Source organism: Equus asinus, chromosome 3 (assembly GCF_041296235.1).
Source record: "Equus asinus isolate D_3611 breed Donkey chromosome 3, EquAss-T2T_v2, whole genome shotgun sequence".
NCBI classification, from domain to species: Eukaryota; Metazoa; Chordata; class Mammalia; order Perissodactyla; family Equidae; genus Equus; species Equus asinus.
Genome location: NC_091792.1, coordinates 67,471,450 through 67,615,628, shown reverse-complemented (window position 1 = coordinate 67,615,628; position 144,179 = coordinate 67,471,450). Strand labels below are relative to the sequence as shown.

Genomic DNA, 144,179 nt, shown 5'->3' with positions numbered 1-144,179 from the left:
TTGTAATCTGGTACAAACCACATCGCCTTGTGTGCAAACATGGCAAACTCTGTCCCTCTTTCCCAACCAGAAATGGAGGAACAGATGGCTTTGGAGAAATTTGTTTCGTAAGATGAACTTCAGAATTGTCTAGCATGCTTTTTCACACGAGCCTTGCTTCCAAACACAAGGTCCCCAAATTCTTTATTTATCACACTGTTGGGAGATGCTGACTTCTCTTGGACTACACTGACAAATCTCTTGCCCTGGCCCTGGTCCACTTTTGCCTAAATTAACAAATGAGAAACGCAATAACTAGAGCAAAGTTTTGTAGGAAAAAAGGTACTTGATTGAGAGACAGGAGAACTGAGTTTGTTTCCTGCTTTGGCATTAACTTCTAGTGGGATTTCTTAAGAAGTAACTTGGCCTTGCTGACCTCAGCTTTCTTATTAGGAAAATAAGTGAGTTTGGCTAGAAGGCCCACTAAGGATTCTTCCCACCTTACTAGTTATTCTGTAGCTCAGATCTCTGGTACATTCAGCAGCATCTCTTTTGGAGGTTAATAACAATTTATTGTGGAAAGCAAGTTTGATTTTTACAGCTCTATCTTTTGCTCTCTGGTTCTGTCTTCTCCTAATATCAGTTAATTTTGCCTCAAATAGCATCCCCAGACTTCCTGTCCCTTCTATCTTTCATTAGTTCTAAATTCTAAATCCTCATTGGCTCCTCTCTCTCAGCCTTCAATCTTGTACCCAAGTCATTAACAATCATTAGAACTGTTCTCTTTGTGTCTTCAGCCTGCTTCTTCCTCTCTAAGCATAGTTTATTCTTGCAGGAAGTCATTCTTTCCTGAACAGAAGGACTGAACACAACATGCCCAATGAAAACATTACCTCTTCCCTTCTGTCATCTCCCACGTGCAGTGTGATGGGTACTCTTTTGTTTTGTGATGTTCAGCTGGCCTGTTCTTGATGATAAATTCTCAGAGAAGGAGAATGTATGTATATGCTTATGTGAACTATTAACTTAAAAGATTTTCACAACAAATTTTTAAACGAAAAGGAATGCTATAAAGTTTAATACCATGATCTCACTTTGGAAAAAATAATACACATATAGATGTGTAGAAAAAATTTTTAAAAGAATATACCCTGGCAGGGCCGGCCTCATGGCTGAGTGCTTAAGTTTGCATGCTCTGCTTGGCGGCCCAGGGTTTCACCGGTTCAGATCCTGGGCGCAGACCTAGCACCGCTCATCAAGCCATGCTGAGGGGGCCTCCCACATAGCACAACTAGAAGGACTCACAACTAAAAATGTACAACTATCTACCAGGGGGCTTCGGGGAGAAGAAGGAAAAATAAAATCTTTAAAAAAAAAAAAAAAAGAATATACCCTGCAATGATAACTTGTCTCAGGTTTGCAAAAGTTAGAACCTTTAAGAGGATTTTTTTTTTTCTTACTTGCTTTTGGTACTTTCTCTTTTTCCACACTCAATATGAGTTAACATTACAATAAGGAGAAAACACTTTTAAGGAGGGTATTTTGCCATATATATCTTAAAGCTCAAGAATCATCATGCCCTTGACATGAGAAAACTTTTATGCTTTGGAATATAACCCGAGACAATGATTAGCAACGTATACAACATGTGCAAAATATTGAACAAATTTCCCCTTCCTCCAGCAGTGGTACCATTGACAATATTAAGCATTATAATTTTTAAAATCTTTGCCAGTTTGATGAGTGAAAAATGTGTTTATTTATATTCAGATTTTATGTATTAATCTTTAAGTAATCTGGAATTAGTATATTGGACAGGAATTCTATGTTAATATTTTCCTTTTCTATATGGCTAATTACTAGACGTACTATTTAGCAAACCTATTAAATTAATAGGTATTTATTGAGTACTCTAAGCTGATATGAAATTATAAATTTATTATACACTAAAGTTTTAGATATATTTTGGTCCATTTCTGGACTTTCTATTCTGTCTCATTTATCTGTCTATTACTTACCATGCTTGTACAAAATTTTTAAATCTTGTACCTTCATGACTGATTTTAACATAATCTAGCGAAAATTTACCCCCACCTTGTTCTGACTTAAATAAGCATTGTTAGCTAAAATAAGTGGGGAAGTATTCATCAAGGACGTGAAGAACATGAATAAGACTGTTCTGGGGCCCTTTACTAAGTTTTGACAGGTGACTGATGAAGTACTTCTCTAGGTCCCTGGGTCAGTAATTTCATCACAACTTGTTTACATACACAGACACATTTCATCTGCGGATCAGTGTTTCTTCTAATCTGCTTTTCTGCTCTAAATTTCCTTACTCCCTGCCACCTAACTTATTTCCTAGGAGCAAGCAATAACAATGTAGAACCTTCTTATAGCTCCTCAGGTTCCGTGGTTCATGTTTCGTTCTGTTTATCCTACTGTTTTGGCTCTGTTCACAAGGTATTGCTGTTCCTGATAAACACCTTTCCTACAGTAATCACATTCTAAGGTGTGTACCCAATAACTATGGAATGCCAAGCCACTCTGGCAGTGACTCATTAGGAAGTGCATGCTTTAGGCATTTGAGATTGCTTCTGCAAGTTTCTGTGATCTATGAAGCTCAAGACAATATTCGTACATGAAAACTCCCATTTTCCGTTTCTGCATTCTTCTTATTCTTCCACATATTTTCTCTTAGAACTGTACCTTTGTTTCTTCCCAGTCCTGCCATCCTTGGTCATCTTTTGAAATGGAAACTACTTTGGTTAATTTTCTCCATACTCTTCTCTCAAAATTTCTCTGTGCCTCCTATGCCAATTTGTCACCGTACCATTTCTCTCTCTTCCAGGCTTTCCATTGTGCCTTCCAGAATGACTGTTTCATTATTTGCAAAACCTGAGTCACTTTTGACATCACTCCATCTCCTTCAGCTATCCCAAGGATGACACGTATCTGTAGCTTTTTAGTAGACAATCCTCATTCTATCACCTGCTAAGAATGCAGGAAGCAGTGTTTAGTTTCCTAAGTTTCCACTGCCATTTGCAGCCTTTACTCTGGCACATGTACCAGCACCTCTGTTCCCATGAGGCCAGGCAGCCCTCTACATTTGCTCAGCCTCCAAGCTACTTCTCCATATTCACCAAAAATTTAGCACACATTTCACAGGTTTTCCTCTTTCAAACCCTAATTCCTGCCATCATCCCAAGTGATTATAATGTTCATGTAATCTGATAGAGAATCTGAGTTTATCTCTTAGTTGCTTGACATTCAGTTGCATTTATCATCTGTCTACTTATGCCATTCTCAAAAACAGCTTCATTCTTGACCTGTTCATCAGTCTAAAATTCTTCAGCTTCAAAACATATTTTAAAAAGTTTTAGATTTCTTATTTATTTCATAAAATTGGTAATGTTCATTTTAGAAAAATTTTAAGAAACCATAAATATATGAAGGACATACAAATCACCAGAAAGCTCATGATATTGGTAATTTTTACATTGTCTATCTATCTATCTATTGTCTACCACATGTGTTATCTGTCTATCATGCTATTGCTTAGCTATCTAGCTATATTTCTCCCTCTCCATACCCACAGCCACACATTAACACTAATATACTAATATAGAGGTATATATACATATTGTATTTTTTTCTATGTCTGTGCGAAGTGGCAACTGGAACCCATTCTGGCCCAACCTACTAGAAATGAACATGTGGTCTGGAAAAATGGCTATGTAGATGAATTTTCAAAGTTGCAATGCCGTGATCCAAGCGATTTGGACAACAAGCACACAGGTTCAGCCATATTACCTCTCATAGTCTAAATAGAAGACCTCTTAAACTGCCTATAGTTCTTGAATAATCATCAGCAGTGTGCCCAGCAGCAGTGCAGCAACTGTCCTGCAGGACATCCAAGTTACACTGTGTTCTGTCTATCTCCAGGGGACTTGGAGTGTCTGCACCAGAAAGATTAGATCCCTACGCTTGCATTGCCATCTTACACAAGTGTTCTTTTACATGCTTTTCTTATTACAGGCAGGTCTCTTTGCACATTTAAGTGTGTTTCCTCCTTATGGCTTTCTCCTCCTGGTATAAAGAGATTTGAAAAATATCATTCGGGGCAACATATCCCTCTTAAAATGCTTTATGTATCTTTCATAAAATTGTTTTAATAAGCATAATGTTTTTTGAAACTTGAGAGTAATGTTTCATTTCCTCAGTTCTTCATATATTTTCATAGTCTCCAAGTTGGTTATTTTAGTTATATTTAACTTGAACGGAAAGATATCTTTCTGATTCTGGTCTTTTCTAATATACGTGTTTTATGGATGCCGCAGATTTATGGATGCCACAGTCCAACCTCAAACCCCTCACCCAGTCCCTATCTCTCACTCTTCACCGCTTTGCCCTTATTTCATGAAAAAAATACTTTCCATAGCACGTGTACTTCTTCATTAGCCCCCCATTTCTTTTCAGATGTTCCTATATCTGTAACCATTTATAATCCATACTCTAGGGTAATCCTTTTGTAAAGCCTCGCACAGTCAAGTAATATTTAACAAAAGAGCCATGAGTACTCAATGGGGAAACGGCAGCTCTTCATTAAACGGTGTTGGGAAAACTGGATAATCACACACAAAAGAATAAAGGTGGACTCCTATCTTAAAATATACACAAAAATTAACTCAAAATGGATTAAAGGCTTAAATATAAGACTTGAAACCATAAAACCCCTAGAAGAAAATATAGGAAAAAGTGTCCTTGACATAGGCCCTGGCAATGGTTTTTTGGATGTGTCCTACAAAGGATCACTTCCAGGGCCTTCTTAGATATGCAAATGTAGGGCTAGCAGGCACACATATTTCCTGGATTAGTGCATTAGTGTATAAGTTCTTTTTTTTTTTAATGATTAAAAAGTTGCAAAAGCACCCTTACATTTGGTGTGCAAAGAAGAGCCCTGTGGAGAAAGTGACAATTTAAATAAAAAGCCCTGAGTTTCCTGAAAGGAAAGAGTCAAATCTTAACCTATGTGCCCTGTGATGATTAATTTTCTGTGTCAACATGTCTAAGCCTCAGCACCCAGATATTTGGTCAAACAACATTCTATTTCTGTGAAGGTGCTTTTCAGATGAGATTAATGTTTAAATAACTAGACTTTAGTAAATTAGATTACCCACCATAATATGTGGGGCCTCATCCAACTAATTAAAGGCCTTAATAGAAAAAAGACTGATCTCCCCTGAGAAAGAGGAAATTCTGCCAGTAAATTGCCTTAATGTCAGCTCTTCTGGGTTTCCAGCCTGCTGGCATACCCTGCAGATTTCGGACTTGCCAGCCTCCATAATTGTGTGAGGCCATTCAGAGAATACTTCAGGGTATGATGAGCAAAGACACAGCAACATGTGGGAACTAGGTAATATATGGGTAAACGGAATTTAAGCTGGAGAACTGGCTTTAGACAGGGCCTTACGCTTGGTTGAGAAGAGTAGATTTGGAGCAGTATACAAGTGTGACGTCCTTTAGATCTAGCGACCCTGGTATGAACAAGTCAATATAAATAATAGCTAACTAGGTCAATGTGAAGTAAGAACCCAGGGCCCTATTCAGTGCCCCATCACTGCCTAGGGCGGGTCCAGAGCCTGTAAAAATACTTCTGTGTTATGGACCAGTTTCTATCCAGTGACAAAACAATAGCAATAAGAGACCCATCAGAATGCATTTCTCACTCTGCTTAATATCTTGAAAAGGCATGACATCCTTTCAGCTAGGTGAATCTATAAGAGTTATTGAATGATTTTGGGAGTGGAAGGGTATATAAAGAGGAATATGATGAGTTTCCTGCTAATAGTGTCTTAGAAGGGCTCAAGTGGGTTACTAAACACTTTTTTAAAGTTAAAAATATATATCAGAATTCTATGTTAATAAATAAAAGAATTCTTGCTACAAAAATTTTTAAAAATCTTTTATTTACATTCACTTATTTAATGAATATTTATTGGGCACTTACTCTGGAACATGCGTAGTCCTAAATGCTAGAGATAACTTCTTGAACAATTGCTTGGACTCATGGAAATTACTTTCAAGCGGGCAAGAGGCTGACTATAAAAGTGAATAAATAAACTAACAAATACATAATATAGAACGCCAGTATGTGATAAGTGCAACAGAGAAAAATAAAAGAGAAAGGGGATATGTTGTGCTAGAGAAGAGAAAAATGGAAACTTTGCATCAGGGTACATCTCATTCAGAAGGCAATTTTAGACCAACTGCCTGAAATAGCTAATCATTTAGGTAGATATCTGAGAGAAGAGCATTTCAGGCAGAAGGAAGAGTCAAAGCAAATGCTGAGGAAAGCATATGCCTGACATATTCAGAGAATAAGGAGTAATCTAGTGTGGCTAGGTTAGAGTAAGCAAGAAGACGAGCTCAGAGATGAGAAGGGACTGAGGGGTGAGCACAGAGTATTCGAGTGTAGATCCTGTACAACCTTGAAGGTCGTTGTAATGGATGGAATTGAGTTTAATTGAGATGGTGGGGATTTTTCAGTCAGTCTGCATTTCATGTGTAGGCAGACCATGAGAGTAAACATAGGAAACCTCTCTCTACTCCTGATTATGAATAAGAGGAAGGAGATTTCCCTACGGAAGTTTAACTGTGAAATCAAAACATAATGAATCAAAGCAGATATAAACAGAGTGCCTCCCGATGCCAGTGACGTGTAACTGCTACTGGAGGTGTATGTGCTAGGGCATCTTATTTGCCTCCTATTTATCTTGTTGGTGAGGGAGAGATTCCTGACCTAGTATTATGGGGGTGGCTGAACACACAACACTGATACTGGAGAGATGAGATAGACAACAGTTTATGTCACATGTACTCACAGGCCAGGGTTAGAGGATGCACATGCCATGTATGCCATCCCCAAACACACAAGGGCTGCACTTGGGAACAGAGTGGACAATCAGGGGCTTTGGGAAGTAGCCCTAGTAGTACCAGGGGGATAAGGTGCCCCCTGGTTCCCATGGGAATATGTGACTGGCTTGTTTGAGTAACTCTGCAGGTTGGCAGGGAACTTAAGCCCACTACTCAGAGATAAGAAGGAACTGTGCCTGGGCCGTATGATAAGGATTGGTCTTTGACTAGGGCACCTTACCCTTGGAAATAGAGTAGGGAGGGAAGCTTGTGGTTAGGCCAATCCAGATCCTTTTGTTTTTCCTCAGATGTCAAGGCACACATAATATTGGATCTTAATTTTGTTCTTATACCAAATGAAGGGTAGGGGAGAGCGTAGGTCAACAATGGAGCACAGAAAAGTAGAAGAATCACAGATGTAAAGATGGACAATGTCTATCCTCGTTCTACCTGGAAGACAGTGTTCTGCCAGCCCTTGTCACATGTTAAGTACATCAGATTATGCAAATAGTGCATCAGTTTGATTGAACCCAATAAACCTCTGCTGATTACGTACTGCTTCTTAATTTAGATATTGTATGGTGAAAGGAAAGCTCCTTCATGTTACAGAGAACCTAATGGAATGTAGCATGTCTTAAATACATAGCTAGTAATTCATGGCCAGATGGGTTATTGGCTGATTATAATATTAAAATCTGAGCAAGAAAGTAGAATCTTTCGTAAATATAATACCTGAAAGATGGTAACAAAATCTCTTGGCTTTCTTATGTAAAAATGTATTTACTAACCTTAAAAGGAAATAGCTTTCTTTCCTTTGTGTCACACTATCTACTTACCATGGATGGGACCATGACAAATTAGAAGAGGAACTTCTAAGGCTTTAAATTGGTTTTGGTTTTATAAAACTAACAACTCTTTTTCCTCTTTTTCCTCTAAGACTCATGGCTTGTGATTAAGAGGGTCTGCTTGTTTTTTGAGAGTGATCCTGAGGCAAGCCCATGGCCTAGTGGTTAAGTTTAGCATGCTCTGCTCTGATTTGGCAGGCTGGGTTCAGTTCCTGGGCATGGACCATGCTGTGGCAGCAACCCACACACAAAATAGAGGAAGATTGGCACAGATGTTACCTTAGGGCGACTCTTCCTCAGCAAAAAGAAAAAAAGTGATCCTCCTTCAATCATTGATTCAGTGTGTAAACATACTCAGTAGCTACTATTTCCTAAGTACTATGTTGGGGTCTTGGGAATGCAAGAATGACTAACGCATATCTTAAAGGAGAGTTCAGTTTAGGGGAGGGAAGTCCTATCAATAATTTTGGGACAGATCTCATCAAGATGGCAGCGTAAGCAAATTCTGAACTCATCTCCTCCCACAAACACAGCCAGGTTATAACTATTTTTGGAAAAATTACCCTGGATAGAAAACTGAAAATTAGATAAAAAGAACCTCCACAACAAGGGACAGTCCTGACTAAGACAGAAGAGGCAGAAATTCCTTCTGGAGAGAAAAAAAAGCCACCTTCAGGATCAGCAGAGTTTCTCAGCTAGTCAGGCGGGAGCCACCCTAAGGTATGCAGCCCTCCCAGGAGGAGTGAGGTCTGGAGTGGGTCCAATACTGCTGTAAGCATTCTTCAGATTCAGCACAACTGAGACCAGGGTCTTACTATTTGGCTTTGCTGGCTATTAACTTCAGAAAAGCTATTGGACAAAAGCCAAAAAGACCCAGGTCTTAAAGGGCCCATGCACAAACTCACCCATCTCAGCAAGCTAAAATCACCACAGAGAAGGCTGGCAGTCCTTTGGTGAAAAGAGACTCAACTGGTGAGCTCTGAGTGCATCTCAGTGAGAGGAGAGAGGTCTCCAGAGACTGAGGCATTGGTGGTGGTCATTGTTGTGACCTAGTCCAGGTGTGCTGACACAGACCCTGGCAGACACCATTGAAATTCTTCTCCTGGCCTGTTAGCCCAGGGATCTTCCACACTCACTAGAGCACAGATTTAATCCAGTTCAGCCAGGGTAGGCAGCCTGCCCTAGGGACCAGCCCCACCCAACAGCAGGCCCTCAGGCTACATGTCCACCTGCATTGACTGGGTACCTTGATCCTCTACAGGCAGGTGAGTGTGTCCACCTCTGTGGGGCGGGGCCTGTGTAAGGACAAGGTGAACTGTAGGGGGCATTTGTGGAGAGTTGGGGGCCTCTGCAGTTGGGTGTTGGAGTATGCTCAAAGGTGTTAGGAAGTGTGCACACACAAGACTGTGTTGACAGTGTGTGTGGTCCTCTGGGGGGTGAGGCTTATCGACAGCAGAAGACCTGTGCTTCACAAATAGCCATAAAAAGGATCAGCCCCACCTTCCAAAACCTGAAAATATTCAGTGCTCCCATACCTAGGGCCAGCCCCACTCAGCTGCACTCCTAAGAGAACTGACAACAGAATTGAAGGCCTGAGGCCTATAGCAAGTGTAAACCCCTGAACCTAGCAACCAGCTACACTGGGTACCTACACAATTAACAGGAAAACTGCAAGAGGAGTGTGCTGTTAAACCTTGTAGCCCATGGTGCTGAGGCTCCCCAAACCAGATTTACAAACAGCTGGCCAGGGAAGGAAAGACTAGACTCCCTGGGCACCTGCATTAAGAGCAACCCTGCCACAGCAAAAGGACACAAGTAGCCCACAAAGGGGTCACTCCTGGATCATTTGGACTGGTGACAAGAGGGAAGCACACTGCTGGGCCTCAAAAAGCATTTCTTACATAAGGCCACTTCTCCAAAATCAGGAGACATAGCTGACTCACCTAATACATACACATAAGCACAGAGAAAGAGGCATAATGAGGAAACAAAGGAATACCTTACAAGCAAAAGAACAGGACAAAACCACAGAAAAAGGACTAAATGAAATAGAAATGTGACATACCCAACAAAGAGTTCAAACAAAAACTCATACAGATGCTCACAGATATTGGGAGAAGATTGGATGAACACAGCTCATCAAAAAGAACTAAAACATATGAAAAAAGAACCCATCAGAAATGAAGAATACAATACTGGAGATGAAAAATTCACTAGAGGGACTCAGTAGCAGAGTAGATGTTACAGAAGAATAGATCAATGCATTATATGAAAGACTAGAGGAAATCACTGAAGCTGAACAGAACAATGAAAAAAGAATTAGACAGAATGAGAACAGTCTAAGGGAACTCTGGGACAATATCAAGTGCAGTAACATTCATATTATAGGTGTCCCAGAAGGAGAAGAGAGAGACAAAGGGGCAGAAAATTTATCTGAAGAAATAATAGCTGAAAATTTTTGTAACCTGAGGAAGGAAATAGACATCCAAGTACAGGAAGCACAGAGAGCTCCAAACAAGATAAGCCCACACCACAACACACAATTAAAATGTCCAAAATTAAAGATAAAGAGAGAAAACCAAGAGAAGCAAGAGAAAGGCAACAAGTGACATGAAAAGGAAAGCCCATAAGGCTATCAGCGGACTTCTCAGCCAAAACCCTACAGGCAAGAAGAGAATGGCATGATGTATTTAAAGTGCTAAAAGGAAAAAACCTATAGCCAAGAATACTCTATCCATCAAGGTTTTCATTCAGAATGAAAGGAGAGATAAAGAGCTTCCCAGACAAGGAAAAATTAAGGGAGTTTATCACCAAGAAACAAGTTCTACAAGAAATGCTCAAGGGACTTATTTAGGTGGGAAAGTGATGACTACAAATCAGGTAAAAAAATTTTCAAAAAAACCCCAAAAAGCTAGGCAATAAAATCACTGGTAAAGGTAAAAATATAGTAAATGTAGCAGATCAACCACTTGTAAAGATAATACAAAGCTTAAAAGACAAAAGTATTAAAATTATCTATTTCAATGATAAGAGGGTAATGGATAGACACACACAAAACAAGAGATTAGACATTATTTCAAAAACAAAAAATGTGGGAAGAGGAGAGTGAAAAAGTAGAGCTTTTAGAAAGAGGTCAAGCTAAAGAGCCTATCAACTCAATATAGACTGTTATGTACATAGAATATTATATAATATCCTCATGGTAATCACAAATCAGAAACTTACAATAAGTAAGCCAAAAGAAATCAAACATATTACTAAAGAAAGCCATCAAACCACAAGGGAAGAGAGCAAGAGAAAAAGAAAGGAACAGAGAAGAACTACTAAAACACTCAGAAAAAAAGTAACAGAATGGCAATAAATACATATTTATCAATAGCAACTTTAAATGTCAGTGGACTAAATGCTCCAATCAAAAGGCATAGGGTGGTCAATTGGATAAAAATAACAAGACCCATATATATGCTGCATACAAGAGACACACTTCAGACCTATAGACACTGACAAAGTGGAAGTGAAAGGATTGAAAAAGACATTCCATGCACATGGGAAAGAAAAGAAAGTGGGGGTAGCAACACTTCTATCAGACAAAGTAGACTTTAAAACAAAAACTGTAACAGGAGACAGAGAAAGACACTATATAATGATAAAGGGAACAATCCAACAAGAAGATATAATGCTTGTAAATATCGATGCACCCAATATAAGAGCACCTAAATATATAACGCAATGATTAATAGACATAAAAGGAGAAATAGACAGTAACACAATAATAGTAGGGGACTTTAACACTCCACTTACACCAATGGATAGATCATCCAAACAGAAGATCAATAAGGAAACACTGGTCTTAAGCGACACATTTGACCAGAAGGACTTAGTGGATATATATAGAACATTCCATCCCAAAACCACAGAATATACATTCTTTTCAAATGCACATGGAACATTCTCCAAGGTTGATCACATATTAGGCCACAAAAAAAGTCTCAATAAATTTAAGAAGATCAAAATAAGACCATACATCTTTTCTGACCACAAAGGTATGAAACTAGAAATCAACTACAGGAAGAAAACCAGAAAAGCTACAAAACTGTGGAGATTAAACAAAATGCTACTGAACAACGATTGGGTCAATGAAGAAATCAAAGGAGAAATTACAAATTCCTGGAGACAAATGAAAATGAAAATACGACATGCCAAAATCTATGGGATACAGCAAAAGTGGTTATAAGAGGGAAGTTTCTAGCAATTCAGGCCTACCTCAACAAAGAAGAAAAATCTCAAATAAACAAGCTAACATCACATTTAAAGGTACCGGAAAAAGAAGAACAAACAAAGCCCCAAATCAACAGAAGAAAGGAAATAACAAAAATCAGAGCAGAAATAAATGAAGTAAACACTAAAAAAACAGTAGAAAAAACTAATGAAACCAAGAGCTGGTTCTTTGAAAAGATAAACAAATGTGACAAACACTTAGCTAGATTCCCCAAGAAAAAAAAGAGAGAAGGCTCAAATAAATAAAATCAGAAATGAAAGAGGAGAAATTACAATTGACACCTCAAAAATACAAAGATAATAAGAGAATACTTTGAAAAGCTATACACCAACAAATTGGATAATCTAGAAGAAATGGATAAATTTTTAGAAACATACAACCGTCCAAAACTGGACCAAGAAGAAGTAGAGAATTTGAATAGACCAATCACCAGTAAGGAGATCGAAACAGCAATCAAAAACCTCCCAAAAAATAAAAGTTCAGGACCAGATGGCTTCCCTGGTGAATTCTGCCAAACATTCAAAGAAGACTTAATACCTATCCTTCTCAAACTCTTCCAAAAAATTGAAGAGGAGGGGAGGCTTCCTAACTCATTCTACGAAGCCAACATTATCCTGATACTGAAACCAGACAAGGACAACACAAAAAAAGAAAATTACAGACCAATATCACTAATGAACATCGATGCAAAAATCCTCAACAAAATACTAGCAAATTGAATACAATACATTAAATGATCATACATCATGATCAAGTGGGTTTCATTCCAGGGATGCAGGGATGGGTCAACATCCACAGATCTATCAACATGATAAACTACATTAACAAAATGAAGAATAAAAATCACGTGATCATCTCAATAGATGCAGAGAAAGCATTTGACAAGACACAGCATCCATTTATGAGGACAACTCTAAATAAAATGGGTATAGAAGGAAAATACCTCAACATAATAAAGGCCATATATGACAAACCCACAGCTAATATCATTTCAGCAGACAAAAACTGAAAGCTATCCCTCTAAGAAAAGGAACTAGACAAGGATGCCCACTTTTACCACTCTTATTTAACATAGTATTTGAAGTCCTAGCCAGAGCAATCAGGCAAGAAAAAGAAATAAAAGGGATCCATATTGGAAAAGAAGAAGTGAAACTGTCATTTTTTACAGATGACATGATTTTATATACAGAGAACCCTAAAGAATCCACTAAAAAACTTTTAGGTATAATAAATGAATACAGTCAAATCTCAGGATACAAAATCAACATACGAAAATCAGTTGTGTTTCTATACACTAACCATGAAGTAGCAGAAAGAGAAATTAAGAGTATAATCCCATTTACAACTGCAACAAAAAGAATAAAATACGTAGGAATAAACTTAACCAAAGAGGCAAAGAGCCCAGAAATTAACCCACACGTTTATGGACCGCTAAGATTCAACAAGGGAGACAAGAGCATACAATGGAGAAAGGAGAGTCTCTTCAATAAATGGTGTTGGGAAAACTGGACAGCCACATTCAAAAGAATGAAAGCAGATGATTACCTTACACCACGCACAAAAATCAACTCAAAATGGATTAAAGACTTGAATGTAAGACCTGAAACCATGAAACTTCTAGAAGAAAACATAGGTGGTACGCTCTTTGACATTGGTCTAAGCAGCATATTTTCAAGTACCATGTCTGACTGGGCAAGGGAAACAAAAGAAAAAATGAACAAATGGGACTACATCAAACTGAAAATCTTCTGCACGGCAAAGGAAACCATCAACAAAGTGAAAAGACAACCTAACAATTGAGAGAAGATATTTGCAAACCACATATCAGATAAGGGGTTAATATCCAAAATATACAAAGAACTCATACATCTCAATGACAAAAAATCCAACAACCCAATTAAAAAATGGGCAAAAGATTCGAACAGAGATTTCTCCAAAGAAGATATACGGATGGCCAACAGGCATATGAAAAGATGTTCAACATCATTAGCTATCAGGGAAATGCAAATCAAAACTACAATGAGGTATCACCTCACTACGGTCAGAATGGCTATAATTAAGAAGACAGGAAACAACAAATGTTGGAGAGGATGTGGAGAGAAGGGAACCCTGGTACACTGCTGGTGGGAGTGCAAACTGGTACAACCACTATGGAAAGCAGTATGGAGTATCCTCAGAAAATTAAGAATAGATATACCATATGATCCAGCTATTCCACTGCTGAGTGTTTATCCAAAGAACATGAAAACACAAAGGCATAAAGATACATGCACCCTATGTTCATTGCAGCATTATTCACAATAGCCAAGACTTGGAAGCAACCTAGGTTTGAATGGATAGAGAAGGGACGAATGGATAAAGAAGATGTGGTATATATACACAATGGAATACTACTCAGCCATAAGAAATGATGAAATCTGGCCATTTGTGATAACATGGATGGACCTTGAGGGTATTATGCTGAGTGAAATAAGTCAGAGGGAGAAAGTCAAATACCCTATGATCTCACTCATAAGCAGAAGATAAAAACAACGACAAACAAACACATAGCAACAGAGATTGGATTGATGGTTAACACAGGGGAAGAGGGGAGGGGGGAGGGCAAAAGGGGTGATTAGGGTTACATGTGAGGTGACTATAATTAGTGACGGACAATAATTAGTTTTTGGGTGGTGAGCACGATGTAAACTACACAGAATTCAAATTATATTATGATGAGCATCTGAAAGCTATATAATGTTATAATCCAATGTTACTTTGCATCCCCTTGGCCTGAGGGGGTCATGTAGGTGGTGACTGAATTATCCTTTTCTCCCAGTTCCAGTGCTAACACCATTTGCCCTTCTTTCTACATGACATTCTTTGAAATAATCCAAATGGAAAGCAGAAAGAATAGTGAGAATTCTTGGCTGAAAAGGGATTTTGTGCAGTTATTTTGAGGAAAGATGTAATCTTCCACATGTGCAATTCCTCTTCTGCCCTAGTGAATAGAGCCCCGGAGGAGAGCTATCGTGGCCCTGGGGTTGGGGGGAGGGGTTGTGAAACAGAGCTACACTGAGGTCCTCCTGATGCTTTAGCTTGGGAAGAGTTCAAGATATGATCTCTTATTTATATAATTTGATGGTTATATGTAATTATTTTTGAAGATATTTTGAAGCCCTTGAATGAAATAAATGTAAAGAGAACATAGTAGAATGACTATAGTTACTTAATCAGATCCAATCTATGAGCCGTAGGAAATCACCCATAATTGGGTCCTCTTTCCCATCCTCTCACTCCCAAGTTTTAGGTCCATCCACTCCTAAGAAGGAGGGGGCTTCTACCATAAAGATAAACTGTGTTAAACCTTGAGCACCTCCCCTCCTCATTTATCTCTGTCTGTTTTTTCAGCAGTTTTTCTTTTTTGAGGTGTGCACAAGGAAGGAAAGTAGAGAAGGAGGTATCATACCACACTACACATATGCTGCTCCAAGAAAAGCTTCCCAAAGCGCCAAAAAAAAATGGTGCTCAATCCTGAGAAACAAGAACAAGGCTCGTGATATTGCAATCCCTGACTTCAAAATATATGGCAAAGCTGTAGTAATCAAAACAGCATGGTACTGGTACAAGAGCAGACACACAGATCAATGGAACAGAATTGAAAGCCCAGAAGTAAAACCAGACATCTATGGACAGCTAATCTTCGACAAGGGAGCCAAGAACATACAATGGAGAAAGGGAAGTCTCTTCAATCAATGGTGCTGGGAAAACTGGACAGCCACCTGCAAAAGAATGAAAGTAGACCATTATCTTTCCCCATGCACAAAAACAGACTTAAAATAGACCAAAGACTTGAAGGTAAGACCTGAAACCATAAAACTTCTGGAAGAAAATATAGGCAACACACTCTTTGACGTAAGACTTAAAAGGATATTTTCAAATACCATATCTACTCAGACAAGGGAAACAAAAGAAAAAATAAATAAGTGGGACTTCATCAGATAAAGAACTTCTGGAAGGCAAAGCAAACCAAGATCAAAATGAAAAAATAACTCACCAACTGGAAGAAAATACTTGCAAATCATATATACGATAAGAGGTTAATCTCCATAATATATAAAGAATTCACACAAATGAACTACAGAAAAACAAACAACCTAATCAAAAAGTGGGCAGAGGATATAAACAGACGTTTTTCCAAAGAAGGTATGCAGATGGCCAATAGCCACATGAAAGGCACATGAAAAGACATCACTAATCATCAGGGAAATGCAAATCAAAACTACACTTAGATATCATCTTACGCCCGTTAGAATGGTTATAATCACCAAGACAAAAAACAACAAATGTTGGAGATGTTGTGGAGACAAAGGAACCCTCATCCACTGCTGGTGGGAATGCAAACTGGTGCAACCACTGTGGAAAACAGTATGGAGATTTCTCAAAAAATTAAAAACAGAAATTCCATATGACCCAGTTATCCCACTACTGGGTATTTACCCAAGGAACTTGAAATCAACTATTCAAAGAGATTTATGCACCCCTGTGTTCATTTGTTCATTGCAGCATTGTTCACAAAGGCTGAAATGTGGAAGCAACCCAAGTGCCCATCAACTGATGATTCAATAAAGAAGATGTGATGTATAAATAAATAAATGAATAAATAAATAAATACACAGTGGAATACTACTCAGCCATAAAAAAGATGAAAACGTCTCATTTGCAACCACATGGATGGACCTTGAGGGCATTATGTTAAGTGAAATAAGCCAGACAGAGAAATACAAACACCATATGATTTCACTCATACGTGGAATATAAACAAACTTCTGGACAAAGAGAACAAATTAGTGGTTACCAGGGGAAGGGGGATGGAGGGTAGGTACAAGGGTGAAGGGGCACACTTATATGGTATATGACAAATAATAATGTACAACTGAAATTTGACTACGTTATAAGCTATTACAACCACAATAAAAAAGATAAAAAGAGACAGTGCTCAAGACGAGAAATTCCCCAGTATGGTAATCCTCATTATCCATCTCCTGCTTGGTGCTATAGGATCCTTTCATTATCAGTCTCTCCCCAGACAGCATACTAAAGAATTTTCTCTTTCTGACAATCATTCCCCAGTGAACTGTATCCCCAGAGGGTTGGAGCTGGGATTTGGGCAAACCCTGCTGGTGAATAAGCAATCCTTCATAATCTACACACTGCTGGAGTCCCTGAGACAACTCCCTTCATACTTCTGGGCATCAGTTTCCTCATATGTAACTTGGAGTTGACGATACCTACATTGAAAAGGTTTTATAAGAATTAGGGACACTGTATGCAACAATGTACTTCAGATGGTATCAGGCATATATTAAAGGGAAGGGGCTTTCCCCAATATCTCATAAACTACAGTATGTGAGAACCACACAATTTGGAACACTGCCTCAAAGCAGCCATGCTCTTATCTGCGTCTAGGTCACATTTCATCCTCTACTATTTTTAATCAGATGGTTAAAAGTGCATCATCTTGCTAGAATCTCTTTTTAGGTGATATTTAACTAAAAGAAGTTTGTGTAGAATAGAGACTAAAATATACATTTTTATAAATGCTTATCAAATAAATAGTATTGTTTGGTCCTTAAAACTCCAGTAAAGCAAAAGTTATTTATTATATGGCTTTGGAACTTTATCCATGATCAGCTTTTAAGAGAAAATTGTATTCCCACTACGATATGGCAAGTGGCATAGTAAGGACTTGAACCTGTATTTTCCAACTCATGATCCTGTGCTCTTTCTCAGGATCCTACAGTTACATCTACTACTGTAATAGTCAGATTTTTGTAAGGAGTTCGGTTGATCACATATTTAAAGCATTAGCCAGGTTTCTGGCAGTAGTAAGTGTTCAGAGAATTAGCTATTACCATTATTAGTGTTGTTGTTGTTAGTATTATTAAATGAGAAGGAATTAGCTATTACCATTATTAGTGTTGTTGTTGTTAGTATTATTAAATGAAAAGGTTTTCGTAGTGTAGTTCTCTAGTCTGATAACATCTTGAAATGTGAATTTGGAAAACCTAATTATTTTTCTGAACAAAACTACCCTATTATGCTATTAGAACAATGGTATTTCTGTGGATAGAAAATTAGGAATCCCTTGGAAGATGGCTGCAATCTTAATCTGGAGAATTGTTATAAATTCATGTGCACAGAGCAGTAACAATAAAGGAAGCTCTTTCTCTCTGAGTGTGGGGATAACACTATACTACCTGGCTCAATAGGAGTAAATGACCATGTCCCCAAATCACAGGCTGTGAGATATTCATGGTCCATGGAGTAGTTGCAGTGAGAGAATGTTTCATAAAAATAGATTAATAAAAATTCCTTAAGCATTTGGGATACAAGAGATTGTGGAGATCATAGCAAATACTGTAACGCGGTTGCTGATCCCAGAGATTTTAAAATCTAACTGGAGACGCTTTTTTATGAATAAAATAATAATACAAGATAGCACGTATGTTTATTCATCCAAAGAAATTTATTGGAGATGAAGTTGTGCCAGGAATTTCTAAAGGCCCTGTAGAGACGGTGTGTAGGGGTCTAAATCTTGCTTCTTCGGCAGAATAACTGTATGATTTTACCTAACCTCTCTTTACCTCAGTATATTGTTCTTTAAAATGATGATAAAACTATTACTTAGTTCACAGGAATGTTGTGAGGATAAAGCCGTGTTAATTCACATATAAAAACTCAATACACGTTGGAAATAAATCTCTAGCCTGAGTTCCAGATCTATTTTTCTAGTTAATGAGCGGACATCCTGCCTATATGTAGCACATCCCAAACTAAACTTACATTTTATTCCTACCTGCTCTACTGCATGAGTCCACTCTCTCAGGCATCACTGCAATTGGATTGCCATATAAAGATCAGGGAAGGCAAACCATTAGCATCTCTGCTTCCTAAACATGTCACTGAGCTGAGCTCCAACCTTGATTTTCACTGCCGCCACACTGGTCCTTTCTTTCTTAGGTAACGTGCCTCAGTAGCCTCCTAACTGGTCTTCTTCTGCTCCTGATCTCTTTCTGACTCTATTACTCTCTTTCTTGTGAGAATAATCTTTAGAAACATGAAACTATTTATTCTGCTCCCTGCTTAACTTCCACCAAGGACGTCCCATTGCACTGCAATAAGATACTTAAAGGCCCAACATTACTTGGCCCTTTGCCCACATCCCCAACAGCCTCTTTTCTTCCCCTTCAGTTCCACCAGCCACTGCTTTTTGTTCTTGGCTTTGTCAAGTTTACTTCAACCTTAAACCTTTCACATTTTCTGTTCTCTCTGCCTGAAATACTCTTCCTTCACATTTTTCCATGTCTGCGTTCTCAACATTTAGAACCCAGCGTAAATGTTACCTCCTGATAGAGGCAGAAGTAACCCCAGCTCTACTCCCTTTCTTCATCTTTTGCTGGGCTTTAAAATAGATCAATCAAAAACATTCATCTTCCCCATCAGATCTCCGAGCCATCTGAGAAATAAGGCAAATTAAGGCAGTTAATGACTAAGGTAGCCTCTCTATAACTGGTAAAGCTGAGTGCAGGAAATGTAACTTATGACTGCGGGCAAGCGTGGTTGCTAACACTGATCCCAGAATGCAGTGGGCTCACCTGCCCGCCCCAGGAGGACCACAGGGCAGGCGTCCTCCGACCCATGTGAGGATGGGTCTCCACTGCCTCCCAGACACTGAAGGCCTGGAGAAGTAGAGCAGACATGTGCTCTCTCCCTGTGAACGTCTAGCTCTCAAGAGAAGGGGGAGACGTGGGGGCCAGGCAGATGAGTCACTCCACTTCCCCTGGCAGAGCAAGGGAAGGGGCAGAAAGGGGCCACGAGGTTATGCTGCCAATATCCTTCCCAAAGAAGAAGCGTTAAGAGAGAGGAGTGGATGTCCCTTCAGAACTTATCACCTAGTTTTATTTTCTTCATAGCACCTATTTTGTCCACTCTCTCATTCCAACTCAACTCAGCTCCATGCATGTGTGAATTTTGGTCTCTTTTCACAGCTTAATCCCCAAAGCCTTAGTGCAGTAGTTGGCACGTAGTAGATACTAAATAAATATTTAATGAATAAATAAACCTTCTTAATTTGGGCACCCTTAAAAATTAAGTATTACTAGTAACTAATCAGTAACTAATTCTTGCCAATTCTGCTTCATAAATATTGCAAAATCTTCCCCCTTCTTTCTATCCCTATTGCTTCTGTTTAATCTTCTTTTGTTTTCACTTCCATCTGGTTCCTTTTCTCTGCTTTGACCTGGCTTCAACCATTCTCTCTATACCACTGCCAAACTAATTGTTCTAAAATTCAAATCCAGTTTTACACTATTGCACACTTCCCTTGCAACATTTACACCTTGTAATGTTATTTGTCTTTCTGAAGTAATATCCTAAGTGTGTGTATATATACAAATATAATATTATGTATGTACATATATGTACGTACAAACACATACATGTATATATGTACATATATGCTTAAATAATGTAATGAATAAATAATAATGATATGTGTATGTATACCTGTGTGTATGTAAGACACGTATATGTATGGATGTGTGTATATCTATATCTATATCTATATATCCTAAATATATATATCTCTACAGGTCATCATTGATAAATGTGTTTTATCACAGTCTGAGTGCTAGTTTATGCTTTTTCACATACTGCTGCAGTACTCTGTTTTACCATATTATGACATGTATCTTGTTTACTCATGTAGCTTTTCTTTCTGCTGTTTATTTTCTGTTCTGACAGAGTTTGGCCAACGATAATGATAAAAGATATAAGTGATAACGCTGCACCTATCACAAAGAAACAATTTCTTTGGAAACAAAGAAACAAAATTAAGCTGGATGTCAAAATTAAACCTTTATGCTTGCTTGATATATCTTCAAAGAAATAACCAGAAAAGCAGAAAATAAAACTCACTTAGAGATTGGTATAAATTATTCGATATTAAAGGACGTTATAATATAACTCCAGGCTATGCAGACTGGCACAGACTTATGAGAATGAGAGCTAGAAGAAAATGTGGTTAAAGGCATAGCATGGCTACAGGAGATCCGAAGAGAAGTGAAGATCAATTGCCAATTTAAAATGCCACATTCATGGGCTGGCCCCACGGCCGAGTGGTTAAGTTCGCGCGCTCTGCTACAGGCAGCCCGATGTTTCGTTGGTTTGAATCCTGGGTGCGGACACAGCACTGCTCATCAAACCACGCTGAGGCAGCGTCCCACATGCTACAGCTAGAAGGATCCACAACGAAGAATATGCAACTATGTACCCGGGGGCCTTGGGGAGAAAAAGGAAAAAAGTAAAACTTTTTTAGAAAAAGGTCAATACTCTAAAAAAATAAAAAGAAAAAAAATGCCACATTCACTGCTACGCAGACTGCGATTATTCCTCACTTCCAATGCACGTCCCACCCCAACAGGCAAGTGTGCACGTTACTGCCCTTATTGGAACCCATCAGTGGTGCCCATTCCCCACAGGGACAAAGCCAAACATGAACTTTTTTATACTCAGTAGGATCTCTTCCTATTCCCTCAGGCACTTTTTGCTCCAACAGTACCAAAATACTACCAGCCATAAACTAGTGTGTTAAGATGTATCTTACTCATTTCTTCTTACGGTTAATTCTTCATTGACTTCATTGTTCCTGCCTCCAGGAAGCTTTCCTTGCCCTTCTAGGGGTAGCCTTTGACCTCTATGCCTAAATCTATCATAGCACTAAACACAGAATATTACGAGATACAGGTAGGACTCACTTTGCACAACTTCATGGTAACTGTTCTTGCCTATCTCCCTCACCAGACTGTGGGCATCTCAAAGGAAATGACCGTATTTTCAACTGTGATCTCAGTGTCTTACATATAACATGTACTAATGAATGTATTAGAGTTAATGGAGGAACATCATGCAATAGTTTAAAAAGTGAATGTGTCCTTTCTGTTCCCTGAAAAAGACAAAACAGTAGAGCCTGGATTGAAGAAACAAGAAACCTGTGAGGTTCTCAATTCTGATGGATGAAATGCTCAATAATTAGATTCTAAAATTCTCTTCTGGTTGTTAGTCAATGCCTGTGTGTTCATTATAGAAATCTCTTTTCACTGAGATCATTCTATTGTAAGAATGTGCTTCAGAATCCGCAAAATGATGCATAATTTTAGTGGACCAGGAATAGGTTTTGTAGTAACAACCCCAGGGTTATTTCATAGGAATTATATGTATACATGTATATATGTATGTATGTATGTATGTATACACACACATATATTACATGTATATTTCTCAACTGAAAGAAGACTCAGTGTATAAATTAGCTATGTAAGTGGGAAGGATTAAAGGATGTGACTAGGAGCTCAGATAACACTGAGATTAAATTCCACTCCTGCCACTTTCTTGATAAGTGACTTTGGGCAAGCTGCTTAATCTTCTTATACTATAAAATGAGGACAACTGAGTGTTAATTTTTGGATTCTTTTATCTTTTTAAGCCTGGTTTTTTTCATCTACAAAGTGGGAGTAAGATGGTATCTATCACACCATAGTCGTAAGCGTCCTAAGAACTAGTATGATAATAAGTATAGAGGACCTGGAACTTGGTAAGCACTCAATTAATATTAGCTATTTTATTACTCATACAGTCTCATATTGGGACATGCCAAGTTAGCCTAACTACCGACCAGTGACAGCTCCTGAAGTTTCCTGGAAATTACATCCTTTGGGTTTTGAAGGTTTTCACCTCCTGCTGGTTGTTGGTGCTGATACAAATACCCTTGGGGATCTGAAAAACCTTGAGCTTGTATTATCATACATTCTTAGTTCAGGATACACAGTTCAAGCTCCCTGAGAGTACCATTGTGCGAGAGCAGAACACAAAATTATTGCAAAAGAGAAGTTTATGTAATAATGGGAGTGGATTAGAAATTATTCCACTGAACCACACATGTATGCAAGGGAAGAATAACATTCTCAATAAATTTTTGTCAACATAGCAAATATATACATTTATATTTATATACATTTATTATATACATAATAAAACATGTTTATCAAGGTACATTGAAACCGTTATCTCTTGGTAGCTTGTTGGGCTATAAGATATTGGAAATGTACTACTTTTGAGTGGGGAATGTGGAGAAGAAGGAAAGAGAAACAATAATCTATGATGAAGGAACCTTAGAGCCAGGAGGCAGCCAGAACTTCCGCCTGCTGTGCCATTGTCGCAGGACCAGGGCTTCAAGGTTGTGCAACACCTTTAGTAAACACTTCCTGAAGCAGAGACAAGAATGAACCTGGGAGTTCCATTCTGTCTCACTTGAGAGGAGGCAGGGACAGACAAAGCAGCGCACGTCTGTGGTCTGTTTGAGCAAGAAGGGTGGCGCCATGCTCCTGGGATCACCCAGCACGTTACAAGGGCTACTTCTGACGGCCGCTTTCCTCCTTTCTCCAGTTCCAGGTAGGTGTCTAACCTCCTTCAGGTTCTGTTAAATACATCAGTGAGCTGCTTGCTTTTCATCTTCTCCCAGTAGTTTTGTTCTTTTCTTTTTTTTTCAACCAATGTTACTAACCAGTTGGGCTGGTTTTGATCTGTTTTTGGGGGCTGTGGCTGATGTAAACACTCAGTGTAGGGAAAGGCAGGGAAACATCTTGAATCAGTATTTACATGTCTGATCTTAGAATAGATAAAAATCAAATGGAGGATTTAATACTGCATTATTTAAATAATCAATATGACCTTTGAGTCAAAAAGTTGAATTCATCAAACCTCACTTTGTCATTTTTCGAGCAGTAGAGATGCAGCTGATCTGACTGGTTATCGCTGGGTAGAATGCTTTGGGAAACAGCTGCCATTATTATTGGGACCAGCTCAGCTCATTCTCTTCCTTTAGAAGGTTCATTTTTATATTTAGTCCTTTTATTACTGGTGATAATAAATATAATTAATTGGAAGCAAATAATTGACCAATTTCACATTTATAAATCATTGTGGTATTACTTGACCAAAACAATGTTGTTATTGGCTTAAGTTGATAATTTACTTCCATTTTGCTGGTTATATCAAACATTTAGGAATTCAAAAGCAGAGGAACTCTACTTCCTAAACATGAATCCCATCTAGCATGTGACGTTTCTGGTAAATTCTCCAATTAGATTTTGGTTAAATTAGATCGGTTAACACATGTCCTTAGCTTATTTCTGTTTCTAGAGCTTATTTAAGTCAGCACGTTAGCTTCAGTGCCTGGGAATCCTTTCCTGGTAAACCTTTTCGTGGGTTTTAGAATGCTTGCTGGGTCTTAGGAAGGGGAGCAAGCTATCCACAAGAAGTACGGGGTTAGGGAGGGACAGATTCCCTTCCCTTGCACTCACTCAGTCCCTTGTCACTATAAATGATTTGCCTTGCTCCTGGTTTCTGATTTGTTTTCCAGACTTGTGAAAGTTTTACTTAATATCTTTAAGTATAGAACTGTGCTAGGCATTTAAGTTATTGATTTAAAATACCTATTCTTTGAGTCAAACTTAATATAAATCTTTTCTCCCTACATCCTTTAAAAATACCATCACCCAGACTCTTTGAGACCCTTCGCTTAGTTGAAACATAGGTTTGCTTGGGTACTTAGTTGCCATCCAACTAAGCTTGGGTACTGGCTTTATGCAATAGAGTGAAGATCAGGCTGGATCCATTAATAGAATCATGTAGCTAACACTGGAATCCACCCACATTACAGCCCTTTTAGTGAAACGGGGCATGCAAACTGATTCTGCTCCCCTCGTCTTTGCATTCACAACATGGCACCAAGAAATACAACTTCCTTGGAAGTCATGCCTAAAACTGTGACATCTCTAGGTACGTGGTGGTGGGAACAGAGGTTCTGAGGTGGCTCTTGTGAGAACGGAGGTGACAGACAGAAAGCTGCCATCCTTATCTTCCATCTTGAAGAAAGCTGCTCCCTCTTTCTATCTTCCATCATGCATTTTCAAGTGTCTCCTTGGTCATTGAAATGCCCCTGATATTATTCCCACATGACTTTATTTCCCAGCCAGAACGTAAAAAGTAAAGCAATTTTCATTTTCCTATCCTTCCTTTTTTGTTTCTTTGCCCCCATCATCCAAAAAATAAATATGCACCCCTTGGAGCATGACTTTTACCCAGTCCCCATCTACCTGAAATAAAAGAATATGGTAAAATCAGGCCAACAGTTTGTAATAAGCCTCGCAATCCCCTGAGAAAAGTTTCTTAGGGGAGTTCATCATAGGAAAAGAAGAAAAATAAATATTAAAAGGATGCCACAGGTGTTCAGGGTTGAGGAAGTGAGTGCAGTGACAAAGGAGAAAGGTCTTAACAACGTTCCAGCAGAATATCCAGAGGGGGCAGTACTTTTTGAAATTATTTTATTTCAATTAGTAATTCTTACATGCCTTCGTAAGGTGAGCAGAAGACCCTAATAGTATATGTAATTTAATCTTAATAGTGAACATCATAGACTTAATTAGTCTGTGTTTTTTCCTCAGTATTTGTGCTTACTTTTACTACATGAAGTTTAAAATCTCCAGATAGTCTGAGGGGCAACAGAGAATCCCAGAAGTTAAGTCAGTGTTGTTGCATAAATTCTGATTCAGGGCTTACTGTCATGTGCCATGTGTTCAGTTTGGAAAGACCTTGCTTTAAATAGTTTTGAGAAGATTTGAGCAAAAATGAAAATGTCAATACTATCTAAAAACTTGCTAACCTCCAAAATGGCCCCAACACATTAAAAAATAAGCAGCAATCCGGGCCAGCGCCTGTTATATTAATCTTGTCAATGACCTTTTACTTTTCTAAAACTAACAAACAGTAAAAAAAAATGATCTAATCCAAACCAAAATAACAGTTTTCTTTTTCCGCATCCAGTTTTGCTGGTCAAAACTAATGCGACGTGAGTTCTGTGGCAGAGAGGAAACAGGGATTAAAATGAATGAGTGGAAACGTTGTGTCACAGCTCGCGTTTGGTAGCCCCACATGGCAGCTAGTTGAGTCTGTCCCACAGGCTTCAAAATAATTAGCCCGATGTTATTCAGCTGGGAGGAGGCTGCATCCTTTCCATCAAAATTAAGGATAAATGAGCCCAATAATATTTAGGTCTGCTGCATCTCTCTAACTGAGATTTGTTATAGCTCAAATCTCTTTCTTTCAGGGGACTTCTTGGTTTCAGAAAAATAAGGGCCATTAAGGGAAATTCTATCTGTTTTCCTTAGAGAATGTACTGTGTTGCAAGAGTTTGTGGAGCTGGAAATGCATTCATTTCAAACTCAAGAAAGTGAGAGGTTGCCAGAGGCTTTTAAAAAAATATTCCAGTTTATTTTATTTATCGATTTCCTTTTGTTGCCATTTGGAAGTGCTTGGCCATCTAACAGAGAGTTGGAAATAAATTTCGTCAATAATTTACATATTTCAACTCCATATTTAAGAGTCAGTTGGTAACTTCCAATTTCATGAAACAGAATTCAGATCCTGAAGAGAGGAGTGGAGACAAGTGTGTCTATCAGAGAAAATTTATGTTGGGTGCACTGGCCTGTTCCCTTCTCCCCACTTCTAAATGGGGTCTGTGTATGTATTTGTTATCACTTTCTGCTTTTATAAAAGGAGTCAGTTGGGTAGTTATTATTTTGTAACCTGAGGGCAGCCTGAAGGAATACTTCCTGTCAGAATAATGTGTGTTATGGATGCAAACCGTTCTTCAACAGCATTTTTGTAAGTTACTCTCGATGCCACCTTAATGCATGCAGGCCTCCTGTGCTCCATAAAAATGGGACTAATCGCACTGATTTGACATAATCCACCCCATGGCATGTGGGGCCTGGTGATTCGTTTGCTTGGAGTCACAGAGTTACAGGAGGCCTCAGGGAATTGTGTCAGTACCATCCGTTAATTTCCAGCAAGAGTAATTTCTTACATCTTGGCATCTTATTATTTTGAAATAATTACAATCATTATGAAAATGTTAACTTGATAGAAAACAATGATTGATTTAGTATTACTTTAGGCTTTTGAACTTCTGTTATAAATTGTTCTATAACTAATGTTATTATTTTTCTTTACCAAAAATTAATTAAATAGAAATAAAAGATGCCCAACAATTATCTCTGTAACAGCTAGAAGTAACTGAGGGACCTGTAATGTAGTTCTTGAGATGTGACTACGTAATGGGACTTATTTAATCACAACTCATTAGAACTTTATCCAAATGATCACCCCCCTTTCAAAGAGGTTATGGGGAATTCTGCATTCGTTTGCAGAAAATTGTAAACCGCTTAAACTGGCCTTAGAGATCACTTAATCTGCTCCCTTTTTTCAAACAATTAAAAAGCTCAAACTAAACCCAAAGTTAAGGTATTCTAGTGTTGATGCCATGGCTTTAAGTGTTTTTGAAATGTTTTTTAAAAGTAAATGTCAAGCCACTGAAAGAAAAGCTGTTTTTTCATTTTAACACCTCATTTTTGACCCAATGAGTTTTTAGCCAATTCAGCCACTTTCTATTATTCAAAGTTAGATGTAAATGGCTCTTGACCAGCCAAATGAATTAAAGCCATCTACAAAAATAAAAGAAAATTATCATCACCAACAATTTTCGAAAGTTTCTGCAGAAAACTTTTAAAAAAACAGTGTTTCGTTCTATGGAGCATCATTGGGATGAGTGTACAGTCATCCAAAGCGACTAAGAAAAATTACTGCTTTTTCTGTTAAAAGATCAGGGGCTAGACTATGTGGACCAATAAAAAAGAAAATAGAAAATTCAGTATTTAGCTTTGGGAAAACTCTAAATTTGTCTCAGAAATAACTTCTAGAAGCAATGTTGGGATGAGAATTCAAAATGCAGATAAAAGGTTGGATGAGATAATTGTCCAGTTCTCTTTCAATATGACTACAGGTTCAAAAATTTCCCTTCCAGGCCAGTAATAAAATTCAAATTATCTGCTTCTCTAAGTTTTATTTTTTCCAGGCTTTGTATGCAAAGTGAAGGTTTACCTGTACGGCAAAAGCCAGCCCATTCTATACAGCTAGTATTGGAGCCTTGTCTTACTGTGTCTTAGTTTCTTGCATGAGTGTAAAACATTGCTATTGGAAAAATCCAAGAAAAATATATTAGAATCAGAAATGGCATACACTGGTTATTTCATTTTTTATAACACTGTAGTTTTCAGAGTGCTTTAATTCAATTATTCTGACACCGATAAGCTTCTTAGAGGATTAGTTTGGCCTCTGCCTTCCTGTTCCGGCTTTTACCTGTAGTGCTTGCTGTTCTGCAGGGGAGTCAAGATAGCAAAGAGAAGTCGGAAAATTCAAAAGAAATATTCTCACCAATTAAAGAGGCACTCGCAAACTTTCAGGGTGGAAATAAGTGAAGATATAGGTTAAAGTAAAGATTTGAGAGGAAGAGTAGGTTCCAGATTTTGTCACTCTCTCCTGGAATCTATACTTTAATAACTTTCTGGCATAACTCAGTTAAAGCCCCTGTGTGTGGCATCTCTCATCAGAATGCAATAAGGAGGATCATTACTGAACAGCCTGTAATAGTTCAGCTCAGCAAAATCTTCTGTTACTTTTTTTTCCTCAGTAAATGCAATAAAAGAACTCCCTGGAGAAAAGTATGAAGTGGTTTATCCCAGAAGACTTCATCCTCTTCACAAAAGGGACGTCAAGGAGCCGGATCAACGGGTACAGCTTTGGATTTAACAAAGAATTTTGAAAATATATATATGTATGATATACATATAAATACATAACTCTATTTTATGTAGAAATATTTATACATATTTATATTTATACATATATACACACATTTGTGGTTGTTTTTTGACCTATCTTATCTTTATTAATCTTCACAATAACCGAACATTCTACTATTACCCTCATTTTGACGATTAAGCTTCTGACAGTTGAAATAAACTGTCCAAGGTCACACAGACAGTAAACTTTAATATTTTTATGGTAATTCATAATTTATTCTGTGTACTTCCAAGGAAATTTGATATAACTTATTTTATCTATGTGTGTATCTATCTAATCTGTCTACGCATACACACATGCAAACAAAACCATTACCATTGAAACTGAAGGAGGAAATAAAATATTGTAGAGGAATGCATGCGTACCTGCATATTAAATCAGGGTGGATTACTGTAATTGAACATGAAATCTACCTCTCTCTTTTCTAAATAGGCAGCTATTAAAGTTTATATAATTCTTACTACTTAATGAAACAACACATTCTCAATCAAAAGAGGAAAGCTAAAACATGAGGATTCATTCAATGACAATTTATTAATTACCCTCACCCAGAAGTCTTCTGCTGGGAGCCAGAAAAATACAGATAAATGAGATATAAATAACAACTTACAGAAACCTTGTAAGAAGCAACTCACTGGGAGCACATATGTTCCTGCTGAATAAGGTTCCACATGGATTATTTCTTCTAACACAAACACATTTGTAACAGTAGAATCTGTAATGGACTCTGTTTCCCAAAATAATTACCATTCAACAAAACGTTTCTGCTAAATTTAAATGGGATCCAAACGCATTGGATTCCCCAACTATAGGCTTGCCTCAAATGCTTTAGTAGCTGGCAGTCTCTTGAAAATGCCAGTTACCTTTTTTCACTGAATATTTTCAGGAAAATTTGAATACAGTTCCAGTGTTTTTAATCACAATTATGCAGCGATTTCATCACAACTGTAAAAATAAATTTAAGCTTTTGAATAATTTATTTTTATGAAAATCCACACAGTAGTTACTAGTTCATACTAGATGATCAGCTTTAATTACTGGAATGATTGAGTAGCTGGATGCAGTTGATACAATGTGCTTGATATTATAGCAAATACATTATTTATCACTACTCGGTTAACTGGCTGGTATGATCCTTGTGTTTTTCTGATCCACAGTCAAAGTGTAAAGGATCTGAATTCAGGGAGCTTGTTTGTATTGACATCTTAGCTTTGTTAATTCTCCCTGTGTAAATTTAGATGCACATAAACTTCAAATTCTGTCTTAAAATTGAGATAATAGTTGTAATGCTTATCTTAATTGGCTGTTTTGAGATAACTTATGTGAAAAGCAATGCAGGATGCAATTACTAACTCACTGTTCAAATTTACGCTACAACACTATCCTATATAACCCATCATGTTCCTCTTCTCACAACTAACTTTCCAGGCTCTTTGTGCTTAACATGATGGTTTATTAAGCCGTTCTGTTTTCTTTCTGTTTCTCAGCATAACCTCCTTTTTAGTCAGCCTTAGTATTCTCAAATCCTTTCTTAATAATAAGCTTGTTTCTCCCTCGATGTCCTTTCTTCTGGATCTCTTGCTACTTAAAAAGTTCTCTTTATATGCAACACCCAGCCTGTCTTACATTCTTTGTGACACCAAGTCAGAATATTCGTATATGTACTGGTAGATCCTTTTCCTGAAGTCGTGCTTCAGTCACGGTCAGTGTTACACTGTTTGGCTCTTGATATATATGTATTTTTTAAATATTGATTTTACCATAGTGATGTTGTGTATACGTGGGTGTGTATGTGTGTGTGTGTCTATAGGAGTGAATATAATCTTCTCTTCTGGCTTGAAACTCCCAGGATGAATAAAGAAAGTGTTTTCTAAGTCTTAAACATGTCTCTGCCATTCTTTCACCCTCATCTCTCAACCCCTGTCCTGTGGAAGGTGTTCCATGAATTCTCATCGATTCAAAGGAATCCTTGCAAAACTCATCAATTTTATCTTTTAAAGGAAATGAAAACATTAAACCAAATCCCACAGAGGATTAAAGAAAAATTTGCCTAAATAATTTGATTATTTTAATGCTTTTTTATATGATGAATCTTATTCTTATTTTTGTGGTTTTATCTAGTGTATTTGCAAGTTTCCCATTGCTCCCTTTAGCTGTGGAGGGTAGACGATAACACGTTATTGGGCGTGATAAGTAATACGAGATGAGCACTGAATGCTTCCACATTGTCTCACAAGCACATATAGTTCAATCATGTTTACTTTTTTAGCATTCAAGTGACTTTGATGTCCTCTGGTGCTGGCTGTTTCCTTTGAAGTAGCCCATAGCAAATATGAGATTGAACCGTTAGAAGTAACTCCTGGCTAAAGAAACGTTCTGAAAGAATTCATCTGTTTTTCCCAGCTTGTGGTTCCCATGCTGTGCTATCTCAGAATCTCACCTCCTTTCTCGAGTCATTGATGCCTAGTTTCCATCCTTTCTTGTATCTCATGGACTCTACTGTATGTAGAATATCCAGATTTAGCAAATAAAAATACAAGGTACCCACTTAAATTTGAATGTCAGGTGAACGGTGAATGTTTTTTAGTATAGGTATTCTCAAATATTGTATGGGACATGCTTATATTTAAAAAATTGTTCCTTGTTTATAGGACTCCTAATTTAACTGGTGTTCTGTACTTTATCAGGCTATCCCACTATGTGGCTTTTTGTTGTCTCCCTGTGAGCATCTCAAATTCCAGCCCTTGGCCCATCTACACGTATAAGGCCCCATGCTGCTGCATATCTGATATTTCCGTCCTGCCCTGTCAGGGTTACTGAGTTCTGCCATATGACACTTGTCCTACAAGCATAGACTAGAAAAGCTAGTGACATGCTTGTCTGCCACGCAGCAGGCACATTCTTTCTCCTGATATGGAGTCTTCTCTTTGGGCTCAGGCACAGCTTATGACGAACAAGAACGCTGTCTTATAGGTATCAGCCAAGTTCTTAGAAGTTATCCTTGTGGTTTCTCTGTTGAGTCTATTGTTCTTCCTTGTGCTAATAACTGATTAGCAATTACTTGAAACACCAGAATTTATAATGTGGGTGACCAAGGGGATCTCTGTATCTCCATAGGCCTCAGTCTAGATTAATCATTTCTCAAGGTGAGGACCAGAAGGAGGACTCTTGTACTCATCATTATGCAACTGTGCCCTCTACTGGACCAGAGAACTGAGGCAATGGCATTACCTGGCAGCTGTGCCAGGAGCACGGCCACATCTTTTGACTTCATCGTGCCTAGCCACATTACATAAGATTTAAACTGGAGTAAAATAACTCTTTGAAAAATTTTCTGGAGGGGGCACTAAAAGCTAGGGTAGAACCTTGAATGTTTTATTCTTGATTGTATTCCTAATTGTATTTTATATGCATGGCATAAAGGGAACTGAATAAATGTTTGTTGAATAAGTGAGCAAATGAAGAAGTGAACAAATTGACAAATGCATGAATGAATATAATTGGAGTACATTACCCATATATCTGCATAAATATGTCTTCAGCTAATACTTAATCAAGGTCTCCATGTTGGGAGCTTATGTTCTAGAGGCAGTCACTATTCTTCCTAGGATTTGGCCTCAAGATCACTCACTTCCTTAGAGGCCAAAACTGTCCTGCTCTTGGCCCATGCCATAAGATACAACATCTGGCAGCACGATGCCTCCCCTACATTGGGAGCAATTTCAGGCCTTAGCTAGGTCCACCAGGATTTCTAGAGGCTTCAGATTACTCTATATTATGGTAACAGTTCTACTACTATAATCGAGAACCTCCCTGGGACTTCTAGGGTATCCTTTGCTATTTCCTGTGTGCCCATGAGCATCATCTTTACTTTACAGATCTGATCCCTTCATAAGACCATCTGGGACTGTGGCCTTCCCAATTCACCCACTAAACCTTTACCCGTGGTGCTTTTTTCTGGAGGAAAATTTTATTTATATATCCCTGTGACCAGACAATCTTATTCAATGGACTCCAAATCATTTCTTTCTAATGGATAGTCTCCAAAGCAAGGTGTATCTTTCCTCTGCTAACCCAGAGTTCAGAACACAAATAGAGTACAAATAGTGCACACTTCTTCTTAGTAGGCATTGCTCTCTTGAGCAGTACTTGAGCAGTACAGTTATAACATCACCCAGTGCACTATCTTTCATAGAGACTCTGGTTTTCTTCCTCGCTGTTTCCTTTCATCCGTAACCTCTATGCTAGGGTCAGCTAAATCTCCCCCTCCAAAAACAAAGATCTTTTCTAAAATAACCTCCAAACAATGTTTTAGGTGAAGATCCACTGAAAATCCATTGCTGACAGGAAACAGATGACTGGAAGTCTCTTCTGGTTAGAAGGTCCTATCTAGTATCCTCCTCACATTTCCATTCTGTCTGGCCTTTCTTAAATCTGAACAAGAAGTGGTTACAGTGATTCCCTGTGACTTTATTGTCAACCCTCAAGGTTTTTGCAGCTCTGTTATTCGTGACAATGAGCTGAATTGCAGCAGCCTCTCCTCATGTAAGCCATAGTATAGGATATTTAGAGCCTGGGATTTTTGACACCATAGAAAACTCCAATAACTGATAAGTTAAAGAGAAATGGACCAAAATAACTGATCTTGGAGATGGCAAGTCCCTGAACAATGCCTGTGACTCAGTGACTCAAACTTGCTGTCGTCCTTCAATGAGCTCAGGTACTGTTCTGGCCAGGGGAGGGAGGAGAGATGGAAAGTTTGGCCTTAGGTGCAACACAGCAGAGGAAAGAGCACTCAGTCCATGAGATGTGGGTCTCACTCACGTTTGTTTTGCTATCTTCAGATCTCTTTAGTAACAACATCTGGCACTTCCCAGTGAATTTCTGGATGTTGGGTATAATCATGGCTAACAACATTGTTTTCTAGAACAGGTCAGAACTCAGTCCCCAGTAACATCCTCTTTAAAGTACTTCTGTGTAGTCCTCTCTATCTCTTCCTGTATATGTAAATGTAAACTTTAAATGGTTGGTTCTCCTTTTCCACGTGGTTTACTTCAAGTGATACTTTCTCTTTCTGAACACCTGAGACTATGTTTTCTTCCTGATGACTGCTCCCTGCCTTAGGGTACATATTTCTGTTATTTTTCTCATATTCTGATCTCCTCTTAGACTTGAGAAGAACTCCAGACCAAAAACCATCAAGTGAGAGTTTCAGAGGCCTTTGAATTTGTGAGCATACTAATCCTTCTTCTCAAACAACTTCCCCACCCAGCTTCACCTGGCTATTCATACTTTAGCTTACACATTACTTCCTCAAGAAAGCCTTTCATGTCCTTAAGATGTCAGAAATCCTATATTGCTTCCATCTTTATATCCTTTATCATACAATATGACTAACTTTTACTGTCTTTCCGCAAGATTGTAAGCGTTCTGACAACAGGTACCAATTTTTCTTGCTTAGATTCAAATTTCTAGAACCAAGTGCTGTCTTGCATATAACCAGCACTCAGATAATACTAGTAGAATGTATGTGTGTATGGATGGCTAGAAAGGTCTCAGATAATTTGTCTATTCAGTTGGCAGAGTTGTCTAATTTGTTAAAAGTGGTGGAAACAGACATCTGGTATTGTGCAAACTATTGTTAAAGAAAAACAAGCATTACTTGCTAGTGATTAAACAGATCTACATAGCCAACTGAATATTTGTGTGTGTGTTTTTAATTATCAGTAAATGTGCATTTTTGCAGGGAAAATTTGAAACTGAATTGAAGTATGAAATGACAGTTAATGGAAAAATCGCAGTGCTTTATTTGAAAAAGAACAAGTAAGTGTCTTTACTTCTGATTTTATCCTCATCAACAGCTAGTTAGCATGTGGAAAGTGGGCTAACTGAGTATGTTACTACTTGTGGCTCTCACAAACCTTGGTTAATCAGCTTTTGCTCTCAAGTGACCCATGGGGTTGAGCTAAAATCTGTTTTCTACTGACGTAGTAGAAACACATGGGATAAAACAACAGTTTACTAGTGTTTGGATACTTCTAGGAATAAAACACAGTGATTGAGGTGCACGCAGATGTACATTTTATCAAATTCTATGAAATAGCAGGTAGATTTTTAAATCTTCCCCCACATTGTTGTATTTTATTATTCTAACACTGAAAGATTAGATTTTAAAACAATTTGCAACTATGCCCATCAGATAAAAACCAGACATATATAGGTTAAATAAACCCTAGAACCAAAGAACAGGGCAGTGGTAAAAGCAGAATTGGGTTCTCCTGATTCAACACCACTGCTTTTTACCCAGCTATCCACTAACCTGTCCGTTTTTCTCATACGTTACACTGTCCTCTTATTCCTTCATTCTCTTTGTTCAGCTCGTCTAAATTCAACATTTCTTTTCAGATTTCACTGCCTCAGCTCTCTCAGGTCTTGATCATCCCATATCTAGACTACTTCAAAAGCAGTTTGTCCTAAGTCCGTGCTTTCAAGCTCTTTCAATCCCTGAATCATTCTATACCGGACAGTAGGATTTGTTTCACTCAAATAGACTATCACCTTTGTGAAAATTCACAATTAGCTGGAGTGTGGAAACAGTGTGCCTTAGTGGAAATCGTAAAGGCTTTGGATTCAGGCAGACCAAGATATGATTCTTTACCACTTGAACTATTTAATCTCATGTGAAAAAATAAGGAGAGTAATATTTACCTTGTAGGACTGTTGAAAGGATTAAATTAAATGATTCATGTTACATGTCTAACCCAGGCCAAAATAGAGATGGCATTTAATACATATTAGCGATTTCCTTTCTCGTTGCCCTGCCTCTTTTAAAAGCATACTCAGATTCCTATATTTCTAGTAGGTAATTGAAAGAATTTTAAGAGCTCAGTGAAAATGCTGAAGGACCCTAACTACCAAATGCAAGTCAATTGCATTTGACTGCTATGGTTGTTAACAGTCACTGGTAACTGAAAAGTACTAGGTGCAAATGCAGTCACCCTAAACTGGTGAGGAGCATTGCTCTTTCAAGTCATTTTTATCAACTTTGACCTTCTCAGTTCCATTTCTTCCTCAAATCTCTCCTTAGACGAGTATGAAAGCCTGATGACAAAGCAGACATTGTTCCACGCTACTCAAGAATGTCCCTGCCCCTCCCAGTGTTTCCATTTTAAACATCCGTTTCACGCTTGGACTTGTCTTGAGAGGTTAGCAGGAGGCGCTCAGGAGTTAAAACTTTTCTGCATCCCCAGTGCAAGCTCTCCCTTTGATCACTGGACTTTGCCATTAGCATGAATAACCATGATATTTTTTTTCCCCAGGGATCTCCTTGCACCAGGCTACACTGAAACACATTATAATTCCACTGGAAAGGAGGTCACCACAAGCCCACAGATCATGGTAAAACAGAGTATCCTAGACTCGTTAATTAAGGGGTGACTCACGCACCCAAACGCCGTGTCATTGCCAGACAAATAGTGAAAGTAAAAGAGCATTTTTGGCATTGGCACTTTTTTCAGCCGGAGTAATTTCTTAATTGATCCTCCAACATTCTTGCAATTTGACGAGAACAAAGGCTTTTCTTGGCAACTGTGGTCACACTTTCCAGGCTTTAAGGGCTCCCTATAGGAGAGTGGTTAGAAAGAGCTTTTTATTTTCATAAGAAAAGTGAAGAATTAAATAGTCTTAGTCATTGCTTATCAATTCTTATGTAGTCTCTCAAACTCAAGACTATTTCATCAATGGTAGAATTGTAGAATGCGATGTTTTCCTTAAGTAATTTCCATTCAAGTTTTATTCGGAGAAGGTGACAGTGTGAAGTAGCACGAGAGGTATTTTCTCTTTGCCGTCTTTTATGAGCTCTATTTTCTATTGGAAGGCCTTCTTTCACGACACAGAGATTTACATGGGCCCATACCTCATCTGTCCCAAAGTAGAAAACTGCGCTTGACTGAAGTACATCCACATGGAAAAGCATTAGGATTGAGCATTTTGCTCCAAGTGGAGGCAGGGATGTTGTACTAATGCAGTTGGTCTGGTGGAACTCTTTGGATAAATCAAACAATAACAACACACTCTGAATAACCCATTCATTGGAAAGAGCTTGTAGATGGTAGAAAAAAATTAATAAGCAGTCAGTCAAGGGAAAGAATGCATGTCTGATGTTTTGGGGGTTCAAGTTTTAAACTTACACATGTAAGCATGTTTCTTCCACATTGTTTTCACCCCTGTTCTCCTTCTGCAACACCAACATTTGCACCAACATTTAGCTGACACTCTTTAAGCCTTTGGGATCATTAACCAGATATTGAAGATTTTAACCCTAAAAAGCTTCTTTAAAATTCTTTTTTTTACATCTCTAAGTTGACTGTTATTCAACATAAAATCATTTAAAAACATTATAGATCCTGTTTCAAGATTTCAAATTCAAATTTAGCAGTGAGTCCAAGAAACATACATACTTTCCTTTACAAAACCCCTTTACCCTTTTCTTTAGGATGACTGTTATTACCAAGGACGCATCATGAGTGAAAAAGTTTCTGATGCTAGCATCAGCACGTGTAGGGGTCTAAGGTAAGACTCGATGAATGGTTTGGATATACCTATAATGATGGGGTATGTGTGTGCGTTTTAATAAACCTGAAGAATCTCAAATATAATTAATTGTACTATAGTAGAATACGAATCCTAAGGGCTCAAAATTTTTGAAATTTGAAGGAAACATGGCTTCTCTTCATAGTGGTTGATAAATTGCACATGTGAATTCCTTGAAGAATTATTTTCTTTGGTTCGCTTACTTTCAAACTATAGGTTTTTGAGACCCAATTTTAGGGCAAGGATCTTTAGGGACTGGAAGCTCCCCTCCACCTTCTTTCTCCACTCTAAACTCCCTCTCTAGCTTGTCTTATCCTTGCCTATGACATCCCTTCCTTTCTGTTTGTTAATGACTACCCATGCATCTATCTACAGTAAAATATCTCTTCTGATGCCCAGACTTGATTGTCTAATTTTCTCTTGCATGTCTCCATATCTCTTCTGTATCTGGATATCTTAATGAAATCTCAGTCTTTATATGCCCCACATCAAACTAATGATATTCTCTCAAATTTATTGTTTTTCTGGCACTCCCTATCTTAATAAATGATATAATCAACCAACCACTTGCCAAATCCAGAAACCTAGATTCCTTCATGACTTCTTGTCTCTCAATTACTCATTTTCAATCCATGATCAAGTTCTATTGCTCTTATGTTCTACATAACATTTCCTGAGATTATTCACTACGTTCTCTCTCTTCTGCAACATCTTAGTCCAAACCATCCTAATACTTCATGCAGACCATTTCAATAAACCACCTATCTTCTCACATCCATCCTTGCTGTCTTCTAATTCTATGTATACTTAATCCAGCCTCCCTATTATATGCTCTTGTTTTTTTCTTCCTAGCAATTATCTGTTGTGATTGTTTATTATGAATATGTTATACAATTTTATATATTTGTGAATCAAATGTGTTTATTTGATCCAAATCCATCTTCCCCATTTTAATACAAGCTCCATGAGAGGAGAGATCATGATTCTTTTCTTTTTTACTGTCTGCCCTTAGTCCAAAGCCTAATGAATAATGGGTGCTCCCTAAATATTCATTTAATGAATCTCAGTTCAGAGCTGCAGCAGAGAGAATTGAGAAGAAATTGATAATATTCACTGATTATGTGCTTTACATATTATCTTCTTCAATCTTTACAACCATCCTATTAGATAGGTATTATTATTCCTATTTTATAGATGGAGAAACTGAGGCCAGGTTTATTTAATAATTTTAATAGTTTAATTATTTTAAATATTTTAAAATAATTTTCCCATGGTATTAGAGCTAATAGGTGAGAGACTCAGAATTTTAACCCTTATCTCTAAGACTCTGAAGTTTCTTTCATTTTCAGTCTACCTTCAGAGCATACCTGGCATGGAAATTGGAAGAACCCTGAATGGAGAGTCAGGAAACTTCCATTCTAGTGCCAACTCTGACATAGTTTAACTACATGATATTACAGTCCTCACTTCTCCCCAGTAGCTCCCATTTCCTCATAGAGAAAATAAATTCAGGTAATCCCTAAGAGTGTCTTCAGCTATAACGTTACACTATATTGCACCGCAGTGAGTGGCATGTTTCGGCATTGGTACTGTTTTGGAGTCTGTAGGTCTACAGAACTAAAATGCTGGAACATTTTTAAGCCTGAATCCTCATGTTTTTCAGGGGCTACTTCAGTCAGGGAGATCAAGGTTACTTCATTGAACCTTTAGGCCCCACAAATCAGGATGAACAGGAGCATGCACTCTTCAAGCATGATCCCCACGAAAAGAAAGCTAATAGTACCTGTGAGATGGATGACATATTGTGGGCACGTGGATCTCGGCAGAATATGGCCCCACCTGCACGCCGGCTGGTTGTATTCATATCTTTACTTTTTATTTGCAATGCTCTCATGTATCCTACTGTGGTTGCCCTGGATTCGTCTTAGCAGCTGCGGTTGACTGAAGCTTTATACTAACTGTTGAAATTAGTAGGCTATCAAGTCACTAAAACCTTGTTGTACATTGATGATTGTTTAATAAGTACTTATAGATCAACTATTATCAACAGCAATGTGTAAAGTTAAAAAAAGAAGTAGAAGATATAATACTTGCTCTCTAGGAGCTGGCAACTTTCACAGTACTATAACATATGACAAAGGTATTATTATTATTTTGAGATAAAATATTCTGCTGTCATGATGAATAAACTCATTCAAGAAATCTTTCTTAGGGGCCAGCCTGGTGGCGCAGCAGTAAAGTTCACATGTTCCACTTCGGTGGCCTGGTGTTGGTGGATTCAAATCCCAGGTGCGGACCTCTGCACCACTTGTCAAGCCATGCTGTTGCAGATGTCCCACATAAAATAGAGGAAGATGGGCATGGATCTTAGCTCAGGGCCAGTCTTCCTCAGAAAAAAGAGGAGGATTGGCCACAGATGTCAGCTCAGAGCTAATCTTTCTAGAAAAAAAAATCTTAAAATCTTAAAATCTTGCCAAAAGTACTGGAAATGTAGCAGTGAGCAAAAAATGTATAGGATATGCCCATGGAAACTTGGGATATTCTTTCATATATGGAATTTGACTTCCAGTCGCAGAAGAAAAACGAATATGGCTTGTGCTGAAACTGTAAAGTGTATATGAAAATATCTTTGTCATTATTATTCCCATTTCCTTCAGAATCCACTTCATATCAAATCATCTCTTCTAAATGTTCTCAGAATCCACAAGCACTGGGCAGAATTGATCTGAATGAAATCTCTGGTGTGTTCAATTTGTTGTGGGTTTAAATTCTACCAGTGCTATGTTTTCTAAGAACCCAGAAGAACCACTTAGCTATATGTCCCTGTGGGTGTTGACCTCTTGGTTTAGCTTGGTACAGGCCTCTTGTTCCTGTCTCAACTCCTTGGCAGCCATGTGTGAATAGCCTCGCTTTCATGACATCCCGTTGTTTTGGTTTTCCTCCTACCTCGCTAGTGCTCCTTCTCAGTTCCTCTCACTCTTATCCCTGCCCTGGTTGACCACTAAGTCTTAGAGGCCTTCATATAGCTCAATACTGGGTGCCATTATCTACACATTCTTCCTAGGCAACCTCACCCTGTGCCTTACGTAAATAGGAACCGTGCACTAATTACTATCCAATGTAATCTCCAGCCTTGGCCTCCCCACCAAAGGACAGACTGTTATGACAACTACCTACTTCATGAATCCATTCACTGTCTAATATCACAAAGTTAACGTGGCCAAAATAGAACCACTGATTTCCAGACCCCAAACAAAACCTGCTTCTCCCTCAGTCTCTCCCATCTGAGTTAACAGTACCACCATTCCTCATTTGCTCAGACCCAAATCTAGAAATTATCCTTGATTCCACTTTCCTGCATTCCTCCTCATATGGTACTGGTCAGCAAGTGCCTCCACACATGCCAGACCACACAGTACCATCCATCTCACAATAATTATCACAGCAGCCTCTACCTGACTTGACTTTTCCACTCTCATTCCTGTCCCTGCCTCAGTAGAATCTGCTCTCCATACAAAATGTGGAATGATTCTTTTATTGTAAATCACATCATATCATTTTTCTGTTTAATACTGTCTAATGCCTTCTCACTACGTTTAATACAAAATCTAAAATATTGACCATGGGTTACAAATCTCTGTATGATTGGCCCCCATCTACTTCTCTAATATCCTCCTATCTTCCACTCCTCACTAACTGATGACTTACGCTATTATGTTCTGACAAACAGAAACTTTTTTCTGTGCTTTAAACATGCCAATATCAATTCGCCTGAGAATCTTTTTGCTCATTTTTTTCTTTGCTAGAATTATCTTCCAATTTATCTCCCTTGCCTGGCTTCTCATTTTCATTAATATGTCTGCTTCAGGGCCAAACTCTTTAGCACTTTCCCTAACCATCTATTCTGAAATAACTACCTTGTCACTCAATATCACATCTCTCCATTTAACCCTCTGCATAGCACTAATTACCGCCTGATGTATCTATGTTTGGTTGTCTCTCGTGAGTTCCTTAAGCACATGGATCATGTCTATTTTACTGCTGTACCCAGGTACCCAGAGCACTGCTGGTATAGATTAAGTGCTGGTAAAGGTGTTGCTCTTGTGGAGGGTGAGAGGTAATTACACATCTCATTAGATGACATCTGAAAGTCCACCTTCAGTAATTTGCTCCTGTTAGTGGAAGCTTATTCACCTTTCAAAAGACAAGCACTTCCAAAAATACAACATCATAAACTCTGGTGGCTTATTATTTAGTACAAATAATGTGTCTGCTATTTTTCAATGGGACAATCCACGATGAAATGTGAAGTGTTTTTGATTTTGTTTGGAAACAAAGGAGCAGAAAATAGGAAGCTTGGAATGTGGGAAAGAGATCCAGCTCTGCCTGAGGAGAAGAGAGCAGACAAGGTGCCACGGTGGCTCTGGTTGTTGTGCCATTTGTAAAGGGGGATATTCGCTGGGATAGGAACAAAAGGTTACTTAAAAAACACTGGAACAGTGCTGAAGTGAGTTTCTCTGTTTCATGGCAGGCTAGTGAGGAAAGGCCACTGCTCCAGAAATGTGAAGACTTCAGTTTTAGTTGCAGCATTTCTGTTAATTAGTTGTGCAATTATTTAAACTCTTCAGTAATTTGAAGCAGTCACACTGGAATATTACAGATGACTCCTCCAGCTCTAACATTCTGAGTCTTGTCTACAGATAATCCTGGCTGATTAGTCGGAGTTAAAATGGTAATATTGTTTTCTTTTATTTCCAGATATCAACCAATCTCTTATAAAATCACAAGTTTCACATGAAGGATGCCTCTTGCAGAGAAAGATGCTGTCTTAGTAATTTTGCTTTTTATATTTGTTACAGAAATTGAAAGACCAGAAGGCTTGGGAACATAAGAAATATATAGAATATTATTTGGTCGTGGATAATGGTGAGGTAATTATATCAGACAAATGTGTCTTTTAAAATCCCTTCTACCTAAATTCATTAATTACGTAAGATATTAAAAATATGGTTCAGTTTTGAAAAATCATGAATACGAGAAATTTTTTTAAACAAGTTTTTCTGAACCTAGGAAATCTGACATATAATTAGACTGAGATGATTTCTCCTTTCCAGGAATGTGCACCTGATATGATATTCACAAACCAAATTTTTGGCACTATAACACTCCTTTCTTATTGTCTTAAGAGCTCTAAACCTAGTTTACAACTAAATTCCTTTGTCATTTTTCTTCTATTAAGTAGTTAAATCATTGGAAAATTAGAACTTGTGCTCATTGGGAAGTGGTAAATAAAAAAGTCTAATGAATGGAATCTTCTGAAAAAGGCAACTCTTTTTGGTAATATTCATTGTTTATCTTCTTTTATGAGAATGCATTTTTATATATTGGGTGTTCCAAGCCTGAGGTCCGTATATATAATCTCAAAAGGAAAACTTTTGCACTTTGATAATATGAGTAAATTAATTAGTTCAGGCCCTAAAGCTATGGCCTCCCTTATTATAATAAGTTCACTTATTGTTCATATATTTTTTTAATGAATAAGCTACCCCTTGCATTGATTCTGTACGGCTTAGGAAACCATGGTATTTAACTGAAAATACATGTGGAATGACTCCTTAGGGCTTTACATAGAGCAAGTACTTCAGGGGACAAAACCTCGTCTCTACTCCCACGTTGCTTTAATTCAGCTAAAGAAATAAGGAAGCAATTTTTTTCTAACTTTTAAGTGTTAACTTTTATAACCGATTCTTAATTATAACCACTGATACACAATATAAACTGAGGTTACCTTTTTTACCTTCCAGTTATACTCATTTCTGTTAATGCTTATATTTTGTCTCGGTTGTTTTTTAGTTTAAAAAGTACAATCAAGATCCAGAGGAAATAAGGAAGAGGGTGTTTGAGATGACCAACTACATCAACATGGTATGAGACATTTTGTTAAATGTAGTTTTAAGCACTTGCTATGGGGTGTCCTTGGGTGTTTCTATGAATGCTCACGAAGCAGGGAAGGGGGGTCAGTGCTCCTGAGACTAGTGTTGCTGACCGGTTCTTGAAAGGTGACCATGGCTTTTGCCATTTAATTGAATATTAACATTACATGATAAAGACTTTTCTCACTTACTTGCCACACTGTTTTCAGGTCTATGAAGATATAAAAAGTGGTTTTGTTTGAATGGTTTTTGTTTTTCTAAAGTCCAGCAAGGAAATACTGAAAAAAAAAATACCACTGGAAAGCCAATCGTGGAAGAAAACTGAAAAAAAAAAAGAACAAAATCCTCACACAAAATAAGCTAAGTTCCGGCACAATGACATCTTTCATATACATTATCTCATTTCATCTTCAAAACAGCCCTAAGATATTAGTAAGCCTAATTTGTAGTTAAGGAATTAGATTCTGAGAAGTGAGTTAACTTGCTTAAGATCACAAAGTTATCAAATGGTGAAGATAAGATTTAAACTTAGGTCTGTCAGATTTCAAAGTCCATTTTGATGGTACAACTGTTGGATTTATTCTTTGAACATGATTTTATCATCTAATTTCCAAAATCTTTTCTAAAAATGATTTCTTTATTCCTCCTAATTAAATCGTAATTGTTAGTGTCTTGGTACATAGTTAGCATACTTAGCTGAAATGGGTGAGTCACTTTGTGGTGTCCTGCAAATCCTACAGGATAGAAAGAAAATGAGGGTGGATTCCATGACCAAGATCATAGCTTGTCTTCTCATCACAAAAATCACACCACTCCTCTTCAGGAATCCCAAGAACTGGCCATATTTATTGAGCATCTACTTCGTGCCAAGTGCTTTTCTAGATTACAGAAATGAAGAGGGAAATCAAACTGGGAAATATTTCTTACTTTAAGAAGTTATCCTTTCCTTCGAGGAGTTTACATTCTTGTTCAGAGAGCCAAATGTAAACAAATCAAATAAATATGTAAGATGGTGATAAATGCTATAAAGAAAAATAAAGCAGGGTAAAAAAGTTTTAAAACAGAGAGAGAGAGAGGTTCATCTTGGATGCTATGATAAATAGGGAAGACCTCTCCAACAGGATGACATTTGAGCAGAGACTTGAAGGAAGGGAAAGAAGTGTCTGACTCTAGGGGAGGGTATGAAGGCAGAGCAAAGGACCTGAGGGCAGAACCTAGACTGTCATGTTTGAGGAACACTAAGGAGACCATCGTGCCTGGAATGTAGGAAGTCAGGGCAAGGATGGGAGGAGATGACATCTCACAGGGAGCAGTGGCTGGAACCTGAAGGCCCTCGTGGGCCTGTGTTAGGACTTTGTTATTCTTCCTGAGTGAGGAAGACAGTGGAGAACCTGAACTGAGGGGTGACGTGTTCAAATGTGTATTCTTAAGAGATTATCTTGGCCATTATGTTGAAAATAAACTGGAGGAAAGCACGGGCAGAAACAAGATGAGATAGGGAAATTGCACCATAAATCAGGGCAAGAAATGGTGATGGCTTGGAAAAGCAGTGATAGTAGATCTATTGAGAATAGCTGATCTTTGGAGAGAGTCAACAGTTTACGAGGTGAGTGGGAGAAGAAAAGTATAAGAAAACGAGAAGAGTAGGGTAACATCAAGAGTTTCGACCTGAGTAACTCCAAGAACGGGGAATAGGGGCTGGCCTGGTGGCATAGTGGTTAAGTTTGTGCACTCTGCTTCTGCTGCCCAGGGTTCACAGGTTTGGATCCCAGGCACAGACCTGCACACCGCTCATCAAGTCATGCTGAGGTGGCATCCCACATACAAAATAGAGAAAGATGGGCACAGACATTAGCCCAGTGACAATCTTCCTCAGGCAAAAAGAGGAGGACTGGCAATGGATGTTAGCTCAGGGCCAATCTTCCTTACCAAAAAGAAAAAAGAAGAAGAAGAATGGTGAACAATGATGGGGGATGGTGACTCAGAGGAAAGATCAGAATCTCCTGTTTTGATATATTAACTTTGACATATCTTTTTATATAAAGATTCCCAGGTAGAAATGCTAGATATACAAGATTGGAGTTCAGGAGCAAGGTCTATAAATCTAGGTCTTCGGTACATATAGATGGCAGAAGACATGACTCAGCAAACTGTAGCCTGTGGGCCAACTCTGGCTTGCTGCCTTTCTGTACAATAAAGTTTTATTGAAGCACAGGCCCTACCATTTGTTCACACATTGCCTATGACTGCTTTCCTGCCACAATGCCAGAGGTGGTGAGTAGTTGCAACCGAGACCACAGGGCTTCAAACCCTAAAATATTTTCTATCTGGATATTTACAGAAAAGTTTGCCAACCCTGGCCTAAGATCACAATGGGAGTGGGTGTAGATAAGCAGAGAAGAGATCCAAGAACAGATCCTTGAAGTACTTCTTTGAGGAGAGGTCAGACTGGAGGAGAAACTGACAAAGAGACCAAGAAGGAGTAGACAGTGAGGGAGGAAGAAAATCAGGAGAGACTCTTGTTCTAGAAGCTACTTGAAACAAAAATCTATCAAGGGAAAGAATGATCAATGATGTTAAATGCTTCTGAGCACTGGGAATTGGCCGCTGGATTTAACAAAGCAGAAGTTGTTGGACATGTGGATGAAGCCAGTTTCTGCGGAGTGTAGGAGTGAAAGCATGATTAGAGTGAGTCCAAGAGAAAATGAGAGAAGTGGAGTTGGAGACAGCTAATTCAGAAAATTCCTTCCAGACGTGTTTCTATAAATGGGAGCAGGGAAATGGGGTATAAGTTAGAGGGGGGAGGGCCATAAAGAGAAATTCATCCCTCACCGTGGTGGGTCATCCTTTTTATTCTCATGGGAACAATTCCATAGAAGAGTAAGCACTGACAATGCAAAGAATATGGAAGAATTGCTGGAATACTCTCCTCGATCTGGGGAGAGATGGGAGGTCCAGGACGTAAGTGGAGAAGTTGGCCTTCAGCCCACAGACCATTCATTCGTGTAGTAATGAAGGGGAGCTCAGGGTCTGAACAGGTGTAGCCCATTGGGTAGGCTGGTCGTGGGAGCTCATGGAAGTTCTCTTCTTATTGCCTCTATATTCCTGGCGAATTTGGAAGGAGGGGCAACTGCTCAAAGTGAGAATTTAAAAGAAAGTGTCAGAATTTCTAAGAAAGAAAAGTGAGTGTGAAAAAAATGTGCAGAAGGCTATGAGGGTGAATGGATCTTGGAAATGCAGCAGGTTTGCTGGAGAGTTGTTAAGACCACTTGAGGTTAGCAATCACGGCTTCAAAGTGCAAGCAGTCAGTATGGTGTGCTTTCCCCGTCAGTCTTCCAGGGAGTGGTGCAGGAGAGGCAGAGTGGGGCAGTTAGTATTACCAGGATTGGAGTTTTGTCAGGTGAGTAAAATAAAGCAAGAAAGCAGTAAGGAAGCTGAGGGAATTATCAAGGGGAGGATTTTAGTCTGGTTAGATTTTACTTTTCTTTTGATGATAACTGCATTCCTCAATGCTTTTATTATTTTCCAAACTACTTTCAAAAAAAAAATTTCTTCAGGTTTCTCAATAGACAGTTGCCCCATGAGAAAGCCTGTCACTGTGCAGTTTTTTCCCCAGGTTTATTGGGATATAATTAGCATATAACATTGTATAAGTTTACAGTGTTCAGTGTGTCGATTTGATACACTTATATATTGCAAAATGGTTACCACCATAGGTTAACTAACACTTTCGACCTGTCACATAATTACCATTTCTCTTTTGTGGTGAGGACACTTAAGATCTACTCTCTTAGCAATTTTCAAGTATATAATACAGTGTTATTAATTATAATCACCATGCTGTACATTAGGTCCCAGAACTTATTCATCTTATAGCTGGAAATGTGTACTCTTTGACCAATACTGTGCAGTTTTATAAACTATAGTAGCAACTTAACCTTTTATCTTTAAAGGAAGTGTATTGTCTCATAAACTTAACATGTTATTTCTAAAGGTGATCTTGTATGCATTGTAGATTATTTGGTTCAGTCCAGGTTTTAGAATTAGAGGAACACTTAGTTTATTGTGACTCCCAGGTGCAGAACTTGTTCATGTAGCAGGTTCCTTTCCTAGTGTCCAAACCAGCACTGAGTCAACCTGGTTAATTCTGAAATATTATGACTCTGAGAATGCTACAAAGCATTGAGTAAATACACTTGAAGTAAAGTTGTAGAAATGAACTACTAACAGACAATTAGATTTCTTGAGCTTGCAAGCAGAAAAAGTTTGTTTCAATAGGATCTTTCCTCCCAAAAGAGGAGTTCACAGACCTGAAATATCTGAAGCTGTCTGCCTTGCCTAAGAATGAAGATGCTGGCCTATGCAAAAAGGGATGGTAACTTCCATTTCACAAGTATGTTTGGAAAGAAGGTTTTTACAGTGCTATTATAAATAAGTGTGAAAATCTAAAGTATCTGAAAATGATAAAAGATAATATCACCATTATGAATTGTCACTTTGCCATTTATTCTCTTTGGGCAGCTTTATAGAAAGCTCAATACTCACGTGGCCTTAGTTGGGATAGAAATCTGGAATGATGAGGATAAGATAAAGATAACCCCAAATGCAAGCTCTACCTTGGAAAATTTTTCTAACTGGAGGGGGAGTGTCCTCCCAAGGAGAAAGCATCACGATGTTGCTCAGTTAATCACGTATGTACAGATTTTCTCCTTTGTATGTTGAGTGGTTTTTAACATAGAAACTTTTCAGAGTCTTGGCAAAGCAAGTGGTATTTTGGGGTATAGGGTAAGAGGAAGTGGTTTATACATAGGGGGATTAAAAGTTTAAAAAGTACTCATTTGGATCTTATGTTGAATATGCTCTTACTTTTGATTCAAGTTTTTCTTTTTTTTTTTTTTAAAGAGAAGCTGATAATTAGCAGTGAGGCATAAGAAGTTTGTCTGTTTTGATTGGGTATACAGGAAGGAAAGACAGGTTTAGGTAACGGCAAGAGGAATTTAGATTCAATATTTTAAAAGAACTAATTAGCTTTAAGGGCTAGTCGGGACAAAATTCAAGGATAGAAGGAAAATGGATTACTATATTCTAATCTCACACCTCTACCACGCTGCTGACATGACTAATTAAAAAGAAAAAACCATGGGAAATAAATCAAAGCACTGTACATTCCACAAGACTGCTGAGCGTATACCCCAAAGGAATCAGGAAAATTCTGCCAGATAGTTTGCAGCTGGAATCAGATGGAAGGAAGCAGCTACTTGAGTTTCACTCAATAAGTGGACTACGTCCTGCCAGAATTAATTAATACTCGGTGCTGGTTGTCCATTACTGCAGAACACATCAGCCAACAACTTACTGGCTTAAAATAAGTCTTCTTCACTTATATGTCTGGTGCCTTGCCTGGTTTGACTAGAGCAGGGGGTCTGGCTGGTCATCTCTCTGTATATACAGCTTTTCATGCAGCTAACATGAACTTCCTCCAACATGGCAGTCTCAGGGTTTTGGACATCTTACAAGATGACTAGCTTTCCCCAGAAAAGCATTCTAAAAAGCTCAGGAGAAAGCTTCAAGGCTTGTTATGACCCAACCTCCAAAATCACAGTGTCACTTCTGATATATTCTGTTGCTCAAGAGCAAGTCATAGATCTAACCAGATTCAAGGGAAGGCACTACACAGGATGTGAATACCGCAAGGCTCATTGGAGGTTATCTTTGAACAGTAGCAGCCAAGGTTCCTTAATTTGGAAAGGTGAGTTCCAGACTCAAGGGCCCACCACAGAACAGAGCTCATTTTTTGGAGAGATTTAGTGATTTTCCAAGGTCTCACAGCTAGCAAGAAGTAAGGGAATTCAACTCTTACCAAACTGGCTCCAGAGCCATGCGCAAATTGCAGTGTATTCCCATATTGTGAAGTAAGAGGGTAGAGGCATAACAATCATAGACAAGATGACAGATGTATAGATAAAAAATGGCAATCCAATATCAAGAGTAGAGTTCCTGAACAGATCAGAATAAGCGGGTACAAGCACTAAAAAGATCTGATGGAAGGAAATAATTGTGCTTTCACTTGTAAACTGAAAGTCTTACCATTTACCTGACAAACATGGACAAAAGATTCCTATACATAGACACACCAAGGTAGGAAACTTTGAGTCCAAATATTCTCTCTCTGCTAAGAAAAGGAACCAAAAAAGACAGCTCCACGGGGAGGGGGGAGATTGTATTCTTTATAAATGAGCTAGTATTCAGTATTGAACCCACGCAAATGTAGACTTGGGTATAAGTAATTTTACAATGCATGTTTAAAAGAGAATATAAATGCCATACATTTTTAAAATATCACATATGATGCAAAATGTCATTTCAAGGTAACAGGTATCTGAAAACTCCACAGGAAGTGGAAAGTAGAAGGAAGTTCTTTAATTTCCTGATTTTGCACGACAAAATCAACACTCTCCATTCTTGATGATGATAAGTGGGAAAAAGATAGGTTCAACTTTTTATGTCAAAGCATCTACTAAGGAAGTTTTAAAAATGATGCCTACTTTGCAAATTTCTAGAGACAAACCAGGGCCAGGATATTGAACAGATAGCAGAAGAATAATAAAGAAAGTACATGGAATCATTACAAATTGAAAGAATAACAAAATGAAACAGAACTCAAAAAAGGAAATTAAAATTGCTAAAGACCAAACATATCATCTATGTAAATAAATGCAAGTGGGTCGAATCCCTCTTCAAGTAGGACAACTCCTTCAATAATATAAATGCCTTAATAACACACATACTCTCAGAATGGGCCCAAACTCCAGATACTACAATAACTAAAGCCATGCTAAGGGAAAACAAAAGTAAATGGATATAAAAATATATGAGGAAAATATTAATTAAAACAAAGCCTATGTGACAATACTAATATCAAAATAAGTATATATATAACAAAAATATTTATTAGGACAAAAACATTCCCCTTTATTTTCTGACAAGAAATGAATTCCACAATAAAAAGTGTAATAACTACGAATGAGAGATAAAATATTACAAGTGATTACATCCAGGTGCTCAGATTTAGGTGATATGACAATCACTGTATAAAAAAACAATGGCTTTATGCAAATTCAAAAATTGAAGAAAATCTTTAAGAGTGATGATTCACACTGTGAGTTTCTCTGTTAATCATTTAGATTCTGGGTGAATTGTCTATAGAAGATGTAGGTTAGAATCGTAGTTGTTATGTCAATTTATTTCTTTCTTGCAGGGCAACAGAACTTTCTGGAACAACTGTGGGCCTTGCTTTCATGTCTACAATGTGCTCTCCATATCATTCTGTTGGCATTGTTCAGGTTTGTTTGAAGATAAACAATTCGTTCTATAGTTCGTCTGTCAAATGCTGTTTTTTCTCTATCTGTTGAGAAGATCATGTAGTTTTTCTCCTTTAGTCTGTCGGCATGGTAATAACATTGACTGAATTTCAAATGTTGAATCAGTCTTGTATATCCAGTAGAAACCCAGCATGGTCATAATGTATTACGTTTTTCATAGATTGCTGGATTCACCATGCTAGCGTGTCTTGAGGATTTTTGCATCTGTATTCATGAGGATTATTAGCCTGCAGTTGTTTTTCCTATAAGGCGTTTTTCAGATTTGGTTATTAGGGCAAATGTCAGGGTAAACTTGGCCACATAAAATGATGTGTGAGTGTATTGCAATAATTTCTATTATTGATATTTCAGTCGAATTCTGTTATGTGTGTGTGTGTTTGCTAGGGCAGCCATAACAAAATACCACAGGCTGTGTGGTTGAAACAAAAGAAATTTATTTTCTCACAGTTCTGGAGGCTGGAAACCCAAGATCAAAGTGTCTGTAGGTTTAGATTCTCCTGAGGCCTCTCTCCTTGGCTTGAAGATGACTACCTTTTAAAAATAATTTTATTGAGGTCACAATGGTTTATAACATTATATAAATTTCAGGTGTACGTCATTATGTTTCGACTTCTGTAGACTGCATCATGTTCACCAACGAAAGCCTAGTTTTGTCACCATACACATGTGCCCTTTTACTCCCTTTGCCCTCCCCCTGCCCCCTTCCCCTTTGGTAACCACCAGTCTGTTCTCTGAATCTATGTGTTTGTTTATCTTCCACAAATGAGTGAAGTCATATGGTAATTGTCTTTCTCTGTCTGACTTATTTTGCTTAGCATAGTACCCTCAAGGTCCATCCATGTTGTCACCAATTGCACGATTTCATCTTTTTTATGGCTGAGTAGTATTCCATTGTATTCCACATCTTTTTTATCCATTTATCCATTGATGGGCACTTAGGGTGTTTCCAAGTCTTGGCTATTGTGAATAATGCTGCAATGAACATAGGGATGCATATATCTTTTCGAATTAGTGTTTTCATGTCCTTTGGATAAACACGCAGAAGTAGAATAGCTGGATCCTATGATAGCTCTACTTTTAATTTTTTAAGAAATCTCCATACTGTTTTCCAGGGTGGCTGCACCAGTTTGCATTCACACCAGCAGTATATGAGGGTTTCCTTTTCTCCACATTCTCTCTAACACTTGCTATTTCTTGTCTTTTTAATCATAGCCATGCTAACAGATGTGAGGTGATATCTCACTGTAGTTTTGATGTACATTTCCCTAATAATTAGTGATGCTGATCATCTTTTTTGTGTGCCTGTTGGCCCTTTGTGTATCTTCTTTGGAAAAATGTCTGTTCATACCCTCTGCCCATTTTTTGATTGGGTTGTTTGTTTCTTTGTTGTTGAGTTATATGAGTTCTTTATGTATTCTGTACATTAACCTCTTATCAGATATATGATTTGCAAAAGTTTTCTCCCAGGTGGGTCGTCTTTTTGTTTTGTTTCCTTTGCCATGCAGAAGTTTTTTAGTCTGATGTAGCCCCATTTGTTTATTTTTTCTTTTGTTTCTCTTGCCTAAGGAGACATGGTATTCAGAAAGATACTCCTAAGAGCCCACTGTCTTTGTTTACTTCTAGGATTTTTATGATTTCAGGTCTTACATTGAACTCTTTAATACGTTTTAATTTTTGTGTATGATCTAAGATAATGGTCTACTTTCATTTTTTTGCACATAGCTGTCCAGTTTTCCCAGCGCTGTTTACTGAAGAGTTTTCCTGTCTCCATTGTATATTCTTGGCTCCTTTGTTGAAAATTAGCTGTCCACAAATGTGTGGATTTATTTCCTGGATCTCCAATCTGTTCCATTGATCTTTGTGTCTGTTTTTCTGTCAGTACCATGCTGTTTTAGTTACAATAGCTTTTGAGTATATTTTGAAATCAGGGAGTGTGATACTTCCAGCTTTGTTCTTTTTTTTCTCAGGATTCCTTTGGTTATTTGGGGTCTTTTGTGGTTCCATACAAATTTTAGGATACTTTGTTTTATTTCTGTGAAAAATATTGTTGAAATTCTGATTGGAATGGCACTGAATCTGTAGATTGCTTTAAATAATATGGACATTGTAACTATGTTTATTCTTCCAATCCAAGAGCATGAAATATCTTTCCATTTCTTTATATCTTCTTTAATTTCTTTCAAAAAATGTCTTATAATTTGGGGCCAGCCAGGTGGCACAGCAGTTAAGTTCGCACGTTCCACTTTGGCAGCCCAGGGTGCGTCAATTCAGATCCCATGTGTGGACGTAGCACGGCTCATCAAGCTGTGCTGTGGCAGGCGTCCCACATATAAAATACAGGAAGATGGGCACGGATGTTAGCTCAGGGCTAATCTTCCTCAAAAAGAAAAAGAGAAAAAAATGTCTTATAGTTTTCAGGTACAATGTACCTGTACACTGAATTAAATTTATTCCTAGATATTTTATTCTTTTTGTTGCTATTGTAAGTGGGATTGTATTCTTGATTTCTCTTTCTGCTTGCTTGCTGTTAGTGTATAGAAAAGCAACTGATTTTTGAATGTTGATGTTGTACCCTGCAACTTTTATGCATTCATTAATTATTTCTAATAGTTTTTTGGTGGATTCTTTAGGATTTTCTATATATGGAATTATGTCATCCACAAATAGTGACAATTTTACTTCTTCCTTTCCAGTTTGGATCCCTTTTATTTCTTTTTCTTACATGATTGCTCTGCTTGTGACTTCCAATACTATGTTGAATAAGAGTGGTGAGAGTGGGCATCCTAGTCTTGTTCCCATTCTTAGAGGGATAGCTTGCAATCTTTCACCATTGAGTATGATTTTGGCTGTGGATTTGTCATATGTAGCCTTTATTATATATAGGTACTTTTATTCTATATCCGTTTCATTCAGAGTTTTTATCATAAATCAGTGTTGAATCTTGTCAAATGCTTTCTCTGCATCTACTGAGGTGATCCTGTGATTTTTATTCTTCATTTTGTTAATGTAGTGTATCACATTGATGGATTTGCAGATGTTGAATCATCCCTGCATCCCTGGAATAAATCCCACTTGATTGTGATGTATGATCCTTATTGTTGTATTCGATTTGCTAATATTTTCTTGAAGACTTTTGCATCTATATTCACCAGCAATGTAGTAATTTTCCTTCTCTGTGTTGTCCTATTCCGGTTTTGGTATTAGGCTGATGCCGGTCTTGTAAAACGAGCTGGGAAGCATTCTGTCCTCTTCAGCGTTTTGGAAGAGTTTGAGAAGGATATGTATTAAATACTTGAATATTTGGCAGAACTTACCAGAGAAGCCGTCTGCTCCTGGACTTTTGTTTTTGGGAGTCTTTTTGATTACTGTTCTAATCTTGTTACTTGTGAATGGTCTATTCAGAGTCTCTATTTCTTCTTGATTCAGTTTTGGGAGGTTGTATAATTCTAAGAATTTATTGATTTCTTCTAGGTTATCCAGTTTGTTGGCATATAGCTTTCCATAACATTCTCTTACAATCCTTCATATTTCTGCAGTATCTTTTGTAATTTCTCCTCCTTTATTTCTGATTTTATTTGCGCTTTCTTTTTTTTCTTATTTAGTCTAGCTAAAGATTTGTCAATTTTGTTTACCTTTTCAAAGAACCAGCTCTTAGTTTCATCGATCCTTTCTATTCTCTTTTAATCTCTATTTCATTTATTTCCACTCTGATTTTTATTATTTCTTTCCTTTTATTGACTTTGGGCTTCACTTGGTCTTCTTTTTCTAGTTCTTTTAGGTATAGTGTTGTATTGTTCATTTTAGATTTTCTTGCTTTCTGAGGTAAGCATGTATTGCTATATACTTTCCTCTTAATACTGCTTTTGCTGCATCCTGTAAGTTTTCATATGTTGTGTTTTCATTTTCATTTGTCTGTAGGTAGTTTTCTATTTCTCCTTAGATTTTTTTCATTCTTCTAATAGTTTTTCAGTAGCATGTTGTTTAGTCTGCACATATTTGTGACTTTTCTAGCTTTCTGCTTGTGGTTTATTTCTAGTTTCATACCATTGTGGACAGAAAATATGCTTCTGAGGATTTCAGTCTTCTTAAATTTATTGAGACTTGTTTTGTTTCCCAGCATATGGTCTATCTTTGAGAAAGTCCCATGTGCACTTGAAAAGAATCCACATTCCAGTGCTTTTGGGTGGACTGTTCTATATATATATCTATTAAATCCATCAGGTCCAGTGTTTTATTTAAGGTCAATGTTTCCTTGTTGACTCTGTCTAAATGATCTATTCACTGATGTTAGTGGAGTAGTAAAGTTCCCTACTGTTATTTTATTTCTGTCAATTTCTCCCTTTAGGTCTATTAATAGTTGCTTTGGGCTTCTATGTTAGGTGCATATGTGTTATGCATAAGTGTTATGTCTTCTTTGTGGAATGTCCCTTTTATCATTATATAATCTCCATCTTTCTCTGTTATCTTTTTTGGTTTGAAGTCCATTTTGTCTAATATAAGTATAGCCACACCCACTTTCTTTTGATTGCAATTTGCTTGGAATATCATCTTCCATCCCTTCAGTCTGAGCCCACATTTGTCTTTAGAGCTGAGATGGGTCTCACAGTGGCTGCATATTGTTGGGTCTTATTTTTTAATCCCTATAGCCACTCTGTGTCTGTTGATTGGTGAATTCATTCCATTTACCTTCAGAGTGATTATTGATATTTGAAGGCTTAATACTTCCATTTTATCTTTTGTTTTCTGGTTGTTCTATGTTTCCATTGTTTCTTTTTCCTAGTATTTCTGTCTGCCATTTCAGTTTGATAGGTTCTGTGATGTTTTTCACAATTTCCTCTTTTTTGATGTTTCACAACTTTGCTCTGAATTTTTACTTTGTGGTTACCACAAGGTTTGTATAAAAGATTTCATGGATGTGATAGTCCTTTTTCTGCTGATAGTTTCTTATCTCCATTAGCCTATACAAGTTCCATCCTTTTCCTCTTCCCCTTCTCTGTTTTTGTTGTCACAGATTATCCTTTTTTGTATTGTGAGTTTGTTACCAATTTGATGAGTTTATAGTGATTTTTTATGCTTTCTTTCCCTTTAGCCTTTATGTTATAATTAAGCGTTTGCTAACCTATTCTGATCTAAAGCTGCAATTTTCTGATACTGTCTATTTATCACCTTGCTCAAACCTTTGTAAGCCTGTGCCTTTTTGTTTCAGGTACGAGGGCGCCTTTCAACGTTTCTTGTAAGACAGGGCTAGTGATGATGAACTCCCTCAGCTTTTGTTTGTCTGGGAAAGCCTTTATGTCTCCATCATATCTGAAGGATAACTTAACTGGATAGAGTATTCTTGTTTTTGTCTTTCAATACCTTGAATGTATCATTCTGCTCTCTCTTAGCCTGTAGAGTTTTTGCTGAGAAATCTTCGGACTGTCTCACGGGGTTCCTTTGTAAGTTATTTTCCTCTCTGTGGCTTCCCTTAATATTCTTTCTGTTATTGACTTTTGACAGTTTTAATATAATGTGCCTTGGAGGTGGTCATTTTGCATTGAGACAATTAGGAGTTCTGTTAGCTTCAGGTACTTGTATATCCAGTTCCTTACCCAGGTTTGGGAAGTTCCCAGTTATTATTTCCTTCACAAGCTCTCTGCTCCTTTCTCCCTTCTCTTTTCCTTCTGGGATATCCATTATCCTTAAGTTATTTTTCCTGATTGAGTCAGATATTTCTCATATAATTTATTTATTTTTTAAAAAATCTTAGTTCTCTCTCCTCTTCCACCTGAATCATTTCTAGATTTCTATCTTCAAGCTTGCTAATTCTCTCTTCCATATGGTCTTCTCTATTTCCAATGCTTTCTACTTTATTTTTTTTTGTCTCATTAATTTTGTTCTTCATTTCCAGAATTTCTGTTTGTTTTTTTTTCTTAGAGTTTCAGTCTCTTTGTTGAAGTGCTCCTTTACTCATTAATTTTATTCTTGAGCTCATTGAACTGTCTTTCTGAGTTTTCTTGTAACTCACTGAGTTTCTTCATGAGAGCTTTTTTGAATTCTCTGTTAGATCACAACCTTCTGTGACTTCAAGTTTGGTTTCTGGAGAGCTGTCACTTTTCTTTCTATTCTACCATGTTACCGTAGTTCTTCATGGTGCTTGATCAGTTATTCCTCTGGCAGCACATCTGTGGTAGCAAACACCTTTCTCCCTTGGGTAAGGCTTTCGTTACTTTGATTCTGAGCTATTTCTGGTTGTATTGGACAGCCTGCACTTTCCACCCTTCACTGCTTCTGTCAGAGGTGTCATTAGTGCCCTCCTTGTGCTAGTTGTGCCTCCAAGGTTGCTGGTGCCTTGCTACTTATGATGTCACTGCAGTCTCAGGTGTCACTACCAGGGCCACCAAGCTGTGAGCACTTCTGCTGCTTCCAGGGTTGTCTGGGTCTCATGTTCCCCCACTGGCTTTCCATGGCATCTAGTGATGCTACATTGCTGCTTTTGGGTTATCTGGGGGTGCTGGCAGCACTAATCCTGGGGGCATTAGGTTCATGAGTGTTGTGGCCACTGCTAGGGGCCAGGGGCTTGTATGCAGCCCCCACTGCTGTTAGGACAGATGTCAGGGGTGCCACCACTAGGGACTGGGTCATGGTACTGCTGTGGGTCCTAAAATCTCATGTCCCAAGTGCACTTGCCCCTGCTGGGGGAGGTGTAGGGACTGAGCTGTGAACACCATTGTTGCTCTTGTAGCCTCTGGTCTCCAGCTGCAATGCACTTTTTGAAACCTCAGGTGAGGGCACCACTACCACTGCCAGGGTATCTGCCTTTGGATCACCTCTACTGGAGGAGTGTGAGGGTGCTGCTCCACTGGTTCCACTGCCTCCTGGATGTCCTGTCTGCACATGTTCAGCTGTGTAGACGTATGAGTCTCTCAGGTGTTCTGGTGTGCTGCACAGGGAGTCCTTTGTTGGAGGATAACCACCTTTTTTGCCTCAAATGGCCTCTCATGACCTTTTTTCTGTGCATACCTATTCCTAGTGACACTTCCTCTTCTCATAAGGACACCAGTCTTATTGGATTAGGGCCTCACTTCTTGAACTCATTTAACCCCAAATACCCCTTTAGAGGCCCTGTCTCCAAATACAGTCACATTGGGGGTTAGGGCTTCAACATATGAAGGGAGGGTGGCACAATTCAGTTCACAACAGTCTGGGAACATACTTTGTAGAATTTTGATATTTTTAATTTCTTTGAGGTTTATTCTTGATCAGTACTCTATTTGAACTTGAAAAGGAATGTCTCCTGCTGTTGTTGAATGGAGTGTTCCGTAATGTCAATTATGTCAAGTTGACTTACAAAGTTGTTCAGTTCTTTTGAATCATTTATGGAGAGAGTTTAAGTATCAAGTGTAATGGCACATTTGTCTTTCTTCTTTCCATTCTATAAGTTTTCGCTTCACATGTTTTGAAACTCCGTTGCTGGGCAAATACACAAATAAAGTTGTTTTGTCTTCTTGGAGAATTGATCCATTTACCATCTCATGTTCCTTTTTCTCCTTGAAATGTTCCTGCTCTGAAGTCTAGTTAGTCTGATATCGATATAGTTACTCCAACATTTTGAGGCTAAAATTTGATTGATGCAACTTTTTCCTTATTTTCATTTCTAGCATATGTATCTCTTTACATTTAAAGAAGGTTTCTGGTAGACAGTATGTACTTGAGTTTTACTTTTTATCCAATATGACAGTCTCTGTCTTTTTTTGGTATATTTAAATCATGTGTATGTCATATAATTATTGATATTGTGGGACTAAAATATACCATCTTGCTGGAATTGTCTATTCCATCTATTTTATTTCTTTCTGCCTTCTTTAGGATTAATTATTTTAAAAAATAATTTCATTTATCTCCATTTTTAGCTTTTTATTGATATCTTTGTTTGTGGGTTTATTTTATTTTTTTGCTGAGGAAGATTAGCCCTTAGCTAAATCTGCCACGAATCTTCTTCTTTCTGTACATGAGTTGCTGCCACAGCATATCCACTGACAGACAAGTGGTATAGGTCTGCACCCAGGAATAGAACTCAGACTGCTGAAGCAGAGCACACCTAAAGATTGTTGCTAATTTTTCTTTAGACAGTCCTCTTTCAGTGCAATATAAATAAGAAAAAATTAGTTTTATGTTTATCTTATCCTTCCCTTTGCTTACTTTTACTGTGTTCCCAACATTCTCCATTTTTTTTCCTATAGATACAAGTTTCTGTTTGGTCTAATATTTTTTTCTTCCAGAGGAATTTTTTTTAACATTTCTTATAATACAGGTCTTCTGTCAATGAAATTCAGGTTTCTTTTTTTCAGAAAATGACTTGGTCTCTCTTTCACTTTTGTATATATTTTCACTGGGTTTATAATTCTGAGTTGACAGTGTGTTTCTTTCAACATTTTTAATAATTTCACTCCATTATCTGCTGGTTTGCCAAGTTCCCTGATGAGAAGTCAGCTGTAAACTTCATCTTTGTTCTTCTGTAATGAGCCTTTTTTTCCTACTTCAAGATTTTCCCTTTGTCTTTAATTTTTCTCGCTTTTATTATAATGGTATAATGATGTGATTTTTTAAGTGAGGGGTAATTTATCCTGCTTAGTGTTCCTTGAGCTTCTTGGGCTTGGACTTGTTATCTCTGATTAATTTTGGAAAATTCTGAGCCACTATTTTTGTTCCTATTTCTTCTATTCCATTCACAGTCTCTTCTCTTTCTGGGATTCCAGTTACACATATGTATGACCATTCTATACTGCCCTAAAAACTTGTATGCTCTGTTCTGTTTGTTTGAGCTTTTTTATTTTTATCTATTTTTCATTTATGTTTCCATTTGGATACTTTCTGTTGAACTATTAAGTCCACTGATTCTTCTCAGACATTCTGGATTTACTGTTAAGCCTGTTGAAGGCATTATTCATCTGTTACTGTCTTTTTCATTTCTAGCATTTCCATTTGATTGTCTATTATGATGTCCAGCTCTCTGCTGAAATTTCCCATCCAGCCTTGCATGCTAGTCATGTTTTCCACTGAAGCTTTTAATGTCTTAATAGTAGTTATTATACATCACCTGTCTGATAATTCTGACATCTGTGTCATATATGAGCCTGATTCTGTTGATTGGCAGGGCATTATTTTCCCTCTCCTTTTGGACGCCTCATTGTTTTTTGAAAGCCAGACATCTTGTGAAAGATAGAAGTCTGAGATAATTTTTTTTTCTTGCCTGGAAATGCTCACTTCTTTCCCTCTACTGGGCCTTTAGTGTGAAGGTTTGAGTCAATCTAGCAGGAGTTTATGGTTGGATTTAGGATATTTTTGTTGTTGCTATGGCTACCCTCAGTACATCACAGGTTTTAAATTTCTCTCCCATTATTTTGTGTTTAGGGTGAAGCTTGGTTTGCCAGAGAGTTCTCAATGTGTGCTCCACACTCATGTTTAGGTCTTTACTGCACCTCACAGAAAGTCTCTTTATACCCTTCTGCTTCTTCCACCAATAGGTTGTTACTTTTTACTGGATTATTGTTAGACTTTTGGGTGGAGGAGAGCATTCTCTTTTGTTCTCATTAAGCCTCAGTCTTAGGCAAGGCCAGTGTCCTTTAGTGTCTGGGGTCCTTCTGGTGATCCTGCTCCACTACCAGATGGTAGAGACCTCTAATGATGTGGCCCAGCATGGGTTCCTGTCCTTCCTGGAGGAGGTCCCTGGAGAAGGGCCTGTGAGTGTGTGCAAAGCACGCTTGTTTCTGAGGTCCTGTGGATTCCAGACTCTTGCACTGACCTATAAGAAGTTAACTGAATTACTCTTCCCCACCTGCAGGATTCCTGGCACCTCCTCCTCCACACTCTGCCATAGATAAGCCAGTGCTCATGTCCCACCTGGCCTTGGGAGGGCCTGTCTCTTCTGATTTTTCAGGTTCTTTTGATGTCCTGCAACCCCAACTGACTTATGAATTTAAAAAAAATTATAATTTTTCAAGTTAAACTGGCTTTTCCTTATTGTTAGTGCAAGAATAATGCTCTTTCCACCTTTCTACATCCTAGGTAAAAGTAGAATGATTTATATAATACATTTATATCTGATATGTCTTATGAGTCTGGGTTTGTGATAAGTTTCATGGGATGAACAAAAGAAGTAAAATGTATATTTTCTACCTTGAAAGAACTTACCATAAAATTGGAAGAACAACTTGCTTACTTAAAGCAATACTTAATATTAATAGCTAATAATATAAGAAAATCATAGTTAAAATATAAAAGAAGAGCGAATGGAGGTCATTCCAGGGGAAAAAAACATTTAAGTCAGGAAAATAGTTATTTAAAGGAAGATACCCTAAATTTGAAGGAATCTCAGATAAGGCAATCTGGAAAATCTCTATTTAAACACATTTCCATTTTTCTGAAATTTTTTGGTTTGTTTTTGTCCTCGTTTGAAGAACTCCATCTTACTAGGTAGCAAGATTTATGAGGTTCATCTTAAAAGGATGAAACAGTATCATGAATGGTAGGTACTGACTTCCCATCTTACACAGGTGTTTCTTGTTTGCCAGTCTTACACTATTCCTTATGGAACTCTTTATTTGGTTCTTTGAAATGAAGTGGATAAGGGAATCTAGCATCTGTGGATGGGTGTTATCGGCAGATTTCTGTTTCCCCAGTGGGAAATTACAACCAACACATATTCTCTTACATTGTTTCATTGCTCCTGGGACACTCGGAGCCCCCAGTCCAGCACCTCTAGTCAGAAACAGTCTGCTAATGAAGTTGGCTACTGGCTGGACCTCATGCAAGGGGGCAAGTCTAGAATTGACCAATGTTTAGTCTTAGCAGTAATGGAATTGAAAAAGATGCCAATGGTACTAAAGTTCTAGGTTAATAAGCACTTTAGATCTCTATTAGGTAAACACATCAAAGACCTCCAATTAAATTAGAAGGCATTGAAAAGCAAGCCATGGGGGAGGGAGGTAAATCAGTTTAAAAAAAATCTGATTCCTTATCATTGTTGAAGAAAGTTTGCCATTATCTCTAATGACAATAAACCACAAAAATTTTCCTCATTATAGGGATCCATTCACAATAACAAAGAGCAGGCAATATGCCCTGTGATGGTCATTCAATACCAAAAGGGGTGTGTATGTGTGTGTGTGAGAGAGAGAGAGAGAGACAAGACAGACAGACAGAGAAAGGCAGGGGAGAGGAAGGGGGAAAGGGTAGGATAAGAAGGCTGAAACTAAAATCAGTCTCTACTCCACTTGACTGAAGTAAAAATATTTAATTACACCCTGAGTGATAATTCAGTTTGCAAATCAGAGGCTCTGTTTCCCTATTCTCATCCTTAGGACCACAGTAACAACGTGCTTAGAGTTGCAGGCACAATGGCACATGAAATGGGCCATAACCTTGGAATGTTCCATGACTCCTACGTTTGCAAGTGCCCTTCTACAGTATGTGTGATGGACAAAGCACTAAGGTGAGGCTTCCTGAGAAGATGCTATTTATCCCTGTTTTTGGTTCACTCTGGGGTGTGCTACTCTACTTTATATCATTTTGTACTTATCTTTTCTACACAAGGCCTGGTTTCAGAAAATCATTAGCATTTATCAAATTTTCAATGAATTCAGATTGGCTCGTGGTAGGGAAAAAGTTCTAGGAGAAAAATCTAATTAAAGAAGAAAGTTCTCACAGAAGCATGAAGAGAGAGTCTGTGAAAAGAGATTATACATTCCCGCCTTGCCTTAGGCAAAATTGCCAGGGAATTTTATCTTTAAAAACTCCACAATCCTTTTTATAGATTCATTTCCTCTTTTCTATTTCTCTCTCCCAGCTCACTCAAGCTGGGGTTAGTCTCCCATGCCCTTCCACAAATAGCATATGGCTGCGCGCCAGTCACATATCTTACGTCACCTCTCCCTGGTATTACTGCAGTTTTAAACCTCATCGTTGTTTGTAGAATTAAGAAATTCTGTCAATAGGAATTCCTCTGCAGGAAAATTAATTCTTAGGCGTATGAATAAATATGATTTTATTGCCTTTAGGACATTACAATCAAAATGACCTAAGGCTGACAAAGATGATCTGGATAAATCAGGAACATTCTGTTTCATTAACAGCAGCCTGCACACTTCACTTTGAGATGCGACTGTATTTGCACGTTAAGCTGGAGGTGTTTGTGTCCGCTCACACAGGCTGATCCAAGCACACACTCGAGCTCAGAATTCAGCAGTTGCTCAGTGGAGTGGATTTGATCCTTGGGCTCAGGGTTTGGGTGTGTGCCTGATATCGCCCCTACGTGCTCAGCGTAACTGTGTTCCATTTTCTTTTTTCTTATCTTTCCAGTTTCCACATACCGACAGACTTTAGTTCCTGCAGCCGTGTCAGCTACGACAAGTTCTTCCAAGATAAATTATCCAAGTGCCTCTTTAACACTCCATTGCCCACAGATATCATATCCAGCCCGATCTGTGGGAACCAGTTGGTGGAGACGGGAGAGGACTGTGACTGTGGGAGCCCCGAGGTACTACATGTCCTTTCTAAAATGACCTAGTCTGTTTTTCAATTGCTAAGAAGATAAACCATTAAACTACACAGTGCGCTTTACTATAAAATTGCATGTTTGTTGTAACTTTGTATATGTTCATTTGTAGAGATTTGTCAGGCCAGCCTTTCTAACAACAAACACTACATTTTTTAACAGACGAGCCTGATTTCCTTCTTGGGGTTGCTTCCTCACTCCCTGTTTGTTGAGTGCCATTCACCAGCTTGGGCTTTCTTTCCTCATCTTCTCTTTCTGGCAGAAATACTTCAGGTTTCTTATGTGCCTATGACATTAAGCAGTCACTCAGGCACAGCGCTGTGATAGTGCTCAGGGCGTAAGTAGCTTGCCCAAGGTCACCACGCTGATATGGAGGAGACAAGCTGAGGGTTCAGTTGTGTTTGTTTCAGGGATCCCAGACCCATCCTGCACCATCTTTGCGACTCAGGAGTCGTTACCATCGGAAGTGTCTGCCCTGATCCCACCGGTTCACAGGGCAGCCAGGATTCTGAGTGAGACCTTTGCCTCCCTCCTAGTAACACTAAATATAAGTATTACCTCAAGCTCTCAGAGGGTCAGCTTTTCAGTAACTTCAAAATAGGATTATGAAGTTATTCATTCCCTGAGAAAGAGTAATCTTTCCCAAATGATGTTTATACTTGAGATAAGGGCAAGAGTTTTAACCATAAAAAGTTGTAACTTCAAATATATCATTCCTTTAGGAATCTAGCCAGCTGAGGGGGAAGCTTCTGAGGGAGGGAACTGTCCACGGCCTGGGCCAGTGGCTGATTTCTCAGAAAGAAGGCGGAGAGAGCAAGACAAAGTGTACTGCTTTACACGGAGCTGAATTAAATGTCAAAATTAGATAAATTATTATATTTTGAGATTTTCATTACATGTTCTAGAGATTAAAATTATTGCTGAATGGGTTCAAACCTGATGAGTTGAAGTAATTACATTCTTTAACTATTTAGATGAATTTTATTTCTTTAAAAAACTATTCTTTTGCTTTTTTTCTCTTCTATTTTTACCAAAAAGAGATAATTCTCCTTATTGCTATAAGTGACTGGGGAAATTAGAAAAGATATTTAAATTAAAAAAAAATGTAAGTAGAATTCAGATAACCAGTAAACCACCAGGTGCTCCAAAATCTTCATTTTTCTGGTGTTACGCTTTGTTATCATTTATTTTTTTGAAAGTTACTTTCAGACTGTACCAAAGCACAGTCTATGTGATGAATGAATTGTATTACGAATTGTGCTGAAATAGGATCAAAAGTCATCCAACCTCTGCATTTGTTTGTGCTGTTTCTTAGGAATGTGCCAACATTTGCTGCGATGCTAAAACGTGTAAAATCAAAGCAAGTTCTCAATGTGCATTAGGCGAATGCTGTGAAAAATGTCAGGTGAGATTGTTATTTTGTTCTATATTAATAATTATGATTACTCTTTATTTTTCCTATGTTAAAATATCTGGGATTACGTTAAATGAAATATGCAAAGTAATATTTTTCTGTCTATGAAATAATGTTACCTACCATTTAGGAAGGCCTCTTTACAAACATGGGTTATTTGATCCTCCAACAACCCTAAGAAGTAGATATTACTATCTCATTTTGCTTTTGAGGGAGCTCAGAAGAGACAATGTGCAAAATAACAGAGCCGCTGTAGGCAAACTGCAGACACGCCAGGCTCCAGAGCCGGTGCTGGTTGCTTCTGTCTGCTGCTGCTTCAGATGCCACACGGCGTTCTTGGACCAAATCTCATAGCTGTTTGCATACTTCTTTAACCATGGGTTTGGTGGAAAAGCTTTTATTTTAAATAATGTGAGGGCTTCCCTATCATCAACCTTTGAAGTCACTTAGGGTGAAATTCTTAGAAAAAAGACATAAAATGAGACTGCCGTGTCATTTCCTCTGTAGGGCTCTTTTGCGTTCCCCTTCAAGTTAGAATTCAGCATTTTACATTCTCTTGTTGCATAGAGTTCTACATTGTGATTGTTTATTTTTATGTCTGTCTCCTTAGATTGACATCTAAGGGCAGGGCACTGATTCATCCTCACCTAGCACAGAATTTCCTACATTTTAAATAGTCAATAACCATTTGTAGAATGAACTTGTGGATTATTTACCAGGTTAAAGGTAGTGTTTGGAATAGATTTTTTTTCTTAATGTCACAGGGAGAATAAAGAAATAAAGGAGGCCAAAAGGAAGAAAATTTGAGAACTTAGGTAGTATTCAATAAGTGTTGCAAGTGCTATTTGCTAGAGATTATGGGAGATAAAAAGAAAGGAGACTTGACATCAAAGAACTTTCGATTTCCTTAGGGCAGTGATATGCACACCTGAAACAGATGCAAATATAATGCATAATTAAAAGCCCAGGTAGATATTATAATGATATGTGCCCTTTGTGCAATACTTTCCACATATATTTTTACTTAATTTTCATAATGACCTTGTAAAGTAGATATTACATGGATAAATGGATTTTCAGAGAGATTAAATCTATTTTCTATGCTTACACATCCAGCCACAGGTAGAGCCAAGATGCAGACCCATATCTTCCAAATGTGAATTCGGAGATCTTTCCCCACCACAGGTGGAAAACAGGATCAGCGACTTGCACTGAAGAAGCCAGAGGAGGCTTTGCGGAAGTTGAGGCTCTCCCAGTCTAGAGAGTAATGTGTGGATTTTAGATAAGCAGACAGAAAGAGAAAGCTTTTCCCAATGAGGAGGCTGACAGAAAGAACAGACAGAACAGAAGGTATAATAAGCATGTTTCATGTGACAGCTGGAAAGAAAGCTAGTCTGGCTGGAGCAGTAGGGGTTGAATTTGGAGGGCCTCATATGCCCCAATTAAAATTAGGACTGTATTCTGTTGCCAGCATTAAGATAGTGAAAGTTTTTTGATGATATGAGAGCATACTTGCTCACTTCAACTAGGAAAATATATGCTTCCAGTGTCCACACAGGCCTCTTTAGATTCACGTGAATGGCAGAATTCGTTTTAGTAAGGTTTCTCTGAGGTAGTAAGAGCAAGATTTACAGTAAAAGATTGCAATGGAATTAATGCATCTAGTAAATATTTGGCTATTTCTCCCTCATAGATAGATCAATCCATAACAAGAAGTGAGTTGAAAAGAAATATCTGAAAGTACACTAAAAGGAATTAAGGATTAGGAAATGTGATGCCTGGGAAAGCCTCAGAGCATGCTGCTTTTGTGCTTGTGCACTTCTTCTTTATACACAAGACTCACTTCACCAGCAAATCTCCGAAGTAGAAGATTTAAATCTCCTTGAAAATCTTGACAAAGAAGCATTCAACAAAGGGCGAAATAACTTCCTTCTTTGCATTCTAAGACGTTGCTTGTTTTCTTCTGTAGTCTTCTTTTTGATATTTCTACAATGTTTGCACTACAAATTCAGAAATATTATTTACTTAAAGACTTAGGGCATTGGTCAAACTCAATAGCAGTAATATAATAGGAGATGGCTTTAGCTTATAAAATGCAAACGTAGACTAGAATAGAATGATGCCTGTAACTACCTTGCCAGAAGAAAGCCAAAGGGAAAATGAATTTTGCATTAATTTGAGATATTAGGATAAGTCAGGTGGAAAAAAAGCCTTCTCTCCATTTTTATTTTCCTACAGTTTAAAAAGGCTGGCGTAGTGTGCAGACCAGCAAAAGATGAGTGTGACCTGCCGGAAATGTGTGACAGCAAATCTGGTACTTGCCCTGATGATAGATTCCGAGTCAATGGCTTCCCTTGTCAAAATGGGAAGGGCTACTGCTTGATGGGCATGTGCCCCACACTGCAGGAGCAGTGCACCGATCTGTGGGGACCAGGTAGGAGACACACCCCAGTGTTGCTTGCCTTCCTGCCTCTCTATGCACTTGCACAGAAGAATCATATTATTCCATGTGACAGTTTAATAATGACCAAAGTAGCACTCTGTCCTATTCCTTTTTCTTAGAAACTGTGCTGCTGCTCAAAATCCTGGATAAGTACATTTTAGGACTTAAAATCAATTTGGTGGCTGCTAGATACAGCCAATAAAAATGAGGATGGCCTAGTTAAATTTTAATTTCAGATTGATAGCTTTTTTTAGTATCAGTATGTGTCATGCAATATTTGAGGTAGACTTGTACTAAACAACTTTTTGTTTATCTGAAATTCAAATGTGACTGGGTGTCCTGTACCTTATCTGGCAACTAACCAAGATCCTATTCAGATAAGTAAACCCTTGGAAGTCTGTGTGGTGTGTGTGTGTGTGTAGGGGTGGCAGGGGTGGCAGGGATGGCAGGGATGCTGGGAGTTAGGCAGAGAGCAAGGTACACCATAAAAAAAGAAATTAAAAATGAAATCATAACTTAAAAATCTCCAAAAACTTTAAGCCAAAATCTAAATTGTGCTAAATAGCTTAATCAGAAAGGTGATTTTAAAAATATCAAGTCTTTGCCTTCCTGGATATAATGTTTATTGTGTACATGTGATTAATTTTCATATTCTTTTCTGCCGCACTTCCAGATTCCTACTTAAAAGGCTGAAGGAATATTTTTTTTCAATAGGGAAAATACATATTCCTAGGAGTAGTTGAAGAGGGTTATCACATGCCAGAAACTTTTCATTATTCCTGAAAATACGCATAAAACAAGATTAGAGAAAGCCCCCAAAATCACTGATTCACAACACAGCCAGAGAAAAGAAACCTAGCAAACAAATGGACAAGAACCCAGAAAGATTCCTGAATAAAACCATTTGTGTCAGCCAAGGGTGGACCGAGACACAGTGTGAGGAGCTAGCTTGACGCATCAGAGCGTGAGGAAGTGCCCTGTCTCCCTGGGAGCGGTCTCAGCCTTCCTGCTGACTGTGGAAGTCTAGGGATGGACACACTGAGTTACAGTTGGAGACAAAGATGGCTCTGCCGGTAAAGAGCCCCTGCCTCCTTGGTCAACCTCAGAATAGGGCAGAGCCCTAGGAAAAGGAATCTTCAGCATAGGGGCGAAGCTCTGAGCATCCCCTCTATTATTTGGTAATAAATCACTGCAATAAATACTATTCCCTTCTCCTTGTGCCTGACCCTTCAATATCTGACTCCCTGACAAACCTGTAAATCTCCTAGCACCTAGAAACTGTCTGCTTTGTTCACAGTTGTATTCCCAGTGTGTCCTAGCACAGTGTCTGACTTTGGTAAAATTATCTATTGAATTAATGTTGAACATATCCATCTGATATTAAAATAGGGAAGCCCTTTTAAATCATACATTTAAAGGAAGCCCTTATAAAGGCCAAAGAAATAGGTTTGCCTAAAAAACTTCCAATTTTTACAATTCATAAGGGATCACATATTTAAATTAACCTTCAAAGCTTGAAAAGTCTTATATATAAGGGGGAAAAATCACTTTCTTTAACATCAAATCATTTCTTTAATCAATTGGAATTCCAAATATTGAAAAATGTGACCAAGGCATGAACAGGCAATTCATCATAAACAAAAAGAACAATGTCTAATAGACTTTGCAAGCATTGTAACTCAAGAGCAGGATGTGCGAAATACCATTAACGCATCAGGAGTGTGACATAGAGTAAGAAAGATGAATGAAAAGTTAATCTTCTATGCTTGTTAAATTGGCAAAGCTTTGTTACAATTCCTGCTCGGAGTCAGTGCAGATGTGAAGAAACACTTAGTTGCACACACGCTGGTAAGAATATAAATTAGCATGTTCTTTTCAGGGAGAATTTGGAAAAATGTATGTACAATCTAAAAAGAAAATGTACTGCTTTCCCTAGCAATTGTAGCCAGGAATATTTATTTATAAAGAATTTTCAGCCAACATTTTTTTAAATGGTAGTGGATAATTAGGAAACATCTCAAAGTCTAGGAATAAGAATTAGTCAAATAAATTATAGTGTATCTATCCAATGCAAGTATTACAGCTATGATATTGTAGAGTATTTAATGCCTGGGGAAAGGACAGGTATATTGTTAACAGAGAAAAATGTTCATGCTGTCTGAAGCAGCGTGATACCTGGCACATGAATGATACTTCAATATTACACGATATTAGCAGCAATAACTCTGAAGTTTGGGATTATGAATATGCTTTTTCTTAATTATTCAGCTAATTATTCAAGTTTTCGATGAAGATCTTTTATTATAATGATAAAGAAATTATAAATGTTAGTGAGATCAAATAATCAAGAAAATATGGTAATAAAACTCATTTTATCATCTTGGGCATTGAAACATGGAATTCATTTAAAATGGTTTGAGTTTATAAATCACCATTATAGGTTTAGTAATTTTTCTTGAAACCAGTGCAGTATCTTCATAGGTTTGTGATTATTTTTAACCAAGTTGTTGTTTTTTCAAAGACTGTATTCAAATTTTCCTGGTCTTGTTTATTGATCTTTAAGGGGACATCCCAGGACAGAGAAGGAGCATACGTCTTAGAGTCACATAGAACTGGGGGTGAAGTCTGGTTTTTCATCTCTTTCTGTGACTTTAATCGATGTGATCCTTCATTTCCTTGTTGATAAAATGAGAAGGATAACAAGAATAGCTAATATGTATTAACGATGTACTACTAACCAGGCACCATTCCCAGTGACTCACATCTTTTACCTCTTTTAATGCTCACCACAACCCTATGAGGTAGGTACTATTATACAGATCCTCATTTTACAGCAGAGCAAAAGGAGAGGTAAGTCACCTGCCCAAGGTCACACAGGTGCTCAGTCTTACTGAACGCCTGAGCTCTTCAACACTTTGTTCTGTTGCCCATCTGGTGGGGATCTGAGGAAACGTACATGAGAAATTAAATATATGATGCTTATCACTGTCCTGGTACAGAGTAGAAGTTTGACTAAGCATAGCCTGGAATTGCCTCCATAGCACATATCAGCAGAATAGCTTTCCGATATCTGCCCGTGGGCTGGTAACATGATGACTGTGGCTTTCCTGGCTAAGTCTTCATATTTAGATGAATTTTTTTAACCTTCAGCAAATCATCCACATGTTTCCAAATATTTAGATAGCCGTTATTCAAAAGTAGAATATTTAAAGACTATTTGTAATTCCAGCCAGCTCTCTTGATATCAAATTGTTGCAGTTTATATTTCTGAGAATGGTCAATGAGATTATGCTAAAATACTACTTCTCATGCTATGTATTTCATTAATTTTATATTTCATTAATCCTTTGTAGCATTGAACTTCTTCTCTCTTTTCAAATATGTCGCTGCTGATCGTGCCCGGTCCCAGAAACCAAGGTTGCAGATGAGTCGTGTTACAGCAGGAATGAAGGTGGCTCAAAGTACGGGTACTGTCACAAAGTGGACGACAAACACATTCCTTGTAAAGCAGAGTAAGTGGCATTGTGGTTTGAACCTTCCTGCTCCAAACCCTAGGGAAATTGCTCACTTCCAAGCACACCTTCTGACTTATTTCATGTAAAGAGGAAGTGAATTTGGACATCGTTCACTTGATAAACATTCATGGAGTGACTGTTATGTGACGTGTTTTAGGCTAGGCACTGAGTTAAAAGACAAATAAGAAATGAGCACTTTTTTCTAGTCCCTTATGGATGCTTCAGCTGACACCAAGTACAGTCATTGTTCAATAGAATAAATGTTTGAGATGGAACGTGCAACGGTGAATGGGCCTGGTTGGAAATTTGTTCACGGATTTTCTAGGATACTTTAGGTGCTTTTCCATCTAGTGTCTTTCATTACGATTCTAGGGGTAGAAATATTTATCTACTCAGAGGAATAATCAATACAATTTTTGTACAGTTTTCTTTAAACTTGCCATGGCATTACATAAAGAAAAAAATACAGTAGTAAGAGGAAAGATTGACAATTCACCTAAAGAATTTGTTTTATTTTTTGTATTGATATTTGGGAAAAAATTATAGACGATCATCAGTGAACTTGAGATTTTTCTATAAGGTTTTTGATTCTACAATTTTAAGATGACTTTTAAAATTCAAATTATAATGGATTAAACTTTGTACCTGCTTCAAATTTTACACATACAAAGTAATATATAAGAAGAGATTGAACAAGATCAGCATTTTCGAAGCTTTTTCAATGAATAATAATTTTTCAAGATGATAGATATTACCAAACAAACTATATTTTAGGCATAGGGTCATCTCTTGGGGAGTCTGGGCCTAAAAGACAATCATATCCTGTGGTCTCTCCATTACAGGAAATCAGGGCAGATTCAAAAGGGAAAAAACTATGTAAAAAGCAATGTGTGTGTGTTACGGGGAGGGGGTTTTGTAGTAGTTTGAGATAGAGTGAGCGGGGAAAGAGAGAAGAGTAGCTTCGGCCTTCCTCTGTAGCATGTGCACATACCGTTGTCCTGTATAACTGTTTGTATGAGTGCTGGATAATTTCTGTGACTGGAGGCACAAACATTTCATTCTTCTCACAGGCTGACTTCCCAGTCACTTCTCAATAGTCATTGGCTACAATAGAGAGAAAGCCTGTCATTTCCTGTGCCCTAGAGCCTTCCTTATAAAGCTCTACCTAATGATTTTAAGAAACGCCCTCAAGTTTAGAAGAATGCATGCCTTTCTCCACTCCTCCATCATATTTTCTAATAGCCACCAGAGACATCATAAGAATCTGATTCTATCGCTCCCAGAATAGTTTTTCACAGCCCTCCTCTGAATTCTGTATAAAGCTCCAATTTTATTGGCATTGGTTTTATTCACCTTGGCAGTAAATGAATGGCTTTATTGAGTCCTGAGCAGTTTGATCTGTGTTTGCAGGGAGATAGTCTTCTTTCCATAACCCTGCGTGTGTCTTGGAGTGTCAACCAGGGCTCACTCAGCCTTATATTAACAGAACTATGGTTGAATTATTCTCCTGCAATTCATGAAAATAAATAAGTAAGCTTAGCTAAAATAAGAAAGAAACTGATTTCCAAGGGGTTTTACAGGATGTGAGAATTCCATCTTCCTTATATCTTCTAGCTCCATCCTGCATATGACCCCATTCCCAGGTGTTTCTCTTGGTCTATGGTGGCTTCTCCAGCTCCAGCCATCACATTCCAACAAGCAAAAGGGGAAAAAAATTAAGGAGTAGGACATACTCCCTCCCATAAGGCCACCTTCAAGAATTTGCATTTAAGATTCTGCTTTCTTCCCATTGATCAGAACTTAGACAATTGACCAAAATTAGCTGCACAGGAATCTGGGAAATGTGGGTTTTTTTGAGCAAGGATGTGCCTTGTTACAGCTAATATTCAAGGGTTCTATTACTGAAGAATAAAGGGAAAATTGATATAAAGGAGAAGTAGCAGTCTCTTCTATAGGGAGAAATACCATTAGTTAAATATTGATAGGTAGCTGATTTACATTTGTATAAAACAGCAGTTTGGATCCTGGTATTTCAACTGCAGCAAATTCTGGCTTTTTCTCAGTGATGCCATGTGTGGGAAGTTGTTCTGTCAAGGTGGCTCAGATAATTTGCCCTGGAAAGGACGTATAATAACTTTCCTGACATGCAAAACATTTGAACCTGAAGACTTCAGTGAAGAAATAGGCATGGTAGCCAATGGAACTAAGTGTGGAAACAAGAAGGTAAGTTGAAATTGTAGTTTTTACTCAAATGTCCTTTTTTTTTAAATTTTGTTTGTTTGCTTCTCAAGGCCTCCTTGTGTTTCACGGAGCACACTTTTCAAAGCAATGCTTATGCCATTCATTTATGCATGCCTGCATTCACTCCTTCAATATTATTTAATATGTGCTTAGCACTAGTTTGTTAAACTTAGGTAGATTTTATTGACCCCAAATCAGTAGGTTCTCAATAAATGATAGCAACTCTGATAATTATAAAGAGAATAATATCAATACTATTTATTCTTAAATAAATGATTATTTTAATATTGCAGATGATGGGATAGTAGCGTGTTTTCCATAATATTTTTTGGAATGGGTAACTTGTCTCATGTGCAATGCTTAGTTCAGTGGTAAATGTCAGTCTTAAGAGTTGGACTGACGAGGAGGAGTAAGAGAATGACCCGGGAAGAATGAAGTGAAGTTAGAGAATCTTCTTTAAAAGAGGACTTTCTAAATATTTTATTATAAAAATTATCCAGAGCCCATCTTCCTATGTTCAAAAGAGTGCTGTGATTTCTCTAATAAAAAGGTAAGTTTGATAACAATCGTGATGACTAATAATGCAAGACTGAATTCCAAAGAGTCACCAATTTGCAGAGCTGAAGCCGCTGGGCACTGATGTCAGCCTGGTGTTTTTCACATCCCTTTCAGGTCTGCATCAATGCAGAATGTGTGCACATTGAAAGAGCCTACAAAGCCACCAATTGCTCCTCTAAGTGCAAAGGACACGCTGTAAGTTTTGAAAATGTTTTCCCAAGCTTGCTGAATCAATGTAATATTAGGTCAGTTTTGATGGTGTTAAAGTAATGTTTCAGCATTAAATGATTAAAATTAGTAATTTTGTCTAACCTCTCAGTAGTTTGGTTCCATGAGAACTTTCTTCTAAGAACCTGGGACTGAAATTCCAGTTGTGGACTCGTACATTCTGTAGCCAGGTGCCAGGCTGCAGAGCAGGTTGTTTCTTCTTCAGAACTGACTTCAGCACTGATGAATAGGCACTTGGGGTTGGTGGCCAGCCTGTGTGGAAACTAACAGGGTCACTGCTCCCCTAGGTGTGTGACCACGAGCTCCAGTGTCAGTGTAAAGAAGGATGGGCGCCCCCTGACTGCGATGACTCCTCGGTGGTCTTCCGTAGGTTACATTACATGTCTAACCTGATAAAATTGCTTTCCTCCTTCAAGCTTTTATTTCGTATTACACAACATTTCATTGCCTTTTTCCTCTCCTCTTGGAATTCCTGTTCTGTAGATATTGAATCCACAATATTAATCTTCGAAGTCTTTTTAACAACTTTTTAATCATGTTTTCCACATCCTTACGTTTTTACTCTACATAAAAAAGATTTCCTCAAATTTTATATTTGTAATCTTATTTTAATTTCCCAAATTTTCTCGCTTTATGATTGTTCCATTTTCATAGCAGCCTTTATTTAATGTGTAGCTATAAGATCCTCATAAAACTTTTTAAGAATATGACTTAGATTTTTAATTATTTTTTTAATCTTCAACTATTATTTTATTTTCTGTTCTTAATTGTGGTAACAGTTGTTTATAACATTTTACAAATTTCAGGTATGCATCATTATATGTTTCTATTTCTGTGTAGATTACATGTTCACCACCCAAAGACTGATTACAATCCATCACCACACACATGAGCCTAATCACCCCTTTTGCCCTCCTCCCTTCCCCCTTCCCCTCTGGTAACTACCAATCCACTTAGATTATTATTATTATTATTTTTTAAGATTTTATTTTTTCCTTTTTCTCCCCAAAGCCCCCCAGTACATAGTTGTATATTCTTCGTTGTGGGTCCTCCCAGTTGTGGCATGTAGGACGCTGCCTCAGTGTGGTTTGATGAGCAGTGCCATGTCCGCGCCCAGGACTCGAACCCACGAAACACTGGGCCGCCTGCAGCGGAGCGCGCAAACTTAACCACTCGGCCAAGGGGCCAGCCCCAATCCACTTAGATTATTTTTAAGTTCATTTCTGTTCCCTGAATCATCTCTACCTCTTTTGGGTTTGATTGTTTTTCTTTTTTCAGCCTGTCTCGTATTTCCTTGTGTTTTTTCCATCAGGATATGTGATGCTTAGTTCAACGTGGAATTAGATTGACTTGAATTAGCTCACATGGGTTTTCTTTACATGTTTCTGTGCTTGTTGTACCTACCGATACCTCTCCTGATGGAAGATCTAGCTATGAGCTGTATCAGTAGATAACAGATCTTCCTACAGGCCACCAAGGTGAGAAGTAGGAAGTGTGGGGATCCTCACCTCTAATCGCCATGGTGAGGAGTGCTTTGCTCTGAGGAGAGAGTTCATTCCATTTACCTACTGGGAGAGCTGCTTTTCTTCAGTGCTCTCTCCTTTATTCCCCCTTCTCTGTCTCTGATATAGTATGGGTATGTACAGTTAGCCTCTGTTCTGCTTCTCAGGCTCTTGCATCCCCCATTGCTTCTGGAGAGAGGTTCTCAGGGCGTTCTCCTGAAGCATGAACCACTCTTGCTCTATGTACACAAGGGATGTGGGTGGGGATACAGATGAGGATGGGTTTGAATGAACCATCTGTCCCAAATTCAGATTCTCTGTTGACTTTCCCCCTCAAAATAACATCTACTTCTGATGTTTGGGTTATTTTGTTAAATTTTTTTTCATTTTCTTTGTTAGACTTCCCAAGAAAGAATAACATTTAATTCTGATGTTTAGAGCTATAATTTATTATTTCTGCCCACCTAAATTCCTTTACTTCCGATCTTTCTGCAATTTCCAAAAATTCTTTACTATTTTTTCTACTGTTGTATGATTTTATTAAATAAACATATACATACACACATATGCATATACAACTACTATCAAGCATTTGTCATCTAGGATTTGGATAGGGTAGGGGGATAGATGGAGGAACATAATCAACTACTTTAATTAGAAAGCTCTTTGTTTCAATACTTACTAAAAATCCTTTTATAGTTTGACTTCCCTCTTCTTGAACTCTTAATTTTGACTCATCTATTGAAATCATCTCCATGAGTAATTTCTTCTTTCTTTCTACATTGAACTTTCTAAGTTGCATTTATGAGAATTTATTTCTGTGGCTAAATAGAAAACGTGAAGAGCAGGTAGGATTGGATTGGATTTTTTGAATCACAGCTTTAATTTCATGACTCTCTTGAAGCAGATACTGATGTGTAATGTTAAACAACTGAGGCTACACTGATTTTGTCGTTGTTAAATAACCACTTTAAAAATCATTAGCTTTATTTTTTTAATGCTTTTAGAATTGCTACTTAATGAAAACTAATCACCATGCTATGGCTGAGCGTTGCCCTCTTTCCATTATCTTGATTGTTAGCCAGCGAGGCCTCTCAAATTGAGGATGTGGTTCTTTCTTCAGTTCAAGGAATGTTTCTATTATTACAAGTTTTAAAATTGATTCTGTTCCACTTCTCTGGTTTCTAATTCAGAAACATAAATTATTTGTATGACATATCTCTACTGTGTGGCTTCATGTCATCTTTTTTCTCATTGTCCTTTTCTGCTTGTTCTGGAAAGTCTTTCAAGATCGTTCTCTATAACGCAGAGTGAATTTTTGAAAATGTTAACACCTCTATTTGTTATAGTGACATTTAATAATATTCAGTGGCATTTTTGTGTTTCCTTGAAATGTTTTCATTCCAGCCTATTGTTTTCTCTTATTTCATATCTTTTTAAAAAAAATAATGTTTTAATTTTATTGAGAGTACCAAGTAGATGCCATCATAAATTTACTTTGATTCTTTTATAATTTTTTCTAAAATATATATTTTAATATATGTTCTGTTTCTACTTATTATTTTACATCTAATCTTTTCATACTTTTTATGATTTTCTTCTCCATAATTACTTATCCAATAAAGTAGAATCAATTCTGACACACACTGTTAAAGTATTTCCTAAAAATGTTCACTTGGGAGGACTGGAGATGCATTCTATTACATTAAATTTATGTCCTTAGGGCTTCAGGGAGGCAGCTGGAGTGTTTCACAGAATAAGTGGGGGAGGTTTTTCTCTGAATAGTTCATTCTATTTGTTGAAACTATTGTTTCAACAGGATTCAACTTTATCCCTCAGGTTTTCTTTTTGTTTTGGGGCACTGTATTGCTGAATTTGGTTCCATTTCTGGTGCTACTTCTGATCTAAACACCAAGGAAAGCCTCCACCAACTGAGGAAAGTCCCTAGTTCATCAAACTGTCTTGTCACCAAAAGGACGGATCCCTGAGGCTAGTTTTCACAATAGCCTGGTTTCTAAATCTAAACTTGAATGAGAAAAATTACATCTCTATTTACATTCGATTCTAACTAAAATTTAGAATTTTCTGCAATTACAGGAATGTAAGGCAGCGAACCACAGAAGTAACAGCAATATTAGTAGTTCTCATGACTTTGTAATGATCATGACTTTCTCATGATTTGTAATAGGAATTACAAATATTTTTACATCATATTGCAGTTGCTACATATGTCTCCAAATATCATACATGCGTATCTCTGGTTTGAAATTATGGTAGTGATTAATTCATTAGTAGATTTGATAACTTAAGGGGTTAATAAAGAAGCACATATTTAACTATATCCCAAATTGTTTTATAGTATTTGACAACTGTATTCCAACGTAACTAGCTTTATTTTTAATCCTATGCATTTTATTAACAAATTTAAAAACATTCAGAGAAGGAATTTATAGGCTTTATCAGATTTCCAAAGTGATCTGTGCCACAAAAAATGGTCAAAATTCCTGCTCCACAGCATGGCCGTGCACAGCCATGGGCTTTCAAGCTTATTTATTTTAATTAAAACCAGTTTTTGTGAGATATAACATATACAGAAAAACATATAAATACACATAATATAGCATGTGTTATTATTTATACATATTTATAATATGTAGCATACATTCATTTATATGTAAATATAAATGAAATATAAATTTTATAAAATGAGCATTCATACAATACACCGTGGGCGGAGGAACAGAACATTGCCCGGCATCCTCTCCCGCAGCCTCGTCCCAGTGCTGGTGTCCTCTCTCCCTCTAAAGGGTAATCATTAACTTGTCTTTTATTATGAACATTTTCTTACTTTCTTCATAGTCTTCCTTCCTAAATACATATTCCTAAACAATGTATTCTGTTTTTTGCTGTTTCTCAAGTTCATATTTATGTCATTATTGGTACTCATGGTCTTCTTTCCTCTACATTATGTTTTCATAATCCATGTTCTTAACAGGTCGCCCGAGTGAATTCATTTTTGCCGTTGTGCATAATATGACAATATTGTCATGTTTTGGTGTAAATATCATATAGATATATGACAGTTTCTTTCCCTTTTTTACTGCTTTTATGGATATTTCAGGGCTGTGATGAAAAAAAGTTCCTACAAATGCTGTCATTCAAATCTATTTAACTTCACTAGATCACATCAAACTGTGTCCACAGTGGTTGCACAAATTCACACTCCTAGCAGCAGAGAATAAAAGTTCCTATTGTTCTACAGCCTTTAAACCATTTGGCATCAGCAGAATTATTAAATTTTAGCCATTCTGGTGGGTTAGTAGTAACAGCATATCGGGGTTTTAATTTGCTTTCTATAGTTATAATTTTCTTTCTATATAACTAACAATAAGAAAAAAAGGAACTTTTCTTATTTTTCGGGTATTTGTATTTCCTCTTTTGTGAAGTATTTCTTCAAACCTCTTGGTTCATTTTTCTTTTGGGTTGTCTCCTCTGGCTGCTTTATTAGCTTGTGTAAGTTTTAATGTATTCTTGATATAATCTATTTTTCAGTTATACATGTTGTAAATAACTTCCCTCATTCTGTGTTTTCTCACTCTTAGTGGTGTCATGTGATTAACAGAAGTTTTTAATTGTAATGTAGTCAATCTTTTAATTACTTCATTGATGGTTAGGTTTTTTTCTTTGTGTGTCCTTTTTAAGAAAATTTTCCCTATCCTGGAGATATGAATATATATCCATATATTACATTCTAAAAAAGATTATTGTATTGCCTTTTCAAATTTAACTCTATAATCTATCTGGAATTGTTTGTGTATGATGCATGTATTCAATTTCATTTTTATCTTGAATGGATGCCCAGTTGTCACTGCATCAGTCACATAATAGGTCATCTTTCATTAATGCTCTATAGGGCCACCTCTCTAATAAAGCACGTGTACATAGATGTGTGTCTTTCTGGGATATCTATTCTTTTCTGGTGGTCCTATTTGTGTGCCAGTATAACACTCTTTTATTATTGTATCTTTAAGATAATTTTGATATCTTTTAAGTGGTCCTTTATCTTTGTTCTTTAAGAATGTCTTGGGGGGTGAAGTGGTGCTGGCCCCATGGCCTAGTGGTCAAAATTTGGCATGCTCCACTTTGGTGTCTCGGGTTCGCAGGCCCAGACCCCAGGTGCAGACCTACACCACTCATCAAGCCATGCTATGGTGGCGACCCACATACAAAATAGAGGAAGACTGGTACAAATGTTAGCTCAGGGCAAATCTTCCTCAGCAAAAAAAAAAGAAAGAAAGAATGTCTTGGCTATTGGCTATTTGTACTTTCATATATGTTTTACAATCAGGTTCTCAAGTTACACACAATTCCCACTGGGATTTTCATTTAGTGTATACCACATCTATAGAACTACTTGGGGGAATGAATTTTCATCTTTTGATAAAAGCATTTTTCAATTATTAATACAATATAGAAATTCAACTAATTTTTGTGTATTTATTTATTTTATTTATTTTTTTTAAGATTTTATTTTTCCTTTTTCTCCCAAAGCCCCCTGGTACATAGTTGTGTATTTTTAGTTGTGGGTCCTTCTAGTTGTGGCATGTGGGACACCGCCTCAGCGTGGCTTGATGAGTGGTGCCATGTCCGTGCCCAGGATTCAAACTGGCAAAACCCTGAGCCACCGAAGTGCAGCTCGTGAACTTAACCACTCGGCCATGGGGCCAGCCCCAAATTTTTGTGTATTTATTTTTGTATTAAATACCTCTGGCAACCTATCTTAGTAATTCTAGTAATTTATCTGTAGATTCTTTTAGATTTTCTACATATTCAATCATATTGTTTCAGAAAAGTGAAAATTTTTTTTCTTCCTCTCTAATCTTCTTTACAATTTTAATTTCCTGTACTTGTTTTCCTTCACTGAGTGGTACCTCCTGTACTATGCAGAATAGAAATAGTGATAACCACCTCTTTGTTTCTTTCCCAATCTCAAAGGAAAGGCTTTGAGTTTTGCCTTGTTATCTGAAGGTATTGTGTACATATTTAGATCCTCTTCATAGGATTAAGGAAGTTCAATTCTATTCCTAGTTTGCTGAGAATTTTATCAAATGCTTTCTCTTTATTTATTGATTCAAATGTTTTGCCCCTTTACTTTACTCTGTTGGTATTGCAAAATAAATTGATTGATATTTGAACATTTATCTAACTCTGCATTCGTTTGATAAACTCAACATGGAAATAGCATCTTACGTAATTGATTGATGATGTCTGCTATTATTTTATCTTCATGAGTGATATTGGCCTGTAATTTTCTCATACTTTACTTGCTTATTTTGGGTATCAGAGTTATGCTAGTCATATAAAATGAAATGGGGAGTGTTCACTTATTTATATTCTCTGGAAGAATTTGTATAAGAATGGAAGGTCCTTCCCTAAATATCTGGTAGAACTCGTCAGTAAGCCATGTAAACCTAGAGTTCTGAGGACTATTCTAAATTAGCGATTCAATTTCTTTAGAAGTTATAAGACCCTTCAGATTTTTTATTTCTTCTTATGTAAGTTTTAATATGTTCTGTTTTTCTAGACATTTTCCTACTTCATCTAAATTTAAAATTTTGAGTTTAAAATCATTAATAATACTTAACTTTTTAATATCAATGGAATCTATGGGATTGTGTTTTCTCTTTTTTTAATATCATCTGAACAGAATTTTAAAATTTGTATTATTTTTTATGCTTTTATTTTTTCACATTTGTTTGCTATTTTAATTTCTGCTTTATACTATTCCATTCCCTATCCTTAAATTTTTTTCATCTTTTAAAAAATATCTTGAAATGGATGCTTGGCTCATTAATTTTCAGGCTTCTTTTTAAATACATCCTCTTCGGATTACAAATCTATAAATTTTCCTCTAAGAATTCCTTTGATTGTAGCCCACATGGTAAATGACATTTTCATTAGCATTTGGTTAAAATTATTCTCTATTTTCCATTTGCTTTCTTCTTAGACCCTTGAAATGTCTAGACATGTATTTCTCTAAATACATGCACATGCAGATTTTCTAGCTATTGTTAAAGTAGTGCTTAGAATAATTACACAGGGATCAGAGAACCTACTGTGTTGAGGATATGTTGAAATTTGTTGAGACTTGCTTTATGGCTCAGCATATGCCCATATTTGTAAGTATTCTGTTATGCATACAGAAATATGTATTCTGAAGTTATGTGCAGTGTGCAAACAAAAAAATGTACATGTTTTTCATACCACATTTGTTAGTTGTGTGTACATATATTAATCCCTACTGATAACTTGTTTGTTCTACCAATTATTGAGCCAGGAGTGTTAAAATCCCCCACTATAATTGTGAATTAGCTGTGATTTCTGATTCTATCAGTGCTTATATATATTTTGAGGTCATGCTACTATCTATGTAAAAGTTTAGAATTAATATGTCATCACAGTAAATTAACACTTTCATCATTATGAAATACTTCTGTGTATCTCTAGTCTTCTTGCCTTTTAAAGTCTATAGTTCCTGGAGACTAATAGAGCTGTTCCATCTTTCTTTTGGTCTCTTTTGCGATGGCATAACATTTTTATGTCCTTTTACTTCCATTCTTTCTGAATCCTCATGTTTTATATCTGTCTCTTATTTTTAAAAAGCATACTCATTTTTGCAGAGTTCTCGTCAAGAAGGTGCTGTGAGCAGACGTTGAAGTCGCCTCCTCCCACAAACACAACCAGGTTACAACAATTTTAGGAAGAATCACCCTGGATTGAAAACTGCAAACTGGATAAAAAGAACCCCCATGACAAGGGACAGTCCTGATGAAAGCAGAAGAGGCAGTAACTCTGGCCAGAGAGGAAAAAAGCCACCTTTGGGAGCAGCGGAGCTTCTCAGCTGGCCAGGCGGGAGCCAAACTAAGGATATCCAGATAGCATATCAAGACGCCTAAGAGTCTAGTACTACTATACATCGGAAGGTGGACGGACTTCCCCCTGGGAGGAGGTGGAAATAGGTGAAAACTCTCCGACTCCTGACCCCCGACCCCCGGCCAGCCTAGTTCCTGCAGGAGGCTCTCTTCCAGCAGACTCCCCCATAGCATCGCCACATACCAAGGGTAGGAGTGTGCACTCACCAGTGGAGCGACGGTGGAAACAGGTGACAACAGCCCTACCCAAGTCCCCGTGATCACACCTAAGCCCAGGGGGAGTTCCCCAGGGTACTGCACCCACCAGTAGGGAAGGCCTCTGCTTGCCATTAGCAGGGAGGCCCTTCCCAGAAGCCAGAACAAAGAGAAGCTCCTGGCGGGCCCGGCATGGCACCAGACCGCAAGCTGCCACTGGGCTCATGGTCTCCGGCACAGGGGGTGCCCGGACTTCCCATAGACGTGCTTGGGGACAGGGTTGGAGCTCCAGTGCCCTGCTCTGCGGCCTGGGGGGAGGCTCCAGGGTCCCACAACCCCCCGGCAGGGAAAGCCTCTGCTCGCCATTAGCTGGGAGGCCCTGCCCAGAATCCAGAGCAAAAGGAAGCTCCCGGCGGGCAGATTCCCTGGCACTGCACCAGACCACCAGCTGCTGCTGTGCCCACGGTCTCTGGCGCAGGGGGTGCCCGGACTTCCTGTGGACGTGCTTGGGGACTGGGTGGAGCTCCAACACCTGGCTCTGCCACCCGGGGGGATGCTCCAGCGTCCCGCACCCCCTCAGGAGGGAGGGCCTCTGCTCGCCATTGGCAGGGAGGCCCCGTCCAGCATTTGGAGCACCAGGAAGCTCCCTAGAGCAGAATTCCCCACAAGGCAGCAGCTTACAAGCCACCACCAGGCCCACGGACACTGGCCATGTCCCAGACAAGGCAAGGGGCTCCCAGAGATCCTGTGAGAGTGGAGTGGGGCAGAGTGGAGCTCCGGTGAAATGGCTACGTAGCCCAGAGGGGAACTCCAGGTTCCTACAGCAGCCTCAGCGAAAGCCTCTGCACTGCACTAGTGGAGAGGTCCCAACTGGCAACCGCAAGGAGGGAAGGCCCTGGGGCAAAAGTAGCACAGCTAGGTGAGCTAACGACAGACTGCAGAAGATACCCATAGCTCTGCTGGGACCTATAGTGGACAAGTGTGATCTTGTGGGCTCTGTTAGGGACAAAGCGGCGATTATAGGTGATCCTGCTCCTGGCTGCTGGGAAAGCCCACAACACCACTGCAGACCACAAGGAGGGAGCATGTCTAAGTGGGCTGCAACAGTAGGCACCAGCAGCCTGAGGCCCCCTTGAGATTGCCTCCACAACCAATGAGGGACCCCACAGGACCACTGTGACTACAAGGAGGGGTCCAGGTCCAGTAAGTAACAGCTGACAGGGTTCCTGGTTGGTGCAGTCTAAACAGCTGCCCCCCCCACACACACACCAGTCACAACAAGTGGAAGCAGCGACTAAACTCTATCTCTATGCAGAGGCACAAATCCACGCCATCAAGCAGCATGAAAAAATATATTAAATCTCCAGAACAGAAGGAAAATGATAAGCACTCAGAAAACAACCTCAAAGACAATGAAATCTATAACCTAAATGACAATGATTTCAAAACTGCCATTATTAAAAAACTCAACGAGTTAAAAGAGAATTCAGATAGACAACTCAATGAGTTCAGGAGCTATGTCACAAAAGAGCTTGACACTATAAAGAAGAAGCAATTAGAAATACTGGAGATGAAGAACACAATGGAGGAGATTAAGAAAAATCTGGACTCTCTGAACAGTAGGGTCGATAATATGGAGGACAGAATTAGCAATTTGGAGGATAGGAATATAGAAATGCTGCAGACAGAGGAGGAGAGAGAACTAAGACTAAAAAGAAATGAAGAAACTCTCCAAGAATTATCCAACTTAATTAGGAGATGCAACATAAGGATTACAGGTATACCAGAGGGAGAAGAGAAGGAGAAGGGGGCAGAAGGCCTGTTCAAAGAAATAATAGCTGAGAACTTTCCAAACTTGGGAAGAGAGATGGAACTTCATGTGACAGAAGCCATTAGATCTCCAAACTTTATTAACACAAGAAGACCAACCCCAAGGCATGTAGTAGTGAAACTAGCAAAAGTCAACGACAAAGAGAAAATACTAAGGGCAGCCAGGCAGAAGAAAATAACTTACAAAGGAAATCCCATAAGGCTATCAGCAGATTTCTCAGGAGAGACCTTACAGGCTAGAAGAGATTGGAATGAAATATTCAAAACTCTGAAGGACAAAAACCTGCAGCCAAGAATACTCTACCCAGAGAAAATATCCTTCACATACGATGGAGAAATAAAAACTTTCCCAGATAAACAAAAGTTAAGGGAGTTCATCACCACAAAACCTCCTCTTCAAGAAATGCTCGGGAAGAACCTCATTCCTGAAAAATCAAAAAAAGGAAAGGGGCTACTAAATGCAGAACAAAGGAGATAAGCAGAAGGACAATAACACAAAGTAACAGCTCTCCATCAGGACAAAATGCAAAAGAACCAGAAAACAAGTGATAAAATGGCAACAGTAGGCCCCCACGTTTCAATAATCACTCTAAACGTGAATGGATTGAACTCTCCAATCAAAAGGCACAGAGTGGCAGGATGGATCAAAGAATAAGATCCAACAGTATGCTGCCTTCAGGAAACACACCTCAGCCCCAAAGACAAACACAGACTCAAAGTGAAGGGGTGGAAGACAATACTCCAAGCTAATAATGAACAAAAGAAAGCAGGTGTTGCCATACTTATATCAGACAAAGTAGACTTCAAAGCAAAACAGATAAAGAAAGACAAAGAGGCTAAGTATATAATGATAAAAGGGACGCTCCACCAAGATGACAGAACACTTATAAATGTATACGCACCTAACACAGGAGCACCAAAATTCGTAAAGAAACTATTAACAAAACTAAAAGGAGACATCAACAGCAATACAATAATAGTAGGGGACCTCAACACCCCATTAACACCAATGAACAGATCATCCAGACAGAAAATCAACAAGGAAATTACAGAATTAAATGAAAAATTAGATCAGATGGACCTAACAGATATATATAGGACACTTCATCCAAAAACAGCAGGTTACACATTCTTCTCAAGCGCGCATGAAACATTCTCAAGGATAGACCATATCTTGGGAAACAAAGCAAGCATCAATAAGTTCAAGAGGGTTGAAATAATATCAAGCATCTTCTCTGATCACAATGCTATGAAACTAGAAATCAACTACAAAAGTAAAGCTGGGAAAGGGCCAAAAATGTGGAGACTAAACAACATGCTACTGAACAAACAATGGATTATTGAAGAAATTAAAGAAGAAATCAAATATTATCAGGAGACAAATGAAAATGAAAACACACTGTACCAAATGATTTGGGACGCAGCAAAGGCAGTCCTAACAGGGAAATTCATTGCAATTCAGGCTCACCTCAATAAGCAAGAAAAATCTTACATAAACAACCTCAAATGACACCTAACAGAATTAGAAAAAGAAGAACAAACAAAGCCCAAAGTCAGTAGAAGGAGGGAAATAATAAGAATTAGAGCAGAACTAAATGATATTGAAACAAAAAAGACAGTAGAAAGGATCAATGAAACAAAGAGTTGGTTCTTCAAAAGAATTAACAAAATCGACAAACCCTTAGCCAGACTCACTAAGAAAAAAAGAGAGAAGTCACAAATAAATAAAATTAGAAATGAGAGAGGAGAAATTACAACAGATACTGAAGAAATACAAAGGATCATAAGAGAATACTATGAAAAACTATATGCCAACAAATTGAACAACCTAGAAGAAATGGATAAATTCCTAGACTCATACAACCTCCCCAAACTGAATCAGGAAGAAATAGAGAATCTGAATAGACCAATCACAAGTAAAGAAATAGAAACAGTAATCAAAAACCTCCCCAAAAATAAGAGTCCAGGATCAGACGGCTTCTCTGGAGAATTCTACCAAACATTCAAAGAAGATTTAATACCTATCCTTCTCAAACTATTCCAGAAAATAGAGGAAGATGGAGCACTCCCTAATACATTCTATGAAGCCAACATCACCCTGATCCCCAAACCTGACAAGGACAACACAAAGAAGGAAAACTACAGGCCAATATCACTGATGAATATAGATGCAAAAATCCTCAACAAAATTTTGGCAAACCGAATACAGCAATATATCAAAAAGATTATACACCATGATCAAGTGGGATTTATACCAGGGACACAGGGATGGTTCAACATCCACAAGTCAATCAACGTGATTCACTACATTAACAAAATGAGAAACAAAAACCACATGATCATCTCAACAGATGCAGAGAAAGCATTCGACAAGATCCAACATCCATTTATGATAAAACCCTCAATAAAATAGGTATAGAAGGAAAGTACCTCAACATAATAAAGGCCATATATGACAAACCCACAGCCAACATCATACTCAACGGACAAAAACTGAAACCCGTCCCTCTCAGAACAGGAACAAGACAAGGGTGCCCACTTTCACCAGTCTTATTCAACATAGTACCGGAGGTGTTGGCCAGAGCAATTCAGCAGGAAAAAGAAATAAAAGTAATTCAAATAGGCAACGAAGAAGTAAAACTCTCGCTGTTTGCAGATGACATGATCTTATATATAGAAAACCTGAAAGAATCCATAGAAAAACTATTAGAAACAATCAACAACCACAGCAAAGTTGCAGGGTATAAAATCAACATACATAAATCAGTAGCATTTCTATATGCTAACAATGAACTAACAGAAAAACATCTCAAGAACTCAATCCCACTCACGATCACAACAAAAAGAATAAAATACCTTTGGATAAATTTAACCAAGGAAGTGAAAGATCTATACAACGAAAACTACGAGACCTTCTTGAAAGAAATCGACAACAACATAAAGAGATGGAAAGACATTCCATGCATGTGGATTGGAAGAATAAACATAGTTAAAATGTCCATACTACCTAAAGCAATCTACAGATTCAACGCTATCCCAATCAGAATTCCAATGTCATTCTTTATAGAAATCGAACAAAGAATCCTAAACTTCATATGGGGCAACAAAAGACCCCGAATTGCTAAAGCAATCCTGAGAAAGAAGAACAAAGCTGGAGGCATCACAATCCCTGACTTCAAAGCATACTACAAAGCTACAGTAATCAAAACAGCATGGTACTGGTACAAAAACAGGTCCACAGATCAATGGAACAGAATTGAAAGCCCAGAAATAAAACCACACATCTGTGGACAGCTAATCTTTGACAAAGGAGCTGAGGGCCTACAATGGAGGAAAGAAAGTCTCTTCAACAAATGGTGCTGGGAAAACTGGACAGCCACATGTAAAAGAATGAAAATCAACCATTCTTTTTCACCATTTACTAAAATAAACTCAAAATGGATCGAAGACCTAAAGATTAGGCCTGAAACAATAAGTCTTCTAGAAGAGAATATCGGCAGTACACTCTTTAACATCAGCTTCAAAAGAATCTTTTTGGACACCATAACCCCTCACATGAGGGAAACAATAGAAAGAATAAACAAATGGGACTTCATCAGACTAAAGAGCTTCTTCAAGGCAAGGGAAAACAGGATTGAAACTAAAAACAGCCTACTAATTTAGAAAAAATATTCCCAAGTTATTTATCCAACAAAGGGTTAATCTCCATAATTTACAAAGAACTCAAACAACTCAACAATAAAAAATCAAACAACCCAATTACAAAATGGGCAGGGGACATGAACTGACATTTCTCCAAAGAAGATATACGGATGGCCAACAGACACCTGAAAAGATGCTCATCATTACTAATCATCAGGGAAATGCAAATCAAAACTACACTAAGATATCACCTTACACATGTTAGAATGGCAAAAATATCCAAAACCAAGAGTGACAAATGTTGGAGAGGCTGTGGAGAAAAGGGAACACTCATACACTGTTTGGTGGGAATGCAAACTGGTGCAGCCACTATGGAAAACAGTATGGAGATTCCTCAAAAAGTTAAGAATAGAAATACCTTATGACCCAGCCATCCCACTACTGGATATCTATCCCAAGAACCTGAAATCAGCAATTCCAATAGTTCCATGCACCCCTATGTTCATCGCAGCATTATTCACAATAGCCAAGTCATGGAACCCACCTAAGTGCCCAGCAACTGATGATTGGATAAAGAAGATGTGGTGTATATATATACAATGGAATACTACTCAGCCATAAAAAAGGACAAAGTTGTCCCATTCACAACAACATGGATAGACCTTGAGGGTAGTATGTTGAGTGAAATAAGCCAGGCAGAGAAAGACGAACTCTGTATGACTCCACTCATAGGTGGTAGTTAACATACGGACAAAGAGAACTGATCGGTAGTTGCCAGGGGAAATGGGGTGGGGAGACGGCACTAGGGGTGAAGTGGTGTGCCTACAACAAGACTAATACTCATGTACAACTGTAATTTCACAAGGATGTTAACTTTCATAACCTTAATTAAAAAAAAGCATACACATTTTTAAAACATTTTAGTCTCATGATCTTTATGGTTTTTACTTCTCCTGCCTGTTCTATGATCTTTTTTCTCTTCTTTCTTGTTTTCTTAGGGACTTATTGAGGATTTTAATCAATCCATTTTTCTTTTTATTAATTTGGAGACTATGTATTTATTTTATATTCTTTTAGCGGCCATCATAAAAATTATTACTTTAGTTTTTTTTTATAGACTTTACTTTGTAGATCAGTTTTAGGTTCACAGCAAAATTGAGAAAAGAGTATAGAGATTTCCCATGTACCCCTGACCCCCACATACGCAGCCTCCCTCACAATCAACATCCTCCACCAGAATGGTACATTTGTTACAACTGACGAACCTACATGGACACATGATTTTTCCCCCTAAGTTCATAGTTTACATTAGGGTTCACTCTTGGTTTATTTACTTTTTATACCTTTCTGTATTTCTGAACTTTCATCTGGTATCATTTTCCTTTCTTTCTAGGTTCCTGCCCTCTCACTAATCTCTCCAAAGTAATTTTCTCCTATTTTTTTCTTAGTATTTCCATGCTTGTAGAAAGTTGGGGTTTTTTTCAGTAAAAATTTTAGTTGTTTTTAGTGGAAGACTTGGTTTCAATTTCCTCAACCACAATTACCAGAAACAAAAGAGGCTGTACTTTCTCTTCGCTTATTTCCACCTTCAGCTGCAAACCTGCTTCCTGTTATAATGCTCTCCATCTGTCTTATACCCCAGCTTCACCTCTAGGTCACATCCCTTCAGATGAGGGGTGTTTGTGAAGTACTGCCAAGTTCCCCCAGGTACCATGATGCTCTTCTGAAAGTCGTTACAATTCTGACGTTAGTGCAAGTACATTGTTTTCATTCTGAAAACATTCTATACTATATCTAACAGAAATGCCTCAGACTTCATTTCCTTTGACTTTTTGGATAGGAATTTTTATGGAGGGTGAGGAGTATTAGATATTTGAGCTGTTATTATCTTACCTAGAATTCTGCTTCTGCTGTATCTACCTCTGTCTGCATGTATGTGCACTTGTGAACTTTTCTTGCATTTATGAAAAATTAATCTTATTTTTTTTAAGATTTTATTTTTTTCCTTTTTCGCCCCAAAGCCCCCCAGTACATAGTTGTATATTCTTCGTTGTGGGTCCTTCTAGTTGTGGCATGTGGGATGCCGCCTCAACCTGGTTCGATGAGCAGTGCCATGTCCGCTCCCAGGATTCGAACCAACGAAACACTGGGCCGCCTGCAGCAGAGCGCACGAACTTAATCACTCCACCACGGGGCCAGCCCCTAGCCTTATTATTGATTTGCTGATCTCTGTAATAAGAGAGCAGTAGCTGTTTGCATGGCTCTTCAAACTTGTACCTCCTGGTGTCTGGGGTTTCAGATTATTATATGAGAAATGAGTATTTGAGATAGGAAATGATCAAAGTTATATTCATTACTTAGGTTAGTAGGTAAAAGAGAAAACACCATATAGACCCAGGAAATTTGTTCAAACTATTTCCAAATTCACAGGGCCACATAATTACTTTTCTTTCTACAATAATTCCAATATAGAGCAAATATCAGTAGGGCACTCACTAACGTCTCCATCATTTCTCTTATTCACATCTCAGCTCCTTATTTGCTGCTGACAGGAATATGATTTTAAGGCTTCAATTTCTTTTTCTCTGTTTTACTCTGAGGCTGAATTTTAAAAATGTTCCACTCCTTTTCTGCCATCTTCCTTACTTCATATTATCTCTGATCTCCCAGCCCTTCATTTTCCTATTATTACAAACATCAACCCTTCTAAGGATTCTCAGTTGTATGATGCTTTACCTAAATTATATGAAATGTTTTATATAGATTTCTCCTTTTTTTCCTCTAAGTAATATTGCAATGATCACGACCAAAATACATTTTTATTTTATTGGCTATGAAAGGTTTTCCAGGGAATGCATGTTCTTTGGGGAGAGGGTAAATGGAATTAGTAATAAATAAAGAAATAAGGACTAGTGTGATGTATATTTGTGAATTTCTCATCTCCTCTTTGTTGCAGACTTCTCCATTGTGGTTGGGGTGTTGTTCCCTGTGGCTGTCATATTTGTAGTGGTTGGTATAGTAATCTGGCATCAAAGCACCAGAGGAATGCAGAAGAAACTCCAGAGGTAGGTTTTTGTCTGGCTTTGGGGACTTTTTGGCCTTTAATTTACTTTAAATTTAAGGATTTGATCAAATTCTTAAGTTTCATTTTGATTTACTTCAAATATTTAGAAATAAGTCTAGATGCATTTTTCTTGGACCAGAGGCTGGGTATCCTTTTACTGAAAATCCTTCACAGCAAAGTGTATCTTTTTCTGTCATTAATCAGTGCAGTTATAATTAATAACAAGTAATCATAACTTTCATTATTAAAGATTTTTACACTCATTATAAGAATACGATGTCTAACATTATTGATCACTATCTTTACGACAAGCCCCAGGCTAAGTCCTTTTACATACGTTATTTCATTTACTCTTCACAAGAACTTCATGAGGTAGTAACTGTTACTTCCATTGTATAGATGAAAAGGTGCTGTATGCTAACCTTTACAACAATGCCGCCAGGTCGGGCACTTCATACTTTTAAAGACGTGGAAACACAAACTCAGAGAGGTTAACAAACATGTTCAAAGTCCTACAAAGTGAGTGATGGAGTCCTGCTTTGCACCTACATGGGTCAGTCTTTCAGACATGGTCCTGACACTACAGTATCTTTCTAGCATTTTTAAAAGACTGATTTATTCACTCATAGTGGACTTTTAATAAATATTGAATGAATAAAGTGAATCGCTAATTAAATGACGTAATTAGATAAAAGTTGGACTCGACACCATCTTGTTAGGAATCAGGGCCTCCGTGGAGAATCAGGAAGAAAATCAGTGGTGGTAATGAGGGAATACAGGACAAGGGAACCCGAGGAGCGTCCTAAGAGCAGAGGAAAACCAAGTCAATAACCAAGATGACACAGTGGGCAGAGGAAATTGGCTAACTCATGGTGGAGGAACTGCTGAGTCGATCTGTATGATATACTTTCACACACAGGCCACTGTCTACCGCTGGCACCAGGCCAGGCAAACAGAAGAGGAAACCACAGATGAGGAAGGCTGTTCGACCCCCAGAGGTGAACCACAGTCTGTACCATGTTTGCCGTGGGCCCCAGTTTGTGATTCTCTTGCTCTTTTTTCCTGACCACTCAGCTATCATTTCTACTCAGCACTGTGTTACAAATCTGCCTCACCAGTTAGTATGTAGCAAGGATTGTGGGCTGTGTAACTACACATTCAGAAAGTTCTCCTTTGCCTTTTGTTAAATGCAAAAGAGTCCCCTTAAAATGCAGCAGCTGCTTTGCTGCGGTTCACAAAATGCAAAGAGAATAAAAAGAACAAGGAGGGCAGATGCCAGCTGGCTCTTTCTCTCTCTCTTACTCTAGGATGATTCTTTATTCTTTTTGCAAATGTCCCAATAAAGACAATAATCTGTATATTTATTTGACAACATATGTAACACGTATAATCCTTAACAGCCTGATTGTGTCTTGCAAGTTTAGAAAGTTTAGCAGAAGCTGATTAATGATAATGACGCTTGTAATAATGTTCATGGAAAACTTATCCATCTCTAATAGCTCTGGAATGTAGCAGCTGGGCCACTGTGATTTCCCCTCCGATCTCTTGGTGTCATCTTAGTCCTGATCTCTCATGTCTTGAAAGGCCTGCTTATTTGGAAGATGAACTTAGGAAACTGATAATTTCATTTTAAAATATTATCTTTTCTTTTTAGATGAGTCAAATGAAACTTCATGCACCTGACCTGCCAGTAGAGGGCAATGATCCTCCAGCTTCTTTTGTGAGTTAGCAATTTCTCTTAAATATCATTTCCAAACTAACCTCTGGGAAATACTAGTGAAAGACATAACCCATAAAGCCCAGTTATTGCTTCAGAAGAATGTTGAAATCTGTGTGAATATTAAATATAGACTCTTTTGAAAAACTTTTTAAAAATACAAAATGTGAGGATGTGTGCCTCTCCATTATACTCCTAAGTTTAACACCTAAACCTGAGTTACCCAGTCTGAAAAGCTGAGAACTCATCATAGGAAGAGTCCCAATCTGCTTCATAGAGTGCTATCTTCGTCACACGTCTGTTGGCATTGGACTTATTTCTGAAGTGTACATGTACACTAAATGAAAGCAACTGAAGTTACAGGTTTGGACTGTTCTCATAGGTGGGGTCATAAGTTCTCCATTTCTGAAAATGATTTCAGCCTTTCCATTAAGCATGCCTATTTTCAAGGCCCCATTTGGAATTAAAATTTTTTACCTTCTTACCAGCTAATTACAAAACCAGATTTTCCACCACCACCGATTCCTACAGCTGTATCATCTTCCTCTTTCCTTGTAAGTATCAGATGGTCACTGGTGATTTTTTTCAATCTTTTGTGCCCAATGAGAATAGTGTCTCCGAAGGTGCTCCCTAGGCTAAGCTGAGATATCAGAACAGATAGGGATCTCTGAGGAAGAAAGCCCTACTTACTGTCTATAAATTAGTATGGGTATTAACTTTTTATTATTAGAAAATTGTTTTACTGTTATATAATTGTTAAGAAATGATAAATAGTTCTGTAGTAGGGGGTAAACTGTCCCTTTCAAGGAATAGGTTTTATATGCTTATTTTTGAGGTTATAAAATTCTATTATAAATGATATTTTATTTTCTTATTATAGATAGAATAAGGCCTATATTAGTCACAGTTTTCTACATATTTTCATGTAGGGTATGAAAAACAGATCACATCTAGGCAAACCTGGAATAGTAGTCAGGTGCTCATGAAGTAAAAGGAAGAATTCATTCACTCAAGTAGTTACTGAGCGTATCTCCTCAGAGTTGGTACTCTGTTGTGAGTAAATGAGAAAGAACTAAAGTTTAAGGTCTTTGTTTCAAGAATTTTTACACTTTTAGTGGGAAAACTAGTCATATACATATGGAACACTTAATTCCTCACCTATTATTTGTGCCAAAGCAGGTGACACTGATGAGAAGAATGTGGTGAGAGGAAAATGAATGGGGATGGAGTGGTTAAAGTAAGAGTAAGTTTCATTTGCTAAGTAGCTGGAACTTGAACTGAACCCTGAGAGTTAGATAGAATTTAAATGCGTGGCAAGGAGATAAGGAATGATTTAAATAAAGAAATGAGTGTAGCTAAGATGGAAAGTGAGTAGTGTTTCTAATGACCTATCATTATTTTTGTCCCTAATATAGTATAAAGACACAAAAGTACTTCCGTCTACCTTGTTCAAGGATAAGCCAGTGTCTACACCTCAGGTAAGAAATCTATAGCCCAACTGTGAATATCTGGTAGCACCCCTAGGATCAAGGAGAGAAGTTCTGAACATGTCTTCCTAGAAGATATTCCCTAAGAACAGTATCTGTATGATGGCAGGATGGGTGCTAACACATGTCTTTCTTCTGAGTTTGGCTAATAAGCAAGAGGAAGAAGATGGAAAGGTCTTAGTAAAAAGTGATGATGATCCCCGTATTCTTTATTTTCTCAGAAATATTCCCCAGGGTTAGTGAGGTGGAGGAAACTTCCCATAGAATAATCACTCAGTGTCTCATGACTCTTCTCTTGATCCCTTACCCTTTCCACAGCAAGCTAATTAGCCAGACGGATATTTGAATCCCAGCGTGGTATTTTCCTCACCTTCTTTTCGTATCCTCTCATGTTTCCACTCCTTCACTGTGATAGATCAAATAATCTATAAAATAGAAAATGTGACTACAGAGAATTGATTTAAATTTCTTAATAGTTCAAAGTTATAGAATATCTAACTTTTTAGGAAAAATTGATAATTTAAGACTTTTGTCTTTTTTAGGGCTCCAACCCAAAAGTCTGAAGCAACAGCTAAGCTAGGATTGGTGGGTAAATAATCAACTTGGAAGACTGGACAATCTGGCTAGAAGAAAAATGTACTTACTTTCTCACTATTATTTGTTCTTGAAACCCAAGGAGGTTAACATTTCTTGATTCATGTTATGCTTTGAAGAGATTAAGCAAAATTTTTCAAGAGAGATATACTCTTGAGGATGTTAGTATGAATTTAAAATTTCTATTCTTTATGCTAATGGAAAGGAAGATGACTAAAGAAACAGCTGGGAAACTGAGATCTCTAATTAGATTACTTTCTTAGTCATTCCTCCCCTCTTTTCTTTACTGTGATGTTAACTAATATTTTGAACACGATATTATCATTTGGTAGAAATTAATTCATCCTCTAATGAAAACAAAAAACAAGGAATCGCAGGAAACTGGAAGGGATAGAAAATTGTACGTTCATCATTAGATGACTAGTAACATCTTGAATCTTTTAACCATTATCTTGTCAAATTAGAACCTTCTGTTAAGAAGAACATTATATAAACATTCTCTGATTTATATAATATCTCTTTCCTACATGTCCTTCTGTAATCCTTATTAGCTATGTCATTTGAGGTTTAATACAATTGAATAAAGTTTATTAATTAAATTTTTTTCATAGAAATTTGTATAATTCAGTTAATGGCAAGGTTAAAGTAAACTTCATTTTCTAATTAGAGAAGTTTTTAGTTAAATAAATTAATAGCATAAACCAGAGGTTGGAAACTGGTGGCCTGCATGACATATCTAGACTGCAGATTTATTTTACTTGGCCTGAATGATTTTGGCTACAAAGCATTTTAAAATGTTTTGAATTTATTGCCAATATTTAAAAATTGGGAGATCTTGCATAAACACCCAGATTTCCAGCTTTTTGAAAGTAATCAGTATGTCAACAGTGGAATCACATTGCCCTTAGCAACCACCAGCTTAGTTGACTGGTGCGGGAACAAACATTCTTGGTTGTCTACCAAACAATTCCCTTTTTCCCTGCCTTCAGAACCGCAATTTTGTTCACCTTTCCATGTTTTAGAAAAGACAATCCTGACTCCATTTTGTGGATAAATCTCTATCACTCTGTCAGTCATCATACTCTTGTTTCCCCACCACTGGTTGATTTGGAAGTGAGTGTACAGCCCCAGGATCCACCATTTTTTTTTGCCAATGAGACAAGATAAGAAATATGCTGGGGAATTTCTAGGAAAGATAGCCTTGTCTCTTCTTCTGGATGTTGGCATCCGGATATTCTATCTGGTATTATTGCAGCCATGTTGTGATTATGAGGGCAGGGCTGATATTCTGAATGAGATGGAGCAGAAAGGCATGAAAGAATAAACCCTGGCCTTTTAATGATGTCATTGAACTGGTAGATTAATAACTGCTGGAGCCACCCCTCACTTTTTTGGAACTTCCTGTTGAGGATGAATAAAATTTCCTTGTTGTTTAAACTGTTTCGAGTTGGATTTTCTCTTGTTTGCAACAGAAATCATCCTATCTGATAAAGTAGTCGCTTCTATTATATCACATGCTTTCCACTCCATCCTTGCTGCTATGTATACTTTCAATACTTGGCCTGCTTTACCCATTTCCAGCACAGACCTAGCTCTTGTAAGCCTTCCTTTCCATGAGGGACTTTGCCCACAAGAAGCTGATTTGTCCTTGCAGTGTGGTTTTCTAGATAAGCTTGTTCTGGCCTCAGAAGGGGAGCTCAATCCCCAGCTAGCCCAGATTCCACCTATCAGATCAGTCGCATTATAACAGCCTTTCCGTCCATATGGGAGTTTACTCAAGAACACATTAAAAAGTATAGCTTTTCTGTAGTGTGAGGTTTCAGGAGACCCTACCCTAACCCAGAAATAAATCCTTGTTTCCCATAAAGCCATAATCTTACTTGTGATGGATCTATGAATTTGCTGTTTTTGTGTTTTGTTTTAATTCCTGTCCCTATCTCATTTTTTTAAATGCTGGTAAAATGGAAATCATGAACCTGTGAAGCCTCAACTAGCCACCTATATAACCCGAGCCAGAAATAAAACATATGCTCTCAAGAAGTGGAATCTGAACATTCCTGTAGATTCTGAAACAATGGTACTAGTTTCCTGATGCAGAGGTATCATAGGTCCCTTATGGAGATAGACAGTTGGAGGACAGTGACAGGAAAACCATTCTCTTAACCTAAGACTTTGCACCCAAGTTCTACAAAGTGTCCTGTTGAGCTGAATTGTAAAGCAATTTAGTTTAAAGAAAAGACTTTGATTTCACAATCCTGTTTCCAAACCAGACCTGTTACTTCCTAAACTTAAGGGAATTCCACTGATAAGGCATTAACCACCTCAGGTCTGCCACTAAGCCTGCTTTATTGTCTCTACTTTTTTTAAAAGAACAGATTAAATTATGGTCTTTCCCAGGTACTCTACAACTGGTATACCATAGGGTTTCTCTAAATATGTCTTAGCATCTCACCCAGTTACTGCTGTTTACGAGTTTGGGGAATGCTTTTAACTTTGTATGAAATGAGGAAGTATGCATGGAAAAGAAAGCAAGTTTTAGTTGCAATCAGAAATCATGGAAAGGGTGGAGCTATGTTATTATTTAAGTTGGTAATAATGACTTCTGTGTCGTAAGGAGTTGAGGGTGGCCTCTGGGCAACAGCCAGCAAGGAACTGAGCCATTAGTCCAACAACCCTCAAGGAGCTAATTCTGCCAACAACCATTGAATGAGCTTGGAAGCGGCTCCCATCTCAGCTGCATCTCGGCTGCCACCTTGTGAGAGAAACTGAAGACTCAGCTAAGTTTTGCCCAGATTCCACAAACACAGAAACTGTGACATAATAAATATGTATTCTTTTAAGCTGCTATAGTTTGAGGAAATTTGTTATGCAGCAATAGATAATTACTGTAAGGGGAGTAGAGACCAAATATTTTGGACAGCTTTAGAAAGAATTAACCACTGTATTTAACAGGACTTCCATCAGCTTAACACTTTTCTTTTTCTCTATATCCTCTTTCATTTATTCTTCTCTCTTTTATAGGAGTGCTGATTATCTGCTTGAGATCTCTGATAGCCAGTTTTCTCATATATCGTGTTCTCCCTCACTTTTCTTTGCCTATTTCCTCAGTGTTTTTGAAGAATTCCTTAACCGTATCTTCCAAATTTTTGACTTTATGTTCCATACTGTCAATCCTCCTTTTTAATTTTAAGACATTTTACAATTGTTTCTCATATTTGCTTAATAACATTCTCTTCTGTCTCACTTTAGTTTGATAAAAACCTACCAATTAACTGTTTTTGCCTTTTGTTTCCAGAATTTTACTTTTAAAATTAAATTAACAAAGCCAATTTTGTCTAAACATTATTAGTGTTTCTCAAGGTAAGTAGTTTTCAAAAGTACATCCTTCTTCAGCCACTTGAGAACTATGTTCCTGACCTTTCGCAAACACCATAATTTCCTAAGTGTTAGATGACCATTATATTACCCTTGTGTTTTTTAAAAGTCCCATCTGGACCTGTAATATTCTCAGCTTTTATATCTTTGATGATAGAATCCATCGCTTGAGCTGAAGAATTTTGGTACACTAGCATTCTGGGTGTGATATGGAAATAGATGGGGCCATGAGTAAATCTTGCATATTCCTCTCTGCCCAGATTCTTTTTTCTCCTTAGCTAAAGCTGTCTACCAGGGCCAGAGCAGGAGTGGCGCAGCCTCATTGGTGATACTGAGATCCACCTCACCAGAAAAGATCCTGACTCATTAGGGAAAAGCCTCTACCAACAAAATCTGCAGCCATCTTGGTACATCTGCTCTTGAATTTGTCTAGTCCTTGCTGCTGCTTCCAGAAAAAAGCCTTCCCTTGCCAATGGCAACTTTAGACATTACTTAGCAACTAGCCTTGGATGGTCTGCTTTGCTGCCCAACACTAATACAATACTACTATTATCATTATGCTAAGTAAGTAATAGTGTAATGGAAACTAAATCCCTAAGCAAAAGAAAATTGTGGTATGCAGTTTATTGTGAAGGCATCTCCTTGTTAAAATTTAATTCTTTTCTCTCTCATGCCTAATGTTGAAGTCCATACCTTTTTCTTTTTTAAATACATTTTTAAAAAATGTATTGTGATGAGAACATTTGACATGAGACCCACCCCCTCAACAGATTTTTAAGCATATGGTAAAATATTGTTACCTATAGGCACAATATTGTGTGACCGATCTCTAGATCTTATTCATCTAATTCAATTTCATCATAATTGAAATTTTACACCCATTAATTAGCAACTTGCCATTTCCCCCTCCTAGCCCCTAGCAATCACAATTCTATGCTTTGCTTCCGTGAGTTTAACTGTTTTAGATACCTCATATAAATGGAATCACGCAATATTTGTCCTTTTGTGACTGGCTTATTTCACTTACCATAATGTCCTTCAGGTTCACCCAAGTTATGGCATATGACAAGATTTCCTTTCTTTTGTAATACTGAATAATATTCTGCTATATGTATACACCACATTTTTTAAAATCCATTCATCTGTCATTGGACATTTACATTGTTTCCACATTTTGGGTATTGTGAATAGTGCTGCAATGATGATGGGACTGCAGATAACTCTTTCAGATTCTGATTTCAATTTGTTTGGATAAATATCCAGAAGTGGAATTGTTGGATCATATGGTAGTTCTGTTTTTAATTTTTTTGGAGAAATCTCCATACTGTTTTTCATAGTGGCTGTAGCAATTTACATTCCCACCAACAGTGCAGAAGGGTTTCCTTTTCTCCATACCCTTGCCAACTCTTCTTATCTCTGGTCTTTTTGATAATAGCCATCCTAACAGGCGTGAGGTGATATTTCGTTGTGGTTTTGATTTACATTTTCTTGATGCTTAGTGAAATTAAGCATCTTTTCACATACCTGTTAGTCATTTGTATGTCTTCTTTGAAAAAATGTCTATTCAGGTCCTTTGGCCATTTTTTAATTTGGTTATTTATTTTTTTTGAAAATTTACATAACAAAAAATTTACCGTTTTAATCAATTTCAAGTTTACAGTTCAATGGCATTAAGTACATCCACAATGCTGTGCAACCACATCACCATCCATTTTCAAAACTTGTTCCTCATCTCAAACAGAAACTCTGTACACATTAAATAACTTCCTGTTACTACTAACCCCAGCTATTCTACTTTCTGTCCATATAAATTTGCCTATTCTAGGTATTTGATATAAGTGGGATTATACAGTATTTTTTTTCTTTTATGTAACTGGTTTATTTCACTTAGCATAATGTTTTCAAGATTCATCCATGTTATAGAGTGTTTCAGAATTTCATTCCTTTTTAAGGCCAAATAGCCTACTATCATTTTAATACATTTATTTTCTGCTTGGAACAACTGGAGACAATTTCTGGATCTCTACATCCTCATTCACATTAACATTGTTTTGATTATTCCTCATTTTCTAGTGAAATAATGCTTTTTACACTTTGTTTTAATTTGTACTTCTTTGATGGTGTTTTTTAACACTGTTTTTGTAAACACTGTTACAAATAGTTGTAAACACTATTTACAACTATTTTTAAGTTGACAATTACTCACATTATTCCTAGTATTTTAGAACCATGTTTTAAGTCAGGGTTATTGCTATTCTCTTAGGAAGAACCATGTTTAAGGCTGCTCTCTTAGCCTTATCAAGCATCTGCATCAGTTCAGTGTTGAAATCCTTGGTGTGCAACCCTGATGGGAATAATAATTTAAGGAAGTTCAGAAATGTATCGAAATGGAAGTGAAGTGATGACAACATGACTATAGATAATAGTCTCCTCCGGACATCCTGTAACTTCTGATAAAGAGGGTCTCATCCTCAAAACTGCAAAAATTGTTGCATTTCTTGTTGAGAAAGCCCCTGATTCACAGGCCAAGTGTTAAAACTCAGCGCATAGCATTTTTCCCTTGTAAGTCAATGCATGTCACCAATTTGGCTTTCTAAATTCTTTAACTGCTGTGAAATAGCTCACTGAGATTTGTGTGTCTTTTGGCATATGTTGTGACTATAATTGGAACAGAGACGACAGGAGTCAATTCTAAGCAGAGACTCCTTTAGTCCTATTTGCCAATGGTGGGGCCCAGCAGATCCAGTGGAGAGCTGGAGTGTCAAATGGGAAACAAGGGAAAATCACGAGAAATTTTAATGGAAATGTACAAGAGACATTAAGAAAAAGTAAAAACAAAATGTTATGTTGGGTAGGTAGACAACACACAGGCATAAGAGCAGAGACAGTTACCCTGGTTCTGCCAACAACTAGCTTTTTAGACTTAGTAAATAATTTAAACTCTTTGGGCATCTTTAAATTTCCTCATCTATGAAATGGAATTAACAATTCATGACTTGCCAATTTCCAAGGAGGGTTTTCTAAGAAATGTGTAAAGGCAGTATGAAAATATAAAAAGACAAACAGAAAAGAAGAGAGATGTCCATGGTCTAGCAAAGTAGATAGTGTACACCTGTCAGTTATCTAACCATAGGACCACTCCATCCTGGGATTTGTCAGGGGTGAAGCCCCTCTCTGTACAGGCTACTATTTCACACATCTTTGGGCAGGATGTAAGGCAAAGTAACTTATTTTTGTACATATTTTATCGATGAGCCTCTATTTTTCCTGGTGTTTTATCTTGCCCCTGAAGTGCTTTTAGAATTTGTCTCCATATTCCTATTCAGATTCCTCCTCTTACATCAAGTCTAAATTTCAACTAGAACTTCTGGGTTAAATCAAACACTGTACTAGATTTGAGGCTGCCATGTGCAATGACCCTGAATTAAAATTTTGGAGAAATCAACAAGCAATGAATCCACAGAGCTATTAGAAAGAAAAGAAATCACAGCTGATTGTAAACTTGATGATTTTTTAAAAATATCAGAATATCATAGGTAATAGCAAAAGTCTCCATTTGTAGGGGGCCAGCCCAGTGGCACAGCAGTTAAGTTCGCATGCTCTGCTTTGGCAGCCTGGGGTTCACTGGTTTGGATCCCAGGCGTAGACCTATGCACTGCTTATCAAGCCATGCTGTGGCAGCGCCCCACATATAAAGTAGAGGAAGATGGGCGTGGATCTTAGCTCAGGACCAATCTTCCTCAGCAAAAAGAGGAGGATTGGCAGCGGATGTTAGCTCAGAGCTAATCTTCCTCAAAAAATAGTCTGCATTTGTAGGGTGTGATATGATTCATACAAACTTGTGTGTATGTGTGTACATGTATGATTTCACTTAATCTTTATAACAATCCTATGTGAAGACTCACTGTCCTTATTTTACAGATGAGAAATTCAAGATAAAAATGAGAATAGGTGATTTTTCTCAGGTCGCTCAGCTATTAAGTGTTAGAATAGGGACTCAAACCCAAGTGCTCCAAACCCAAGTTTTTATGTAGTTCGTTCTGCACAACTACACTACCTACAGCAAAACTATTTTGCACAAAAAGGCACATTTAATACTATGATACTAAGAAGGGAAATTCCGTTTTATCTTCGGCTACAATTTTTTTATACAGTGTTACTAGTGAAAATTTATCTAATGTTGCAGTCAAATTTTATGCCCCTTGACTGTCCACTCCTTCTGAAAATCACTTTTGATTTTCCTCTTCATTCTTATGACTAGTGATTAGCATAGAGCCTGGAAAATGGTAAGTACTCAAAAACTCTTTATTCAAGATTCTGAATTTATGCATTGTGCAACTTAAAATTACCTGGTTTTCTACTTTTGTTCTTTAATGCAAACATTTACAAAATTCCTATTTCCTATGTTGACACTGGGGAGAGAAACATTAACCTCTTCCCCTGCGTCCAGGTACTCACAGCCTTGTTCTAAAGACTGACACAAATAAATACAAAAATAAAATAATCTCTGAAATAGAGAGAAATCGCTAAAATACTTGCACAAGGGAACACAGAGGAAATGTTTACCTGGGGAGGGCCTGAGAAGTTTCATTAAATCTTAAATTATAGGTGGTTTAGGAGACCTACAAGGGAAAAAAGGAAAAGGGCATTCTAGAGAGATAATGAGGGTCAACAACAGCATATATGAAATCATGATTTGTTAGGTTTATCAAGGTTAGACTGAACCAAAGCATTTTATTTATGTTCAATGAGTCGCTTTATATACACCACCCTTCATTAAACATACACACACATTTGTGCATATACAAATTGAGGAGGTTTAGAAAAGTATAACAAAAGAAAAAGGAACAGTTAAGAGAGTTGGAAAGCAAGAAAGTTATAGAAATCAGGAAGCCGTGCGTCAGATGAGACCAGTGAAATACCAAACACACAGCCCTACATGTCCGAGAAGCATGAGCTCCAAGGTTCACTCCAAACTATGTAAATACAAACAAAAAAATAAACAAGAGAAGTAAACATGACTGATAGATTTATAGTGTCCATAAAGTAAAAGCAAACACTATCAACAAGGATAATGAAACTACATAAACAGCAAAATCAACCAATCAAATAAATAAAAATAATGGCTCAGAAGGAGCACAGCGTGTCCTGCTTCTGAGACCTGAAAGGAGTTCTCGCGATGGCTTTGCTGTCGGGTCAAACTGAGAACCTGACTTGGCCTCTTTTCTGGGCTCTCACCCTGGTATCCCTTAGATATTTCACACATGTGTACAGACTCTGGGCTGCTTGCCCTAATGTGTGCTCTGGTCGCACCCAGTAAGACAGGAACCGCAGCAGGGAGCAGTGCATAGGTTCCTGCTAGGGCATCCACCCAACCTTTTCCCCAGGACTTTTATCGCCTGTAGGGGACATGGAGTAACTATTTCCAAGCTGCATACCATGAACTGGGAAGCCAAGTAATAGCTCCTTCTCAAGCGAGGATCTCATATCATCACAGAACAAATAAAGCAGATATTTCCACCTGTTTTCCGAGTACTTAAAGGAATTTTAAAAAATGTATATTATAGCTTATCTAAATGTGCCACTGATGTAATTTAATATCTGAAAACACAGTAGCTTTACCCTAAGTGACATTGGTTATATTTTGTATCACTACGCAACCATTAGCTAGGAATGTTTCTATCTCCATTGATTATTTGAGATCCCAAATCTATTTTTTTGTATAGAGAGTCATTCCTAGGCTCATTGATCTTTTTTGGTCACTAAATTACGTGTAGAGTATTACAATATTTGCTCTCTTACCCCTATATTGATTTTGTTAGTAATCAATTCTGTTTGGAGTAAAATAAATAACAACAAAGTTCTATATAATTTTCATCATTTGTCAAAAATCAATATTGAAAGTGTTCTTCATGTTAATAATGATTCTTGACCAAAGGTGAGCATTGAAATCAGCCATTTGTTGTTAGTGCCATGGAGTCTATCCTGACTCATAGTGACCATGTGTACAGCAGAGCAGAACTCTGTCTGGTATTTTTGCGCCGGCCTCTCATCTTCCAGCACTCTATCAGACAATGCTCTCCTGTGATTCATAGGGGTTTCATGGCCAATTTTTTTCAAAGTCGGTGACCAGGTCCTTCTTCCTAGTCTGTCTTAGTCTGGAAGCTCCACTGTAACCAGTCCACCATGGGTGACCCTGCTGGTATTTGAAATACCGGTGGCATAGCTTTCAGCATCACAGCAACATGCAAACACCACAGTATAACAACCAACAGGCCAAGCAGGTGGTGTGGTTCCCTAACCGATAATGAATCCGGGCTGCAGTGGTGAGCATGCCGAATCTTAACCACTGGACCACCAGGGCTGCTGAAATCATCTATATTACTTAAAAATAAATAAATAAGTCCCCCTCTTTGTACCAACAGAATCTGAACATAGGAGGAAGGAATCAAGACATCAGCTTTTTAGTAAGTTCTAGAGATGATCCTAATGTGTATTCTCTATTAAGAACCAAAGATTTAATGGGAATATCTCAGCCATCATTTGCTACGTATGTCCTATTCCTATTATTGATCTCAATTATTCATGCAAATTACCATCAGGCAAAGGTAGTTTGATTATAAAAATATTTTAAAACATATATGTTTTTCAGTAATCTCAACTTCTTATAGAAAGCATTGTAATTAAATTTTAAACATAAGATATTTCATTGGTGCTACTGATAAAACTTTGGGGTTTTAACTGGAGTAAAAGAAAATCTAAGTTCAGTATTGGAAATAAAGGCTACAGACAATATTGAAAAATCAGCATGTAAATAGTCAAGAAGAAGCAATGGTTAGACTTGAGACTATCATTTTCTCTCTTGGTGGCTGCTGAACAAAAAATTTGTATAAGGACATCAAGCATAAACAAGAAAACATATGCGACTGCAGCAGAACCCAGAGCATTGGTGGGTAATCTGAGCAGCTGCAGAGCACGCTCCTGGTTCACTTCTTCCTTTGTGCTTCATTCCCATGATCAAACAGAAAAGACATAGCTTTTAAAAATGTTTTAATAGTCTTTATTTTCTAGAGCAGTTTCAGGTTCACAGCAAAATTGAGTGGAAGGTATAGAGATCTCCCATCTACTCCCTGCCCCCACACGTGCACAGCCTCCACCAGTATCAACATCTCCCACCAGAGTGGTACATTTGTTACAATTGATGACCCTGTATTGACATGTGATTATTGCTCCAAGTCCATATAGGTCACTTTAGGGCTCATTCTTGGTATTATACATTCTGTCATGGATCCACCATCACAGTACTGTACAGAGTATTTTCAATGCCCTAAAAATCGTTTTTGCTCTGTGGATTCATTCCTCCCTCCCCTCGCCCCTGGCAACCACTGATCCTTTTGCTGACTCCAAAGTTTTCCCTTTTCCAAAATGTTATGTAGTTGGAATCGTATAGTATGTAACCTTTTCAGATTGGCTTCTTTCACTTAGTAATATGCACTTAAAGTTCCTCCATATCTTTTCATGCTTAATAGCTCATTTCATTTTAGCACTGAATATAATTCCATTCTTTGAATATATCACAGTTTATCCATTCACCTACTAAAGGACACCTTTATTGCTTCCCAGTTTGGGCAATTATGAATAAAGCTGCTATAAACATCCATGTGCAGGTTTTTGTGTGAACATAAGGTTTCATTCATTAGGGTAAATACCAAGAAGTGTAATTATTGGATCATGTGGTAAGAGTATCTTACGCCAAACTTTGTTCCAAAGTGGCTGTGCCATTTTGCTTTCCTGCCAGCAATGAATGAGAGTTCCTGCTGCTCCACATCCTCATCAGCCTTTGGTGTTTTCCATGTTCTGGATTTTGGCTATTCTGATAGGTGCTCAGTGGTATCTCACTGTTGTTTTAATTTACAATTCCTAATGATATATGATATTGAGCTTTTTTTCGTGTGCTTATTTGCCAGATACAGCCTTTTAAACTGATCCAGAAAGCTTTCATTTTTTGCAATTGGAGATAATGCCACAATAGAACTTATATTTGAGTTCTCTATTTTCTCTTCAGATGGTGAATCTCCCTCTGAGCGACTCAGATGACCGCAAATAACCCCTAATCAGCAATTTGCCCGACCTCATGCAACACTGTTTCACAACTAAAGACACAGGCGCTGTTTGTTAGACTTCTGCTTTCTTCTTAAAACACAAAATGGAGAAGCAAAGAGGAAGAAAGGAAGCTAGGCTGATGCAAATAGACTTTATACTTAAAAGGGGTTTTGAAGGACCTATTCAACTGAATGATCTAATTCTAAGTAAATTTAATGAGAAAAGAAAACATGTACATCTTGTTTACATTAAAAAATAAATGCAATGGTTTCAAGCAAATTGCTGCTTTGGCACAGCTGTCCTTTTCTTTAGTTCCAGAAGAACTTAACTGGAAGAATCCTCTGGATTAGGTTCGTTTCCAGACTTCTGAGCACAGCTTCAGCTTGGAACAGGAGGCAGCTTGGTCAGTCTGTGAGAGGGTCAAAGAGGGGTAGACTGTTAGTGTGCTTCTCTGGCTGCTTGCCGCCTTTGCCTTGAACACACAGTGCTGTCTGTATCTGCAGCAACTGGAACTAGTCCTGGTGGGCTCAGGATAAAATCAGGGTAATAGAGAACCCCCAGGGAGTGTGAAGCCAGGAGAAATGAGACTAATTTCTGACAGTTGTCTTCTCAGGCCACCCCCTCTAGACCAACAAGAGGTAACATCTAAGAAGGAGTTTTTCTTCTTCTTCTTCTTCTTCTTTTTGTGAGGAAGATTGGCCCTGAGTTAATATCTGTTGCCAATCTTCCTCTTTTTTTTCTTGAGGAAGATTGTTGCTGAGCTAACATTTGTGCCAATTTTCCTCTATTTTATGTGGGATGCCGCCACAGCATGGCTTGATGAGAGGTGCTAGGTCCACGACGCCCAGGATCTGAACCTGTGAACCTCAGGCCACCAAAGGAGAATGCATGAACTTAACTACCATGCCATGGGCCACCCCCAGGAGTTTATCTTCTTAATGCTGTTTCTCTGGAGAAGGGTGAAGATCTGACTTAAGAGCTGTCTGTGATTGGTTTTCTGGTATCTGAAGTTTTCTGCCCTGTGGGAGATTCATCAACCCCCTGCTCCCTAAGCTTTTCCAGCTGACAGCACCTGAGGCTGCCCTTCTCCATATGCACTCCTTAACAGAGTAAGCAATAGTGTCATGTGTGGCAGACCAAAAGCCAGCACATGAGTTCCAAAGAATAACAATGTATTGGATTACAGATTCCAACCTAAGCAGAAGCATTAGCAGAGAGGAGACAAAAATAATAAACATAAGGGAAGATATTCCAAATATGAAACAAGACCAAGAAAACATAAAAAAGAGATGAAGGAAAAATATAAGGCATAAAAAACTTAATAGTCGAGGTACAGAATAAAATAGATATAATGAATAGTAGACTGGGTGAAAATGAGGAACAAATCATTAAACTGCAGAGATCAAATAGAGAAAACTTTCCAGAAAGATTTTTAAAAGTTCAATTTATATTCCAAGGAACATATATTCAATGTTACCATAAAGATAGAATTGTATGTAAAAAGACATACCATGCAAACACTTTATAAGAAAGCTAGTGTAGCCATATAAATATTGGAAAAAGTAGATTTTAAACAAGAAGTATAGCAGGAAATAAAAAGGGGCATTCATCACAAAAACATAATAATCTCAGATGTTATGCACCTAGTAATAAAGATTCAAAATACAGGAAAGACAAGCTGATGAACATTAAGGGAGAAATAGGTAAATCCACAATCAAAGTAGATGCTTTAACACGTCTGTCTCAGGAATTGATAGAATAGCCAGGAAAAATGTTAACAGTATATTTATAGAAGATTCGAACAACACTATCAACTAGGCAAGTATTATGAACTAGTTAATAAAGAGTATTATGCTCATAACCACAGAAAATACATAATTTTTGAGTTCATAAAAGTTTACATCATTGTGAAATTTCAGTTGTACATTATTTTTTGTCTGTTACCACATAAGTGCTCCCCTTCACCCCCTGTGCCCATCCCCCACCCTCCTTCCCCTGGTAACCACTGAACTGTTTTCTTTGTCTATGTGTTTGTTTATATTCCACATATGAGTGAAATCAAATGGTGTTTGTCTTTCTCAGTCTGGCTTATTTTGCTTAGCATAATTCCCTCCAGGTCTTTCCATGTTGTTGCAAATGGGATGATTTTGTCTTTTTATGGCTGAGTAGTATTCCATTGTATATATATATACCACATCTTCTTTATCCAATCATCGGTGGATGGGCACTTGGATTGTTTCCATGTCTTGGCTATTGTGAATAGTGCTGCAATGAACATAGGGGTGCATATGTTACTCTGGATTGTTGATTTCAAATTGTTTGGGTAGATACCCAGTAGTGGGACAGCTGAGTCATATGGTAGTTCTATTTTTAGTTTTTTGAGGAATCTCCATACTGTTTTCCACAGTGGCTGCACCAGTTTGCATTCCCACCAGCAGTGTATGAGGTTTCCCTTTTCTCCACACCCTCTCCAACATTTGCTATTTTTAGTCTTAGTGATTATAGCCATTTTAATGGGTGTTAGGTGGTATCTTAGTGTAGTTATGATTTGCATTTCCCTGATGATTACTGATGCTGAACATCTTTTCATGTGTTTATTGGCAATCTGTGTATCTTCTTTGAAAAAATCTCTGTTTATATCCTCTGCTCATCTTTTGATCAGGCCGTTTGGTTTTTTGTTGTTCAGTTGTGTGAATTCCTTATATCTTATGAAGATTAACGCCTTGTCAGATATACGATTTGCAAATATTTTCTCCCAATTGGTGGCTTGTCTTTTTGTTTTGATTCTAGTTTCTTTTGCCTTGCAGAAGCTCTTTAGTCTGATGAACTCCCGCTTGTTTATTTTTTCTTTTGTTTCCCTTGTCTGAGAAGACACGGTATTTGAAAAGATCCTTTTAAGTTTGATGTCAAAGAGTGTACTACCTATATTATCTTCCAGGAGTTTTATGGTTTCAGGACTTATCTTCGCGTCTTTGATCCATTTTGAGTTTATTTTTGTGTATGGCTTGAGATAATGGTCTACTTTCGTTCTTTTGCAAGTGGTTGTCCAGATTTCCCAACACTATTTATTGAAGAGACTATCTTTTCTCCATTGTATGTTCTTGGCTCCTTTGTCGAAGATTAGCTGTCTGTAGCTGTGCGGTTTTATTCCTGGGCTTTCAGTTCTATTCCATTGATCTGTGTGCTTGTTTCTGTACCAGTAGCACACTGTTTTGATCACTATGGCTTTGTAGTACATGTTGAAGTCAGGGATTGTGGTGTCTCCAGCTTTGTCCCTTTTTCTCACTATTGCTTTAGCAATTTGGGGTCTTTGGTTGCCCCATATGAATTTTAGGATTCTTTGTTCTATTTCCATGAAGAATGTCATTGGGATTCTGATTGGGATTGCATTGAATCTGTAGATTGCTTTGGGTAGTATGGACATTTTAACTATGTTTCTTCTTCCGATCCATGTGCATGGAATCTCTTTCTATCTCTTTATGTCATCATTTAGTTCTTTCAATAATGTCTTATAATTTTCATTGCATAAGTCCTTCACCTCCTGGGTTAAATTTATTCCTAGATATTTTATTCTTTTTGTTGCGATTGTAAATGGAATTATATTCTTGAGTTCTCTTTTATAAGTTCATTGTTAGGGTATAGAAATACAACTGATTTTTGTAAGTTGATTTTGTACCCTGAAATTTTACTGTAGTTGTTGATTATTTCTAATAGTTTTCCAGTGGATTCTTTAGGGTTTTCTGTATATAAGATCATGTCCTCTGCAAACAGCAAGAGTTTCACTTCTTCACTCTCTATTTGCATTCCTTTTAATCCTTTCTCTTGCCTAATTGCTCTGGCCAAAACCTCAAGTACTATATGGAAAAAAGTGGCGATAGTGGGTATCCTTGTCTTGTTCCTGTTCTCAGAGGGATGGCGTTCAGTTTTTGGCCTTTCAGTGTGATGTTGGCTGTGGGTTTCTCATATGTGACCTTTATTATGTTGTACTTTCCTTCTATCCCCATTTTGTTAAGAGTTTTTATCATAAATGACTGTTGGATCTTGTCAAATGCTTTCTCTGCATTTATTGAGATGATCATGTGGTTCTTTTACTCTTTTTTTAAAACTAGTCAAAGACAGTAGCAAAAAAGTAAACTACAGACCAGTATTTGTCACAAATGTAGACACAAAAATTCTTAACAAAATAGTAGCCAATAGAACTCAGCAATATACAAGAAGAATTATACACCATGACTAAGTGGGGTTTATTCTGAGAATCCAAGACTGACCCAATATTTGAAAATTAATGAACCACCGCATTAATAGACTAAAGAAGAAACATCACATGATCATATCAATCAATGGAGAAAAAATTTAACAGCAATTCATGATGAAAACTTTCAGAAAAAAAAAAAGAATAGAAGGGAACTTCCTTGACTTGATAAAGAGCTTCTACACACAACAAAAATTGTATTTAATTATATAACATATTTAATGATGAAAAACTCAAGGTTTCCTCCTAAAATTGGGAACAAGGCAAGGTTATCTGCTCCACTCATATTCAATAGTGTGCTAGAAGTTCTAGTCAGTACAACAAGGCTAGTACAGGAAAAAGAAAAAAAAAAAAGACCAGAAAAGATATAATAAAACTATTTCCAGATGATATGATGGTCTATATAGAAAATCTCGAGGAATCTACAAAACAATCCTAGAACAAATAAGTAAGGTCAACAGGGTTGCAGAATACAAGATAAACATAAAAAATAAGTTATATTGCTCTGTATTACCAATAAAAACAAGGAAACAAATTAAAAATACAATATCATTTACTTTTTTAAATATTCGTGTAAATCTAATAAATATAGATCCTATAACATGTATAGGACTTATCTACTGAAAATTAAAAGATACCGATAAAATAAATAAAAGAAGATTTAAGTAAATGAGGAGACCTACAACGTTCATGGTTTGCAAGACAACATAGTAATGACGTCAATTCTTTGGAAGCTGATATATAGGTTTAATATGATTCCTATCAAAATCTCATCAAGATTTTTCTATACACAGACAAGATTACTCTAAAATTTATAAAGAAAGGCACAGGAACTAGTATAGCTGAACAACCTTGAAAAGGAAGAATAAAGTGAGAGGAATCAATTTACTTGACTTCAAACGTATTATATAGCTACAGTAATCTAGATTGTGAAGACTGATGGATGGATAGACACAGATAAATGAATCAAATAGACAACTCAGAAATACCCCACACAAACATGCCCAGTTGATTTTGACAAAAGGGAAAAAGCATTTCAACAGAGGAATGGTAGCCTTTTCAATAAATGTTGCTAGAACAGGCGGACATCCATAAGCAAAAAAAATGAACTTCACTGTAAACTTCACAACTTATACAAAAATTAGCTCAAAATGGATCTCGTTCTTAAATATAAAATGCAAAACTATAAACACTGAGAAAAATACATGGAAGAAAACGTTTGGGATCTAGAGCCAGGCAGAGTTCTTAGACTCGACACCAAAAACAATCCACAAAAGGGAAAATTGATAAATTGGATTTTATTAAAGTTAAAAACTTCTTCTCTGCAAAAAACCTTGTTAAGGAGATGAAAAGACAAGCCACAGACTGGGAGAAAATATTTGCAAACCACATATCTGACAAAGGGCTAGTATCTAGAATATATAAAGACTCTCACATTGCAACAGTAAAAACAAACAATCTAATTAGAACATGGAAAGAAGACGTAAAGAGATATTTCAAGAAGAAATATATTTGAAAAATATATTAGAAGAAGATACACAGCAAATAACCACATGTTCAAAATCATAATCAAGTTTAAACTACAATAAAAAATCACTACACACCTGTCAGAATGGCTAAAATTTAAAATAGTGACAACGCCAAAAGCAGCAACGACACAAAGAAACTGGGTCATTCATACATTGCTGATGGGAGTGTAAAAATGGTACAGGCACTCTGGAAATGGTTTGACAGTTCCTTAAAAAACTGGAAATGTACCTAACATATGACTCAGCAGTTGCACTTCTGAGAATTTATCCCAGAGAAATGAAAAATTATGTCACACAAAAACATTACATGAATGCTTATATCAGCTTTATTTGTAGCAGCCAAAATTAGGAAAATGTAGCTGCCTTTCAGTGAGTGAGTTATTAAACAAATCATGATAAGTCCACACCACAGAACACTAATCAAGAATAAAACAGAAGTAACTATTAATACATACAGCATTGGATGAATCTCTGCAAAATGATGCTGAGTGAAAAAAATGTCCCCAAAGGTTTCATACTGTATGATTACACTTACAAAAAATTCTTGGAATGACAAACTTATAGAAATGAGTCCAGGTTTGTGGTTGTCAGGGGTCAAAGGGGAGTAGGAGTTGTGGGAAATGGATGTGGCTGTAAAAAGGCAACAGGAGGGATCCTTATGGTGATGAAAATGTTTCTGTATCTGGACTGTATCAGTGTCAAAATCCTGGTTGTGCTAGAGTTTTGCAAGATATTACCATCAGGGAAAAATGTGTAAATGTATATGAGATCCCTCTGTATTATTTCTTATAACTTCCTGTGAAACTACAATCACCTCAAAATGAAAAGATTAAATTAAAAACACGCACTGGAACTGTCTCACGAAATTCTGAATTTCCCTAGATCTATTTAAAAATTGAATTTTTAATTAAAAATCTTCTCACAAAGAAAATTCTCTCCCACATGGTTTTACTGGTAAATTCTATCCAAAATTAAGGAAGAAACTACACTTCACAGTAACAGTATTCTATAGAAATTCTTTTAGAATATGGAATAGGAACTTCTACACAGCTCATTTTACAAGGTAAGCATAATGTTCTTATATCACAATCTTAAAAAGACATGAAAAGAAAATTGTAGGAAAATATCTCTAATGAACATGGATGTAAAATTCCCTAACAAAATTGCAGCAGATTGAAAGTAGCACTACATAAAGTTAATATTCCATCATAACTTAGTGGGGCTTATCCCAAGAAGCAAGCTTGGTTTAATGTTCAAATATCAAGTAATGTGATTTACTTTATTGACAGAATAAAAAATAAAATCTATAGAAACATCTCAATACATTCCAAAAGAATATGTGACAAAATCAAACATTTTTCATGATAAAAACCCTTAACAAATTACAAATTGAAAGGAAACTTCTCAATCTGTAAATGAGCATCTAAGGAAAACTTATAACTAGTAACATATTTACTGGTGAAATTTTGGTCCTATAACATAAATATTTGTTCTACTGATCCTACCAGTCTAATAAGGCCAGAAAAAAGGGAGGGGTAGTAGAAATTTTGGAAAGGAGTAGTAAAAACGTTGTTTTTTATAGATGACATGATTGTTTATGTAGAAAATCTTAAAGAACCTACAAATCAACTTCTAGAATAAATGTGTGGAGATATATATATAAATATATATATAATGCACATACAAACATTAGTTGTATTTTCATGTGCTAGCAAAAAATAATGAGGAAATTTAAAAAACAAATTTCATTACAATACTATCAAAAAGCCAAAAATATTTAGAAATGTACCTCATGAAATTTATCCAAATCTCCCTTTTGAGAGCTGCAAAACATTAATGAGAGAAATTTTTGAAAAGACCTGAGAAATATGTGTGTTTATGTGTTAAAATACTCAATAGAGTTAGCATATCAGTTATCACCAATCTGATCCATTCATTCCATGCAATTCCAACGAAAATTTCACTAAGCTTGTTTTATAGAATTTGACAGATTGACTCCAAAATTGGTGTAGAAATGTAAAGTCTCTAGAAGAGCTGAAATAAACTTGTAAAAGAAGAAAGTTGGAAATACCGTATTACTTGATTTGAAGTTTTTTTTAAACAAAGCTACAGCTGTCACCACAGTGAAGCATTGTGAAGAAAAAGGCAAATAGACCTACCCATAGGTCACTTGATTTCTAACAAAGTCACTAAGATAATTCAATGAGTTAATTATAGTCTTTATAAAAAATGTTGCTGAAACAGTTGCATAAAATATGGAAAAACAAAGCAAGAAATATCAACAAAAGTATCTAAAGTAATTAAAAGAATATTTTTACAATAGTGCCAAGCAACTAGCAATAAATCTGAAGGATATTAAAAACTTCTACAGAGAAAATTATAATTTTTTAGCTGTAATGAAATAGTTACTAGACAAATGGAGAGACATACCATGATCTTAGATTGGAAAACAATATTTTTAATTTATCAATATCCAATAAGTGATCTATATCTTCAGTAAAATTTCAATAAAATTTCCAGAAGTTTTTTTTTTAATTTCAGAATAATTCTAAAATGTATATGGAAAAGTATGACAGAGGAAGGGTGATACAAAAACTTTTACATGCTTCTGATCAAGAGGTGGGCCTGTTTCCCTTCCTCTTGCATTTTGGTGACCTGGCCAAGGAAGCATGGCTGAAGTGATGCTGAACAATTTGTAGGCCAAAGCTTTAGGAGAACTCACAGCTTTTGCTTTGATCCCCTGGAGTTCTGAGCCACTGTGGTAAGCGTCTGACTACTCTAAGTCTCCCATGCTGTGAAGAAGGCAAAACTAACCTCAGACAGAGAGACAGAGAGACAGAGAGACAGAGCCAGAGAGAGACTGACTGTTTCTGGCCAGCCCCTAACCATTTGAGTCAGTTCAGGTGAAACTCCGGATGTCAGGACATAGAGATAAGTTGTATCCTGTCTAAATTCCTGATCTACAGAATCATGAGATATAATAATAATAATAAACCACTAAGGTTTTAGGGTAGTTTGTTCTACAGCAATAGATAAGTAGAACCATATATAGATTCAGTAAGATTATTGAAGAAAGGAAAGGAAAGAAATGATGAACACAGAATTCAAGACAATGCTAAATTTAGATTGGGAAGGAAGGCAGATTTGTCAATTAAATGGATACTGGTTTGCTGTAGGCTATTGTCAAAGGTTGTAGCTTCTCTTATTCTCAGGTACTTACCAATGATTTAAATGAATCATTAACAAATTAAATCTTAATCTTAATTTATTTAAAATTGGGCTTAACATTTAAAATGTGGACTGATAAGAATGTTATAAACCAAGTATGTACTGTAATTAATCCAATTCTCTTTACATGATATTCAATAAGAAAAATTGATCACTGTGTATGGTAATAGTATAGTAGATTCTATAAAAGTTCAAATCGCAAATACGATTAGGACCTAGTAGTTTTTTATAGTCTTTCTTTTTTCTTGTCTTTCATTGTGTTGCTTCAGGATCTTTTTATTAGTTACAAATACTTTCATAAGGAAAATGAAATACACATTTAGCCATCTTATATTGCAATTGTAGAATGGTTTATAGGACCATTCAACTGGTGAAACATGTTGGCAAGGCTTAATATATCTCTTTCTTGTAATTAATATTTGTTTTATCAGAGATGCTAGTCTTAGGGATGAGTTAAGTCGTTATGTTTCTTCCAGGAATAAATCTTGATAAAATATACAAATTTGAAATGATATATACTTATAATAATTTGCTGTAGTAAAAACCCTTATAATAACAGCTTAAACTGTGTAGTGGTTCCCAGAAATGTTTTTCTAAAGACCAGAAATTTCATAAGAGAGTATTTTTTAAATGTAGCCTTTTTTTGTTGCTCAAATAAGAGTGTAGCAATGACAATTTAAAAATATAAAAACAAGCTTCCAACAAACTAAATATTTTAAATTGTTGATGTTCTATTCAAAGTAAATATATATATGTATATACACATATATAGGAGCTTTTAAAAATTTGTAGCGATATAATATACGTATACATATTCAGAAAGTATACGAAGTTTATAATGATGTACTCAATGAATTTTCTCAAGGCATATGCCCCATGTAGCTACCACCTCCATCAAGAACGTAACATTAACAGTGCCCTGACAGTCTCAGTCAGATCTCTTCCCAAAGGAAACCACTACATGATGCTAAAATCATAGGTGAGTTTCTTTGGTTTGAAAACACATTTCAGTAGAATTAAAGAGCCTCTCTTCTTTCAAAATATGTATGTGATAGTTATCTATGATTTTGCACGTAGCAAATGATACACTTTCATTGCTGTCCAGTATTTCACTGTGTATATCTATCAAAATGCACCTTTTCTTCTGGCAGGCAGTTCAAGATAGATCACCTTAACACAGTCTGGTATATTGTGATCAGAAGCTCATTTTCAATCTTTGTAAAGGCTGGAGTGTTTTTCGTTTGCCTTTACTAATAGAGTGCCGTCTTTCATAGATCCTATCTTGGGTTATTTATGAGACTCATCTCCTTCCTGGAGGACTCCAGTTCCAATTTTTGTCTTTGTAACGTTGTGAGACTACAGAGAACTCTGCTCAGTGTCGTAACCTCAGGAACCTAAGAACTGCAAAATGCCTGAAGGGAAGTGTTGAGGGGAATGCCAAGCTCACCTCTGTGTACTTCCTTTCTCTCTGGAATCCTGGACCTTCCAGTCCTTGTTGCCTTAGCTATTCTCAAATTACTTCTAATAGATTTTGTGTATTTTTTTCCCTAGCTCATTAAGATATCACCAGTGGAGAAGTGGTTGATACAAGGTAGTCCACTATAGTTCAAGGTATTCCTTGCTTGATACCCAAGATGCCCCCATCTTACCCTACTCTACATTCCCTTTCCCTTATGCATTGTTCCACTTACTGTTCAGTGTCATTTTCTTCACAATTCTGCTGTTTAATCTCACATCCCCAAAACCTCATACAAAGCCTGAAACATAAACAACTCTAAATACTGGTGGAATGAAGGGGCAAATCCTACTGAACCCTCTCTTACTCCCTTCACTGCAACATCTATTCACCTACAAGCGAACTATCTATCTATCATTACTGAAATCTCACTGTCCATTTAATGACCTAGTTAGCTTGCATACATTTTAGGGATATTTCTCACCTACTCCACATATTTCCCACGTAAGAGGGAAAACTACTAGTTCACCAAAGATGGTTTTAAAACTATTGCTTTCCCACTTATACTTCCTTTGAGTTTTATATTACTCAGCTATCGCCTTCTATTCTTACTCATCATTGATAACTAAAAACTTTATGGTATCTAACAAACACACATTAAAACTGTGTGACACAGCTGTTCACCAAACCCATTTCCCTTTCCTCTGGGTCATATATCTAGACTATTGTCCTAGCCTCTCTTACGCTTAAACATAACCGTGTGGCTGAGTTCTGGCCAATGGAGGTCCAAGGATGTGATGTCATCATTTCCAGGCCTAGCCCCATAAATGCTCCACTCTTTCTCTTTTTCCGCTTTCCAAGTGGATGTTGACTTTCATGGTAACATTGCAAGCTACATGTAGACAATGGCAGAGCCTCTGTCATTCTGAGTCTCTGAATGACTATGTGGAACAGAGCCCCCTGCTGCTGATTGGATATCAAATAAACTATATTATGTGGATAGCCACTGAGATTTGGAATTTACATGTTACTACACTTAGAATTGCCTTCAATAATGTTCCATGTTACTTCTTTGTAGTGATAAATTTTGCTATACTTCTACAACTTTTCAGTTTTAAAGATCAAAAAGTATACTATCATTATAGTTCTTGGACCTCACAACAGGAAAACTTTAACTCCAGTCCTAACAAACCATACTATCATTTCAGAAAACTTAGATACCTAACCCATTCTCTAATATGAAACTTTTGTACATTTAATTCTTTCTGTGATTTATAATCTTAGTTATTTCATCAATGCTACTAACTAAATAGTCTTTCTACCTCTCATAGTAGCTCCCCTTCCATTGTTCTCAATAATTATTCTAAACCCTCTCTTCTTGTATCAAACTTCTCACCAATCCACTAATTTCTATTCTCTCATATTCTGAGAATAAGCTTCTTCCTTAAGGCAGTTGAAGCCATCATGGCTCTCTTGCAATAGAATACTGGACATACTGCAGTTCTCACACTAAGCACCTCTTTTCCTACCTCAGTGACTTGGGAGACATGGTTTACAGACCCTCTAGATGATTTGAAGTAATTCACTTAACCTCTTTGAGTTATCTATAAAATGGGAATCATAATCTTTGAACTGACTATGTAGATCTATTATGATGACCAAAGAAAGTAACGTATATGAAAATCTTTACATTTTCAGGGATTATTGTAATTTTTGTCCATGTCGCTATTCTATTTTAATTTCTAGTTAGAAAATATTTAAACATCTGCCCTCAATCATCAAATACATTTTGTTACCAAACATTCCAGAACGTTAAGTTGTAAGTTTTATGGGGACAAAATTCTCTGTGGTCAGGATGTTTGTCATAATTTCTTAGTTTTATGACCGTAAATTAAGTTCTATGTTTAGTGAATTCTTGGATATTGTGTTTATAATGGTCCACATACATATCCTTCCTCAATCCCTCCAGATGCATCAAATAAACAATCTCTTCACTGTTATTTCCACAGTTTTAATTTGTAGCCTCATATTCAACTATCTAGTAAACAGCATCAGTATCCCAGGCAGGAAATTTCAGTTTACATACTTCTTTCCTGGTATGTAGGTCCAATGAACATTTTTGAACATCTATTGTCTTCAAGGTGCTATGCTCCTGAAGATACACCAGGAGACATGTCTCCTTCCTTTAAGGGGTGTAAATAAAGTGCCACTCCCATCAACTGACCAAACTGGAAGATATCATTTATAAGATTCATACAGTTGCTCAAACTGCACCTTAGAACTCATTTTAGATTTCTCGATCTCCCTCAGCCGCTACATCCAATCAATTGGAAAGTCTGACAATTTTATGAGCCAAATATTTCTCAGATATATACCTTCTTCTTTAAGGCCTTTAGCATTTATCTCTCCATAACTTGACCCCTGCATATCTCACAAGTCTTATGTCATATACTTATTGCATTTTATGCTATATTCAGGACATGGAGAACATATTGTAGTTTTTCAAACATATTATGATTTTCTGCATAGCTTTGCTCATATAGTTTTCTCTCACAGAATACCCATGCCCCTATTTCTTTTCCAGCTAATATTATCTGACTCTCTCTACCCACCAAATGATGTACTTTTAAAATCTATTTGAATACAACGCACAAACCTCAACCATAATGTTTACCATTTGTATAACTATATCTGTTTCTAGATATATCTCCATTATTGGACTAAGGTATTGCAGGAATATCTCAATAGTAAAGATAGAATGAAGGTCATCTTGGAATGCCCAGAAATGTAGTATTAATTTAGCATAAACTAAAATTTAGCATGAGCTCAATAAATATTTAACTTATCTTGCAATACTAGGTGTGTAATTAATAAAATTAATTTCCACTTAATAGAATAAAAGCAAACTTTTCAACAGCAACAATAGTTGCCAAAAAGTCATAAAATTGATTCTAAATGCTAAGAAACATTAATTGTTATCCTAAAACTGTATTCCCAGTCAAACTACCGTAGAAGAATAGGGTGAAATAAATAAACCCTTAAAGAAGAAAAAATAAAAAACACTTTTTAAATTTTTTTTCTTGGAATAAGAAAACTTTAATGAAGAATTTATCAAAGAATATGTTTAACAAAGGAGATTTTTTTTTTTAAAGGACTGATGCTAAAAGGACCTGTGGGCAAAGAATGTAGTAGACATGTGATTAATTTCAAATAGCATCATCTGTATAAAACACAAGACTAACATCATCTGTAATGACACACTTGGGGGCGAACATCATGGTAGAACTAAAATACTTGACAACAACATGTAAGGTGGCAAGGAGTGAGATGCTGATAAATTAAACCATTCAGGGTCTTATATTATTTGATGGTAGAAATGTTAAGATTGTATTTTGTTAAATTTTAACGGAACCACTATAAGATATATGTAGAATGTTGGTCTTCTGGGCCAGCAAAAGAAACATAAAATTAGAGAAAACTTAAATGACTCAAAAGAATGTTGAAGAACAAAAAGAAGTGCAGACATAGAGAGGTAACCGTAAAACTTACAGTCAGATGCGGGCAAACTCCCAAATGTATCAGTAAAAAGTAAGCTCAGCAGTTAAAGAGCATAGGTTTCTACATTGGGAGAACTTTATCAATGGAAATGTAACTGGGTGCTAGCTCTCCAAGAAGTCCCAGGTCAATGTATACCAAGAATCTCAAATTGATTTACCTTTTTAAACTAAGTAATATCATTTCTAATAATTTATTCAAAAGGAGTAATCAGAAATGCAACCAAAGAAATATACATGTACACAGGCAAACATGACATATACATGCAAGGCAATATTCTAAAATTTTTAAAATAACGCCTTATTATTCAGTAGCAGGAAAACATATTATAGTGGGATGCAAAAAATAATGGGTTTCCCAAACCCTTTATACAATAAGAACTAAAGTTTATGATATTTAATTTTCTCTTATTTCTTTTCTTTTCTTTTATTAGTACATAGAAAAGAGATGAAAATAAATAGTCAAAATGTTAACAGAAGTCATTTCTTGATGTTGGGCCACTGGGTGATCAACTTGTTTTTCTCAATATACTCTTCTGATAATTATGACCGTTAAAAAGTATTTTTTTTTGTAATCAGAAAAAATACCTTTATTTCCTGTAGTGGAACTCACAGTGCACTTCAAACCTACTTCATATGCAGTATAATTTGGTTGAGGCTAACACTCTCAAGAGAATATACATCTTCACATTTCTTTACAGTTTTACGTGTGTGTGTGTTACGTTAGATGAATTTTTATGGGGAGCTTGAGGTAGGTATTGTTATCATCATGCCCTTTTCACAGATAAGGAGACTGAAGGTCACAGAGATTATAATATGTTTGCTTGAAAGACGTTGCCTGGTACTTGTTTTGAAGATTCCGTATTCTCTGTGCCAATTTCTCAAAATATGTACAGACTACTGATATATTTTCCAAATTTTTACACCAATTTCCATAAGGATACTGAGCAGCAATAGTGATAGTTCAGTTGGTGAGTATGTAAATATGTGCACGGGCATCTCAGCCTCAGTTGGCACCTTCCCACCACCACAGGAGCACCAGGCCAAGCAGCTGTCCAGATGTGATTTCTCAACAAACTGTAACCACAGATATAAACACCTCTCATAGATGAGGAACATTCTCATGATCTCGACACTGCAATTTCTTGGAAATTTCCTAACTTCGTTAAGAAACATTCCCTAATCTCACAAAGAAGGTTTGAGGTTTTTAGCTTCTTTCTTGATTTGTAAAAAGAAGTAGTGGAAGATAAAACTGGACAGCTGGGGAGACCATGCTCAGTGGGACTTCTCAGATACCTGCAGTAGCCAACATGTCTTTGGTCCTGCTTTCCCTCCTCTGGCTCATCATTCAAACTCAAGGTAAGCACTAATATACTGACATTTTATACAAAAGTCAAATTATTTAATGCATGTTTAAAGTACCCTTGAGAAAAATGTCATGCTCATATGACCCAAAGATCATTAATGTTTGCATTGTGGCATGTTTACTTAGTTTATATAAATTTCATCCTCATAGTCAAGACGGTGTGATTAACATAATTTAATTAGGATGTCTCTGAAATTTTATCTCTCATTCAATAATCCTACTAGTTCTATCATTTTATTTTCTAAAACACACAGCCCCAAATGACACCAGAGTGTTAACTTCCAGACCAGAAATCAAGAATTTCCTAACCATCTCCAACGTTATATTGAATAACATTCATATTTTCTACCCCATAAGGAGAGAATCACTTATCCAAAGATACAATTTGTTCAAAGCTTGTGCTAAGGTGAATGACAAGGAAGATTCTTGAGTTAAATTAGACATAATTGTGTTATTAAGCAAAATTAAAAATTAATTGACCAACTGAACAGTTAGTTCTAAAGTTGGGACTAGAATTTATTAAACTGCACGCTAACTTCAATCTGACAACTCTTTCCACTAGTAGGATCCATATTCTCTTTTGAAGGAGAACTTTTCATGTGTAGTGACTCCTTCTTAGGACAGCATCACAGCAGCACTTTGCGGGGCTGGCTAGGAGAGAATATTTCTTTATTATTTCCCTCCAGGTTCTCCACATCAGCCGGTGTAGAATCACTTTGTGTTCCTAAGATCAACCTGACTGTGACATTGTGTGGGAAACTGTCTCTAAGCACAGACATGTGTCTGGGAAAATGGGAGCATTTAAAAATAAGACTGACCTTATATGGATGATGGAACAGTTGAAAGAAAAAATAGATAAGGTGTGCCTGCCATCTTCCTAGACTGGTGCTAAATAATTTTACATATTTTATGTTATTCAATTTTTACACCAACCTCGATTTTAAATAAGTAAACTGATAGAAAGGCAAAGTGACTTTTACAAAATCATTTAGCTGGGACTTAAGACCACATCTTTTGGCTCCAATGTCAGTTCTTTTCCTACTATATGTAAGCAAAATAGGAAATTGTCCATGTAATCTAATTCCAAGTGCATCAAGAAGGACACTTAGTCTATAGACAATTTTCCTAGTTGCTCTCTGATGCTTTAAAATTTCTCCAGCAAAAGATAGCAAAAACTTTAGATTTTCTGTGACATCTAAAATCTTGAGGGCAAATGCTGAGAGAAAGAACATAATTGTTTATTGTTGCACTGAGAAATAAAATAACTGTTAGTAGAGTCTTTCCTAAGAATGAAGTATTATCTGTATATGAAAAACTTGATTTTTGGACTGGGTATTCAGGGGTTGTACTACAGAGGGAAAAAGATATAAAAAGAAAAAACAGAGATCTCTGAGAACATTGAAAGAAAAATTCACAATTTTGAAGAGGACTGCAGAGCAAGAAGGAACTGGATTACTACAGGCAAAATCCCTGGCTCTTGTAATCTCTGTTCTAATCTAAGACTTTCCCTTTCTGGGCATGGCAGCCCAGAGTTTGCATATGTTGAGAGATCATCCAAAGAATTGTTTCATCATTGTCATGTCTTTCCAGAATGAGGGGAGAGAGCAAAAAAAAAAAAACTTTTTTCTTATCAAAGCTAAAGTAGAAGGAGGAACTTGTTCTTCTCATCATTTACCTTCTCAAAGGGCATCCGGTCTTCCATGCCATTTCAACCAACCAACCAACAAAAGCAAAAATCAAAACAAAAACCTTTAAATATTTTGTATCAATATTCTCTCTCTTTATCTAGCAATAGCCATGAAGCAAACACCTGAATTAGAACTCTATGAAGTAGTTCGTCCTAAAAGACTACACATTTTACACAAAAGAGAGATACAGAACAACCAGACAGAAAAGCTTGGTGAAGAGGTAAGCAGTGTGAATGACCGTGGGATTTCACAATCATCTGAAGAGACAATAAAGAGCCTTTTTACTAAGAGAAGAGATGTCACATGTCACATCTAATAGTTGAATCTTGAAACCCACCTATACAGCTCCCCTTTGTCCAGGAGAGAGCAGAGGGTTTCTCAGAATGCTTTTCCAATTAAGCAGCAGGAAGAGAGCTAACTGCTTCACTTGATCAGAAAGAATAAAGCTGCTTGGACATTTCTCAAAGTTTGTTAAAAAAAAAAAAAAAGGCAACCCTTTCCAGAAGGAGATGTTCCTTGTCAACTCACCAAACCCATGTCTCCTCCCCCTGACCCCACTGGATTGCCTTTTCCTTGGCCATTTTGTCTATAATGGAGAATTCAACATTATCTCAACAATTAACAAGATTTTAAAAAATTTAATTAATTAAGGATATTAACTCTTTGACTATTACATGGTTGTGAATATTTCCCTCATTTTACAATTTTTTAAATTAAATTAAAATGTTTATTGAATGCCTATTGTCTATTTATTTTTATTTAAGCTTTTTATTCAGGTAACATTGGTTTATAACACTATATAAATTTCAGGTGTACATCATTATATTTCGATTTTTGTATAGGCTACATCATGCTCACCACCCAAGTCTAGTCGCCATCTGTCACTGCGCCCATGTGTCCTTTTACCTTCTCACCTTCCCCTCCGCTAACCACCAATCTATTCTCTATCTATGTGTTTGTTTGCTGTTGTAGTTTTAATCTTCCACATATGAGTGAGATCATATGGTGTTTGTCTTTCTCTTTCTGACTTATTTCGCTTAGCACAATGCCCTCGAGGTCCACCCATGTTGTTGCAAATGGCAAGATTTCATCTTTTTTTAGGGATGAATAGTATTTTTTGTACTTTATTTAATTCTTAGTAGGTTTTTATTGGCTTTCTTTAGTATATTTGGCTTGATTTTAAAGTAATAAAAATATATGCCTTCTTATCCTGTTGGTGACCCATTAGGATACACAGGACTGTATATTGTACATAAGAACAAGTGATAAATCTCTCTCTCACACATTAGAGTTAGTTTAATCTGTAAGCATTATTACACTTACAGTAGAGTGTTATTGTACTTTTTGGAAACCCATCTTAACGTACAATTTGTGTTTCGTTTTACATAGTTTAAGGGCATAAGGGAACTGTTTTTATTCTATATGCATTTGTAATTATTCTTTTATATATACTACATATATCATTATATTATAATTATTTTAGACTCAGAAATTAATATCATTACATCATTAAATATTTTTAGGAAAGGCATGAGCCTGAACTTCAGTATCAGATTGTATTAAATGGAGAAGAAGTCATTCTTCACCTAGAAAAGACCAAGTAAGTCGTACTAATCACTGGATTGTATTAAGAGAATGTGAAAAAATGAATCTTCTTGTGACTCTACGTAGTGTGATTTGAAACAGAAGACATGAAGTATATTGAGCTTTAGGTGTTGTTGGTTTATGCTAATATTATCTAAAAAGGCTGATGCCCTCCTAGAAAATCACGTGCAAAGTATAAAACAAAGAGAGATGCAATGCAAATGACTGTCTTCCTTGACACTTCTTAAAATTTACTGAAAATATTTTCTCCCCCGACAAACTCAGACCTTTGGTGCAACTGTCCATTTCTTTTATAAGAACACATATCCAAGGCTTATGCGGGGCCCACAGGCTTGAGACAGATCCCAGGGGATGGGGCTCCACCAAGTTCTATAGCAGTCAGTAAACTTGTCCCTGAACACAATGGTCCTTTATGCATATTTGTGACCCAGCACCCTTCAGAGACCTGGTGGAGGCTGTGCCCTTGGTACAAAGAATCCCAAAAGAACCCATTTGAAGATAGAGAATCTGCAGCTGAAAAGTAGCTGAGGGCATTTCTTCCCTCAGATCTAGTAGGTATAGCTAATGTCTTGATTTGCTTCAGCAGCAGAGTTCCAATGTTGGAAAAGGATAACGGATCAGAATGTCAACTCTTTCTCATTGTAGACATTATCATTCCTTTAGTGCTGAAGATCATGGCAGGAATATCAGCCTTCATTACACCTTGAGTGTATGTTGCAACCTTTTGCTCTCTACAGGGGTCTCCTGGGGCCAGACTACACTGAAACATATTACTCACCCAGGGGAGAGGAAATCACCACAAGGCCTCAGAATGTGGTAAGTTCCCAGTGCTTTCTGGGATTCTTTCTGGAATCTGCCACTTAAGTTAGAAGATTCATAAGTCCAAGGACAACTTTCAAAAAATTGAAGGACTTGAAAGCAAGATGCTCATCGATGAACAATGAGACAAGAGATGAAAAAGATCAAAGCTATTTTAAAAGGTCAGAGTAGTAGGAGGTTTCCAAGTGTTGCATTTTTAGAAGCAACCAAAAGTCATTCTCCTGGATAATCTTACCAATGGGTTAGAAATACTCTCCCTTATAGGTACTTGAAATGCCACACCACTATTTGCTGTTTCTGATGATATATGCATTTATCCTGAGCTCAGCAATGGAATATCAATTATTTAATTAGCATAACTTTGTATCTAGTTAAAACATCATTCTATAGACGATGTCAAGGCCTAGAAGTCAGACACAGAGAATCGTGGCCAAGGGAAGAACAGGAAGACAATAGAAAATGGCTCAATAATGGGGTATTGCTAAACTAAGTGAGTTTCTCAGAGCTACCCTCCCTAGCACCTCAATCATGTATGTCTGTATAAAAAAAGCAGACAAGACTTCTGCCACAAAATGGCTATTTGTTCCCTTCTCGCATTAAAACTCTTACCTCATGGATATCTGGAGTTTTGCTAACATTGACCTCCAAGGAAAGTATCTGATAAATTAATTCATGCTCAAGTGGGAATGCCTGACAGTACCTGAATACAGTACCTTTTCCAAGTCTTCTATAAGAAAATGTTTTTAATGACAAGATTTCTTCAAAAAAAAAAAGAAAAACACGACTAGAATCTCAGACCTTGAGACAAGTCAGTTTATTTTGAACAGGAGGTTATTCGTTAGCTTTCTTAGATCATTCTACACAAGTGACCCCCTACTTTGCTTATATAGAATGCCATCCATGTCTGAATCTCTAGCTGTAGACAAATTCTCTGGATTTTTCATGCCGTTAAAGGAATTCCACTAACACACCAATTAAAATAGTGTTGAACAAGTTACTGTGAGGAGCTCAAGAGTGATAGTGTGGCCTCTTGAGGACTCTAGAATCTAAAAAAATGTGTACTTTGTCTTATTGATATGTGATACACGGTGTCTTAGGGACTCAGAACAAGAGTGTTGTTGTGAAGTTGGACCCTTAAATTCGGGAGCTCTCTGAGAGTCCTGGAGATCAGAGGGGGCTAGCTACTTCTCAGATGCAGTGTCCACTTTTCACCATGAGCCCACTCAGGTTCAACCTCCCTGGTCTTTAGTGAAAATTAGCATCAGAAAGGCAACTCCAGACATCCACCACGGAGTGTTGCCAGGGGCAGTGGTGGGGAAGTCCATAACATCTCTGAGGTTCTCATTGTTTTTGTTTCTGGGAACTCGTCTGGCCACAGCCACCACTCGAAGAAATTCCCTGCATATTCAATTTAACACCTTTCACCACAACTGTGATACATTTATTCTTGTAGTTAAAAAAATTATTCTTGTTTCCAACTTTAGGAACACTGCTACCATAAAGGACACATCCTAAATGAGAAGGACTCTGTTGCCAGTATTAGTGCTTGTGATGGGTTGAGGTGAGAGCCACTTACAAAAATATTAAACATCAAGCAGCGTTTTTTTACACAGAACTGAGTCTTTACAGACATGTCTTCTCACTATCTTGGTAAAATTTTCTCCATCATTCAAATGCTAAATACATGTGCTTAAAGTGAAGAATAAAGTGTCAGCCTTGCATCATTTCATTATCTGCTTCTCTGGCAGAAGTCAGCCCTTGCAATGTACGAACCAGGTGCTTCACTCGGGACCTTGATGATGTCTGGATCCATTTCCATGTTTTTCCACCCCAATCCCTGAAACCGTTCTGCTTCATTTTCTTAAAGATTCTACCCTGCAATTGTCATGGTTGAACATAATTTTTAAGTGTGTGTGTGTGTGTGTGTGTGTGTGTGTGTGGTACTTCTATTTACAAAGGTAATTCTTGCCAATTGGGGAAATTTGGAAAGTAAGACAAAGTACAAAGAAGAAAATAACCACCATAAAATTTTACCTCTGAGTGATCACTATTATTAATGTTTTGCCATGTTTACATTCTTTTATGCATATAGACAAATGTTTCTTTTACATGGCTAAAATAGGCAACATATCGTTGTTCTTCCAATATGGTTCACACCATATGACATCATAAGCCTTTTACCATATCACAAAATATCTTCCTGGATATAATTTTTAACACCTTTGTTGGCTTTGTAATATTCCATCATAAGTATTTACTTCATATTTCTGAACTAATTTTATTCCTAATAAGAGGGATTCTTTCAACTACTATTATTTCCAATCAGTCCCTCTGGCTTATCTGCTAATCATTCGTTCTCTCCTCTGGGGTTCGTGATATCTAAACAATTCTTTATTCCATTCTCCATTATATTCCTAGGATAAGCCAAGAAGTGTTTGCTATGTGAATAAATAAACTGTGAAAAATATTTATTGAGCTCATGATGTAAATTTCAAATTCATTGAGATAACTTCATCTTGGTAATTCTTGTTCAGAATACTCTGATAAATAATAGAGGCTTCACTTTAATATTGACAAATAATGATTACAACTTAAATTAGTAACAATTAGCTGAAAGGCCCATGAATGAAAACTGTGTGTGAGCTTGAGCTTGAGGGAGTGGTCTCACCACATGACGGTCGGCGTATAGCACTCCGTGTGGCAGAGAATGCTGAAACATGAGTCTCTGGATCTCACAGGGGCTACTTCACACATCACAATCAAACATACATGATAAAGCCTCTGAAAAGCACAGACCGGGAAGAACACGCTGTCCTCACATTCAACCAAGAGGAGCCAGACCTAGCTCGTCAGACCTGTGGCGTGAGGAGTGTGGGCAGGAAACAAGGCCTCCCTCGCACCTCCAGGTCCCTCAATAGCCCACAGGTAAGTGTAGTTTTGCCGTCATCATTGATTTCAGTTGTCTCCGCAGTGGTATATGGTGTACTGCTGTGCTCAGCAACGACTGGTGTATGTGAAGCCTGTCATTTATTTACTTATCCTTTGATTTAATTTCCCACTGGAGAAAAGAAAGAAATCTCTCTGTAAGCTTTTGAATCTTTTAGGATAAAGATAATTACTCACAACTTTTTTTTTTACTCTTTGTAAAGCAAGACGAGTTTCTTCAGGCTGAGAAATACATTGACCTCTTTTTGGTGATGGATAATGCCTTTGTGAGTATGAAATATGTGTGCTTCTTGGCCAGTTAAGTTAACTTTTAAGTTTTCTTATCAGGCAAACACAAGCAATAAACTATTCTAGCTGAAAATACAGAGCCTGTCCACTTGGTTGTCTTGTCTGTTCTACCTGCCTTGGTAGCAATAGTTTTACTCACACACTAGCTTAATATCCATCTGCTGCCAAAATATTCAGATATTGGAAATATACCGAATACCAGATAGCTACAGCAAATCAACCACAATAATGGAAAACAGCAAAAAATGGGTTATTAAAATATATTTTAAAATTCTCACTCTATTATATAAATATAAAGTAGATACAAAACTCTATGTACTTTTCAAATTATAAATATATACAAAAATACTAGAATCTGTACTTCTAACTAGCAAATATTGCTTTATATCAAATTTTAATAATATTGAATTGTTTAAAAACTTTGAAATTAATTTGATTTATTTAACTTAAAAATGAAAAACACTGAAATTTTGTATGAATGCCTGATTTTTCTCTTACCAAAATTTCTTATATTTGAAATAGAATTTGTTGAGACACAGTCTTATAAAGGTAGACACAGAATGAATAGATGTTTATTTACATTGAAATGTATAAATTTTCTTAAAATGTGAAATCCTGTATCCCATCAGCCTTCTCACTTTAATTTGTGATTCTAACTCTACTTTGCATTTTTTATTTTACAGTATAATATGTACAAGAAGAATCTAACTTTGATAAGAAGCTTTGTGTTTGATGTGATGAATCTACTCAATGTGGTAAGATATTTGTCCTATAAACATGTGTGTCCACATAGGACCCTGGGGCTTCCCCTCTGGTTTCACCAAATAAGAAGTTGGGAGGGTCACAATGGCTTAAGGTCAGCAGTTTTGGGAAATTTGGCAGAACCGGGGTCAATATCAAGGTAAAACCACATATACTACAGCAAAGGCAACTTCTAGGGTTTCTATTTTCAAAGTGGGATACAATTATACATTGCTTGTGGCCAGCAAAAGATCTAAAACACTAAAGAAATCTCAAACATTTTCATGAAGAAAAATGCTCTTCCCACAGATTTATAAAACCATAGATGTTCAAGTAGCCTTGGTAGGTATGGAAATCTGGTCTGACGGTGATAAGATAAAGGTGGACTCCCACATAGGCGTCACCTTTAACAACTTTCTGAAGTGGCATCGTTCTAACCTGGGGAAAAAGAAGATCCACGACCATGCTCAGCTACTCAGGTGAGCACCCACTGGCCAGGCCCAGGTGTATATAGGCGGAGGAGAGAGTTATTCCAAAGGTTTCTTGGCAGGGATTTCTGTTCAATTTTATCTCCTCGATCAGTTTTCAGAGAGCCTAAGTTCTACCATTAGCAATTCATCTGTGAGATTATTGGAGAGCCACGTCAGATCACTAAAATGGCCTCTTGGACGTGGGATAACTATCTGTGGTCACTATAACGCTATGGAATAGCAGAAGCTTTTCTGGGGCCTAGAGAATACAAAAAGGGTAGGGCAACAAGGGAAATCTAAAACATAATTGACAAAAGTTAATAGCTCCAAAGACTCACATCGTGACAACGTATCTGTAACTTTCACACAGTGGAGTTGCCGCCAGCAATCGACGTGCAGGAATGGCAGCCGCGAATTCCTTATGTTCCCCATCATCGGTTGCTGTTATTGAGGTTTGTAAACTTATAGTAAGGCTCCTTGTGGTTCTACCTCCTTTGAAGACCAGCAATAATGCCTTATACACAGTTAACACAATGAATATCTGCTGAATCAATAAGTAAAAGTAGAAATGAACCTACTGCTAGATCATTACACTGAAGATTCCCTGTATTATGAAAAAGAGTATCTCCTTACATTGGCCTTCCCAGAAGCCTTCCCTCTTAGATGGTGTTAGGGAATAAGAACAGGGAGATTGGGACAGAAAGGAAATCTAGATGCCCTCTGTGGCCTGAGCCAGCTTCAAGTTAAGCACTCCCAGTATCGATGGCCAGAGAGATCAGAGAAGGTGCATGTTGGTGTATACAGCCAACCACTACTAATGGGCAGCATGGCAATAGTTTTTGGAGGCCTATGACTATACAGTAGGGTACCTTTCAGTACTTTCTATGAAGACTATAAGTACCTAATTTAACCATGTTTTACCAAAAATTTATTATTAGTTCAACAAGTATTTATTGAATCAATGGCTAGATCACAGGAGCCAATCATTTCAAATATTTACTCAACATTTTGTAATAACCAATGACAAGGGAAGGAGCTTAATGACTCATTATTTTTCATCTGTCAAACTGCTATTTTTAGTACTGAACATTGGCAATAATTAAGAAATAACTGAATAAAATAAGTAATAGAAGTTTTTATTTTTTCTAGGCTAAGAACAAGAATAGTGTGTCACTTGTAGCAGTGATGTCACATGAGTTGGGTCATGTCCTTGGAATGCCTGATGTTCCCTATGACACCAAGTGTCCCTCTGGGAGTTGTGTGATGAATCAATATCTGAGGTGAGACCTCGCCACCCTAGGGAAAAAAATATTTCTTAAGTCAAAGAATTCAGATGCAGTCTACATAGTGGACGGATATTTTCACCAAGATCTGTGTATCTCATTGATTCACCCCCAAGACTAGGTTCGACCAGATATTGGGGCTCATTATTTAAGATTTCCAAATATGCCAAGACAGAGCTTATAAGTATGGTGATCATGTTATCTTAACTTAAAATAATTTTAACTTTAAATAATATAGTTTCTAAAAGTATGTATCTAATTAAGATGATGACAATATTCTTATATATCTCCATCCCCAATCAGTCAATCCATTTTTGTGAATAATTACTAATTACCTTCTAATGCTAGGCACCTTACAAGGACTTAGGAAAGAAAAATGAATAAAACGTACCTTGCTCTTGAAGTGCTCATGAATAGAAAGAGAAATTTGTCCACAGAACCTCTAAGTTTGCGATTATTTCCTTTCACTAGTTCGTTATTGTTATCGCTTCCCTCTCAGCCCTCAATGGTGAGATGAGCGAATGGTAACAAATGGTGAGATTCATCACTGCGGCCATGAGGACAGTACGGAATCCAGAGGGGGAGTTAAAGTCCTTCCAGCTTCAGAACTGGGGCTCTAGGAAAAGAATTTTCCAACTAGCATGGAATGCATACTCTGTCGCCCTCCACATAGAACACAGTGCAGTGCTAAACAGATACTAAGTTTGAAAAATCCTTTGAACTAGGTAATAAATATAGTTAGACAAGTCAGATTCTCATGTTCATTTATCACTGCATATCATGGTATTTCTGGTTTTTCTTCTGGTTACAGTTCAAAATTCCCGAAGGATTTCAGTACCTCGTCCCGTGCACATTTTGAAAAATACATGTTATCTAGTAAACCAAGGTGCCTGCTGCAAGCTCCAATTCCTGAAAATATAATAACACAACCGGTGTGTGGGAACCAACTTCTGGAAGTGGGAGAAGATTGTGATTGTGGGTCTCCTAAGGTATGAAAATATCCATGGTTAAAATATTTCTTAGAGAGTTATTGCAGCACAAGAATTACATTGTTTTCTTTTCTCTTTAAAACCTGTTGTTTTGGAGCTAGCTCAGTCGTGCAGTGGTTAAGGTCACATGCTCTGCTTTGGCGGCCTGGGGTCCACGGGTTTAGATCCCAGGTGCAGACCTACACACAGCCCTCAAGCCATGCTGTGGTGGCGTCCCACATACAAAATAGAGGAAGATTGGCAACAGATGTTAGCTCAGGGCCAATCTTCCTCACCAAAAAAAAAAGCTGTTTTGGAAATTCTTTCTAAAGACAAGCTTGGCATCAGAGCAAAAAGAAACTGCACCCGTGTTTTTAGTACTAATTTTAGTCATCTTTTGGAAGGCATTGTAAAAGCCAGGATATGCTTATGACATGATTGTATGAAGTTCAATGTTAAGAAGCAAATCGTTAACTATGATCTTCCCTGGACATGTTAGTCAGAAATTCCTAAATCACATAAAGTCACAGCTGATCATTCATTGAGCAGTAACAACTTCAGATCTAGAAGCAAATTCTCTCCTAGAGAGAGCTGGCATCCTCTCATCAAGACAGTGTGTAAACCAGAGAGAAAATAAAACTGAGAAGGAGAAAAAATAAAAATCACAAAAACCCATAGAAAATGGGTAGTAAACATAGAACGTCTAAGATAACTACTATAATTCTGCTAATCTTTATAAAAATCTGACTCCTTCAAGGCATCGGTGTTCTCTAAAGAACGTCTCTGATAGAATGTTTGCTAGCAGTTCTACATGGGGTTTCTAAAAGAGAGCCTTCTGTTTCCTTAGGAATCTTCTTTTAAGACTAAAAAAATAAATTAATATTAGGAGAGAATTTCTATGTGTCAGACAATCTGCAAAATGCTTTCATATACACCATCTCCTTTATCACTCACAGCAAACAAAAAAAATAGGTTTTCTTATTATCCCAATTTAGAGAATTGAGACTCATAAAAGTTAAGTAACTAGTTCCAAGAATACAAAACTAGTAACTGGTGAAGCCTGTTGTAACCCAAGATTCATCCATTACTTTAAGCGGCTCTATGACCAGGGGGAAGGCTACAATCTCTCTATGCTTCAGTTTATTTATTCAGAAATTTTAAGCAGTTGAATTATATTAGAAGATTGCATGTTGTAACTTATTCACTTGTAAAGAATATTGCAAATGATCTGTTAATTATAAACAGATATGGAATTTTAGAAATGATTTGATACTTTCTAATAAGCTAGGCGTAAGTTTATCTCATTCTTACTTGCTTACATTCCCATATCGTTTCTTGGGTGGGAGACAATTGAAGGTTCTCATAATCGTGGATATTTCTAATTTCAGCAGGCAAATGGCATGTGTTCAGAGCAAAGTGACAAAAGAGAGAGAGAGAGAATTACTCTCTGTATGATACGTAAAATATAAGATTCTTTAAGTATATCAGCCAGCTCCTATGTTATTTCCATATCCTATTGATTTTCTTCTTATGTAGTTTGAATAAACTAGAGAGTTGAATAAAACTAGAGAGTTCAGGCTAATGAACAACTGAATTGTTAAATAACTGTTTTCTTATCCATAAAGTAGTATATATACTTTATATAGTATCCTTTAGTTAGTAATCCAGTTTTCCATGATCTGATATGCTGTTTTATTATTTTTCTGTACATATTTAGGTCTTCTCCTAGATTTTAAAAATAATCATTCTACCTATATGTCTAGATATTACCACACTAGCATCATGCTATTATAATAATTGTAACAATACAATGCATTTTACTTTTTATTTAAATTTTTTTAAAAAAAATTGGCCCTGAGCTAAAATCTGTTGCCGATCTTTTTTCTTCTTCTTCTTCTTCCCAAAGTCCCCTAGGACATAGCTGTAGATTCTAGTTGTGAGTGCCTCCAGTTGTACTGTGTGGGACGGCCGCCTCAGCGTGGCCTGATGAGCGGTGCCATGTCCGTGTCCCGGATCCAAACCGGTGAAACCCCAGGCCGCTGAAGGGCAGCGTGCAGTCTTAACCAGTTGCCAGGCCGGTCCCTACAATGTATTTTAGTAACTTTGATGGCAAGTCTCTTCATTGGTATTTTTTTGGGCAGAATTTGCATGGCACTTCTTCAGTGTTCATTCTTCCATTTAAAAACTCTTGGTATTTTTTGTTGGTTTGCCCACAAATACAATTGAGACTCTGAAATGCAGTGAATTCGTATGTCACTCTAACGGCCATGGGTGTTGTCATTCTCTCAAGCCTTGTGGTAAAAGACAAATCACCTTTCAAGTTTCTCAGGAAAGTTGTATACAAAGTCCTGTAGTTCTTGCATATTTTGAATGTTTATTCTGAAGTATTTTCAGTTTTGCTTTTTGCTATTAGTATGTGTAATGTTTTCTCTTTTATTTTAGGTTCTAGTTTATTACTCTTTTTGACCTTATTTTATTATCTTCAGTTGCTATCTCAGTGACTTATCCAAGAGTTGATTCTCTATTTTATCCGGGTCAAGAATTTTATCACATACAAATAATGAAAATGTGATTTATACTTTCCAATTATTAGACTTTTATATGTTTTCCTTGTCTCATGGCATTTATCAGAATTTCCATAAAAATATAAACTATAAATAATCCTTGTATTATCCTTCATTTTATCAGATATATTTTTGCTATTCGTCAGATAGATTTTCCTTATAATGATGATGCATAATTCTGTTCATAGTTTACTTAAATATGCTTAAATAATTCAAATAAAGGCTACTAAATTTTTACCAACTAATTTTTGCCATCTATCACAATATTAGTTGTTTTCTTCCCTCAATCTCTTAATATGATGGATTATATTACTTTATTCTGTACAATTGAGACACGCTTGCATTTTTGGTGAAAAAAAACGCAGCATAGTTGTAATGGAGAGCTGTGATATTAATGAACTGGTGTTTTACTAACATTTTACTCATGTTTTTGGCTTTATATTAATCAAGGCGAACAGTATGTGTGTGTGTGTGTGTGTGTGTGTGTGTGTGTGTGTGTGTGTGTATTCATTACCAGTTCTCATTATCAGAATTATGAAGGCTTGGTAAAATGAATTGAGGATTTAAAATTTTTTTCTCTATCTTCAAGGAGTTCAAATACTATAGAAATATCCTCCCTTGAAGTTGTAAATTAATTTACACATAATACCATCTAAGTCAAATTTATTTGGGGTTAATTCTTGGGCAATCCTATTTTTGTCCTTTTAAGAAGTAGTTTCGCTTACTCTCTACGATTTGTTCTACTATTAAATTTCCTTGGTCATTTCCACTGCTAGCAGAGTAATTTAGTTTAAAAAGTGAAATTTCATTGCCATCTTGTACCAGAACTCAGTCTATAGGAAAAAAATGCTGAGCCCACTTTCCTATTGTGTGTGTGCCTTAAAGGAATGTACCAATCCTTGCTGTGAGGCCACGACCTGTAAGTTAAAGTCTGAAGCAGATTGTAGAGAAGAGACTCTGAACCATATCACGTAAGACCTTTTTTTTTCTTTCTTTGTTCCCAAATAGTTTCTCACTTTTATTTCAGATTTGAAAAAGATGTGCCACTGAGTTCTATAATACACTGAAACACAATTTATTTCACATTTTTGAGATGGCTGAATTTCTGAAAAGAAATAAAAGCCACTACTATGAATATAACTCAGTGTTATGTCTATTCTAATATACTAATGAGAAAAAATGGCTACTTCGTTATTTGTGAGACTAGGAATGCTGAAACCTGTGCTTAAAATTGTATAAATTCTATTAGGTAGTAAAGACTTTAATACAAACCAGGATGAGAGAAAGAAAAGTTTATTTTTAAAAAAGCCTCGGTTGATGAGCAAATTTTATTCTTGGTTAAGAGCTGATAGTTTTAATTTGCAAGGTAGTCAGAAAATCAATAATGTTTAAGAACACACTACCAGATTCGTCAATTTTATTCCTTTTTCAGTGTCTCAATAAGCCATAATTTATGTATTATTTTTGTGTTTTATACAGTCCAACATAAGTTGGGCTAGGGAACCCAGTTGATCTGTATATGGTATTTGTTTCAGTGAAAAATAGTCTCTGAAACTAAAAATGTCATTAATAATAAAAAATCCTAAGTTGGGGGAAGACTCAGGATAAATTATATTTATTGTGCCCCTCTTCCTGAATCTTTTATGGAGTTGAACCCAAAGAGAGACTATAAAGGGAATAATCGACTCAAACACCATTGACTATCACTTCCTTAGGAAAGGACCAGCAATGTCATAAGATAAGGAGCATTGTTCATTCCTTTACCAGCCACCATTTAACATGGCCTGCTGAATCCCTGGTGTGACCCACTCTGCAAGAAATTCTGGAAATTGTGCCCATCTTCTTATTCCGTCACAGAGCCCAGAAGCATAGCATCTCAAAAAGTATCCGTTCCACTCTTTAGAGGCTTGGAACGAAAGATAAGCATGCCCATTACTGGGCAAGATTGCAATTTAGTAGCATAGAAAGAAAATTGGATCTGGACTCAGGAAACTTCAATTCTTTTCTTAGTTCTGCCCAAAGCCAACTGTGGGACTTTGAGTCAAGTTATTTAATTAGTTTTGTCACCTGTAAAATGGAGCTAATAATATTGTCTCTCAGTAGGGTTGTTAGTGTTATTTTAATTCTATAAATGTTCATTGTCATTATTACATAATCATGTATAATAACCATGGCTTCCAAACTTTTTTTCTTTTAAGCAGAGACTGAATCAAAAAATCTACTTCAGCGAGATGCTGCTTGCCAGGACAAGAGTCAAGAAATCTAAACACCCCGGGAATCGTGTATTTTCACCTTTGCACTTAGATATATTTTGCTTTGCACTTCTCAATATCCTTGCCGTGTTTTTGCCAGTCCAGCAAACAGAGGGACAGATGGGCTTAGAGAAGGTGCCAGTTTTCTGAGACCTGATCTTTAATGTATTTTTAAGGATCGTGAAGCTATTGTTTAGCTCTGCTCTTTGGAGAACACAAGAAATTAGCCTTTGACCAAAACACCTCACAATGCACCGCTGAATCGTGCAGAGTCAATCCGGGATTGCAAAAGTACAGTGACTTATATTTCAACCCCGCTTTCATTTTGCTAAGATAGCCCATGAGAAAACCCGACCACTTGAGGAGGGAGGCCTTCAGCGGAAGAAGGGAGAGCCGAGGTCATGTGCCATTTATTCCTCCACAGTGTCCCAGGGCCTTGCTCTGAGGAGTGCGGCATTTTTCTACACTATGTCAAAATTAATTAACTATAAAAAATTTTATTTTACCATGCATAATCCTTTACACATCTTTTACTATTACATATAAGGATTTTGAAAAGTCTGCATTGCTTACATTTCAACTGAGTCATCAAGGAATGCTTCATTCATCTACTGATTTAATGAACCATAATGCAATGAATAAAAACACAACTTTTTGAGGATTTTCTGTGTGGTTGTTTTCAAAAATGAATATTTCTTAGCTTCGTTGTAGGTTTGTGTTAGGTATTAAAGCCTCACATAATTAGACTGTTTTCCTTCTGGTCATTGAATGGTTTTGGCACCAACAGCCAGGCATCACTAAATGGAGACGAGGAAAGAAGGCCATTTTTTTTATTAAGGTTATAAAAGTTAACATCCTTGTGAAACTACAGTTGTACATTATTATTAGTCATGTTGTAGGTACACCACTTCACCCCTAGTGCCCTCCCCTCACCCTCTTTCCCCTGGCAACCACCGATCAGTTCTCTTTGTCTATATGTTAACTACCACCTGTGAGTGGAGTCATACAGAGTTCCTCTTTCTTTGTCTGGCTTATTTCACTCAACATAATACTCTCAAGGTCTATCCATGTTGTTGTGAATGGGACAACTTTGTCCTTTTTTATGGCTGAGTAGTATTCCATTGTATATATATACCACAACTTCTTTATCCAATCATCAGTTGCTGGGCACTTAGGTTGGTTCCATGACTTGGCTATTGTGAATAATGCTGCAATGAAGATAGGGGTGCATGGAGCTTCTGAAATTGCTGATTTCAGGATCTTAGGATATATACCCAGTAGTGGGATGGCTGGGTCATAAGGTATTTCTATTCTTTACTTTTTGAGGAATCTCCATACTGTTTTCCATAGTGGCTGCACCAGTTTGCATTCCCACCAACAGTGTATGAGGGTTCCCTTTTCTCCACAGCCTCTCCAACATTTGTCACTCTTGGTTTTGGATATTTTTGCCATTCTAACAGGTGTAAGGTGATATCTTAGTGTAGTTTTGATTTGCATTTCCCTGATGATTAGTGATGATGAGCACCTTTTCATGTGTCTATTGGCCATCCGTATATCTTCTTTGGAGAAATGTTTGTTCATGTCCCCTGCCCATTTTGTAATTGGGTTATTTGATTTTTTATTGTTGAGTCCTGTGAGTTCTTTGTATATTATGGAGATTAACCCTTTGTCGGATAAATAACTTGTGAATATTTTTTCCCAACTAGTGGGCTGTTTTTTAGTTTCAATCGTTTTCCCTTGCCTTGAAGAAGCTCTTTAGCCTGATGAAGTCCCATTTGTTTATTCTTTCTATTGTTTCCCTCATGTGAGGGGTTATGGTGTCCGAAAAGATTCTTTTGAAGCTGATGTCAAAGAGTGTACTGCCGATATTCTCTTCTAGAAGACTTTTTGTTTCAGGCCTAATCTTTAGGTCTTTGATCCATTTTGAGTTTATTTTAGTAAATGGTGAAAAAGAATGGTTGATTTTCATTCTTTTACATGTGGCTGTCCAGTTTTCCCAGCACCATTTGTTGAAGAGACTTTCTTTCCTCCATTGTAGGCCCTCAGCTCCTTTGTCAAAGATTAGCTGTCCATAGATGTGTGGTTTTATTTCTGGGCTTTCAATTCTGTTCCATTGATCTGTGCACCTGTTTTTGTACCAGTACCATGCTGTTTTGATTACTGTAGCTTTGTAGTATGTTTTGAAGTCAGGGATTGTGATGCCTCCAGCTTTGTTCTTCTTTCTCAGGATTGCTTTAGCAATTCGGGGTCTTTTGTTGCCCCATGTGAATTTTAGGATTCTCTGTTCGATTTCTGTAAAGAATGACATTGGAATTCTGATTGGGATAGCATTGAATCTGTAGATTGCTTTAGGTAGTATGGACATTTTAACTATGTTTATTCTTCCAATCCATGTGCATGGAATGTCTTTCCATCTCTTTATGTCGTCGTCGATTTCTTTCAAGAAGGGCTTGTAGTTTTCGTTGTATAGATCTTTCACTTCCTTGGTTAAATTTATCCCAAGGTATTTTATTCTTTTTGTTGCGATCATGAATGGGATTGAGTTCTTGAGATCTTTTTCTGTTAGTTCATTGTTAACATATAGAAATGCTACTGATTTATGTATGTTGATTTTATACCTTGCAACTTTGCTGTAGTTGTTGATTGTTTCTAATAGTTTTTCTATGGATTGTTTGGGGTTTTCTGTATATAAGATCATGTCGTCTGCAAACAGCAAGAGTTTTACTTCTTCGTTGCCTATTTGAATTACTTTTATTTCTTTTTCCTGCCGAATTGCTCTGGCCAACACGTCCAGTACTGTGTTGAATAAGACTGGTGAAAGTGGGCACCCTTGTCTTGTTCCTGTTCTGAGAGGGACGGGTTTCAGTTTTTGTCCATTGAGTATGATGTTGGCTGTGGGTTTGTCATATATGGCCTTTATTATGTTGAGGTACTTTCCTTCTATACCTATTTTATTGAGGGTTTTATCATAAATGGATGTTGGATCTTGTCGAATGCTTTCTCTGCATCTGTTGAGATGATCATGTGGTTTTTGTTTCTCATTTTGTTAATGTAGTGAATCACGTTGATTGACTTGTGGATGTTGAACCATCCCTGTGTCCCTGGTATAAATCCCACTTAATCACCCTGTATAATCTTTTTGATATATTGCTGTATTCGGTTTGCCAAAATTTTGTTGAGGATTTTTGCATCTATGTTCATCACTGATATTGGCCTGTAGTTTTCCTTCTTTGTGTTGTCCTTGTCAGGTTTGGGGATCAGGGTGATGTTGGCTTCATAGAATGTATTAGGGATTGCTCCATCTTCCTCTATTTTCTGGAATAGTTTGAGAAGGATAGGTATTAAATCTTCTTTGAATGTTTGGTAGAATTCTCCAGAGAAGCCATCTGGTCCTGGACTCTTATTTTTGGGGAGGTTTTTGATTATTGTTTCTATTTCTTTACTTGTGATTGGTCTATTCAGAGTCTCTATTTCTTCCTGATTCAGTTTGGGTAGGTTGAATGAGTCTAGGAATTTATCCATTTCTTCTAGGTTGTTCAATTTGTTGGCATATAGTTTTTCATAGTATTCACTTATGATCCTTTGTATTTCTTTGGTATCTGTTGTGATTTCTCCTCTCTCGTTTCTAATTTTATTTATTTGAGACTTCTTTCTTTTTTTTTAAGTGAGTCTGGCTAAGGGTTTGTCGATTTTGTTAATTCTTTTGAAGAACCAACTCTTTGTTTCATTGATCCTTTCTACTGTCTTTTTTGTTTCAATATCATTTAGTTCTGCTCTAATTCTTATTATTTCCCTCCTTCTACTGACTTTGGGCTTTGTTTGTTCTTCTTTTTCTAATTCCGTTAGGTGTCATTTGAGGTTGTTTATGTAAGATTTTTCTTGCTTATTGAGGTGAGCCTGTATTGCAATGAATTTTCCTCTTAGGACTGCCTTTGCTGCGTCCCAAATAATTTGGTACGGTGTGTTTTCATTTTCATTTGTCTCCCGATAATATTTGATCTCTTCTTTAATTTCTTCAATAATCCATTGTTTGTTCAGTAGCATGTTGTTTAGTCTCCACATTTTTGGCCCTTTCCCAGCTTTATTCTTGTAGTTGATTTCTAGTTTCATAGCATTGTGATCAGAAAAGATGCTTGATATTATTTCAACCCTCTTGAACTTATTGATGCTTGCTTTGTTTCCCAAGATATTGTCTATCCTTGAGAATGTTCCATGAGCACTTGAGAAGAAGGTGTAACCTGCTGTTTTTGGATGAAGTGTCCTATATATATCTATTAGGTCCATCTGATCTGATTTTTCATTTAATTCTATAATTTCCTTGTTGATTTTCTGTCTGGATGATCTGTCCATTGGTGTTAATGGGGTGTTGAGGTCCCCTACTATTATTGTATTACTGTTGATGTCTCAGGAAGGCCATTTTTAATGCCCAAAATGAAATGACTTGAGGCCAGTCACACAAGAGGATCAGACTTCCTCCTGAGCTTTCTTTCCCTAAATACTTTTTAACAATTACTCAAAAAAATTACTCAAATTTCCATTGATGCCTATGCTGGGAGAATAGGAGCTTATAATTCTAAACACACAGCCTTCCAGAGAGCCCTGCTTTCTGCTGTTGGCTGTCCCCACCCCTTGCCTTACCCGTATTCGTGTGTTTGGCACCAGCAGTATTGCAGGTGAAGCTGCATATCGGATGTTGCTGATAGCCGTGCTACAGCCCAAAGCACGGCTTGTCGATACCACCACTGTCCACTGGTCTGATACAAACTTCCAGCCAATTTCTCTGAGAAAGAAAAGGTTTCTGTAGGCATGTTTCTCCCTTACTGCATGCTCGGGTAGAGGCTTCTTATAGCACAACTGCCTGAGTTGCAAGGATGATAGGCAGTGGTAGCTGGAGACAGCTAGTACTGGCTCGTCAGTATCAATTGTTAAATTTTCAGGAAAACTATGAGTGGGTTGTAAAACACAGCCATTACTAAAAACCAACCCACATAAGTTTATAATTAAACAAATTATATTAAAATCTATATTAGTCAGAGTCTTCCAGAGAAACAGAACATATATCTATTATACATATGAGAGAGAGACGGAGAGAGAGAGGTTATAAGGTGTTAGCTTATATGGTTGTGAAGCTTAAGAAGTCCCACATTCTGCTATCTGCCAATGGAGACCCTGGAGAGCTGACGGTGTAATTCAGTCCAAGGGCAGGAGAAGATGAGATGAGATATCCCAGCTCAAGGAGGCAGGCAGGAAGAAAAAATGAGGTGAATTTCTCTTTCCTCTGCCTTTTGTTCTACTTAGGCCCTCACCAGATTGGATGATGCCCACCCACACCGAGGAGGGCAACATCCCTTACCATCCACTGATTCAAATGCTGATCTCATCCAGAAACACCCTCACAGACACAATCATAAATATTATTTAATCTGGGCACCATGTGGTGCAGTTAAGTAGACATATACAACTAACCGTCACAAAAGCAAAGGACAGACTCAAAACATATCACTTCCTATTATCCATTTTACTAACCTGTGCTCTTCTGGGTGTTTAGGTCTACCATAACTGTGAGGGACATCCTAGATAACTGTGATACTGTCACCTCTTCTTACTCTGTGTTCAGTGATGTCACATTGGTAGCTTGAAATGGACTGTGGTGGGAGAATTTTACTACAGAAATAGGTAAATGCTACATGAAAATGAACTATTTTATTTTCCTCCTGAAGTGTGCATTCCAGCCTGTAAGGGGGCAGCTGTGGAAAGCAAGTACATAGCCAGTGAACAGGCCTAGGCAAGCAACCAGACTTGAGGACTCAATATGGCGTACTGTGGTAATAGTCTGTTGAAGACTCAATTGTTCCTGAGACATGAGAAAAAATTGAAATAAAGGAGAGAGAAAGAGAGAGAGAGAAAACAGGAGGAGGAGAGAACCCGAAGGCGCCTAGATTGGCTTGTTACCATCAACTCTGGCACAAGAGTGTGGCACAAGGCCAGGTCTTCTCTGCTCAGGAGGTTTTTCTGCAGAATATCAGATCTGCAGTCCATTAAAGCCTCAGCATCCAAATCTTCTTCTCCATCACACATCACAGCATGTAAGAAACCTCGGGAAATGGCCAAGCGAGGGTCTGGCTCCACCTCATCTCTCGCAGCCTTCTTCAAAGAAGGCCTCACTTTTCCTGTCATGATCTACCAAAAGGAGGAAGAGGAGAGTGACTTTCTCCTGGCCCTTCTTTATGATTTCTAGATCTAACCCTCTTCTACCCCTTTCCTTCTTTTGTGGTGTTCACAGAGTCACTCACTGTAACTCTCAGTGCTCTCTAGACACTTCTAACACCCTTCCATCTAAGGCAGAGAATTAAGAAACTGCCTTGTGTTTCCCTAACGTTTTACATTCTAATGTTTCTTAAGAGCAACACAATAACCGTTCAGACATGTTTAACTTCACACATTTCATACTTCCCTAAAAACCAGGGAGATCCACCTTCATCCCACCCCTTTGAGCACCTCTTCAGCATGCCTTGAATGCCATCAATTAAAAAGGACTTCCTTCTAAGATTTTGAAGCTGGAGTTTGCCTTCTACAACTGTTTCTGCCTTACTTTCTCACACGCTCCTGTTTCTGTCCATTCCTGTGATATGACCTGCTTCTATGTGCTGACCTTCTTATTCTTTCTGCCTTTTCCCTCTCTGGATTTTGCTACCCTGCTGGAATCCCACAATTCACCTTTCAGTGCCGCCCTCCTCATTCTACCCCATCTCTTCCAGTTAGGCTTTTGCCATGTTAGTCATGCCTGACCTGGGTGTCATCACCTTCCGTTTCTCTGATTGCCTGCAAGGTCCTGTTCAACGGGGCTAACACAAAGTCATGCTAAGTACAGCAGGGCTCTTAGTGCTTTCAACATTTCTCTAATCATTCTCATGTTGAACTTCAGACATCTTCCGCCATATTGGCTGTGTTAACTCCTCCTCCCTCCTTTTCTCCTTTAAGGACTGCTCCTCCTAAGGAGCTGAACTGAAGCATCAGGGGGGAATTCCATTCCTCAAATCTTCCTTCACCGGCATTTCAGGCCACCTCTGGGT

The 144,179-nt window shown here is 37.3% G+C and overlaps 2 protein-coding genes across 5 annotated transcripts; both read left to right on the top strand.

The window, feature by feature from the left end:
• Positions 1-23,268: 23,268 nt before the first annotated feature.
• Positions 23,269-95,222, top strand: ADAM28 (ADAM metallopeptidase domain 28). 3 transcript variants are annotated; one of them, XM_014860804.3, is made up of 24 exons: positions 23,269-23,505; positions 28,643-28,743; positions 34,562-34,638; positions 36,135-36,213; positions 37,310-37,386; positions 39,071-39,260; positions 42,267-42,338; positions 43,261-43,332; positions 47,862-48,031; positions 50,599-50,683; positions 62,065-62,195; positions 63,062-63,239; positions 64,573-64,662; positions 66,910-67,105; positions 70,524-70,626; positions 72,693-72,852; positions 73,543-73,623; positions 73,944-74,022; positions 90,714-90,822; positions 91,741-91,819; positions 92,476-92,541; positions 93,027-93,092; positions 93,954-94,016; positions 94,568-95,222. In XM_014860804.3, exons 1-24 carry the CDS (start codon positions 23,433-23,435, stop codon positions 94,586-94,588), a joined length of 2,418 nt encoding a protein of 805 aa, XP_014716290.3. In that variant the 5' UTR covers positions 23,269-23,432; the 3' UTR covers positions 94,589-95,222. The 3 variants fall into 3 exon arrangements, 2 of the variants coding, with proteins under 2 accessions (XP_014716290.3, XP_070361293.1); XR_011502049.1 differs by having other exon boundaries at positions 23,301-23,505; positions 70,468-70,626; XM_070505192.1 differs by lacking the exon at positions 36,135-36,213 and having other exon boundaries at positions 23,358-23,505.
• Positions 95,223-121,244: 26,022 nt separating this feature from the next.
• Positions 121,245-137,767, top strand: ADAMDEC1 (ADAM like decysin 1). 2 transcript variants are annotated; one of them, XM_014860802.2, is made up of 14 exons: positions 121,245-121,475; positions 123,272-123,390; positions 124,694-124,770; positions 125,513-125,591; positions 127,079-127,155; positions 128,333-128,519; positions 128,744-128,806; positions 129,512-129,583; positions 129,879-130,048; positions 130,410-130,491; positions 131,189-131,319; positions 132,134-132,311; positions 135,740-135,825; positions 137,056-137,767. In XM_014860802.2, exons 1-14 carry the CDS (start codon positions 121,388-121,390, stop codon positions 137,060-137,062), a joined length of 1,416 nt encoding a protein of 471 aa, XP_014716288.1. In that variant the 5' UTR covers positions 121,245-121,387; the 3' UTR covers positions 137,063-137,767. The 2 variants fall into 2 exon arrangements, with proteins under 2 accessions (XP_014716288.1, XP_014716287.2); XM_014860801.3 differs by having other exon boundaries at positions 121,412-121,475; positions 137,053-137,767.
• The last annotated feature ends 6,412 nt before the right edge of the window (positions 137,768-144,179 follow it).

Coding starts and splice junctions, on each gene's coding strand:
- ADAM28 (XM_014860804.3), top strand. CDS start 23,433: ATGCTCCTGGGATCACCCAGCACGTTACAAGGGCTACTTCTGACGGCC. Junction 39,261..42,266: donor CCCCACCTGCACGCCGGCTG/GTTGTATTCATA, acceptor TATTTGTTACAG/AAATTGAAAGACCAGAAGGC. Junction 93,093..93,953: donor TATCATCTTCCTCTTTCCTT/GTAAGTATCAGA, acceptor TCCCTAATATAG/TATAAAGACACAAAAGTACT.
- ADAMDEC1 (XM_014860802.2), top strand. CDS start 121,388: ATGCTCAGTGGGACTTCTCAGATACCTGCAGTAGCCAACATGTCTTTG. Junction 130,492..131,188: donor CATCGGTTGCTGTTATTGAG/GTTTGTAAACTT, acceptor TATTTTTTCTAG/GCTAAGAACAAGAATAGTGT. Junction 131,320..132,133: donor GTGATGAATCAATATCTGAG/GTGAGACCTCGC, acceptor TTCTGGTTACAG/TTCAAAATTCCCGAAGGATT.